Source organism: Rosa rugosa, chromosome 1 (assembly GCF_958449725.1).
Source record: "Rosa rugosa chromosome 1, drRosRugo1.1, whole genome shotgun sequence".
Taxonomy (NCBI): Eukaryota; Viridiplantae; Streptophyta; class Magnoliopsida; order Rosales; family Rosaceae; genus Rosa; species Rosa rugosa.
Genome location: NC_084820.1, coordinates 37,940,876 through 38,081,254, shown reverse-complemented (window position 1 = coordinate 38,081,254; position 140,379 = coordinate 37,940,876). Strand labels below are relative to the sequence as shown.

Here is a 140,379-nt window from a genome sequence, read left to right as displayed (position 1 = left end):
AACAGTACATGAAATATTGGCCATTCCGAAGTTCGGTACATCAGGTTTCAAAGAATTAAGATCGGTACATGAAATTGCAATTTCGACCCAAAATCGGTGTATGCTGTTACTCTTTCCGTTATTTAGGGTGCTTTCCGTCAAACTTTGAGGGGCAAATCTGTCTCTTCAAGCCTTATTGATGAATATATATATATTCTCTCTCTCTCTCTTTTTTATAGAAACATCAAATTTATTGACATAGAGATAAAAAGCTAGGTACATAATGAGCAAAGTAGATAAAACCCAAAGGCATTAACCAGTTCAAATTACTAAATCGATAGACACAAGAAAAAAAGAAAATTATTACTAGAAATTAACATTAAGTCCTGCAGTTGAGGCTTCGATTATTGATTATGTATGCCCTGGTATGTGAAATCCATTCTGTGAGGACAGACCAAAGCAATATGCCCTGCCTCATTGCAAAAACACAATCCCAAAAGCACCAAAAGCTTCAATCTTTCACTTTTAGCAACAAAATCAGCACAAACCCAACAAAACCCATCATCCAAATTAGCATAAAGTAGTCTCAAACAGCTCTATAAGTGAATAAAACACATTGAAATCTAAAAAAAAAAAAAAGGAAAAAGATGAAGAAACTATACCGGTCATAGCGAACAGCGAGATTGAGAAGAGCTAGCAGAGAAGCTTGGCGAGCATCTGGGTTAGGAGACACCAGCATAGTCACCAAAGGTGGAATCACACCTGAAGCTCCCAACTTTAATCGAGTCTTGGCCGTAGAAGAAGAAGAGGAGGAGGAAGAAGACGACTTTCTGACCAAGTTTCTGACGTCTCGGGCGGCTTAAATTTGGCCTTGTGCGCCATCCAGGTTTCGTAGCTCGAGCTGATTGTGGTCATCGGTTCTCCGGCGTCGTTCGGGAGGAACTTATCTGGCGGGGTGATGGAGTAGTCAACGTAGCCGAGGAGATTGTGAGCTTTGAATATGGGCATCAGGCTGGAGATGGAGTCGTAGAGAACGTACGTCATGTTAGGATAGCCGGAGGTCGGTGAAGGAGCGGCGGCCATTGCAGAAGTGATGGAGCTTCTCCCTGGCTTTCTAATTTCTTCAATCTGTTAAAAACCCACAGAGAGAGCGAGAGAGGAGAGAGAGAGAGAGAGAGATGAAAACCAAAATTACCCTTCAAAAATTGTATAATTACATAGGCTTAACGGTATTATTGACGTCATGTACTAAAAGTGTGTCAAAATTACAATTTCATGTACCGATCTTAATTCTTTGAAACCTGATGTACCGAACTTCGGAATTGTCAATATTTCATGTACTGTTAAAATTTTCCCCACATACATATATAGGCCCGTTCTAGAAAGGACCTCCTTACAATCTGAGAATTTTTACTATTTTACACTAATATATGATTTAATTTAATGATTTCAACCTTTGATCCCCCCTCCCCCCCCCCCCCCCCCCCGGGGTTTCTCTACACCCACTTTTGTTTTCCACACTTTGGCAAAATTTCTATTTTCGTTTTCCCTCCCAGATATCTCACTTTCATCTCTACTCGTCTATCACCATTACTTTCCTCTAGCTCTCTCTCTGACCTTTGAAACCTTGTTCTCACTCTCTATCTTTCAAATCCACAAATCCTCTATCAATTTTCAAAGCTTTCGAGCTCAACGTCCTCATACCCTTACTTGATGAATGGAGTGGAGTAGAGAACAAAAACAAAATGTAGAGACAAAAAGAGAAGGAAAATGATGGAGCGAGAGAGGGATTGCAGCACAATTGTGATGATGGTGGGATGATACTTGCCTCACCATGAGCATATGTCATTGTTAAAGTTCTTCCGGTCATTGTCATTGTTTTTTTTTTTTTTTTTTTTTTCACTAAAATCTTCCCCACAGTTTGGATAGTTAAATTTAGTATTTCCAGTCTGATTGACTTTTTTTTTCCTTTCTAATCTTGGCCACAATTTCTGGAGCAAACTTGCAATCCAAAAGTCAAATGAGTTGCCGCATGCCACATGTTATGATATCTTGGCAATTATTTATTCATTCTGCTTTGCAGTGATTGCGCCATTGCCTTGAACATTACTTTGCTTAGAACCAAATCAAAGATTTCCATGCCTTCCCTTTTGCTACAACATAATTATGAGAAAGTAAAAGATATCCTTTTTTCTTTTCATGAATGACTTGTAATCACAGTGAATAATGCCAAATATATACAAGAATTCTATAGTGAATTAAGATAGATAAATATTTTTATTCAAAAAAAAAAAAGATAGATAAATATTTAAATCACATTGATGGAAAAAAAATAAAAATAAAAAGGGATGGAGATGGAGGCAATGCTTGATTCTTGTACAAGGAAGACAATCAATTAAAATCCCCTATACTGGGTCCTTTCACTCTCTATTTCTCTGTTCTTTTCCTTTTTCACTTTTGCTTTGCCAAACCAACTCAAACAGTCACATCTTAATCTTGAGACACTGCCCACTTAAAGAAAAGAAATAGAGAAATCTAATTAAGTTGGTAGAAAAGAAAAGCTACCTCTTTTGACTGAGACTGAGACACAGGTTTCTCAATCAATGGCACTGTCCCCTAATAACGTAGAGAATTCTCATACCGAGATTGCACATGTGAGACCGTGCCCTATTCCTCAATCTCCCCATAATTGCTCCGCCAATTAACAGAGCCAAAAGCTCCTTTGCCCTAAACCCTATATATAAGCCCTTACCTTCCAAGTTCAAACCACCATTGTCCTTCAATGACTTCCTCTGCAAAAGCTCTCCCATTTTTCTTTCTTCTAGTGCTTTTCTCTTCTCTTCAAGTTGAAGCTAGACAGAGATTGTTCTTCAGCAAAGTCACCCACAGTAATGGGAATGGGCCCCAGATACCGGTCACAGAAGATCCAGCAACACCAACACCATCATATGCACCCACATATACACCAACATATTCACCATTATATGGACCAACATATACACCAGCACCAGCACCAGAATTAACAGTAGCAGAGTCACCAGAAGGAGGAGCACCACTTGTACCAGCACCGGCACCGTTTGATTCTGAACCAGAGTTCGGCTATGAGCTATATGGTTCTGCCGATCAGGAGACACCAACCACCATTGATGTCCAAAATGAAGTTGCAACTCAAGAAAATGGTCATTATGAAAATACCAACTTGTACAACGACAACAGTAAGTACGCGACCAATTACAACAGCGATGGATACACCACCAACTACATCAATGGCAGAGAAGGCTTTACCAACAGCTATTACAGTAATGGCAATGGAAACAGCGTTGATGGGTTTGAACAGCAAGGGATGAGTGACACAAGGTTTCTGGAAAATGGAAGCTACTATCATCAGGACAATGACGTGAAGAATGAGAATAATGACAAGTTGAATGGGTACCAGTCCGGGAGAGGAAGCACTACAAATGAAGCGTATTTTGGTAACAGTGAGAAGCCCAATGAGTTCAACACCATGGAGGAGTTTGAGAAGTACCAGGAGAACCAAGGATATGTGCCTTGATTTGATTTTGATATCCATGTTCAACATACACACACAGAGAGATATCTGAATGCATGTACTAAGAAGTCAGTACTCTAAGTTAATTAATTAAATGAGATTTTTGCTAATGTTATTTTGGGAATGCCATTTTTGTCAAAACATAATTGCTAGATATATATGCCCGAGTGCTTAAAGCTAATACTTATATTGGCACATGAACAAATACATACAATATAGATGTATAGTGGTGCAATGTGTCTTGGAATCTGATAGTCTTCTCTTATATATAATCTTCGAATAAGAGATATATATTTTTTTTTTTCATTCGCGACCTCATATCTCGACAAATTTACTGTTTGTATCTTAGGTCTCCATGAGTATATCACTTGTGCATATTTTCAACTAAATTTAAAATTTCATTAACGCATTCATAATTGTGATTTACCATTATTCATAATGGTTGAGGTCGAACAAATTTGGTTCGTCCAAATATGGAGAAAACAACCCTAATCTCTCTCGCAACGCTTATTCTCACACTCCCTCTAACGCCGCCTCCTGTCGGCGATGCATACAGCGGTTCCGACCAACTCCCAAGCCTAAATTTTTTGGGTCCGATCTCTGTTACCTTTGCCGGTAATGGGAATAATCCTTCTTGGAAGAGCAGATTTATGCTCGAGGAAAGCCTGAAGTGGTGGTCTGATCTCCCGGGCAATGGTAGGGGCGGCGGCGAAGCAGTCTGGCTGCTAAAGACCTCCCAATCTCTCTCTATGTCTTCAATGGCGTTATCGTCGTTGCTTGAGACGCAGATGACAAAGGATGCTGAGCGAAGGTGCAACGCAGAGGTTACAGATCTGGAATGGATGTTGAATGGAGCTTGGGCGCCGCTGCAGACGTGGTCAAAATTGCCGGTGACTTGCCGATGGATATGGGTGTCCAAATCAATAGGGCAGGACTGTTTTTTGGCTCATACTCGAGCCCAGTTCTCGGTGATTCTGATGATGATTGCCCGGTGGTGTTCTCTAAAAGCTACTTTGGTCTCGAGCGGTGGTCCAGGTGGCTGGGTGACTCCCTGCGACGGAGATGGTGGTGGCTGTAACATGCAGAGAGATTACTGCCTTCGTGAGATTGGGTTTGGGCCCAAATGGGCTAGGGCACACTGTTGGGCCCATGCTTAAGGCTGCTGCTGTGGGCCAGAAAAGGAAGATGCAAGAAGAGGGTGATGGGCTCGGGCTATTCCTTAACAAATCCATTCGGATCTTTAAGAGTTTGGGCAGCTGTGGGGCCCACTTCACCGTGTTGTTAGGCCCAATCTCTCTATGGATCGGACAACTTTTGTGTTCGACAAAATCTCCTAGCCCTACCTTGTAGGGTAAGGAAAAAATATAGATAGGTGTGGTAGGGGCCTATTTACTATGTCTTACTATTCTCCATAGTTTATAGGCTCGCTTTAAATAAGTGAGCAGTTAGTTCGAATATAGGTGGTCTGTTTCTATGTATCACAGTAGTTCTCTTACTACAACTTCTTGATATGTCTAGTCAAAGGCAGCAGAAGGATATGTAATGGTCATCTTGGCATGCGTTAATGAAATCCACATTTCTTTCAAAAAATTTGGTTCATCCATAAAATTAATCTATTTTAGTACCTAAATGATTTCCAAAATAGCTAAAATTTTGTAGAAGTGAATCAAGTGATCTATTTATAAAGACCTAAGAGCTAAATGGTAAATTAATGACATGATCGAAAAGTGAGTCTCACAAACGATCCCTTAAAATAATCATTATAATCAATAGAAATGATTATTTTAAGGGATCGTCTGTGAGACTCCAAAAGAGAAGATCTCCTCATCTGTAAATGTAACTCAGTCAATAGAATTACTTCATCGTTTAGGTTTCTTTCGAAGAACTATCCTTGCAAAAAGTCAGTCTAATTGGAGATTGTTTTTGGTAATTTATTCCTTGTATTGTTAAATGGATAAGGTAGGGCTGGATTCGGTACTAAACCGATCCATTTTTCCCCAAACCGTTGCCGAACCGACCTCCGTCGGTATGAGGATTTTCAAACCGCTGCCGAACCGACATAGTCGGTATACCGACTGTCGGCAAGCCGAATTTTCGGTTGGTCGTTCGGTTTTGATTTGCCGGCGGAGTTTTCACTGAGATTGGAGATGGGATGATCTGATGATGTTGATTTGATGATGGAATATGTTGTAATTAGAAGATCTGATGTTGATCTGATGATGATCTGTGTTGATTTGATGGGGATTGGGGAGGAAGAAAAAAGAAAAAAAGATGAGAAGAAGAAGATGAAGCAGAATTGCAGGAAGATGAAAGAACTGGAAGAAAGCAAAAGCAATGGGACAAGAAACTGATGGAGATTCTGGAAAAAAAACAAAAAAAACTGAAGGAGATGAAAGATGAGGATGAATAGGGAGAAGAAAGTGATGGAGATGAATGCTTTCTGATTTTTGGGATTGATGGACCCGATGAGGTCTAATTGTTTTTTTCTTTTAATTGTATTAGGTTAAGAAGGAATAAATATAATAATTGTACCACATTTAATAAAAGCAACTTGTGCTCTAGTGGTTGAGAGCTGAGTTGCGGAGTGAGGGAATGGGGGTTCGACTCCTGCCTCCAACCAAATTCTTGCTATTTTGTGTTTTAATTTGATAGTAGGAACTAAGAGACAATAAATAAAAAATTTGTGCTTATAATAGTAAGAGAACGAGCTGCTCTAGTGGTTGGGAGCAAACGTTGAGTGTTAGAGGTCCAAGGTTCGAACCTTGCCTCTTATCAAAGTGTAGCCATTTTGGTATGCATATAACACTTTGGTATACATATTCGGTATGAGGTATTGTATACGGTCGGTACGGTATACCGACGGTATGCAATATCTCATACCGTAGCCGAGCCGAAGGGAGCCATACGGTACGGCTCAGCCGAGCCGAAAGTCGGCAGGCCGAAATTTCGGCCCAAATCGGTTCGGGCCGGTTCGAAAATCGGCTGGTTCGGTTGCTTCGGCCCATTTTGCCAGCCCTAGGATAAGGGGCACAGGTACAAGGATTGTTTTGTAAATATCCAGTTTTTTTCTTTAAAAAAAAACAGACAAACAAAACCCAAAAAAAAAAAAAAAATAGTACCATAATATTATTGTGGTCGGCCCATTCGATCTATAGACATGTCAATCTTCTTTCGATTGTGGATGGTTAATCTTAGGTCAGTGACATCTGTCGTTAAGATTGTCAGCTCAGCCAAATGTGAGGAAACAGTGACAGATGTAGAAGACGAATCAGTGGAAACATTGGAACATAAAGTATGCAAGGACGATCTGAAATGGAGAAGGGGTTAAGAAACTGGAGAAGTAGGCTGAAGGAAATTGAGAGAGGAGAGGGGTAAGGTGTACACTTTTAAGTCAAGATCACAATGACATGTCTAGTTTCAACAGTCTTCAACTCAATGACTACATCATGCTCTTGAGAATCAACAAAAACTACTTGCAGTAGTCTTATATTGACGCTGATCTATTTTAGTTTTGAAAGTAAGTGATCAACAGCCGCCAGGTTTACATTCAGTTACCGAAATCAAGTTACAAGAACACTGACCAAACATTAAAAGTACAAAAAACAACATGCTATTGAATGATATCATCAACAGTATTTGCATATCTTCTCTCATCACAGAGGCATTTGAATATATGCATTCATCTAACTCCTACCAATGTGCTACCTTCTTGGAACCAGCTTGCATCCAAATTCATCCACACTGCCCAGCTAATGTCGATGTTGGCATATTTACTCTTCCCGATACTCTGGATTTTCTTTCAAAATCACAAACCCTTCAAGGATTGGGGAAAGGGGAATATACCTGTATAAAAGCAATTGTTAACATTGAGTGGGTCAAGGAGCAGAACATCAATCACAAGCAACTTAGATAAAAAACAATTCCATACTTCTCAGTCGCTAGCTCAGCTCTATCGCCGGCAGCCAAAAGAACTGGTGTTGAGTGGGTCTGAAAGCCAGTAATTGTTTTGGGACGACCCGCCTGGCCAACAACATCCACAGCTTGGCCGACCCGAACAGGGACAGACAACGGCTTTAGATTCTCGTCCACAGTTAGCAACATTCTCGGCTACCACAAAAAAAAAAACAGTTTGATAATAAGAAATAGTGAAATATAGATTTAATTATCAGGAAAAGGCGGTGTAAAACATAAGTTATCAAACACCAACCTGCATTGCCAATATCAGAAAGTAGAGAACATAATGATACTTCCCCAAAATGATGGCTTTCATATCAAGACATGCATGCAGCATGGTTATGATTCCACCAAGTGCTGCCCTGTAAGCGGAAAGATAATATACAAAAATTAGACTGCAAGAATGAGGCCAGCCAGCAAGGACGCAAAGGATCATCTGATTGAACAGTAATTAAACATCAAGAGAAGATGACGTATGTTTAACATGTTGCACAACATGATTACTTACGGTGATAACAAGAAGCGATCAGAATGATATGGATTTAGAGTCAATAAACCCTTTCCTAAATGAACAAGACCTTGAGCAATTCGCACCTGCAATAGTGCCAAAGAAAAAAAAATTAAACTCTGAATACAATGGCAAACAAAAAAACCAAAGATAGAAAGCATAAGATGTATTACACAGAAGAGTAGGCTGGCATCCTTGTAGTAATAACTTGAGAGATTGCGAAGCATGGCAGCTATTCTGGCATTGTTGGTTCCTGCCCCTATCACACCTAAGGAAATTACTGCCGCCTGAAACATCAAAATGAAGATTTTAGACTTAAGGTTCAAGTGGGAAAATTATGTCAATAAGCGGAAATTAAAGCTTTCTATAATATCTTACCATTGCTACTTCTGAATCCGTATCATGGCTAAGTCTGCTTAATGTGTCCATAACGGTGACCTGGTCAAAATACCCGAGTAACAAAATAGTGAAAAGATGGCAAAGTTATTGAAAGAAATACCAACAATCATTTCCCTCTTTCAGAGTTTGCACTATTGCCAGAAGCCTAGTTATAACTCGATAAAACAGTATGAATTGTTATAATATGAAGAGCAGTTGAATAAGCATAGCACTCAAGATACAAGTTTTTTCTTTTTAAAAGCTTTCAGCTTTTGAAAAATGAGTGGAGAATTACAAACTTGACAGTAATAAAGTTGAGCCAAAAACTCACACACTACGTGAATTTCATGAATTTCTTAAATAAACAACCTCAATCATATACAGCCAAGATGGTCAGCTTGACCTAACAGATTAATACCTTTGGATTTGATATGCAAAGGAGACCAAGAGCCAAAGGAACTGCCCGACGGATATTTTGTTCTCCATATTGTAGAAGATGCTCCAATGAACGAATTGCCATCTCAAGTCCCAACTCTTCAGCCATTGCTATCATCGCAATACCAAGCACAGCAGGGCCCTGGTGTGTTTCACCCTTCTCAAGATGTTGTGAACAATGGCCAAGAAGGTTTTGAACCTGCATGAAATAAAAGCTCGCTACTTCATACATGTGTGACAAGGGAACTTAAATGAGTAGTAGGTCTTAGGATATTACCTTGAGAACATTTCCTGTTCCCGCATAAGCACAAGAAAGCAGAGTCATATCACAATGTTTTCTGATTTTTTCATGAAATGTCTTTGAAACTTCAGCAGTGGCCTCAACACTTTCCTGTGAGTCACAAGTGAACTAGCATTAGAATGTTCTCGAGTTCTGAAAGATTGAATGACTTCTTTGGCAGCAACAAATGGTTAATAATAAGCAAGCTCTGACTACATAATATATACTAAATGAATTTGATTTTGTATGAAAAGAAAGAAAGAAAGTTAAGTAGTAGTGATGCATTCCAGGGAAGGGGGAAAAAACGCCCTTGAGAAAAAGTATACCTGCTTCCCAAGGTACAGAAGACCTAGGCTGAGGGGTATTAGGCGAGCAAGGGGCTCCCCCAACTCAGCGTCACTTCGGTCCATTAGTGCAAATATAATTGCCTGAGCCACCTCCTCATTGCAAGAACCAACATATATCAACCCCAAGGAGATTGCAGCGAATGTGATAACATCAAGGGGAGCTTTGGCGTCATTTAGTATAGGAGTCAGCTTACTACGTATCTGGCACAAAGATAAGTTGGTTTTGATGAAAATAAGCATATTATAGCAGTTCAAGAAACTCTAACTAAACTAGCACTCTTCAGCTTATATGCCACCTAAAATAATAAAAATAATCAAGACACCAGTGAAGGTTTGACTGTAACTGTACTCATGTGATTCTTGAGCAAAGAATGATATAAGAACTAGGTCTATTGAAAATCGAAAGGCAAAAAGCAAAACACTTTACCTGCTCGTTCTCAGCACCAGCATATGCAATCCCTAGACCCATTATTGCACCAATTCGGATAGACGGATCTTCTTTATCTATGTATTCGCCCAGAAGTGCCAGTGCCTGGGAAAGAGATCAAGTAAGATCAATACTGGGGGGGGGGGGGGGGGGGGGGGAGAATTTAGAGAGAAACATTTATAAGGTCAAGTAGACAAATGGAAAGGTTAAGGTAAGGCACTCACTGGATCACAATCATTTTTTATACTGCAATTGACAATCCCAACCCCTAACAACGCACCAGCAATAACATGGTTGTCATTGCTGTGGAAGTACTTGTCAATTTGAGCCAGCCCGGAGTCAACATCCCACAGTAAAATTGTACCCTGTCGTGAAGAATTCCATACAAAACTTGAGAAATACAGTTAAAAAGATAAACAGAAAATATCAATGCTAAGAAAGAAATGCACACCAGACTTGCTGCAGCACTGGTCTTCCCATGTTCCTTATTCTTGAAAAGCCAGTTTCCTGATGCACCACCACTCGAGGCATCTGATGGGACAGTCATCAACTTATCCTGCAGGAACATTAATATTACATGTCAATAAAATCCAAAATTCAACAACATTTCACAGGCAAATCAATTCTGAATAATTTTACCTGACCAAAGCCAGCATTGACAAATGCATTAACAAATGTAGCAGCTAAGTTCTGTCTGGCTGAATCAACACTAGCACCAGCACTTGCCCGACCATCAAGTAAGTGTGCCTTCACAAAAAATACCAACAACATTATGGTGATCAGAGAAGGGACCTAGTGAGGAACAGTGCATGCATCATATTTAACAAATGACATGTATTATAAAATAGTTATTCTGAATTTTTAATACCAAATACCCAAACAGCAGACAGATTTATCCCAAAAAATTAGAAAGGATCAACAAAAAGGCCAATGGATATTGTGAAGATCAGATTAGGGATCTATATCTAGTGTAAAAACAGTGCAAGCCATATTTAATAACTTACACACCTAAAATATAAGGAACAGGTCTTTCAGTTAAATTTCTGATAGGTCCCTTATCCATGGATTACTGAGTTACTTGAATTCATTGAGTGAAAGCACACCCTATTTTACTACTTTTTTATAATGATGCAACTAGAAGAAAGAAAATTGTTGAAGTACTAAAACAGTAAAGGGGTGTGGATTATAAGAAGAATAGTGGATTTCTACCTCCTTGTCAAGGAGGTAAGTTAAAACCAATAGTAAATTTACCATAAATGACAAGGACGGAAGTTAAAACCAACTAAACGCCGTGAACAAAATGGCTTATAAGTAAACTTTTAGCACATTGAATGCAGTCAAATCCAGTCTTATGACAGTATAATATATCTTGACAAAAGTGAATTTAGAAATATCCATTAAGTGTCAGATCTATGACTTGAAATGAAAAGTTCAAAACCTTGTATATATCTTCTGGAGTTTTGGCCTCCATGACCTCAATATCACGAGCAAGGGTAAGATAACCTTCACTGAGTTTAGCGTTATTGATAATATCCTGCAATGCTTCTCTTTCTTCATCTTCTGCAACCATCTCATCATTAAGCTCAAAATTACTACCCTGTAAAGTTTAACAGGAAAACATGCATGAGAAACACACTGTCAGATACTAATGTCAAGTTCAATCTTTCAGGAAGGGTAAATAATATATTTTTTGAAGCACCTAATGCCTCCCATTTCAACAAGGGTGTCTGACTAAATATGTCTCTTCACTTAGGTAACAAGACAGCTAACCCACTTCTTGTATAATTGCCCCCCAGTGGACAAGAGGAGAGAAAGCGAGGAATAAGAAGAAAGACTTGACAAATATAAATTCCAAGACTTACATGTCTGGCAAGGATGTAACAGAATTGCTTTTTACGCAGCAGATCATCACAAGAGGTAAAGACTTGCTTTACATACTGCAAACACACTCAAAATTTTTAGGACCAAATCATAAACTAGTAATAATCTTCTCTCAATGTCCCTTGTCGATTAACAAAACACGCGATAATTTATAAAAAGGCACAAACCTCCTTATTGTCGAGGAAAAGAGCAATCTGAAGTGCATTTGGATACTCTTCAAATTTCAGATATATCATGAATGCAATATCCAAAACTAACATATCATCTGGTCCAGGAAGGTATCTGCATTATGTCAAGATACAAAGAGAATGTCAACACAAGGACTTCTTCACAAAGACACCTTTCAGCAGGTTATCCATATCTCAAACAAGTAATTTGATAAGTTGGTGAAGCAACTGATACAGAAAATTGTCCAATTAAAATTGGAAAAGCAAACTTGGCATATTATTTCCAAAAAACATGCCAGATTGGGCAAATATCTTAATCAAGGCAGTCTGCTTACCTTGCCGAACTGGTGAGGTAGAGACAAGTCCTCTTAAAATTTGTCTTATCAACATGCTCAACTAACAGATCAAGGTCTTCCACCTGGCATTGGACAAACTATCAGTCCCAAGAAGAAAGGGCTTGTCTAACAAAGAATGTATGTTGACAAATTAATATTCGATTTTACCTCCATTAAAAGGTCAACAGCTTCCGGTTCAGCATTGTGCTGCATTTCATAAATACATGATTAGAACCAAAATAAAAGAAAACACACACACACACACACACAATCTTGTTATTGATCTTACCCTCATGTGAAAAGCAACTATTTGTTGTACTAGTTCCATTAGATCATCAAAGGGGGTCTCATCACTCTGTAACTGAAAAGGCAAGTTAGAACCAATCCTCAAGAAATCATATACATAATAGCATGAACCATAAAAGTGCCTTGTCTTGATTACGTATTAACACATGTTACAAGACAAATGCATGCATTTTGAGCGCTACGTGATACGAGCATTGAAAGAAATTGCAGGATAATATTTCAAATGATGTACTGATGTCTTGAATTTCAATGTATACAAAAGAAGAATGATCGAGGAAAACTTGTCTTGCCACCTCAATTAACTCTTCCAACAAAATAAAAGTTAATACAACATGTTCAAAGGATAGAGTTCACACCTGTCGCTTGGCATATTCTTGAGCAATTTCTCCAGCTAAATTCCTGATTACAAGAATGTCAACAGTAGTGAGGATAAGATATATTTATTAGTCTTATACCCAATTGAAGGAACCTTTAAAAACACGCAAGAACTAAAGGGATGATACTATCATACCACAAAATTCCACTAGAGGCTATGCATATATCATTAGAAATTAGAAGATTCTTACCTGACATATTCATGGCCCCATGAACCAATATCACCATCTGAACCCAATAATCTAAACTTTAAGCTTTCCTGAAAGAGGTGGACATATAAAAGACATAAATACACAGCTCTTAAACAACAAGAATGGTGCGCCAGTTTTGCCATGGCCAAAAAATAATAATGTAGAAAACTCAAACCGTAAAATAATAAAGACATACCCGTTCTCCTTCAGCAGACATGGTCAATGCCAAAACCGACAATATATCTGCGAGGTATTTCTGCATGCAATACAACAGTAGATTATTTAAACAAGAGCAAATACTATTAGTATTGAAGTGGACAAGGCACCAACAGATAAAACATACCTTCAAATCCGAATCACTCATTGTTTCATAATATGCTTTTAGAGTTCCATAATGCGGGCGAAGATATTTTAACGGCTTTGGAACTGAGGTCATGGAACTAGTTGAGGTACGAATTTCCTGCCTACAAAATAAAATTTGATGCCATGTCAAGCCACACAATATTATCTGATCCATATAAGCAAAGATTGGTGCTGACAAGTTTCCAGGTAGTCAAAAACATCAGACCAAGCCAGATGCAGCTGTAACAAGCGCCAAGACTTAAAAGCTTCCTTTTTCAAGTGTATCAAGTACCAATAAATTGGTTTACAAAGAATTGAGGGAAATAAATTGCAACCCAAGAGAAAATATCAAACATAATTTTCATAGCTTATAAGCTAGCACAATTACTGAAAGATACAAGTTAAGCTTATATTACAAAATTGTGGACTGTAAATTACTGAACTTTTAGGGGGCAGAAAAGAGAAGTTATAGCCTATACCTCATACTCTCAAGGGCAACCTTCTGCAACCCAGGATCGGGATCTTGAACCCTCTCCACATATAACTCCAATTGTTGCTTCAAGGCCAAATCTTCATCGGACTACACATAACACAGATGCAGCTCAGTTGACAGAAACAAACTCACCGAAACTAACAACAACCCATCGCAGCTACGTAACTTAACCAATGCAGCTCAACTCCTCAGATATATATAATGAACAAAACGAAAAATTTAAAATCGATTTTTCTTATTTAGAACCGAAATATAGAGACGAACAAACCCTAAATACAAAATTGGGAGGAGCTAACCCTAAGAGGTGGAATTGCTTACCAAATCCTCGTCCTTCTTGTCATCTTTCTTTTTGGAATCCTTTGGGGGCGGCGGTTTGGTGGGCTCGTCCTGCTTGCCGCTGCCGCTTCCGCTTGCGGTGTTCGTGTTCGGATCTTGCGATGCCATGGTCGATGGTCGATGCTGCTCTACTTTCCTCTTGAACAAGAAAGTGGAGACTCCTTGCTAATGTTCACTCTTTCGATGCTGCTTTACACCTTATATAAGGCGACTCGGGCCTAAACCCAGATGAGTTGCAATCCCAACTCTCTCTCTTTTTTCCACTGGGCCTCCACCAGCAACTCAGCCCATTTCGGCCCGCGTAATCTAATCTTTTTTTTATTTTCTGTCCATTAAACGATTTACTCATAAGGTCACTTTTGTCCTTGTTATTTTCTTAAGCCGCTGTATGTTTATCTTTCTCATAAGCCCACCTATAAAAAAATAAAAACAAATAATTAAAAGTAAAAGACACATACAAGAGTGTGAGTGAGAATGAGTGAGAGGCCATTTTCTGTACATATTGTTTAAAGATAAACTCCAAGTTATTGAGATATAGTTCACGATAGGAGGAACAATTATCATATTTAAATCGGTAATTAAGATGGCCACATTCACAGAAAAACGGCGAAAAAAATCATTTTAAAAATCATAAGTCTTTTAGGCTCAACTTGTTGGTTCAAATAGAGATGATCTATAGGCATGGTTAAGTTTGATGGTGAGATGAATTATTTACATCGGCCGATGAATTATTTATACTGGTCTGTTGTCGAAAGGTGGTCAAGCAGATGAGATCTGAGTTGGTCAGGTTTGGCTTGACAACATAATAGCTTCTGGGTTGGAGCAGTAGTTTTTTTTTTTTTTTTCAACTAATAGCTTTTTTATTCGTTAATAATAGCTTTCTAGTTTGGGGACAGTACCTTTTTAATTTAGGGCAATCGCATTTCGGAACATGTTAGCATTTTTCTACATAATGAGAATATTCAGTTCATTTGCAATAGTTTTTCAAAAAATGACAATAACTTTTCTTGAAATGACAGTAGCTTTTCTAAAGAATGAAATTTTTCTATATAATGGTAGTAGCTTTTCGGTCATTAAAAAGTAGTTTTTTTGGAGATGATAGTAACTATTCGGACACAGTGGATCTTTTAATAAAAAAATTAAAATTAAAAATATGGTGACATTTAAAAAAAAATGAAATTTTTAATATTTTGGCTTCTTTTTTTTTTTTTTTTTTTTTGAATAACTATTGCCTAAAATTCAATATTTTTAGCATTTTGTTAATATTTCTTGAGTTTTTTCAATTGGAAACTCTAAATTCAGTAAATTGTTCAAGTAAAACCCTAATTTCTGTTTGGCCCAAACTCTAGGTTACTTGACTTAGTGGTAATAGGGTTTAATTAGAAGAATCTAGAGATTATCTTTTCTTGTATGATTCAGACTCTATGCATTGTAATCCTCTATATAAAGAGGCCCCTATTATCAATGAGAATACACAGCAAATTCCTCTCAATTTCTAATTCCCTAAAATACGTTATCAGCACGAAGCCCTAACCTTGAAACCCTAAATTCGTAGCCCTCAAATCCCAGAAACCTCCGCCGCCCACCTTGAAGCTCTTAACTCCAGGAACCCAGAACCGGCCGGTTGAACACCGAACCGGCCACCGGAAGTAGCGAAAGTCCCTCTGCCTGGTTCAAAGCCTTCCTCCCAGCCCCCTGCAGCCATACTCCACCAGAAGCTGCAACCTGATCCCAGATTGCCGGAACCGGAAAACTTATTCCCGGAACCGGCCAAAAGGCCCTCAAACCAGCAACCAGAAGTTGTCCCATCTTGAACCGCCGGCAGCACTTCCAGATCATCCCAGCCCCTGCTTCAGTCAACCCAGCCCAGAAGAGGACCAGCCAAGGCCCAGAAGCGAGCTCGCATCCCTCAGCCCAGAAGCAGAATGAGACCTGACTCAGCCCAGAAAGGAAGAAGCAGGCCCAAAGCCCACTGACGTCTGCCCTGCGTCAGCACCCACGTCCGCGTCTGCGTAAGCACCCAGTCAGCTCCCACGTCAGCACCAGATCCGCCACGTCAGCAGTCGGTGCCACGTCAGCAGCTCCGGCGACATGTCACCGCCAACCACTTTCCGGCGACTTTTCCGGCCAAATTTTCCAGCTACCTATTTCGAGGTATTTTTTTCTAAAAGTTCCCGTTTTTTTTTAGAGTTTTAAATTCAATTTCTCTTCCTTTTATCGGGGACTTGGAACCTCCCTTCTTCTACCCCCCCCCCCTTTCTTCTTCATAGGGGAGACCAAAAGCCGAACTGTAAGGGTTCGTGCTCAAGCTTGGAGCTTGTAGAGTCCTCCAAACTTAGGGTTTGTTGAGAAGAAAAACGATCGACCACATACGTCATTGTTTCGATCTAATCCAAAACCCCTCTTGGAATCGGATTTTCTTGGAAGCGACTACGCTTAAAAAATCCCTAATTTCTTGGAAGCGACTACGCTCAGAAATTTTATAGTTTTTCATGGTAGCCTTTTTCACTCCGAAACTAACCATATTTTCTTGTTGTTTTTCAGGATGAGTAACCTGAACAAGTTGAGCTTCGCTCCACTAGAGACAACAAACACAGGATACCACAAGTGGGTCCGTGATGTCCGCCAGCATCTTAAGGCTGATACGATCCAAGAGCCAAGTCATGACGTGCTTACTCATCAACAAGCTGCTGCTTTTGAAGCAAATAGAGCTACGAGAGAGGCTAATGAAGCAAAAGCCATCATTCTCATGACAAGGCACATGAATGACGCGCTCCAAAATGAGTACCTCAATGAGGAAGACCCAAGAAAACTATGGGTAGAACTCGAGCAGCGTTTTGGCAACGTCCGTGATTCTCTGCTTCCAGACTTAGAAGTGAGGTGGCATAGCCTCCGCTTCTGTGATTTCAAGTCTGTACTTGACTACAATTCAGAAGCACTTCGTATCAAGTCTTTGATGGAATTCTGTGGACAGAAAATCACTGATACGATGTTGATCTAGAAGACTCTCTCCACCTTCCCCGTCTCTGCATTGATGGTAGCCAAAAACTATCGGATTGATGTCAATGCTAGATGCATCACAAGATTTCATGAGCTAATTGGTGCCATGAACGTAGCTGAAAAGCATGACAACATACTTGTGAAGAACTATAACTCTAGACCCGTGGGAACCAAGTCAATTCCGGAGTCTAATTATAGTCGCGCCTCCAAGGGAGGACGCAAGGAGTGAAACCCTAAGAATATGGATAATTCTGGAAGTTCTAGTCCATATTCTCGCCCCAAAGAGGAAGGAAACCGCCATGATAGGCGTACACAGAACCGTGGAGGAAAACGCGTGAAGAGAGAAAGAGGTCAAGCCTCCAGTTATGGTGGTGATGCCACCAAAGGCAATAACCGTCCTCAAAGCGCTCCCAAAGCGCCTCGATCAAGGGAACCTGACCATAATGATGTTTGTCTCAGGTGTGGACTACCAGGACATTGGGCAAGGGCGTGTAAAGCATCACAGAATGTTGCAAACGCATACAAGATGTATCGTGAAGCAAGGGAGGCAAATTACATGGAACAAGAAGATCAAGATGGTGATCTCGATCTAAGGGTGGAAGACTTCAAGAATCAAGACCCAGAAACTGGCGATTTTGATTAAGTCTTTTTATTTTTCAAGAGATGTAGGCAATTGCCATATTATTTTTAGTATATGCCAATGGTTTAATCCTTCTTCAAAGTAGGCGTACTCAATGTAAATGTGATGTCTAGGAAGGTTTTGAGATAAGTGGTACTTAAGCGAGCTTTGCTCCACCGACATCTCTCTACTCACCTGGTCACATTTGCATTGGAATTACTGAAAGAAGTTGGACGACGGTCATTGTTTTGCATTAGCTAGTTTATTGGATTAGATTTTCCTTGGTCAAAGAAACGATGATGTAATTCCGTTTGGCTTATTAATAAAAGTTGAGTTCTTTTCTTTATAACTCCTTTTTAATTACGAGCTTTTTCTTTTAGGAATGGACGAGCTACAATGTCTTGCGGATAGTGCGACTACGCACACCATTCTACGACATAGGCAATTATTCTTAGAGATGTTGCATACATATTCCTCTGTGACTACGATGGCTGGGCCATCAGGTTTAGTTCAAGGACATGGAATGACCCAATTCCTATTGTCAAATGGCACCTTGATTAAAGTCGCAGAAACTCTCTACGCTCCTAAGGCAAATCGAACCTTATTGAGTTTTAAGGATATAAGAGCCAAAGGATTCCATGTGGAAACGCATCATGAGAACGGAAAAGAGTTCCTTTGCATTACCTCTAATGATTGCGGACGAAAGCGCATCTTAGAGAAGCTTATGTGTCAATCTAGTGGACTTTATGTCACTACAATTCGACCAATTGAATCCAATAATGTCATAAGAGAAGATCTCTTGGATTTTGACACATACTGGCTTTGGCATGACCGACTAGGACATTCTGGTCGTGATATGATGCTCCGTATACTAAAGACTTCACACGGACATCCATTCTTCAAAGTGAGAAGAAGCAAGAATCGAAAATTGATTCCTGGACTTCACAAGACCGCAACAATTGCAGCATCTGGCGCCGCAGCTGTAACGCCCCAAGCTGCACCTCACCAGCTTAAGCACGTCACAGTGCCGCGAGCCTCTAAAACATAAACCGAACGCTCGATTTACATTCTAGAGAACCGCTAGGCATTTTGTTTGAAAACTTTTCGTATAAACACAGCGGAAGCTACAAATATTTTTGAGGTGAAAATCCTTGAGTTGCTAAAGTTTATTTCATTCGTCTAGAACTTGAAATGAATTCTCACACACGAGGTACGAACTTCAAGGAAATGAGAACTCAACCAAAACTAACACAAGGCTAACTATCAACAAGTCTCGGAATACGAAGTTCAAGAAATAGAATCTAGAACAAGGTCTAAACGACAAAATTTACCGAACTTGTTCCACACACCCAGCTCCGTCCGCTATTGTCCCGTCACCAGTGCACAGTACCTGCATCCACACTGTTGTAGGGGTGAGCTTTCGTCCTCGCTGCTCTACAGGAACTCTACCACGACTAGGTTTGAAACCAGCAAATATATCTTTGGGATCCCAGTATGCAAACATGCTTAAACCAAAGATTCCAAGAAACGACAAACTTTATAAGATTTTATAACTTAAAAACTGATGCATGATGCTTTAATAAATATGGCGCCAAATCCAAATATTACCTGATGGCCGGTCCCATAGACCCACTACACGACCTTACCTCAATTTAATTTATCACCAGGTAAGCGTAGCGAGAGCGTCCGCTACCTAGCTACACACACGGATCGGGTCGTCATTGCGATCGCTCACCGTCCGACCGGTGTAACTAACCCTCCGGAGGTTTTGGGGATCGAACCCAAGGAAGTCAGAGCCACCCTTCGCTCTCAAGCCATCACATTTCTCACATGGTTTGATTAGTATGCATTGCATTTGAACATAACCAAACCATACCATCGAACATGCATCATTTAATAACAATATAAGAAAATCACTAACTGAGGAGAGTCCTGAATCCCCTACCTGGATTCTGATGCTTATCTTTCACGCAGTTCGAGAGTCACGAACCTTCCGTTCCTCGGGTAACTGGAGTCCCAAATCCGACATAATGATCGTTAATAATTCGTCGAACAAGTAATTAAAATCTCGATGACTAACTAATCGTTCGACTAACATTCCTGGTTTGACTAGGATTGACCATAGTTTGACCAACATTGACCAATCACCACAAATTCAATAATTATCCCAATTATTGAACATATCACTTCAAATTGAAGTATTGACTAATTTCCATGCTTTTAACATATCCTTTCTCATTCTATTCGTAGCATATATAGTAATTCGTTCGAACTACTATGGATACCTAACCTTATTCCATTCTCGATTAAGGTGTGGATACTAAGGACACCCAAGCTTCATAACTTGACCATTTTTCGATTATTCCACAATCAATTCATAACTTCTGTACTTTTATTTCTTAATTAACAGAAGCCAAATTTCCGACCTAACAACAGTCAATTAAGGTATCAACAATACTTTACTTCTACCATTATCCAAGTAAGGTCTAGCACACCTGGATATCCAAGTAAGGTCTAGCTCACCAGGATATCCAAGTAACTTCTGGGAAGCAAGCCCACAAGTTAATTAATCCAAAGTCAGAAGGTATTTCTTAACAAGAAACAAACAATCAAGTTGACCAAGATATCAACCAACGTTCCAGACAACAAAGAGCTCAATTGTAACCAAACTTGGATTGTTATTCTTACAAACAATCATCGCAATTAATATATGGTGATGGATTCTAGCTCACCTGCCCGAAACACCTTTGTGAAGCAAGCTCCCCCTACCTATCACTACTCCAACATCCAACCTGCCGAGTACCAGATTTCTACTTTAATTACAATTACACCCAACTAAGAATTTAATCCAATCCAAGAATGCTTCTTACCTCAATTCGATCAATACCCAGTCAAAGAGCCTTCACCCAAAATCCTTCTTCTTCGATTTATATATTGCACAATCCACCTTTTAACTGACAAAAGTTTTCGATCAACTCCAGCTCCAATCCTCTACTCTTTTCCAATCCCAAACCTTGATTCAAGAAGAACTATCAATTTCTCAACCTTATAATCAAATCGAAATTACTAGAACACCAAGGATGGGTTGGGTTTACCTTAGGAGTGAACTGATCTCAGTCTAAATTCCGAAGCCCAAGCTTCTACACTAGCAACAGAAGGAGATGGGGACTTCAGTGGCTTCTAACCCGTTGCCATGGTTAGTTTCTCCATTCTTGACAAAAGTGGGTAAGAAAGGTGATTTGGTTTTGGGTGTATGCAGATGAGATTAATGGGTGTAATCTGTGGTTTCTGAGGATGGTTTGCATGCAAGTGACGGAAGAGTCTAGAGTTATAGGTGGAGAGCGGTGTCAGTAAGATGGTAACCGTTGTCTGCAGGTAATCTCAACGCGTGGAAGTCTCAAGCCAGGTGTTCACCTTCGGACTCCCTAATCTCAAGTGACTCAACAACTTATATTTTCTCACACTAATCCCCTATAAGCTGATCACTCACCCCCTTAATCCCAAGTTACAACTAATCACACTAGGCCCAACTTCACCGAAACAAATCCAACCTTACTACCACTTCCTAGCTCAAATATTTCGGAATTAACTCAACTTGTACTAGGCCATACCAAAGCCCAACAAGAACCTTTAATTCCAAACTTAACCGAAAATTATTTTACCTAATCGGAACTCGCTCGAACTTAAAATTCTTATAAATAAAATTCGTAACCAAAGCCTGAGAAAATTCAAAGTAACAAAACAAAATTACCGGGGCTCACAGCAGCCGTCTTGGGGCGCCATAGCGCCACCCAAGTCCCATGTGACAACGCCATAAATGGCGCTACCCATGGTCATGACGCCATGGATGATCCTTGCCATGGTCAAGACGTCATGGATGCCACTTTCCATGGTTCCAACGCCATGATGGGTGATGTAGTCACACATTTTGCTTCTAATAGAGCTACCGACGCTCAGGCCCAACCAAAATCCTCATTAGTTGCTTCTAAGGCCCCTCGCTTATTTTGCAAAGCCTGTTCCTTCGGGAAATTAGGACCGAGACCGTCCTACGCAAAGGATCCTAAAATACTCATTCCGTTCTTACAGAGAATCCAAGGGGATACCTGTGGACCAATTCAACCATCATGCGGACCTTTTAAATACTTTATGGTATTGGTTGATGCGTCGACACACTGGTCACATGTCGCGCTGTTGTCCACTTGAAATGCTGCTTATGCTAAACTCCTCGCCCAGATTATCCGTCTATGGGCTCACTACCCTGACCATCCTATTAAGTCAATTCGACTTGATAATGTTGGGGAGTTTTACATCGAAAACGTTCGATGACTATTGCATGTCACTGGAGATTGATGTAGAGCATCCAGTTCCCCATGTTCATACCCAAAATGGTCTCGCAGAAGCCGCTATCAAACGACTACAGATGATAATACAGACATTGATTATGCGCACCAATCTCCTTGTTTCTACTTGGGGATATGCAATATTGCATGCAGCGACGCTAATTCGTCTACGACCCACTGCAACCCAATCTTACTCTGCGTTACAGCTAGTGACTGGGTACGAGCCTGATATCTCGCACTTACGCATTTTTGGGTATGCCATTTATGTGCCTATTACGCCGCCACAGGGTACTAAGATGGGTCCACAACGACGAATGGGCATCTATGTTGGATATGAATCTTCAACTATCGTCCGCTACCTTGAACCCTTGACAGGCGATCTCTTTACCGCTAGATTTGCGGATTGTCACTTTGATGAGACAGTCTTCCCATCGTTAGGGGGAGATAAGAACACAGATGTTCAACAGAAACGACAGGAATTGTCGTGGTCTGTCCTCACTATGTCTCATCTCGATCCCCGTACCACACAGTCCAAACTTGAAGTGCGAAGAATAATCGAGCTCCAGAACGTAGCAGACACTCTACCTGATGCGTTTTCTGATGTTGCCAAAGTGACGAGATCACACATACCTGCTGCAAACGTGCCTGCAAGGATTGATGTCCTGAATAATGGACATAACGCCACTCATGTGACACCAGGAGATGGCGCCGTTGCCCAAAATGGTAATGATGTAAAGTCTATGGCCGCAGGTCCCGCAAGGAAGCGCGGTAGACCAATTGGTTCGAAGGATTCTCGCCCTAGAAAGAAAGCAAATGAGGCACAAACAAATCCTTTGATCATCGATACTCAAAATCTGTCCCATGAGAATGTTCCGGATTATGGTTATATCCAAGAGACATCATTAGGGGACACCTCAATGTCAGAACTTATCCCTGAGAATGTAGAGATCTCTGTAAATTACACTAGTGTACATGGGACGTGGGAAAGAAACTTTATCATCATTGATGATGTATTCGCGTATTCAGTGGTGCGTGAGATTATTGAGACCGATGACATCGAACCACGCTTCGTTGATGAATGCCAACGTAGAGCAGACTAGCCAAAATGGAAAGATGCGATCCAGGCAGAACTTGATTCTTTAGCGAAAAGAAATGTATTTGGCAAAGTTGTACCAATACCGCCCAACACCAAACCAGTTGGTCACAAATGGGTATTCGTTAGAAAGCGTAATGAGAGAAACGAGATTGTAAGATACAAAGCTCACCTTGTGGCGTAAAGCTTCTCACAACGCCCTGGAATCGACTACGAGAAGACCTATTCTCCCGTAATGGACGTTATAACGTTCCGCTACCTTGTCAGTTTGGTAGTTTCCGAAAAGCTGAACATGCAGCTTATGGATGTGGTTACTGTGTATCTATATGGGGATCTAGATACAGAAATATACATGAAGGTCCCAGATGGACTTCAGTTACCCAAATCAAGTGGCTCTAAACCACGGAGCGCGTTTGCGATTAGATTGAAACGCTCACTATATGGATTGAAACAATCCGAACAGATGTAGTATAACCGTCTAAGTGACTACTTGATTGGTAAGGGATATGTCAACAATGAACTATGCCCATGTGTGTTCATAAAAAGGACAAGTTCCGGATTTGCAATAGTAGCGGTTTATGTCGATGACATGAATATAATTGGCACCCTTAAAGAGTTAAGGGAAACCGCTGAACACTTGAAATCCGAGTTTGAGATGAAAGATCTTGGGAAAACACAGTTTTGCCTCGGTTTGGAACTTGAGCATCGTAGAGATGGTATCATGATTCATCAATCAGTTTATACCCAAAAGATGCTTAGGCGTTTCAACACTAACAAGATTAAGCCTTCAAGCACCCCAATGGTCGTCCGTAGTCTTGATCCAAAGAAGGATCCATTTCGTCCAAAAGATGACGATGAAGAATTGTTAGAGGCAGAAGTGCCCTACCTAAGTGTAATAGGCGCAATATTGTACTTAGCACAATGCACAAGACCGGACATCTCATTCGCTGTGAACTTACTAGCTAGATATAGCTCTGCGCCAACACGACGCCATTGGACTGGTTTTAAAGATATCTTTCGATACCTAAGTGGTACGATTGATGTGGGCTTGTTCTATCCCTACAGAGAGAACATGGATTCGGACCCATCAAATACCAGGGACGTCACACATGATGGACTACGTTCCCTCTCCCCATCCCAAAACTATATAAGTGTTTTGGAGGGTTTTGCTGATGCTGGGTACCTCTCTGACCCACATAAAGGTCGCTCCCAAACTAGTTATGTTTTCACCATGGGAAAGACCGCGATATCTTGGAGGTCTATAAAGCAGACCTTAGTCGCTACCTCTTCGAATCATGCAGAGATTATAGCTCTTCACGAAGCAGTTCGTGAATGTATATGGCTTCAATCCATAGTTACGCATGTTCGAAGCAATTGTGGTCTGAAGTCTACCACAGATGAGCCAACGAGCATTTATGAGGATAATAAGGCTACATCAAAGGCGACAACACCAAGCATATATCGCCCAAATTCTTCTACAATCAGCAACAACAGAAGCTCCTCAAGATCAAAGTGAACCAGGTTCGATCTGAGGACAATGTGGCAGACTTGTTTACTAAGTCATTGCCTAAATCCACGTTCGAGAAACATGTGGCAAGAATTGGCTTGCGGAAATTATCTGAACTCTCATGATCGTAGTCATCAAGGAGAGGCGCAGACATCAGGAGGAGATGTCTACATGTTCGTCTCAAAGCGTGAAGGGTGTGTTGTGCTCTTTTTCCCTTTCGATCGAGGTTATTTTTGTCCCATTGGGTTTTTGTTACTCGGCAAGGTTTTTAGCGAGGCAACGAGAGAAGCACCGCGTTTGGGCAACACAAGGGGGAGTGTTCAAGTAAAACCCTAATTTGCGTTTGGCCCAAACTCTAGGTTACTTGACCTAGTGGTAATAGGGTTTAATTAGAAGAATCTAGAGATTATCTTTCCTTGTATGATTCAGACTCTATGCATTGTAATCCTCTATATAAAGAGGCCCCTATTATCAATGAGAATACACAGCAAATTCTTCTCAATTTCTGATTCCCTAAAACATAAATTAATTTATTACACCTCATTCTTTTCTTGAATTTTTAAATAACAATAGCAGAGCCCACACCCTATGAAGGTATTACACCTCATTCTTTTTTTGAATTTTTAAATGACACTAGCAGAGCCCACACCCTATGAAGTTATTACACCTCATTCTTTTCTTGAATTTTTAAATGACACTAGCAAAGCCCACACCCTATGAAGTAGTGGGAAGTTTTTTTTCTCAATGGTAAAGTAGTGGGAAGTTTCTTTCCTCCATGTTTATAACCATTTGCTTTCTTTTTATTTTATATTTTTATTTATCATATATTTTATATATTGACGCTATTGTCCTTGATAATTAATTTTATGTTAGAGTATATTAATTTTTTCAGGGCTATAATCGTAAAAAAAAATCAGTTATGGAGAGCAACCTCTCCTCTTTTAATAATAGTATAGATTGATATGACCTAAGGGGTTTGGTTTAGCAAAAACCTGGTTAGGCTGCCTGCAGGTTGGGCGAATGTGAGCTGGATACTCAAAGAGGTCCAGTGTTCGATCATCCGCTTGAGAAAAACACCTATTCGGGAGAGCTTTATCCAAATTAGGTCATGGCCAAATCAGGTCCCATATCGGAGTGATAGCACACTTTGCCACCATTTTAGAATCAAAATAATAGTATAGATATGTAGTCTTTCACAAAATGACTATTATAGACAATAAATTACGGAGAATGGAATTTACACTCTTTAATTTGTAATTCACACTTGGAAGGAGATCACCTGTCCCCAAATTTCCTCTTGCAACCTTGTCTCACAAATAAAAGTTTGAAACGTATCATAATACTTAACAACAACTAACTCCTTTAACTCATTTCAGATTCCCTATCTCTTTCTTGATTAAGATTGAATTGCACTCGAGAAAAATTTCAGATTTAGTTCAATTCGATTATCACTTTCACAAGATCAAGATGGAGATGAAAGAATAGTTCCACACTCACTGAATGTAACGATAGCCAACACGATCGAAGAATTGCACATTCTCTAGGAGCCAGCCATGTTATCTGTGTAGCTCTAAAAGCTCTATGTTTCCCCGAGATTCAAATGCAAATTGAGGCTTGGGCTTCGGCAATGGTTGATTTGGTTTTCCGATTCTGAGAGAAATCGAGAAGAGATGTTGCTTTCTTTTCTTACCAAACCCAAGGTGTGAGATTGAAATTTTATCAATTCAAAAGCTTCAAGGATAATCTAAAAGGTGGGAAAATTAGTATGAAACTAGATTAGAAATTGTCAAGGATCCCTAAATATCTGCATGGTGGAAATTAATTTGAGTTTGGAGAACTTGAAGCTCCAATCCCTAGTCACAACGAAGGGAAAAAGTTGAAGTGAAATGTAGCCTTGTAGGTGTTGGTACTCTACTATTGCAGGTGATGGGTAATCTATTATTGTAGGTGATGGATAATCCAGCCTTATAGGTGATGTGTAGAATTGAGGTCTTCACGTCCTATTACTGGTTCTTCTGGGTTTATTCTACATGTTTTTTTTTTTTTTTTGTTCTAGACTTTTGTAGCTTTGCTCTTAGCTGTATGTATTGTTGCATTTGAATCATCTGCATTCTCTTACTCTTTCGAACTTTTGATAGAAGTATTTCCAGTCCAAACATATTTTTCTGTCGGTTAATTCTCTACAATTTGATTTAATTCGAGTCTAACTTCCCTTCAATTATTCAAATTCATACATGTTCAAAGCCTAACTTCAGGTTTCTTTAAATGCAAAATTTGAGTTTGGAGAAATGATAAGCTTGATTTTATAGAGGAAGAGAATATTATCAAGATAATTAACAGCACAAGGAAAACTGGGTTCATTGTTATCAATGGGTTTTCATCTCTCTTGGTCCTCTTGGATCCATCTTATTTATCTTTTTTTTAATTTCATTCTGTAATGTGCTAACAGCGTTACCTGTCATTAAATAAAATGATGCGTGTCAAAATTTTATTCGTGAGACAAGTTTGGGGACAGGTGATCTCCTCCCTCCACACTCCCCTTCTAGTTTTTTAATAATTTTTCTTCCCTCGATGTTTTCTATTCTGAAAATGTCCTTGCCTCTGATTTTCTTCATTATAGTTTCTTAATTAATTGGGCATCTACAATTTCTTACTATCTTATCTTGGTATCAATTACTATTTTTTATTTTCTATGTGATTTGATGCAATTCGGTAAGGATCCCCATGTTTTTTAATGAAAATTTTGATTTGGATCATGCATATATTTTATGATCTATGTGTGTGATGGTGATTATAATACTGGAGTTGGCTTTAGAGTTCAAAGTTCTTCTCCAGACGAAATTTGAGAAGGTAATTATGGTCAAGGGGAACCAAAAGACTTCCTAGGCCCAAGATAAACCCCTTCGGCGCATGTGAAATGCTCCAACTGTGCATTGCAGCACAGTGCCTGGCCACTTTGACAGCTTCGGGGTTCGAACCTAGATTGGGGAGCACACCCAACTAGGCAAGAACCACAAGGCCACTTGCAGTGGTTGGTAATTATGGACATATTAACAGTCAAACTTGTAGTTGACTACCACGACGAAGTGGTTTATGATGCATGGGGAATCTAGAAAATTGGATATATATCAGTACCACTCCCTCCTCATTTCGCTATTATCTCAATTTATTTCAATCTCTTTACACCAGCATTTTGTTGCTTTTAAGGGATTCTTTCTCAGTTTCTAAATTTATATGCAAATAAGAGATAACATGTAGCCAATGCAATGAAGACTTAACAAAGAGAAAATATGAAAAATTAAATTTCCAACAAATATATAAATTAATAATTGATGAAAACATTAAAAAGTAGCACATATAAATTTATAATACATATAAAGAATCTTTTAGTTAACAACTTCTATTTTCTCAATTCACTAATTTTTATAATTGATTCTCAATTCAAACCCTTGTTAGTAGTAATATTCGGTACAGGTATTAATGTGAAAAGTACGTACTTGTATAATTCGGTGATTGTAGATCAAAAAGACTTTTAAAAATTCGGCCATAAAATATCGAAACGGCAAATTATAAAATTCGATACGTACATGTTTTGTTGGGGACATCATGGAGTATGAATGTGTATGCAATTTATGGATGATGTGCCCTACTCCCAAGTATAGGAGGTCAAGTTTTAGTAAATGGAAAGTGAGAGGATCGTACCCAAGGGGATTGAGTAACTCTATCCTAGCTAGATCACCGTGAAAAGAAACTAGAAAACACATGTAAAGTCTACATTTTTACAAGTTCACAACCTTAGCCCTTTGGAAGCTAAAGATCATGAGTATGGTATTAACAATTGTGGTAATAAGCGGCTTGGTTGATTTTAATTTGGATAAAGAAAATTAAGTTGCATAAAATAAAATAAACAAATAACAATGTAGAGACTAAATCAATGAGAAGGATAGAGACTCAGGCATTGCACCTAGCCTTACTCATGCACAAAATGTAACCCATATTTGATGTAACAACATGCTGTAACAAATTTCCCCTTAATGCTTTGGTGAAGCAGTAATACCCCGAAAATTAATAAGTGAAGTTGTAATACCCCGGAAATTAGTTATTAATTTTCAAGTGTCTTTCGGAATTTATTTTGTTGATTGTTGTGCGATTAGTTGGTTCGAGGGTGAAATAAAAGAATTTCGGACGAATATTTTCTCGAAACACTTTATTTTCGAGGGGTCAAGAGTTGACTTTTATTCGTTAGGTTTCTCTGAAAACTTCCTTCACAAAAGTTGTAGAGCGTATCGATACGAGTTCGTGGACATATGGCACACAAAAATCAGAGATCGTATGAAGAAGTTATGCGCGACGGAAGTTATTTCAATTTTTGGAAATTTTGTATAAATAGAAAAAATCAGAAATTTATTTTCAATTTTCTCATTTGGAAACTTTCCGGAAAATTCCGGAAACCATTCTCTCTCTCAGCCATCCAAACCCGGACGAGAACCCTGACCCGACCTGGCTTTTTCTCCCAGCTCCAGTATCCTCCGACCGAGCCACCTGCACAGACATGTTCGCTGCCACCTCCCCGTCCTCCCTCTGGCGAATCGGAGCAGCGTTTCCGACCCGGTCGGACTTCCCGATTCCAGCAGCGGCTGGGCGCGATCCTTTCATTTTTGGAATCTTCTCCTCCTCTAGATCACAATCATGGCAGCCTTGAAGCACGATTCGAAGTGTCTAGGGAGAAATCACGGTTTGAAGTTCAACGGTTAGGATTTTGTAGGCTTGATCTAGCTCGATCTAGATAGAATCGGCCTTCATGTTGGGTGGAGTTGATTTTCATGGTTTTGAAGTCGTTCCGGCAGCACGTGGACTTCACGTGCAATTGCTTGTGGCGGTGCGTCCGGCCATTCCAGGGGCAGTTCCTTGCTCTGTTAGCCTCCATTCGTCGATACGAACATGTGGGTATGTTTATTTTTGTGTTTGCTCAACTTTTTGGTTGAATCGGATTATTTGCGGTTTCGGTTCGTTCGGTTTTCGATCTGTGAGGATCCGACTGTTGGGTCGTTTTATTGTTTGGACGGTTTGATCCTAGAAGTGTTTCAGAGGCCTTAGGTGGTCTCCGATGTGGTTTCGTCTCAATTAACATATCCTCGGTTTATGGTTCACATGTTTCGAACTTTAAAATGATTGTGTGTTTTTTGTTGTATTGAGTGTGACCTTGATGTGATTAGGTGATTGACAGAATTGTGTGAGTGGAGTTTGGATTATTTTGTGCTTGTCTTGGTTTGTGTGAAGACGCAATAGGATATGAAGGTGAGTAAATCTCACATTGTTTTGGGTGATAAATTAGTTGAATGATAGTTAGTAGAATAAATTGTTAGCTGTAAAATCATATCTGTCGCAAAATAAATATTTGTTTTAAATTATATGAACTAGATCGTCAACGGTTCATGGGTAAGTAAAAACAAGAATTTGTTACAAATGATTTTCGGTTTGTGTAGACTGTGAAATATAGTTGGAATTGTTTGGTGAAGTGAAAAACAATCTTTTGTGTGATTTTATCATTATTGGGTTGAGAGGTGATTTTGAAGAAATTAAATGAATTTGAAAAGGGAAAATGACGGTGTTGTTAGATTTATGTTTCGAAAGGAATATATACGATTTGTGAAAATGCTGAGGTGTGAAAACAATATTTAGAAAATGTTTCGTTATGATTTTGAAGTTGTTAGAGATAAGGAAACAGTAGTTGAGACAATCAGTTTTATTGTGTTATTGAGATTTAGGATTGCATTTTGTGTTGTATGATTAAATAAAGGATTAATTACAGTTTACCCCTCCTGAGGTTTGGGGGTGTCATCATTTCACCCCCCAAACTCTCAATTTCACTTTTTTACCCCCTGAACTTTCCAATTTCTCCTATTCCGTCCAAATTGGACTTTAACTCTGACTTTTAAGGGGTAAAATGGTCATTTCAAGACAAAAAAAAAAAAAATTTGTTTTTTTTTTTTTTTTTTTTTTTTTTTTTTTCTGTTTCTTCGTTTTTTTATTTTATTTTGTCTTCAACCTATACACCACAAGTTATAATAGGTTTATAAAAATAAAAAAATACTCTAGGTGGTTAAAAGCCGCTCGCAGGTCTACGATATTTGTTATATATCTCCGATAAAGTGAAGAATTTTAGGATATATCCCCAATAAAGTGAAGAAATATCTGTAAAAAATAATTTTACACTTTATCTGTAAATAAATATCTGTATATCCCCAATAAAGTGAAGAAATATCTGTGTAAAATCATTTTTGGTCTACGATATTTGTGATATATCTCCAATAAAGTGAAGAATTTTAGGATATATCCCCAATAAAGTGAAGAAATATCTGTAAAAAATGATTTTACACTTTATCTGTAAATATCTGTATATCCCCAATAAAGTGAAGAAATATCTGTTTAAAATCATTTTTTACAGATATTTATTTACAGATAAAGTGTAAAATTATTTTTTATAGATATTTCTTCACTTTATTGGGGATATATCCTAAAATTCTTCACTTTATCAGAGATATATCACAAATATCATAGACCAGCGAGTGTGTAAAATCATTTTTTACAGATATTTATTTACAGATAAAGTGTAAAATTATTTTTTACAGATATTTCTTCACTTTATTGGGGATATATCCTAAAATTCTTCACTTTATCGGAGATATATCACAAATATCGTAGACCAGCGAGCGGCTTTTAACCACCTAGAGTATTTTTTTGTTTTTATAAACCTATTATAACTTGTGGTGTATAAGTTGAAGACAAAAAAAAAAAAAAAACGAATTTTTTTATTTTTATTATTTTTATTTTTTGTCTTGAAATGACCATTTTACCCCTTAAAAGTCTGAGTTAAAGTCCAATTTGGACGGAATTGGAGAAATTGGACACGACTGATTGAAATTGGAAAGTTCAGGGGGTAAAAAAGTGAAATTGAGAGTTTGGGGGGGGTGAAATGATGACACCCCCAAACCTCAGGGGGTAAACTGTAATTAATCCTTAAATAAATAGTATAGTGTGGTAGGACCTGTGTGGCGGAACCAGTGTGGTGATAATTTATGCAGTAGTACCAAGGTGGTGATAATTGATGTAGTGATTAATTGATATGAAAAAGATATGGATTATTGTTGTGTTATTGATGTTTGAGATTGTTGATGTGGTGTTTGGTGTTATTAGTCAATGAATGGTATTAATTTTCTGGTTTATTCTTATTAATGAATTGCTTGTTTTTCTTTCGTAATCTCCTGAACTACACGATATGCAGGAATTACTGTTTTCTGAATTGATTGGTTTTAATGTAATTTTCTGAACTAAACGATATGTAGGGATTACTATGACTTCTATTGATTGTTTTCAATGTAATCTTCTGTACTAAAAGATATCCAGGGATTACTATGATTTATTTATGTGCTTTTGATGTGATCTCTTGAACTAATTCACATGCAGGGATTACTTTTTACTTGATTTTGAATTTTGAGTGCTTTATTATTTCGAAAAGTGGTTGTTGAGATTTTAATGTTTCTGAAAGGTCATTGAGGTGATAATTATTCGGTTGAGATAAATGGAGGATGATTTTGGATTATTGGAGTTTTTAATATTTTAAAACGTTACTCGAATTTGATTGTTTAGTTGAACCTTTGTAAAATTAATACGTCAGTTGAGAGTCAGAGCATGTGGGTTTTAGATTTTGAGTTAACGTACAGGAGCATGTTATGATATGATATAAACTTGATGTTTTGTTGTGATAGTTGTATAATGATTTTGTTAGGTTGAGATGGTTTAAGCATGTGTTTCTTCTTTATTATTTTGAGTTTACTTACACGAGCTTTCATAAGCTTACTAGGTTTGTTATTTCAACCCGATGCACTATTCCATGGTGTAGGGGTCTATCTTGCAGGTTAGGGTGAACGTGATGGAGTTGTGGTCCCTTGCGTTGCAGTCATGAGTTCAGGAACTTAATTGTTGTACGAACTTGTCAGTCTTCCGTTGTGTAGTGAGTAGGGTGGGGCTGTTTACTTATTGAATTGTTATTCAGTTCAGTTTGTAAACTTGGTGTAATGTAATATAAGACTCTAAAGAATGAGTCTGTATTGACATTGAGGGTTCAAGTCATCTTTACTTGCTATTTTTTTAAAAAAAAAATTCCTAGTGTTTTGTATTGATGTCTGAACCATCACGCCAGAAATATTTGTAATAGTTATTTGTTTATAATTTGTGCTTGAAAATCGGGGCGTGACAGAAGCTACCAAGAAACCAACTAATCATGTAATTCAATAAATTTGGGTGAAGCTAAGTTAAATTACACAACTTTAGTCCCATTTATATTTCATTAAAATACAAGTGGGCTATGAACCGCAAACCTAACACCCCTTAGAGTAATTAAACTCACGACACATGCTTTAAGTTTAGAGTAAGAAATTCAAGCAACTTAACAATTCCCGTAAGAATCTTAAGCCACCACCTAAAGGCTACACATGCTCACGGATTCTAGAAGTGGTGAAGTTCAAGTTTCTAATTCATTAGTTTGCTAAACATGCTTTCTAGGTGACTAAGCTAGCAAACACGTTTAGTAAGCAATAAAGTTTAGAAGCCCATATATTCAAAACATGCATAAACAATAAACACATGGAAATTTGCATTATTTGGACATAATTTTGGCTAGGGCTCAAATCCAACTACTCACAACACATGTTATTACAAATACAAGCCATGAGCATCAAACTAAAGAGAGAAGGAAGGAAAAAGAGAATAACTACCTAACCTCCCACCTAGCTCTCAAAGATATCAAATGATGAGAGAATTGCTTCAAGGTATGGGATTTTCGGTTTTTACAAACCAAAACACCATACACATCCACAAAACTCAAGAACAAGCAAGAACAAAGGCTTGGATATGTTAAAGCTAGTGTTGTGATTGATATAGAGTGTGTAGTAACTTCGGTTTTGGTGAAACCCAAGTTCCTACACACCTATTTCTCACACAAACTCAAAGAACTATGTACAAGTTATGAAAAAGTAACCTAAAACTAGAGAAAAGAGAGATTTTGATGTTTCAAAATGAGGGAGTAAAGGGGATGCCCGATTTTGGAAGAGAGAAAGGGCTATTTAAAAGCAAAGGCATTTCAAATCAAGAGTGGAGATCAAGGAATCAATGGTGAGATGTGATTGACAAATGTGTAAGCACAAAATGTGGATCTAGTATTTGACTTCACATGGAAATGACTTAGAAAGCCCATAGATATTTTGGTGGCTGAGATAAAGTAAGGGTAGGAAGGTTATTGTACAAAGGAACAAGACAATAAATGAGAGACAAACGTGTAAGATGTAAGAGGGGGATAACATGTCATCTTTCAAATTTTTTTCTCATTCCTAATCTCCCAACAACATAAATATGCAATATAGATCACTTGTTCTCAATTTTGTTTTCGCCGATTAACATATATTGTAGCAATATTGGTCAATGTCTTGATCTATAATCAATCAATTGAAATTCAATTGTTCAACCTTTCTTTGAACCATAATATAAATTCAAATTAATGAGAATAATTAATTAATAAGATAAAATTTAGTATGCCATAGCAACACTATTCAAGGTCTTAGGGGTAGACAACAATATTTGGATTTTAGGATTTCATAAATCATTTTTATTGCTATTAGGTTTCGAAGTGTCACAATTGAAAAAGAAAAAAACAAAAATCACATTCAAGAACTACAATGAACATGTTGGGTATCAAAAACCGTTGATATCATAAAAGATTAGAGAAAAAAAAACAAAAAATTAAGAAAGAGAGATGATGAAGGACCAACTTTTTCGTGCATAGAGAGAAGAACTTTGATAGACATTTTTTTTTTTTTAAAGGAAACTTTCATAGACTTTTTCAAATCTTTGGTCTGGAGGCTAGAAAATTATTGGAGTTTGGTATGTATAGTTAACAGTACAAAATCCATGATTATCCATAATTTTCTAATTCCATAAGTATGAATGATATTTTGAATACCTCTGTACTTTTATTCATTTTTAAAAGTCCTAATTGAATACCCTAGATTTTGGTGGAATTCATGAAGTCGTTAAAAATCCTAATTGAATACCTCAAGACTTTCATGAACTGTTAAAAGTCTATATTGAATACACTCAGACTTTAAAATTCTATAGATTTCTTTAAAAGTTCCACTAATTACATATACAATATACCCGGCCCCCTTAAAAGTCTTATCATAGACTTAGAGTCCTAGCTAGTCTTATTTGATTGATAAATTTTTTATTAATTAATGTAAATTGCGAAACCCAAAACGTGTTGGAGAGTCCAACATTAATGCACTAAAAAGGTTTTTTTTTTTTTTAATCTGAAATGCATTGAAAAGCTAAACTGCCGTTTTTTTTTCAATTATAAAATACAAAAATATGTAAAAGTCTTGTTTAATAAGTTTTTTTTTTTTTTTTTTTTTTAACCACGTGGTGTGGTGTGTTGGTCGAATGGCCTAGTCTGAAACCCCCAGGTCTAGCGTTCGAATCCCAGCTCCATCCCGTGGCTAGCAGATTTGAGGGACCCTTTGGGTTCGTGCGTCTGTGGTGCAGTGGATTAGTCTGGCTTTGCCAGGCTTTCGCCGCAATGTCGGTGCAGGTGTCCTGGCGCTGGGATACCACTGCATGGGTGTGTGAGTTACTAACAACTAACCCGATCAAAAAAAAAAAGTTTTTTTTTTTTTTTTTTTTTAAGGGATTTGGAACCCAGCCTAGCTAGGAGACTCAGCCTCACGCCCCATTTAATATATTAATATTAGTACTTTGCAACGGAGGAGGACATAAAACCTGAACCCCGTGCTATAATAGAAGCATTACAATAATCCTGGTAGAGAACCTCCTGAATAATAGCAGGAGTCTCATCTAACCAAATATCATCAATCAACAAAGAGCTAGCAAGGTGTGCAAGCCTATGTGCAACACCGTTTACTTCACAGAAGATAGACGAATTTCAACAGATTGAAAAGCAGATAAATAAGGGGAGTGAAATTTACACTCCCCAAATTGCAAATTGCACTCCCTTTCAGTTTTTTAATAATATCTCCCTCACATCTTTCTCTACTTCCCAAAATACCCTCAAGTCAGATTTTATTTCATTTTTTCTCTTTTGGTCTTTTCTCTCTCCCGCCACTCTCACTCTCTCTCTCTCTCTCACCACGACAAAACACTTGTCATTATTAGTATGTGTATGCTTGTCTTCCTTTATGAATAATGGTTTTGTTCCTTTATGAATAATGGTTCTGGTGTAGTGCTACTTTCGTTATCTTGTCTCAAGACAAAAATTCCTGGTTTTGAGGTCCTGTGTTGGCCAATGATAAAAAACAAATGCATAAGCCCCAATCATAATCTCAATACAACTCATTCAATCAAATCCACAATGAACATAAAGTTGCATTGTTGAAGCTACGCCAACTGATTCAAATCGCCTATTAATAACATCTACCAAATACCAAATAATATGTCCCCTAACATAGTCCATGGAATGCTGCACAAAAATCCTCCGGACCAAGTACATTGGAGAGAGCCCCCTAAAATAATATGACTTTCTTCTTTCAGCTCTTCCTTAAAGAGAGCCACACTTCAAAAAATTCAAAAAATTTCTTGCTCTCTGCACAAAGAAACAAAATGCAGACTGTCAAAAATACCACCAATTACTATATTACAAGGTGATGAAGATTAACTACATAGTTTATTATATCACATGTTTCACAATCTGCAAACTTCCTATATGCCATTTGCAATTTGCAAAAATACCACCAATTACTATATTACAAGGTGATGAAGATTAACTACATAGTTTATTATATCACATGTTTCACAATTTGCAAACTTCCTATATGCCATTTGCAATTTGCAAACTTCCTATATGCCATCTGCAAACTTCTTATACGTGGTTTGAAAACAAAGGCAACATGTGTTTCACAAGCATACTACAATCTACAACAGTCTTCTTATCAAGTCATCAACATGTTCCATGCTCCATCCACTCGACAGAAAAGCATCCACTAGAAAGTAATTCACAAAATTCAGTTTACCTAACCCCATAAAAAGACAAGATCAAGTTCAAAGAATCTATTCATACCAGAAAGCATCCATCTCTTAGATCTTACTAGAATAGTACAACAATATGCAGATCAAAATATGACTACCACTAACACAGAATGCATATTAAAAAACAGAATGCATCGACCAAAAGAAAGAAAGAAAGTAAACAAAAAATTCTGACCAACCCAAAAGAAGCTTGGAGTTATCTCACTGTGTTCCTAGTAAAGTAGGCTCTCCTAGTGATGGACATTTGTTACGATAATGGCCGATCTTGCCGCAGCCCCTACATTTTCGAGGTGCCTTCTCCACTACCTCAAAATATGAAGGTTCCCGCTTTGTAGAGCTAGTTTCCTTTCTTTTATTTGATCCTACCGGACGACCTTTGTGAGGTTGAAGAGTAGGCTCAAAAATTAAAGGACAAGATGCACCAAGAATCTGAGAAAGCTGTCTTATGCTGTTTTCTTTTTGCATAAGTGGCTGTTTTTCATACTTCTCTTTAATCTCAGATATAAGACTACTAAATGGATCTTCATGATCCAAGCTTGCATGATGATCATTACCGAAAGATCTTGTGTCAATCCTCCATTGCTTATGAATCAGATTTATAGGCAACACTTCAATGTTCATCTCCTTAATCATGTGCACACATGGGAGACCCATGGTTTTGGAAAACTGGCCCTTGCATTGAGATGAATAGTCTTTCATATTTGCCAACAAATATTGCTTTTGTAACTTAAACAAAGCATGGAAAGATACCTTATTAATCACCTCTTTAAAGAAAGGGATGCAAAGCTTTTGCGGAACACGAATCTTTTCACTTGCAAGTTGAGTTTTAATTTCCTGAAACTGATTTTGAATAGCAAGACAAATATTGTCTTTCACTTCACGTAGACCACCAGTAGAAAATTGAAGATATTTCTTTAAGGTTCCATGTGCACCTTCTGCTCTAGAAGTAACATTATTACCAAAATGTGAAGTCTGTCCCGTCCATGCAAATACAAACCTTTCTTTCCATGGAATCCAAGTATTGCCAATGTAAGTGAAAACTGAAGCATAGTCTTTGTACTCAATTTGAAAACAGTTCCAAGCTTCATTGAACATTGACACATCCAAAGACTTTACTAGTGCAGTCCAAGAAGACATAAAAGAAACTCAATATGCATCTTCCTTAAACTGACGCTTACAATGTGCAAGAATATTTTTTTCAATATGCCATACGCATAAAAGATTAGGAGTCATCGGAAACACAACCTGTATTGCCTTCATTAATGCCAACTCCCTATCAGTTATAATCGCCACTGGATGATTATCAGCTCCCAATAACTTACTGAACATTTCAAGAGCCCACTGATAATCTTGTTGTTCCTCTTTCTGCATGAAAACAAAACACGAATAAAATGATTTATTGAAGCTTGACACTCCTACAATCTCAAGTAATGGCATCTTGTATTTATTTGTCTTATAAGTACAATCCATCACAAAGACATTAGAGTAGCTTTTAGTCAACTCAATGGAAGTGGGATGAGCAAAGAACAGATGAGTCAAATGACCACAGTGATCATATTTGACATTATGAGAAAAACCAGCATCACCAAGCTCATCTAATAATGCTTGAATAATTGAATGGCCACCTAGACTCTCCCTCCTAAACTGAGCTGTCTTGCTATATATATTTCTGGAAATAGCTAGAAGACCAAGATTCTTTTGTCGAAGCGAAGAGAGTATTTGATGTGGTTTTATGCCAGCTCTACTCATTTGTTTAACTTGTAAGGCTTCCTCTTTAGCAAATCGACGACAATATGGATGTCCAGCCATGTCAGTGGAAGGCTCATGGTTATGTAACAAGCTACTTATCTCGACCTTCCACAACCCTTCTGTTGTCCTTCTTCTCAGAATTTTAAATTGGTAATTTATCTGACGAGAAGCCGAATTCTTTTTCTTGTCCTCAAGTGTAAAGTAGGTTCGATAACCACATATCTATTGCCTTTAGATCTTTTGATTACCATAACATACCCTTGCAACAACCCAATCTTACGAACATCACTAATGAGGTCTTCTCGGTTTTCAAAAAGTTTAGTCGATAATGACAAGAATTCATCAGAAGCATCAATCATAGAGGAGCCTTCAAGTAAATCAAGGAAAAAACCAAACAAAATAATTAGAATCTCTAAAAATAATGACAGTGATAGCTCATAATGTACTTACCATTGACAATAGGGCCTTCAATGATACTACATGTGTGATTAGATTGTAAGTCTTCGTCCATACCATCTGAAGACAGAGAATCCAAGGGCTCTTCTTCCAGCAGCTGATTTTGGGCATAAAGATGGAATCTTTTTCAATCTCCAAATTTCAAAAAGATCCCGAAAGCAATAAAGACTCGAAATTTCTCAATTTATCAGAAAACTTATTACCTACAAATCATAAAGAAAGAAACTTGTGCTATGAAGAAAGAAACTTGTGATATCTTCATGAGCCAAAAGAAAAGGAACAGTAACAACGATTGAAATGCAGGAGAGAAAAGCAAAATTAAACATGAAATTAGAGTAGATCTATAGTGATATAGTAAAGAGAAAAGTTGGATTGTGACCTGGGAGAAAAGTTGGATTGTGACCTGGTTTGGAAAGATGAATGGATGAGGTTGGAAATGTTTCAGTGGAGAAGAGAGTTTGACTTTGTTTGGAGAAGAAAGAGAGAAAAGTTCTGGCATGGTTTGGAAGAGAAAGAGAGAGAGAGAGAGAGAGAGAGAGAGAGAGTGGGGAGAGAGAAAAGAAGGAAGAAAAGACCAAAAAAGAAAAAATAAAATAAAATCTGACTCGAGGGGTATTTTGGGAAGTATAGAAAGATGTGAGGGAAGATATTATTAAAAAACTGAAAGGGAGTGCAATTTGCAATTAGGGGAGTGCAAATTTCACTCCCCATAAATAATCTTTACAATCATAAAAAACTCGACTCACGTACCTTCGAGAAATTATCCTTCTCACTCTTTAGTGCAGCAGTCAGAAGGGCAGGGTAGCTTTCGATAACTACATCCGACCAACCTTGGTGAATACCAAGAAGAAGACCCGCTCTACACGCCTCAGCCTCCACATTAATCGCCGAGTGAGCATGCAAAAAAGGTCTAGCCATAGCAACAATAGTCGTGCCCAAGTCGTCTCTAACGACTACACCAATGCCTCCAACTCCACTACACCAATGCCACAGAAAGTGTTTTCTCCCTCCACCCTTGCGTTCTAGTGCGCACTCTATCAATCAAAAATGAAAAAGCTTCCTCCTTAGAATAGCTTATCTCAGTGGGTAACCCAAGATACTTATCATGTTTTTTCCAACCTATTGACCCCAAGAGGAGCAACCAATTCCTCCTGAAAGTCCAAGTCCACATTTTAACTAAAGGAGATGCAACTTTTCTGGTAGTTCACCTGTTGACCGGATGCATGTTCGTAGTTCAGAATAATTCTCTTAACTGCCTGGACATCATCCACTTCTGCCTTAAAAAATATGAAGGAGTCATCTGCGAAAAAAAGATGGCTGACACTAAGAGCGCCCCTGCAAATTTCTACTCCATGCAGTGCATTAATACTCTCAGCATGTATAATAAGTTTAGACAAAACCTCAGCACACAAAAGAAGCAGGTAGGGAGAAATAGCATCGCCCTGCCTTAAACCTCTTGAAGGCAAAATGCGTCCTCGTAGTTCTCCATTAACAATGAAGGAATACAATACCGTTCTGACACTATCCATAACCCAGCTTATCCATACTTCACGTTTACCCAACCACCTCATCACCTCCTCTAAGAAAACCCACTCCACCCGGTCATACGCCTTGCTCATATCCAGCTTCAAGGAACTATAACTCTTCTTTCCGCTTTGTCTTCTTTTAAGACAATGAGAGACTTCAAAAGCCACTAATGAATTATCTGAAATCAACTTGCCAGGACGAACACACTCTGAAACGGCTAGATAAAAGAATCAAGGAGAGGCTTCAACCTATTAGTCAGAACCTTAGAACCTCGTTTAATAAGTTTACTATCAAAACAACGCGTTTTATTCTGAATCCTTGGATTTGGAACGGAAAACAGACGTTTTATTCAAAAATACGTCAGTTCGTGAATTATTTGCAAACTTGATGTTGTATTAGGAGACAAAAGAAGTAGTTCAACATTTCTCAAGTCTTCAACAAACTTTGGATGGGTTAGACAATTGTCCATTAGAAGAAAAACCTTACTACATACCATTTAATCTCTTGTCAAACCAATAAATAAATTTTTTTAAAAGTAAACTAGTTATCCATGCTTTTTTGTTTGCTAAATAATGACAACAAAGATTGCTCATGTCAACATTTTAAAAACATCCAGGACAAGCATACTTTTTTTTTTTTGACTAAATGTCTTCAATACAAGTCTAAAATCTAAATGTCATCAATTACAAAATATTGTATAAGCTACATGATGTAGCCTACAACCCCTACACCAGTCCAAAAGCAATGCAAGAAAGTAGCAGAGGCTAGATGAAATATGAAATATGACTTTTGTAGTCATATTCCAGTAATCAAAACAAAAATTACATTTCATCATTCTTGCAGACTTTTGTAGTCATAGTCCAGTAACCAAAACAAATAAAATTGCATCATTCTTGCAGATTTTTATAGTCATAATCCAGTAATCCACCATGCCATATTCACTGCTCCCATGAGTCTGCAAGCAAATGTAAACTCAAAACAAGCTTCTCCTTCATTCCTCCATCTCACAGAAGACCTCAGCTTCAAAATCTAGCATTCCCCAATTAATTAATGTTGATTTGTTTAGGTCCAAGATCTGCTCCAACTCGCCTTCAGACATAAGGAAAAATTTAGAAATTAAATCTACCATCTTGAAAAATCTTCGTTGTCGCGCGCATCTTACATCCCTTGCATGATAGTTTGCAGTAACATCATGTGCAGAATACAGTGCATCTCCTAGCCTTGACTCCGGTGACATGATATAAGCAGCGAGCAGCCTACGAAGGTCTGCTGCTGACTCAGCAAATCCTTCATATTCCAAAAAAGCACTCGTCCAAAGAAGAAATTGAAGAAGAACCGGAAGACGAACATTAAGAACCGAAAAACGAGCCAGAAGAAAACACAAACGGTTCACCTAAACCTCCATTTCCTTTTTTCTTTTTTTTAGGACAAGCATACTTACCAATAACCCAAACAAATAATTTGTCTGAACCATCACTATCACAATTTTTAAAGGTTTTGAATTTTTTAAAAACTTTTTTGGTTAGTATAATTTTATTTTCAGTTCTATAGGAATATAGTAGATACTTTCACAAGTTCGTGATATTTTTCAGTTTATGGTAGATAATATGTATTGATTAAATCATCGTACACATGTTTTTTTTATTTGTTAGTATGTATGAAATTGTTGAGATGTCAATTTCTATAAACCAACATGAATTAATAAATTAGAAAGGGGAGGGAAAGAAAAAATAGAATAGAGGTTGAAACAGAAAAGATTTTTTATGTTGACATAGTAACTAGCAGAATAAAAGAAGAGTTTTATTTTATGTTATTTTAATTTTTTATGGTTAGAAGAAAAATTGTATTTAAAGAATTAAAGAATAACAAATACAAACAACTCTATATAGGACCAATAATACAAAAAAATAACATAAGAATACAAAGCAAAACCAATAAGATTACAGCAACCCCAATTCCAACAACCAGCCAGATTGCAGACCTTCCAAAGAATGAGAGATTTAAGGCATGGCATAGGACTGCCACAAATTGACTTATCGTGTGACATATAACTATTGCTGAATCAACAACTCAAGAATGGAACATAACCACATCACTCAATCTCAAGCGGAGTAAATTAGATCTCATTGAAATGAACACAAGAACACCATAAACCAATATCTGAAACCATATAAACATTCTCAAGCAAAATTATCAGACCATCAGGTAAGAACATGAGAATAGAACAGCTCCGGAGGAAAACCAAGTTTGAAGGTGATGAGAAAATGACTATTATCAATAAACGTTCATGCCCTCTCCTCTGGAGAATTAAATAGTTGTAAACCGATATAGTCCTACTCGAATTGCTAATGATGGTAGACTAAATAGTGTTGTTCGTCCTTCATGACTGAAGGCGTGGTCCGCGCGTCTCGCCTAGCAGGTCCTTCAAGTCGGTGGTTTGAGAGTGCGTATGTGATGAAGATCCATGACCGGCTAGACATGAGGCCCGCAATGGAGAGCCAGGAGGCTTCTCCTTGTCTACGATGGAGGAAGAGAGGGCTGGTGTTGAGGCTGAGGAAGACCGATCCAGAATAAAGCCGGGCGAGGAAGAGTGCGCCGGAGACTGACTTGCCAGCCAAGGAAGCCACGAGATTTCGAGCTCGAGAGAGAGAGAGAGAGTGTGGGGACGTGTGAGCTCTCAGGGACGCTGTAATGATGATTTATAACAACTGTGACTTCCAGGACTCACATTTATGTACGAAATGACTTAATAGAGCCTGGGTGATCCTGAAAATTAATTTGACCAGAAAGAAAATTGGTTTGACTAATTACAATTGAAAAGTAAATTCCAATAATGTCCTTTACTCTAGAATATTCCAATTTTGTTGGGCCACTAGTGTGGTGTGCAAGTAAGGCTAGTTCTGTCATTTTCATTACCATAATAGATTTCATTCGGCATGTCATGTCTTTTCTCAATATTAGCTCCCCATCTATCATTTTTTAGGCCCTGAACCTATTAAAAAGAAAGAAAAAAAAATTGATCACATCAGTTTATTCACTTCGGTTAAAAGGATGGGGGAATTAGAGAAGAAAATATCCATACATTAAATATCTTCTTAATGAGCAAGATTTTTGTTATTAGTTAACATCCAATTCCAAGTGCGATGTGCAATTCAAAGTATAAATATCATGCACTTAAACTGATCTAGAAACCACATGCATAAAAGCAATGCTAAGAATCAAAATTATGTATATCAATGTAACAAGAAACTATGCTTGTCAATTTAGACCTCTCTGAGACTCAAACGGCCATGTTCCCAATCTCAGAATCCAGCCAGGTCCTCAAATTGGTGAAGCCCCAAAGAAAAGAACTCGATGACAGTCATGACACTACCATCATTTTGATTAAGACGAAAGAACTATTGGTTGTGGGCACTACCTCTAGATGTAGCCACAGAAGATCGAAGCGTATAACTAAAGATGATAAAGTTAAAATTAAACCAATAACTTTAACTATTTATGCAACGGGTACGGGATTGGAATTTGCAACCCAAGATTTGTTCGGAGATTTGCGAAAGCAGTAAATGGAGAAGAAATGAACACTGTACTAGTATGTTTAGACGTTTGATAGAGAAAAAAAAATTATATACTAAAAGAAAAAGAAGAAAAAAAATTATGCTTGTTAACTGGTAGTTAGCCATCCAACTGACAAAAGTGCATATTCAGTCATCATAAATTAAAAGAATATAAGACAAGTAAAACCAAGATATGTGAGGATAATGGACAACATTTATGGTATTTATCATGACATTGTTTCATCATCATATTCAGTCATCCATAAATCTAATGAGGTAGTTGTATAAAAGCCAATGACCCTATGACATATATGCCTTCAATTAGATTCTTTGGTCTCCTGTTACTCTAAGTTTTGTAGAATAGATTAGTGATGACATCTATAGTAAGTTTATGACATGAATGAGTTTTTTTAAGTTAAATGTACTTGCCCAAAATCAGATGAGAAATGATAATTGAAAAGGCCAACAACTTGTATCACTAAAAGTACCACAAGCCCAAACAATTATAGCAAAAAAATTCAGAATCCAAAAATCTACAGCAACATAAAACCATGAGATACAAAGTCATCGACACAAATGGTGGGCAAAAAAATTCAGAATCCAATGGTGGATTGAAGTCAAGAATTGAGAAACAAAATAATTATTCAACAAGCAAAAATGACACAATTAGATTAGCAAAAACTTGAAACTTGACTCCATTAAAGCACAATCAAGCTAATACCAAATTTCACTTTACCTAGTTAGTAATTACTAATGCTTATAGTAGTATAATTTTCTAAATAGTAGGTAGGTTTATGCAATTGACATTCGGGACCAACGCTTTGAGATTGGTGGCTATGAGTTGCTCGTTGTTCGCATGGTTGTTTTTCATTGTCTGTTTGAGCTCATCATACCTAATAATTAAATCATTGTAGCATTTTTGGGGCTTAGTCTTTAATTCACTATATTCTTAGAAATATATGATCATTTAGTAGGTTCAAATTCGAGAAACAATATTGAGATGCTTGTACAAATGCAGAATTCTAAGTTGAAGGTAATGTGTATCATATCTCATGGCCAGGAAAAGAAGAAGGTGCAATTTACACACAGTCACGAAATCTCTCTAAATAAAGAAGGAACAAAGGCGTTTAAAAAAAAAAAGAAAAAAAGAAGGAACAAAGGAAGAAAACGGAAAGTTCCAAAAACATCACTAAGGAAAAAGCTGCAACAAAGAGTCATATACATTATTACGTTAAGCTTGATAAAGACTAATATGACATTAAGTGCAAATGTTGTTAATTTGTTTGAGTTTAGTAGAATGTTGTAAATAGTGTAATAATTCAAAGAGAGTTGCCTAAAGTTTCAAGTATTTATGTGCAGACAAATGAAGGAAAAAGTTGAAGAGAAAGTAAAGTTTCATTAAAGGTTGTTATGAATACCCCAAATCTAAAGAAGTGAGCGAGGTTTCATCATAATTTGTTTTACAACCTTACAAGTTTTGTCAAAGGTGAGGAACAATACAACAAATCTGGGCATCAGTGACCATTGTATTGGTCACTAAAACTAGTGATCAGCTAGTGAATCTGATCACTAAAATGGTTAGTGACCAAATTTTAGGGGTCACTATAGGTATAGGCAAACCCAGCATGTGCCAAGTGTCAGCTGTAGCCCCCACTACAAAACTATTTCTACTCTATTATATACAAATGTTCTATATAATGTTATGCATTTTCAGTCCAATTCTTAAACTTTCGCCCCCATAGGAACAAATAGATAAGGACTAATTTCAGTTAACCCCCCTGAAGTTTGGGGTCGACATCATGTTAGTCCCTGCAGTTTCAATTTAATCAGTAACACCCTCACACTTTTCAATTTCATCAACCGTGTCCAATTACTTGAGTTTCGTCTAAATTGGACGTTATATCTGACGTTAGAGGCCCACTATAAGGGCTAAAATGGTCATTTCAAGACAAAAAAAATATCAGAACGAAAAAACCCACTTTAGGGGCTAATTCGACGTCGTTTGGCCTCTTGGCCTCTGCTCCCCACCATCTCCATCCTTCTATTCGCAACCCAACTCCTCTTCCTCATCCTTCAGTATTCCTCCATTCGTGTTTTCAGTTCTATTAACCCAAAAAAAGCATGGCTCTATCTTCCGAATTTGAACCGGAGAAGACAAAAGAGAAATCACACATCATCACACATCTAATGAATCCCCAGAAAACACAGGAAGATCTCTTCCACCACCATCACCACCTCCATAACCATGATCTGAACCCACCGCAGCCACCCCCGATCGTCTAATCTCCTCCCGAAAAAATACGTCGTCTTCGTCGACCCCTTGTTCACTCCTCAAGGCTGACATATTCGACCCCTCTCCCCCCACCCCCCCCCCTCCATCCTTCTTCTTCTTCCTCCTCTTCTATAGCTTCAGATAACCACATGCCTAAATCAACACATTAAATTCCACCCCCTTCACTCCGTCACCATCATCCACAACCAACCCTAATCCATCTCCATCTCTGCGACGAACAAGAAGATGAGACGGAGTGCAGAAGCATGAAACAGCTACACAAGCAATCGAGCCTCCTCTTTATCCTCGTCGGCATTCTCATCGGCTCCACCTTTGTGATGACCTGGATTTCTGTTATTTAATTTTGGTAATTAATAATGGACCAGTTGTACGAATAATTGTTATTGTGCTTTATTCATAGGTTGTATGTGAAGTGGAAAGGTTTTCGTACGTATAATTATTCGAATTTCACAGTTTAGGGGGTCGTGTGAAGTTTGACTTTTTATACATTGGGATTCTCAGAAAACTTCTTTCACGAAAGTTGTAGAGCGCGTCGATACGAGTTCGTGGACATGTGGAACGCGTCAATCGGAGTTCGTATGAAAAAGTTATGGCCATTGGAAGAAGTTTCCATTTTAGTATAAATAGAGAAAAATCAGAAATTCTTTCATAATTTCAAGTTTCCATTTCCGGAAACCTTTTTTTCTCTCTCTTTTCTCTCTCGGTCGATACCTTCAGTGTCTGAGTTTTTCGTCTGACCCGACCCGAACCCGGCAACCCGACCCGGCTTTTCCGGCGAACTTCGGCGGTCTCTGGCCTTGAAATTTGGACAGCTGGTTCGCCTCCTCCGTCTGGTGGTCCCTATGGTGTCCTCTAGCGGCGATATCCACCGTGTGTGGCGCAGCAAGGCCGTGCAGTTTGAGGTTTTTCGACCCGACCGGATATCGTAGCTCCGACGACGGCACGGCTTCAAGTTTCCTTCCTTGGCTTCGTGGGGGTCGTTTGAGTCGATCTATGGTGTTTGTTTGGATCGATTTACGTGGAAATCGGTTCAACTCGGATTGAGCAAAAATCCAAAGCTTGTGAGGTAGTTTTCGACCCTTCATGCTTGTTTTCTGACTTCGAGCTAGTTATGAGAATTCACAAGCATGCTTAGATGAAGCTTTTTGATGTTGGGAGTTTTGGGAAATATTGAGTTTTGGCCGGCGACGGTGCGCCACCGCCTGTGGCGGCGTTCCGGCCACTTAAGGAACTGTTTTTGGTATTATATATGTTCTACTCGTTGATACGAGTGTTTCGATATATAATATGCAAATTTTAGAGTTCGAATGGATTTGTTATGATTTTTACGGTTTCATACCGATCGATTTATTCGATCCGTGAGGATTCGAGCGTCCGATCGACTTGAGGTTTGGTCATATCGATCGTGGACGTATTTCGAAGACTTTGGGAGGTCTCGGATGTGGTTTTACCTTGATTGGCGCCACTTTGGGGATTTTAGTTCAAAACAGGGGTTTCGGACTCAAATCCAATGTGAATCGTTAATAAGTGGAAACCGTATGTGATTAGGTACTTGACGAAGTATTTTGGACGGTTATTTGGCGGATTGGCTGCTTTGTTCTATATTGAAGACGCAACGGGAGTTTCGAGGTGAGTAATCTCACAAGGTTCATTATGAACGAAATTACCATTATTGTTTTGGCGTTAATTAATTAACTGCAAACTATAGTTGGTATTAGTAGGCATTCCTGAGCGAATGACTACGTATATATATATATTTACGTGAAATATATATATTCTTGTGGATGATGTGTGATGAATAATATGCATGATGATGTTCATATTATTGTTGAATGCGACTTTTCATTGGAACAATATTGTGGAAAAAGATGTTTTCTATTGTTTGAAAAGTATTGAACTTGATGTTACATTTTTGAGTCAAGCGTGACTCATTTTAAATGTATTGGTCCTTGTACCAAGGGTCACAGATGGTGAGCAGGGATGGAGAAAGCCGAACTAGATGGTTGTAACGTTTTTAGGTCAAGTGAGACTTACGTAACGTTTGACTTGAGACCAGATAGGGTCTGAAAGGCATAGGTCGCAGATGGTGACCAACGGTTGGTTCTAAGACCAGACGGGGTCTGAAAACCAAGAGTCACAGATGGTGATAGGTTGCAGATGGTGACCAATGGTTGATCTGAGACCAGATGAGGTCTGAAGATCAAGAGTCACAGATGGTGACAGGTTGCAGATGGTGACCAAAGGTTGATTCCGAGACCAGACGGGGTCTGAATGATCATAGGTCACAGATGGTGACGGGTCACAAATAGTGACCAAGGCAAGAAATAGGGAATCACGCAGTTGGCCGGGCAAATGGGTACGATTAGCTAGGGCGCTAGTCTGTCTGCCATTATAGCTTATGGGGGCAACGGTCGAGGTTGCTGGAGACTTATAAGAATGTAGTTTAAAATGAGAGTTCCAAGAGTATTCTTCTTTTATTGTCTAGATGAGACTTGAATTGTTTCTTGATGGTTAAGTTAGCAAATAGAACATTGTCACAGCGGTGATTTATATTGTCCTTTCGGTGGAAAGGATATGGAATGTTAGAAGGAATCATGGTTGCATGTTTTCCTTAAGCTGATTTGTGTGAGTTGTTGATTGTTGTTCATGAGTTACTCATACGGGCTTGCAAAAGCTTACCGGGTTTGTTGTGTGGCAACCCGGTGCACCATTCAAACGGTGTAGGGGTTAATCCTGCAGGTCGGGGAGATTGTGGCTGAAGCTGAAGTAGCTTGTTGGCAGCAGAACGGGTAGGAAACAAATTTTGTTGGCTTTGCCAGTGTATGACTTCCACTATGTAGTAAGCTCTGAGGAGCATTTACGTTTTATTTTGTGATGGCAATTTAATTCGTAAGTTTGTGTAATATATAATTCTATGGAGCGAGTGTATATTGACTTAGAGGGTTCAGGGCATCAGTATGTACTTGATTTAAGGGAAATATGTTCCAGGTACTTTGTATTGATGACTGAACGATCGCGCATGTATAATTATGGGATTATATATTGATTTTTATTTGTGTAAAAATCAGGGGCGTGACAACCTTCTTCATCCTCCAGCCAACTCTCTCCTGCCTCTCCCCTTCCGAGCCCAATCCCTCCATCCCCGATCCTTCTCCTCCGTCCATGACCGAATCAACACCGCCTCCTTCTCCACCGACCTCCGGAACAACGCCGGCAAGGTTCCCGCCGGCCTCGGCAAGGCATGTGATTATCTGAATAAGAAGAAGAAAAAGAACCGGGTCAAGTTTTGGAAGACTTGGGTCGAGGTGTCGAAGAGGCTTGAAGGGAGGCTGAGGGCGGTCGGGTCGGTGAATTTGGACCATAACTGGTGTGCCACCATGGTCGATTGGCCGGCTTCCTTGAACCGGGTCACGATTCCGATAGACATTGTGAAATGGGTGATTCCAAAGATTTGATTTTGGGGTGAGGAATGTCAAAATTGAGAAGAAATCAGAGGTGGGTCTTTGGTTTCTATGTTACTGCTATGAGAAGAAGAAGAAGAAGAAGATCAAAAAAAGAAGAAGAAGAGCTGAGAGAGAGAGAGAGGAACGGAGGGGGAGGTTTTGTGTTTTCTTTCTTCTTCTTCTTTTTTTTATTTTTTTTTATTTTTTTTATGAAATGACCATTTTAGCCTTTAAAGTATCAGATATAACGTCCAATTTAGACGGAACTCAATTAATTGGACACGGTTGATGAAATTGAAAAGTGTGAGGGTGTTACTGATTAAATTGAAGGGGTTTTTCCCGTATACCCAAAAAGCACCGGTATTTTTCCCAACTACCCAACACTTTTGTATTACACTGTTTCTTTTAAGAAAAGACTAACAGGGATAAGTCTTTATCTAAATGTCATTTGTATCCTATATTAACCTGTGGTTTTGCTAATACCTTTTGACTAAAAAAAAAAATTTCATTCTAAACGACAAAACAAAACAACACTAGCCTTCAACATGCCCAGGTTTTTCTCCTAACGGCCTCTTGCCTAACGGATACTTTAACAGGCGGAATCACTGCTGCTTGTCTTAGTTTTGGATTTAAAACTGGTTTTTTTTTTTTCGGTTAAATAGTACCATCAGAACCTCAGATTTCTACAAGATGCAGACATTTAGATAGTGACCTAAAGATGAAGATAACTATATTATGACAATGATAAAGATGAAGATAACTATTTAATGACAACGATACTTGTTGAAGAAGTGGATGAGTAACCACATGAATTCATTTATTCAAATAATATACATGTTAAACATTCAGAGCCTCATTCTCAGGTAAACAGCAAAAGCTGTTTAGCTATCCATAAGACTGAGAACAGGTACTTACTTGTACTTGAAGCACACTACTTCACTTCTAGATAGGAATGGAAGCACTCTACTATGGCTCTTTTCGAATATCGGATTGATGTTTCCGTTTTTCGAATGCCTTACAAATGAAAACTAAAGCTCTTTATATAGAGAGCGGAACTCAAACTGGAATTCAAAATACAAAAATGTACAGCACAACTTCGTGATCTTCTGCTTTTCTGAGTGCTCCTGATGATGGAGGTCGGATAGGGAAAAGCAAAAGTATTTGGGTGAAATGTTTTTCACCTTCTTCTTTTCTGAAAAGCAAAAGTATCTTTTTGAAAAGGAAACAGTTGCTTTTTTGTTTTGATGCCTTTTTCTTTCACCAGCTGCTACATGTTGTCATTAGTCTCTGAGTGGTGGCCAAAGACAAACGAGTTGTTGTCTGCTTGGGCCCTTCTAACTGTTGTAGCATTGTCTTCTACGTCCGTGTCGACATACATCTTGTAGTGGTTGTCGTTTTCAAGTTTGTCCATCTACTGCATGCATGCCATTGTTGAGTCTATCTCTTTTCGGGTGAGAGATAGGAACAGGTCACTGCTGACTACGTTAGGATGATCGTAAGCAGTGATAATGATCTTCTCTCCTGCTGCCAGGAAAGTATTGCTGAGGTCTTCAGAGATGATCTTCTTGATGTATTCCAAAGTCATGGCCTTCATCCATGGGATGCTAGAGTTTGGTTGGCCATTATACCCAACACAGGCAGGTTGCAGATATTGTCTTGGAATAATTCTCACATAGTGATATGGAGCAATATATTCAACCTCACCATTTGCTTGCTGGATCCATTCTGGAGGGGTGGATTTAAACTTCAGACGAAGCGTACAGTCTGTTTTTCTAACATTCTTGACTGTATTAACGATGATGGGCGGCAAACCTTTTAGATCATCATTAGTTTTGGTCCACAGATTATGGACAAAACCATTTTCAACAAGCCAGAGCTTGTGTTCTTGTGGATGTTCACTCTGAACATTTACCAGGTATCTTCCAACATATGGTCCCGCGATGATGAAGAGGGTTGGAGGAACTAGGTCTTCTGAATTGTGCCTTCCTATTAGATTGTGGAATTTATGCCAGTCTGCTTCAGTGAGTGCCATGATAGGGACCCTAGCACTTTCTGGGCTTTCAAGGAAGTTAATTTTTTCTTTCTTGACAGCACTCTGCTGTAGTTCTTCGAACTGTGGCCTGCCATTTTCATAAAGTTCTTCAGCTAAGGCGAAGAGGGCTGGGAACATTAGACCACTGCTTCTTTCTTGGAAGGCAAATAAAAGATTATCTAGAATTGCCTTCTGATGGTAAGCGAGTTTCCTGCCAGTTCTGAACACAGGAGTGTCAAAAGTTCGAAGTTCATAATTAAAAACATTAATTACTCCAGTTGGAGTAGGTTTGCTTTTTGGCAAAGCAACAGCCGTCAACGGTCTTGATGAGCCTTTACCGTCTGCTGTTTGAGACGGGCTAGTCAATCCTTTACCCTGGGATTGATCAGTTGTGGCTGGTCCTTTTGGACCTAGCAGGAATCTTTTGAGGATTTTTTCTTTGGGATCCTCTGTGTCTTCATGTTCTTTCCCAGGTCTTCTGCTTCTGGGATTGCGACCTTCGTCGTCATCTCTTCTGTTGAACATGGCTAATTCTCTTGTCAAGGCGTCTGGAAGATAGTTTTTGTTTCCTGCAATTAATTCAACAACATAATCATATTGGTTAAGAAATAATTGCCAGTTAGCTAACCTTCCTCTATCAGCAGCTTTATCAAGTTTGAAATTTTTGAAGTTCTTTACTCTGGCACAATTGGTGCAAACAGTAAAGGGTTTTCCCAGAAAAGCTGGAGAATTTAAAATCGTTTTCTTTACAGCCAAAATTTCTTTTTCCCCTGTGGGATAATTCAGTTCTGCAGGGCTGAACTTGCCACTACAAAATTTACAGATCTTTTCAATGTTAGTTCCAGGTGCTTTCGCCAGAACCACACCGGACCAGTAATTATCACTCGCATCTGTCTGGAGGATAATCTCATCATTCTCTTCTGGTTGTTGAAGAGGAGGGAGGTTTTTGCAGAGATTTTTTATCTGCTTCACAGTTTTTTCATCATCTTCTGTGAAGTTCCATTTTCTTTTGGAACTCGTTTTAGGAGATAACATTGCTGTTAACCCTGAGATCTTGGGAATGAAATCTCTCCCATAATTTATGACACCAAGGAATCTTTCTAGACTCTTAGCATCAGGAATTCTATCTGGGAATTTCCAGATTTTCTCAAGTATATGAGGTTGGAGTTTTATCACTCCATTTTTTATATTTATTCCTAGGAAATCAACTTCATCAAGAATAAAGAAGATTTTCTTTTCACCTAGGATGATTCCATGCTGAACTATCAGCTTTACAACCTCGTGGAGGTGTTTCATATGTTCTTCTCTGTTTTTGGAGAAGACCAGAATGTCATCTATGTAGACGACGCAGAACTCCGCAACATGTTTGAAGATATTATCCATTTTTCTCTGGAAGATTGAGGGAGCTTGCTTTAGACCAAAAGGCATTACTAACCATTCGTAATGTCCTTGAGGTGTTCCAAATGTAGTGAGAGGTACACTCTCAGGATGCATCTTGACCTGCCAAAAACCCGACTTTGCATCGAATTTTGAAAAGACTTTAGCTCCTCTGAGCTGGTTGATCAGTACTCTTACTTGAGCGATTTGATAACCGTCTTTGACAGTCTTTTTGTTGACATCTCTGTAGTCAATCACCATTCTAGCTTTTCCTCTTAGATTTTCTACATGATTTCTCACGTAGAATGCTGGAGCATGATGAGGGCTAGTGGAAGGTTGAATTAATCTCTTGTTCAGGAGATCTTCAATATCTTTTCTGAATTCTTTTTGGTCTTCCTCTTTGTATTGAGGAATGGCTTTGACATGACAGATGGCATTCATGTCATGCAATCTTAATTCACAGACCACTGGGTCTTTTTCCCAAAACTTCTGAGGGTCTACATCGATATTCTGCTCGAGTAGTTTCTTGATTTTTTCAAGCGTGGGAATTTTCTGAGACTCAAGCTTATTCTGAAAGTGCTTGAGGTTATGCTCATGGATGAAGCTAGCTTCTTCTTCTTCACTAGTTTCTTCTTCTTCTTCTTCAGAAGATTCTTCAACAAGTAATTCTTGTTGTTGTTTGATTTGGAGTATGGGTTCAAATTTGGGTTTCTAGGGGGTAAGATCACCACTATTCTGTTGCGATCTCTGATATTGGGTAGTAAAGTTTGGACCTACAATACTTTTGGCCTGAATAAGCCTATCAGCCCAGAACACCCGTTCTCCTTTTCTGAAGCCTATTGCTTCTTCATCCTGAATAAATCTCTGTAGGAGAATGAAATCATTACCCAACAAGAAATCTGCGCCTTGGCCTTCAGATTGCCAGACGTTATGGATGGTAAATGTTCCTCCACCAATGGTGATATGAACATTTTTTGCTACTTTATTCATGGTGAGATGGCTTCCATCAAAAGTAACACCAGTAGCTGTTTTCTTTTCTTCTTTCCAGAGTTTTTCTGGAATTGCAAATCGTTTTGCAACTGTAAATCCTGATCCATTATCTACAAAGGCATGTAGATGATATTTTTTGTGATCAGGGAATTTTAGTCCAATCTCTATGTAGTTGCTGTATCTACTTGTAGAGACGACTTTCGATTGCTGAAGCTCATTTTCTTGAGCTTGTTCCTTTGGAATGAATGGTTTACATTCTACTGGAACATTTTTCTGAGTGGGAGATTTATCACAACTAGAAGGTTTTGTATCATCCCAGTTTGTAGGAATTTTCTCTTTACTATCTGGATTACTGAACCATGACGGAGGGTCATATCGGACTTTATAATCAAACTTGCCAGAAGGTTGGCCAAGTAGATCCCATGTTTCAGTAACTGTTATAGCTGCTTCTTGCTTTTCTAAGAGATGAACAGTTTCTGGTGGTTTCACCAGTTCTACATTTTCTGGTATTTCAACCAGTTCAAAGTTGTCATCGATTTTTTCTTCGATGATGTCTTCCTTTTTCGAGGAAGATGGTTCCATGGTTTCCCGGAACAAAGTTTCCACTTCTTTCTCTTTTTTCTCAGAGAAATATTCTTCATATTCTTGTTCAACCAGTTGGCTGACAAGTCCATTCTTGGTTTTTCTTCTCGCTTCAGCTATGAAGCATTCTTTGTGATAAGTCTTTTTTGACTCTTCACAAAACATAGGGAGACCATTCTTTTCGTGACACAAACGAATGTACCAGGGTTCACCTGATAAGAGGACATTAAAGATTCTGTCTTACTTTCTTCCCAGTTTTTGATTTTCAAAACATTCATTTGTCTAGATTCGAAGTACTCTACTTCAGAATCTGTCTCAGACTCGAATGAATCTTCTTCTTCTGACTAGGCAGAGTAAACTGACCTGTCGTCTTCTTCATCATCTGAATAGGCTATTTCGTAGCCTTTCATATTTGCTGATTCTACTATATGCTCATATTCTTCAAAGAGAGCCTTAGTAGAAGATTTTTTACCCTTTTCTGGGCATTCATTGGCATAGTGCCCTTCAGCTTTACATAACCAACATCTGCAAGCTTTCTTGCTTGGTTGTTTATGTTGATGAGTATTCTTCTTTTTCTTGAAGAATTTCTTTTTTGGATCTTCATCCTGATGTTTTTTGTAATTGGAACTTTTCTTGAATTTCCAATTCTTCTTTTGATTACTCCTTTTGAATTTTTTAGAGTAATATTTTCCTTTTTTCTTTCTGTAGAACTTGGATTCATGGCATCCCCAGTTGGTTGGCATATCCAGTATTCCGTAACAGAAATTTTCAACTCCTTTGAGTTGTTTCTTGGCCATCTTAGCTCTAAGATTGGCTTTGCATTGCTCTTTCAACAGTTGCCGGATTCTGTCGGCAATTCCTCCAACTGAAAATCTTTCAATTGGTTTTTCTGCTATGCTTTCCCGCACAACTGTTCTCCATGGTTCAGGGAGTTCCTGTGCAACAGGTTGACTAGATCAGTATTTTCTAGTTCACCAATTGTACAGTAATATTCTTGAAATTCATTCAAGTATTCTTCAAAATATCTCATGTCACAAATTTTGAGAGCATAGATATTTGATTTGGCCGTTTCTCTAGCCTTTTCACTCATATTTGCAAGATCTCCACAGAACTGATCATACAGTGGTGCTGTAAAATCATACGGAGATTTTGAAGTTTTGATTTCTTCCAGCCATTCTTTTCCTCTGGCTGTTTCTTTGAAGGAATAGTAATACTTCTTGGCGACTCCTGTGAGAGTAGTTTCAAAGTACATCTGAAGATCAGGAGCTTCAAATTTTCCAAGGGTTAGAGCAGATGCCATCATCAGGCTGTCTACCCATTGGTCAAGAGTTTTTCTCTTGTCTAGAGCTTTATCTAAATCTAGCCAGATACCATAGTTGGAAATTGGTACTCTGGGTATCTTGTCCTCTGGGACAAACCTTTGAGAATTTCTTTCTCCATTTCTGCCCGTAGGGGCCTTCTGTATAGGGAGTTTCACTTTTCCCTTTTCTCTAGTGATGAACGTTTTGGAGCTATCTCCGTCTTCCATTTCAACATCCTGGTAGGGAAGGAGTTTTCTTTCCTTTCCTGGATTGAAGTTTTTCATTTCTTCGATTAGTTTTTCTAATCTTTCAGGATTTTCGCAGAATTCTGCTTCTTCATAAAGATCATAGAGCTTTTGTGCTCTAAACATATTGACTGGTCTGTTTAGATCAGCTTCTAGTTCTTCTTCAGTGATGGACTCTGATGGTTCTTCAGAGTTTTTTGTACCACTAACACTAGCTTCTCTAGTGCTGTAGCTTCTTCTGAGAAGATTTTTGTTTATCCTGATATTCTCAGGACAGACATCACTTTTTCTGTGATTGTCAAAATTTAGACTGATTTCTCCAGTCTTTCTACTTTCATAAATTTTAGCTTTTGCACTTTCTGCTGGTAGCTTCAGACCAGATAATTTCCATTCGATAGGAAACGTTACTTCATTCCAAGTAACCTTATGGATCTGCTGTGAATGGTTCTTCTGACTGGTGAGGAATCCAGTAGTAAGACCAGGGATGTTTGATATCCTTGTCTTTGGCTCTACTGTGGTACTCATCAGTTTATAGTATATTCTGTTTACTATTGCCAATTCTTGCATATCGTTTTTCATAGATATGCCATCTGTCTTGACTCTCAGTCTTAGACAGTGAGCTGCATCTTTCAAGCTGGTTGAGAAGTTGGGGAAGCAGTTGAAATATGCCACTTGGTTGCACAGAGATGCTTCAAGGGTTCCCAAAAGACTAGCTTGAAAATCTGTTAGTCTATTGTCTTGTAAGACACATAGAACTGAACAGTTTATACCTTCTCGAGCTAAAAGTTTTATGCCTACTTGGACTGCTCCAATATGCATAAATTGATAATTTTTTGCTTTTGCTCTGGCAACTTCAGCAGGAGTGATTAGCAGTAGATCTGTTTCTCCTGTTGTAGAGGGGGTTGTAAATTCAAGTAATTTGAAATGATGGCTATCCATCAGGTCAAACGTTCCCCTTTTGTAAATTTGTTTGAAATCTAGCTTTGGAATTGAGGCGTTTTTTACCTCATGCTCGATTTCATTGTATTCAAATTCTTCAGCATTTAGGAGTTGAACTCCTTTCTTTTTTCCGAAGATGCTCATCATATTGACATCTCGAGTTTCCTTCGGCTTTTCATACCGAATACTAGTAGAACTAGTTGAGGGATCCAGAAAAATCATGTTTGGAACAGGATTCTTTTCTGGTCTTTCTAATGGTTTGAATCCATTAGTCTTCTTTGGTTTTACTGTAGGCACTTTCTTGTCCTTCAGTATATTTTTCATAGAATCCAACGTTTTTTGCTGTTCATTGATTTTTCTACTAACACTTGTTAGCTTTTCTTCTTCCGTTTTTGGAAGATCTTTGATATAATCCAGTTTGTTTTCCAATTTTTCCAATTGGTGGATTATAACAGGAATTTTTTCTAGATGTTCTTGATATCTAGAAATTTCTTTCTGCAGGATCTGATATTTTTCATCAGAAGATTTTAATAGAGAATTCAGTCTCTCTATTATTAAATCAGACATTGTCCCCATAGGGGATTCCCTTGCTGAGCTATTTTACAAGCTCTGATACCAATGATTTGCGGATCTAACCAATGCTCAAATAATCAAGAGGTTTTTGTTCCTCTCCCAGAATATATAAAAGATTTTCAATATCTTCTTCTAATTTATAAATTCTAGTTTGAAGTCTATAGATAATATCCCAGTAATTGGGAGTCTCTCTACTAAGACTTTCTCTATATTCTTTCAATTTTCTCAATTTTTCTTTTTCCTTATGCAGTTCTTTGCTAGTATTCTTGCAGATAGCATTTAACTCAAGTCTGTCAATGATTGAAATCTTGAATAGTAAAGTGTATTGTTTACCTTTGAAATAGAGGATGAATGCAACAGCTGTATATATTCAAACAAATATAATTCTTATGGGCCCACCACGTTTCAACAAAACAATAGCAAACAGATAGTTAAAGAAAACCAAACTGACAGAGACATCAGAGAAGGGTACTACTGGTAGGAATTTTGATAAGATGGGTTGGTGAGAAAGGAAAAGAGAAAAAGTTGTGTAAAGAGGAATAAAAATAAGACACTGGGGTGTATGAGAAGTATTCTCAGGAATTTGGGGTGTATGAGCATTAACCCTAAATTGAAACTGCAGGGACTAACATGATGTCGACTCCAAAATTCAAGGTGGTAAACTGAAATTAGTCCAATAGATAATTACAGCATATAGTTTTGTACACAATATATTCAATATTTCTTCTCGAAGCTTTTGCAATTTTCAGTAGTGATGTAATTTTTTTAATTTTTTTATTGAACAGTAGTGATGTAATTGGCTAGCTGCGATAGCTAGTAAAAAAGAAAGAAAGAAAAAAAAAAAAAAACAAAACAAAACAAAATAAGGCACAATGTTGAAGTAACAAACATTCTCTCACTAATTGCAAACAAAAACTTGGTTAAACATTATAAGGCATCAAAACTACAATAAAATTAGAAGTTAATTTGCAAGACTCGAATTTTAATCCCTTCAAAAAGACGGAAGAAAAAATAAATGTAAGTTGTGAATAAGGCAGATTAAGTTTTGTCAACTCACATCCTTCTTTGTGTTGTGTGTTTTTAATCTAAAAGATCAATATTTCTCTTATTATAAATCTGTCTAGAACTTCAGATGCTTCTGATCATTCAATAAGAGTCTTTACAAGTTGATAGCAAAAAAATTCTAACTAAATCAGAGAGATAGCAAGTTGCATCAACAGCTAATCTTCCAAGTACAAGGCTTTCCTTCTTTTTTTTCTTAATTCTCTACATTGTGAATTTGATCATTGCTGACCATTACTGATGGACTACAAGAAGCTGCATCACCTATTATCCCAACAGAAGTATCAGCTGATTTGGCAGAAAACCTATCGGCTCGGCATTTAGACTGCTGTTCTGGTGATGGTGTAGGAGTTCCCACGGAGTGACCCAGAAGATGAGCCTATTGCAAATCTGATATCATAACAGAAGTATCAGCTGATTTTATAGCAAATCTATCTCGTTCACGTTCTGGTGATGGAGTCGGAGTTCCCATACAAGAGGAATTCTCCAAAGCAAAGGGACTGGGAAATCTAGTTTGTTCCAGCCTTTTATAAATTTCCAATTCCGCACCTGACAAAAACCTATCAAGCCTCTCTTTCAATACAGGAGAAAGTGCATCACAAGATGTCAACACATCAAAGGAGCGAATCACTCCTTTCTTGACAAGTACACGAAGAGATGAAGACACGCCTCTAATAATTATATCTTTATGTTCCACATCATAACTGTCCACAAGAAGGAACAAAAACTCAAGAAGTGTGTGAGTCACATCAATGTATCTGGGTATAGAGTACACCATCAGTAGCATTGCAGGCTCAATATTCATTATATTATCTACTCTTTCATCAAAGAATAGCCAATCATAAAGTAGAGCTAGTTTCACATTGGCTTGGACGTAATTCTTTGTGCAATATTTCAATAGCCAACCTACAACAGCCCATCTTGGAATGATATCTGATTGTATGATTTCATTTGGTGGGTGGTGTGCACAACATATAAAACGGACAATGTCAACTATCAAAGTCTCTCTGTTTGGTGCACATAGAAACTTCTTAGCAAACCATGCCTGGTAACGCTTTTGACTCCCTAACTTCACGCAAGTAAGTAAAAACCGCAACTGTGTCTCCATTTCTGGTGAAATCCGAAGTAAAATATATTGACTTGAAGTCCTTGTGTTATAGAGCTGCGAAATAACAGAAAAACCAGGAGTCTTAAACTTGCCTTGATTCAATACCAAATCTTTCCACGTAGCTCTAAAGTTTGGTATATGAACCACATCTTGTAGGAGCCGAACAAGATCCCTCCCAATCTTTAAACAGACCGAAAACTGCTCCCTTAACACTTTAATGCAGAAATCAATTTCCAATTGCTTTAACGCTTCCAACTTTGGATTACTTAGCAATCTATAGTGATCAGCTACTAGCCGAAGATATGTATACAATCCACTGGTCAAAATCATTGGTTCTACTTCCAAGAGCGAATCCCATTTGGTCAAAAAAATGCTCACGATCTCAAAACACAGCCACAAATTTCCATCACTAAAATCCCCACCAACAATTTGCCTCAGAAAACAAACCAACAAACCATGGATGCCTACAGCCTGAACATCAATCATCTCCTTAGTAACCCAAATCAACTGGCACTTCACTGGGTCAACAAGTTTCATGTACAATTCATTCACAACCTTAGCAATCAAACTAGCAAACAAGCCATACCCATCAGTGACAATGGCATGTAAATGCTTAATATGTGTTTTGGCAAAATGGGTTTCACATAGAACTCCATACAAAATAGCCTTGTTGAGCAGCAAGTATTCCTGTGGGGTTGAGATTGTTATTGCCAATGGGGGTCTTAGTTTTGGTTCAAGGAGCTCAAAGGCCTCCTTCAGAGAGCAGCCCACGGGGTTTTCAGCTTCATGGGAAGCAATCCGAATCAGGTTCAAAGCCATTTAAGGTTCATAGGATACAGGCACAGCTAGAATGAAATTTGAGTGTGAAGTTTGAAGCTCACAGAGATTGAGACTGGGAGGGTACATAATTTTAAGATATCATATTTTAATGAAGACATAGAACTAGGTCAGAGAAGCACCTTTTAGTGGAGTCTCTGAGTATTTTCAAAAACCACAATTTGTGCACTGGCTAGAAGTTTCTAGGGCCGAACATTGCGGGTAATACTCAGTTTAACCACCTGCAAGGATACAATGCAAAAAAAGTAGCAAAAGTATACATTAAGTCTCTGCCATGAACTCCAACATGATTAGTCAGGTAATGAAAGAGGAGCCATAATCACAACAGAGCATGGTGTCATTTAGCATACCAGTATATATGCGGAATGTGGATCCAAGATAAATTATTGATAACAGTAGCAGTTTACCCTATCAAACAAGTGGCAGATAACAAACAAACAAACATAACATATAATACCTGAGAAGATCATTACCTTCCTTCAATCTTAAGTTTAGGTGTTTACCATTATCCTTCAACAGTGCAATGCCAAACAACCTCATCTTATGTAATCTTAGTATAATAACAGACACAAAATGAAAATATATGATATGGGCAGGAATCCTACTTAACCAGCCTATGGCAAGACAAAGTATCACTGAAAGATATTTAGTCAAATCAGCAATTTCTTAACAAGAATGGACGCTGAACCAGTTTATCGTTTTGTTTGAAAATTGACAGAAACGAGGCAACGCAGAAATGAAATATTCAGTGACGGGTCTGAGAAATTTAAATTTCTGAAGTAAACAACAGGAAGTCAAGTAAGAAAGGTCCAAATAGATTTTTCGTTCATAAACTTGAGGAAGTTTGTTTTGCTCTAGTTCCATGCTTTATATAAGGGTGCTGATGCTATTGCATCTTGTACGTGGAGCTATGAAATTGTAATCCCTAAATGGCTGCCCTCTATCCTTGAGGGTGATGTATTAATGTATTTCCTTAATTTTGTTTACTATTGTGACAGGGGAAGAGAAAACAGGACTTCTCTGAAAATAATTGCATAAGACTAAAAATTTCAAAATTAGTTAAAGGGAACTGCTCCTTACCCGAGCTAACCTACACCCAGGGTCTTTTCTCCTACAAATTGAAGACAGAGACTCAGTTTCAGACACTAGCTGGAGATCAATTACAACCTACTAGGAAGCTGAACCAGGAGACCTCAGAGACCAACAACAATATAGCACGTATAATCGGTCATGCTCAATCTAGCAAGGCCAAGCCTTCAGAACAAAACCAATACCATGTTCCTCAATTTAGTGGACTCTGAGTATTGCCACAAGAGGTTTTATTCCAGTAGAGCATTAGGAGGATGTATGAGAATCCACGCTTAAGAGCAAATAACTACCATTGCTGAAACCGTTTACAGCAATTATGGTAAGACCTTCCCATCCACGAAATCACTTTCAAGGCACATGAGGTCAACCACTCAAACAGCCAAGAACTACACTTCTTCTACTCTATCAGATGCTTAATTTGCCTCAAAATGAAGCTGATGATAATGAGATTGGTTCTACGACTACAACTCAAATAGGATTTGGCTTGACAAAAGCCATTCTATCTGCATATTGGTCCAAGAGGAGTAGGAAAGGCAGTAATGTCTCATCCTCTGCCTCTCAAACTGTTCGTGGATTAGATTTGAGGTTGGATTTGGAAGAACTCAGATGAGTGAAGCTGTTGATGACATTATCATGTTGCCCAAACCCAATATCCAATAGGACCTGAGGAGGTGTGTGGCGGTGTGAGGAGAAGGGTACTAACAATAACCTCATTAACAAAACCAGGCACTAGAAAAGATGGTCTACTGCTGATGAATATGGCAATGGTAACGACTTTTTTTTTTTTTAGTGGGTTTGGTCCAGAGAAGTGGCAAAGTACTTGAAGCTGGGATTTGATTTGTAGGACAATAATATCACAGCAGCAATATTGAAGAGGACGAATCAGATTGCCAGAAGTCTCTGCGAGCATCGGGAAGAGGGAAGAGGGAGAGAAGAAATGTGAACTTGGAAGGAGTAATGGGGGACATTAATAATATTGGTCATCTTCAAACCAAAAACAAAAAAAAAAACAAAAGACTGATGATTGATCACCAAATCATGCAGTGTGATTGCAATAAAACATTACCAAATCACCCTGGGGGGCATTTGTCAAGCCATAACAAGCTGATGATCAAGAATAACATGGATGGTGACCAATCTGCCTCTGGATCTACATAAGCTTCAGCTGTTGAAAATATTTATGGGTTCATTACGGTAGTCGCACCATGAAAACCCAAAAAAGTTTCAGCTGAAACAGAAAATCACCAACTCAGAAATGGCAATAAGACTTTTCAAATAGTTCACAGAATGGTCCGAACTGAAGAAGCTCAATCAAGACAGAGAACAGGTCATAATTTATGACCATTGACCTTTATGAGCTTCCAATCTATGGGTGTACAGAATCTGCAGGAGGAACTGGTTATGCAGCTGACTTCTTTTTCCTTTTTCTTTTTTTTTTTAGTTTCCTCTCTAAGCAAAAGCAAGGGAATCACATTATAACAATGAACATCTAGGCGCTCAGAGATATACATTTCTGAAATGGTCGTGACTCGTTTATGATGATACTGTACATGATTGAAGCTCCCTAAAGAAGGTTAAAAACCAGGATCCTCTTCTTGCTAAACATGTATATAACTATGATCTATTGCTATATATACAACATATACATGTATATCATATACAAAATTCACATAACTATAAAGTTTCAACTAGTAATTCACACTAATGAAAGAGAGTACCTAATCTTTTTATTGAAGCTAAAACTGAGTTTGACTCTAATTACTTCACACTAAATAGCCTCAACTTAAACATCTTGCAAATACAGTTTCACTGAAAATTGAGCATCACCGAAATGAAAGCAGCATATATATATATGCTCAAAAAGGAGTATTATTAGACCCTTTCGAAACCTGCATCTCTAAAATTTGAAGGGGGAAGCTGAGACATGGTTTGGAACGCGAAACCCCCAAATTGAAACCCAAAAAGCAAGCAAATAGGTTTTGCTGAATTCGAAGCTTAGAGACAAACAAAGAAGGAGAGATGGATTGTTTACCTGTGAGCGTGAGCAATGGAAGCTTTGATAGATGGAGATTCAACTGGGAACCCTAGTTTTTCAAATTTATTGGGGCAGTTCCAGTGTGAGCTGGTTAAGTATATATATATACTAGGAAAGTAGCCCGCGCGATGCTGCGGGGGAAAAAGCCATATTCCTGTGATAACACTGGAAATGGAGAGGCCTTGGTTGCTGCTTTGGCTTCAGTGTTTATATATAAAGCGAGACTTCCATTGCCTGCAAAACTCAATTTAAATATAGTTATATACAGATATGTAGTTATATACAGATATAAATATGTAGTCAAGCCACTCACTTGCTAATTGAGTTGGATGAACAGTAGCAAAAGTGAGAAGATATGCTCCTTTTTTGTTGTTCTCACCGATAATTGCTGAAAGAAAACCAAAGTCACACATGGTTAAGTTTAACACTTATTTGAACTACAAATTTTGAAAACTTAGATAATGCTGTAGCCATATAATTCTACTCTTTATATTTTAAGGTTTACTTAAAATAATAGATATATAATTTTCCATTCAAACTTTCTTCACTTGCAGTAAATCAGCATATTTATTTGATTCAAACTACCAGTAACTAAAGATCACAACAAAAGGCAGGACAGTTTAAGAGTTGTAAGGCATTTGAAAAGCAGGCATTAAAAAAAAATTAGAGAATAAATTTAATAACTATAAACAAATTAATAACCTGAAAATTTTATATTTGAACCCGAAACAGCTAAAGAAGTTGACAGCACGCTGTCCTGAATATCTGCAGAATGAAACCATTTCCAATATCAGTCAAAAGAGGATTTCCAACCATATGATAACACTTTAGATGGACGAACTATGTGTTGGACAAACCATTTCCAATACATTTTGTTGCATCGTGATAAACAGCTTTAGATGGAAACACCGTTTCCAATATGTGTTGGACAGAAGCAAAGTATTACTCACTTTAAAATTCATTTCGCTATAGTATAATTTTTTATCTGATTTCAATCATTTTTAACACCTTTAGAATCAATCATGAGATGATACATTTCTATGAGTATCTAATTTTATTCCAAAAAATTATAGTGTTCAAACTGAAAACAATGCATTGTAGTTTATTTCTTCTACATTAACTAACATAAACAGAGCATGAATCTGACTACAAACATATGATAAGTAAATTAACAACTGACTTCAAAATGCAGATTAATTTCAGGACAAACAGTGAATACAAATATAAACATATCAGTTCTATATCAAGCACATACCTGAATAGGAATAAGAGACTGAGATAATGCCAAACAATGTACACAGGAACAGCGGCAGAAGAATAATGCACACACTTCTTTGCATAGAACTTAAAAAACCTAAACAAAACAGCAATGAAATTTGAAAATTAATCATAAAGCTGCGAAAACTAACTTAAACAGAAAGTTAGTCTAACCAAAAGCAAAAGCTTAAAAAAAACATCAAGATACTATCACTTAGTATTCTTATTGTTAGGTAACAACTTGTGAATGATCCATATGCAAAAAAAAGTTAAAAACAAGCTTTGAACTGCAAAATATCTACACACACACACATATATTTATATGAAGAAGACCTAGGCAAGCAAGTTTTATTCTAGAGTTAACAAACAATTTTTAAACAACAAAAAACTCAAAACTCTACCTTGTAATTTTTTCAAGCAACCATGGAGATTGCAAACTGCAAGACAAACAAAATACTCAAAACGTCAAAACCCATATCAGTCAAAAACGAAAGTCTTGAAACCACCCATTAAAGCCTCACCTTGAACCTTTTCTAGTTGATCGCTCAAAACCCAGACTCGCAAACAATACTCCTAAAATATCAAAATCCATATTAATTCAAAGGCAACCACAACAGCGAACTCAATCAAAACCAAAAAAACATAGAAATGAGTAAACTAATTTAATTTAACCCCAAAATCTATAGATACTTTGTCTTCAAAACACAGACAACATCCACAGCAGTGATGAAAGAGATAGGAAAAGGCAACATTTTCCATTCAAAACAACAACCAATACAATTTACAGCACAACAACAAACCTCTTTTCTTTGTTTCCAGTCTAAATGTCTCCCCCTTCAATATGTACTACCTGCAAATTAAAAACAGACAACAAAAATGAAAAACCGGACTCAACCTATGAACAATACAATTAAAAAAAAAAAAACCAAAAACACAACAATCAATTAAATTCCTATTGATTAGTGAAAAAAATAAAAAAAAACTTAGTCTAGGTAAAACAGAACCATCCCTCCTATTTTCTTCAATTCAGAAGTATTGTTGATGACAAAATAAGTAAAAGCCAAAGAAAGCTGTAGTTAAATAAATCTTTATCTTATTAAAAAGATACTGCCTTAAGCTTGACCTTTAAAAATATAGCGGTTATTCTTTCTCATACATCTGTTTCTTGCTTACCACCCAGATGGGATATAATATCATATCAAACGGTTGAGCAAGACACGTCTAAGCCATAAACTAAATCGAGATGCAGACTTCCTGATTGCATCTACAATACAGCTGGCATTGAAACCCATCATCCAATCATTATCATCAGTACATCCCAAATCACGTGGTCGGTTATGTACTGTATGCATCGACAGCAAATCATCCCTAAATACACTTACTGTTAAACAACCACAGGCTTATATTCTAATAAACAAATCAAAGTTAGCGTGAAATACTGATTAGCCTACTCATTTATAATTTATTAGAGGTGCCATGGACTCAGTACAATTATAAATTAAGCCAGAGTTCCTCAGCCAACAACGGGCAGTCTGTATTTTTCTTTTCTTTTCACGTAATGCATAGCGTGCTGTACCTAACAGATAGCAGACCCTTCTGTTTTTTTTTTTTTTTGTTAACTAAAATGATGTGCATCAAAAAATAATGAACCTTTCTCTTCACATAAATTTCATAACTCAATAATAAGAGCATATGGCATTAGGAGGGTTATATTGTACTACTCCCTCAAATATTCTTGGAGCAAAATTGTAATACAGAATCCATAAAGACATAGTACCAGAGGAACCTTATATAAAAGAGCTTCTAAGAATTTAGAACTCAGAATCCTCTGCTAAATATGGTTCAGAGCATGATAACTATAAAGAAGAATGAATGTTCTGATAGCAATGCATAAGACCAAAAAGGCTTTAATTAACAAAGTGCAAGCAAAGTTCTTTCGTACTGGGTTTATGAACAAAAAGGAAGAGACAAATATAGCAGGCACAAATGCATTCATGATTTATACGCATTAATTTCAGCAGAAACTCTTAAGCAACTGGAACTCAACCAACACCAAATGAAACTCTTAAACAACTGGATACACTCATACACAGAACAGAACCACAGATCCTTTAACCAACTATGTTGTTACTGCAAAGCTTGATTAAAATTCCCCATCTTGTTGTGTAAAACAACTAACTAAACCATGGCTAGATCACCTGAATGACATCAATAGTGCTAGTGTCTCAACTCAGTCTACTGTCATCAAGAAACTTAATATCGAATTACCTATCCTATGAAATCAAAACCTTAAAGAGAGAGACGTCAAAAAGTGTTTACAAATGAAGGAGACATATTTAGGGACCGAAGGTCAGATCAATCATAGGTATACATAAAAAGAACATAGTTATATTATGTACAGAAATCAGTTCGTATAGGGACCGAAAAAGCAAGAAGATTACCCAATTGATTGCTTCCTTCTGATAAGAAAAGCTGATTCAATACCCAATTGATTGCTTCTGACCTTAACCATTCTCTATGGGTATTCATTACCAAAAGCTTAAATCATCTCCTGCTTTTCCCATTTTTTTTTTTCCTTTTTGAAAAAAAAAGAAAGAAACGAAGGTGGGTGGATCTAAGGCCTACCGAGAGGTTCCTTCACATGTGATTTGAACTTTGAAACAAAGGACACTTGCAGTGGTTAGGTTAATTTCATACTCAGCCGTGCTTGTTTTACTCAATTGTCTTTTGATTTAAATTTAAATGTAAAAAAATAATGAAAACATTCTAAATGAATTTTCATTTATTTGACTCATTATTTTCCACCATTGAATTTAAATTCAATGATAATTATACACAACTGAGTACAAATTAATTAACCACCCCTTAAAACAAATATGTTGTTTAGTCCGTTTTATGAGATTTAACGTCACTCGGTGACATGAGACTCAACCCGTGAGGTTAAACACATACAACTGGTTAAGCTACAAATTAAACCCACCTGTTTGCCAGGCCATATTGTTTCAAGATTTTAAAAAAGAAAATAAATAAATAAAACAGAAAGCCAATTTACACACGCGTAAATATGTTTTAAGAGACTAATATTTATTTATTTTTATTTTTTTTGATAAAAGAGACTAATATTTAATTATGTATACAATGATGAAAGACTCCACATTTCTGAATCCGAGATGTAAATTGTGCAAGTCGATTGGCCATATATAATTTGTGATAAACTGGTATACACTAGCCAGAACAGTTCTTTTCACAGGTTAACACTGCCAAAACTACGGCTCAAACACCCACGACAAACAAACTGAGGAAGAGGCTCCCCCAACTCTGATTCAATTTGGGATATGCATACAACTATCTTGGCCTGAGGCCTGAGCAATGTTGTCATTGCAGGAGCCAATATTTGTCTTGTCATCACTGCAGGAGCCAATATTAGTCGTCCTTCTTCAATGAGGCTACTGATAATGTGCCAATAGCATGGGGAGCATTTGCAACAGTGAGTCTAGGAGTCGGCTTACTACAATCTGAAACAAAATGAAGATAATTTAGCGTTCAATGTAAAATAGACATTGTTCAAACCAAACTCAGAATAAATGCAAAAGCAGTGACAACAGTAGGGAAAAGTAGCTTTGGCAGGGGAGGGATTGTGACGCTGGTAGTCATGCAGGTCGGAAAAGACATTGTAGTTGGTAGTGGCAATGGCTGTAAGCGTGCTCTTGTTCTTTTCTTGCAGTTTATTCTTTTGGAAATTTGAAAATGACATTGAATTTAAACGGTCATTTTCAAGAATGTATCACCTCCAAATTCCACATATTTTTCCACATAGAAGTTTAAGGCACTACCAGGATCAAAATCATTTGTTTTTTTTCGATGACAGATCAAAATCATTCCTGATACAGCACAGCAATAACATAATTGTCATTACGTGGAAGCACTTGGCAACTGGACAAGTCCCACTGGAAAATAAGATGAAGTTCTAAACTTCAGTTTCAAACTTTTTAAGACAGAACTGCCAATTAACCGGATAAATAAAGGAATGCATACCAGACTGGATTACAAAAGCTCATTTGTCTTTACACATGAAAATCCAGTTTTCTGGAAGAACCACCAGTTGATGAACTAGATGGTGTGAAAGAGTGTCACGAACTCTTCCTGCACCAATAATAAGAATGAATGTTGATAAATTCCATACCAAGACCACATATCACAGGTAAACTGGCCAAGCCAGCATTACTTGTGCACTAACAAATGTAGCAACCAATAGCTGTCTGAATTTGAGATCCCTACTTTGATTACCGTTATAAAGTTTGGTTTACTATTTTTCCCAAAAGCTTTTAGGATACATCTACAGAGGCACTAAAACATGTATTTCTTGACTTTTATCTTCACAAGATTCAGAGACACACAAGAAGACCCATTTGACAACAGTGAAAGAAATCAGACATGCTACAAGAACCTAAATAAATTATTACAGACCAAAATGGGCGGAGCAGTGAGAGATATGCACCTGATAATTCATGAACAGGTCGATGATTTACTTGGTCGTGATTATAGGATTAGCGTTGCACACTCATCACCAGCGCTTTATGTTCTCCGGGTTGAAAGAGAAAATAAATCAAGATTTAACGACAACAAAACAGATGGTAATGAGGGTACCAGATGTTGTGACCAGCAATGTTGTAATATTATTGAGAGTTTGTGGACCAGATATTGACCTTCTATGACAATGTCACCAATAATCCCCACAAGAGCATGCACCATTATTGAAATGGTGGAATCTATGAGCATCTCTCATTACAATTTCCCTTCCCATAACCTTAGAGATAAACTTGGAAGCTGTATGACAATCCCCACAGACTCTAAGATTCTTATTAATTCTAATAACACTTCCTGGTCCTGAATTTAAAAGTCCAAAAACTATTGCAAGCTTCTCACTATGCACATACAACATTGTTTCCTTCATCTCTTCCTCCACATCGTGCAATACAAAGTTCAAATCCGGCCTGTAACCTTCTTGCCGAATCCTGTTTATAACTTTCTCCAACTCTGAATAGATTAAATCAGATTGAGCATGTGACTTGTCTCCAGCCACAAATGTGTAGACCTTGTTTCTAATCTCTATACCAGTATGACCAGCAACCTTCCTCACTCCTCTTTGTTTCATTAAATCTCTAATTTTATCAGCATCCTTCTGTTTACCAGAAGATGCATAAATATTGGACATGAGGACATATCGACCTGGGTTCTCCGCATCCAATTCAAATAAATTCTTTGCAGCAGTTTTTGCCAGTTCTATGTTTGAATGAATTCTACATGCCCCGAGAAGTGCTCCCCAAACACCAGCATCTGGCCTTACTGGCATTCTCTCAATAAACTCAAAGGCTTCATTCAGTCGACCAGATCGACCCAACAGATCAACCATACATGCATAATGTTCGGGTCTTGGTGTGATGTGAAAATCCCTACCCATAGAATTGAAGCAGTCCCATCCTTCGGCAATCAAACCACCATGACTGCATGCCGACAACACTGATAGAAATGCAACGTGGTCTGGTTTTGTTAGAGCCTTCATCTGATGAAAGAGGTTGACTGCTTCTCTTCCATGACCATGCATCCCATATCCTGAAATCATGGTGCTCCACGATATTATATTTCTTTCTTGCATCTTATCAAAAACTTTTCTAGCATATACCAAACTTCCACATTTTACATATAGATCAACTAGAGAAGTTTCAAGCGTGACATGGTGCCCAAAAAAGGAACGAATAACAACTCCGTGAATCCAGCGTGCTTGCTTATATGATGCTAGATTTGAACAAGTGCGAATCACACTCAAAAGTGCCACCAAATCAGGGCGAATCCTTTGCACCATCATACTTTTAAAGAGCTCCAAGGCTTCAAGAGGCAAATTAACTTGCGCATATGCTTCAATCATGGATGCCCAACTCACCAAGTCTTTATCAATGATTCCATCAAAGAAACCTCGAGCAACATCAATTCTTCCGCAGCGTGCATACATCTGCATTGCAGCATTTTGAACAGATCTATCAAACTGAAGTCCATTATCTATCAAGACTGCACAAACCTCATCAGCCTCCTTGCTTCTTAAAACACAAGCCATCACATTCAAAATTGCAGCCCTGTTGGGTCTCAATCTGTCATTCAACATCATCACAAACAAAAATAATCCTTCCTCAAAATGCCCATTTTGCGCATACGCGCCAATCATTGAACTCCAGGAAACCACAGTACGGTCAGGAATTTTATCAAACACCTTTCTTGCAGCCTCGATCTGCCCCAGTTTACCATAAAGTGCAATGAGTGAATTGCCTACAAACAAATCTGCCGCATAACCACATTGAATCACATCTCCATGAACCTTTACACCAACCTTATGATCACAAACATAACCACAAGCCTTAAGAACAAAAGGGAATGTAAAGTGATCCGGGTGAACACCCAATTCCCACATTTGACTATACAAAGCAATGGCTCTGTTGTACAGGCCATTGTCAACAAAGCCTTTGATCATTACATTCCAAAGAAAAACGTCAGAGGAAGAGAAGGCAGAGAAGAGGGTATAGGCGTGAGAGGTTGATCCCAAAGAGGCATAGTGGGCAATGAGGTTGGTGCAAAAGAAGATATTGAAGTGAAGGTAGGTTCTGAGGATAGAGGCATGGACAGCTTTGAGGGACTGAAGGGTGTTGCATTGCTTTATCAGCGATATGCATGTGCTTGGTCTAATTGGTCTGCGAAAGAGTTGGGATTGGGATTGTGTGCAGTGCAGGAGACGTCTGTGGTGGTTTAGAGTACGCAGCAATAAAGTGTTTTGGTTTTGCATAGGAATGAGACTGACAGTGATGGCTATATTTTGCTTCTGTCTGTCTGTGCTAAACCAATTCACCTGCACAAGTTAATAAATTTTTTATAAAAAACCAAAAAGGATATTGATTTGATCATTGTAACTCTAGACCTGGCAATGGGTTGGGTTTTAGTAGGTTTAAATCAGGTTTTAGCTAGTCTGGGTGTTAACGGTTGCCCTTTAACACCTATTGATACTCTTTTCAACACCTATTTTCTTTTAGAACATAATGCCCAGTTAATTATCCACATCATGATCTGTACATGACATGAAGGAGATAACGTCTAAATAAAATTAACTGCAGACCTTGCTAACTTGTCAGGAACTGAGGAACCACAATAATCTTTCGACGACAGAGCATAAATGTTGTACTGATTGAAATCACAAAATCATGCCTGAAACCACAAATTCAAATGAATATATTGCAACACCCTTGTTCTTCAAGTATGATTCAGCACGACCATCATGATTATAGTCATAATATCAAGAACCTACTAGAGAATGTAAAAAAGTTCAAGCTTATAAGACAAACAGCAAAAAACATCACTTAGCAGTACTGCTTTCATGATACTGTTTTCAATTGCTCGGAAACAAAATGCAGATAGATTAAGAACCCACTTGGTACACAAAAATTTCGAAGTTGCAGAACCCAAAAATCGGACACTATTTCTTTTGGCACCTTGTTCAGTGAAAAGTAACAACAACACAACAATCAAGAATTTTAGACTCTCCAATTCCCAACAACTAGCAAATAGACCGCATTCTCACACTTAATAATAAAGAGAGTTGAATTGAACTGAAACAGTTGGACTCATACCTCAAGACCAAGCAATAGATTTACGCAGAACCCAACTCAGTGAGTGAGATGCTTGTCCTTCTTCCTCTCCTCTCTGCTTCGATTCCTCAAACTTGGGAGGAGGCTTATTATAATCGAATGCTAATAAAATAATTTCTCAGAAAATAAAATCGAATACTAATGTAAAATAAATAAATAAAATTACCAATATATCCTTACACGTAACGTAAAAACCAAAACAGCTACCCACCCCTTGGAAACGGTAAAACTGAAAAGAAGCATTAGAAATTATCCAACTTGGAATATGGGCCGAACTGGAAAAAGAGAGAGGCCCGGTAGCAAAGGCCGACCTCAAATACTCCCCAAATTGGAGCGAGCTAGGGTTAGGGTTTCTCTCAGAATCAGCTCTCTCGCTCGCGAAAACCCAAAGGCCAAAGGCGTAGGAATCTCACTCTCTCTCTCTCTCTCAAATCCCAATGGCAACGGCGACAGCGAACGCGTCAGGGGCGACGGTGACGGCGAAGAGAAAGCCGGTGTTCATAAAGGTGGAGGAGATTCAGCCAGGGACGAGCGGCCACACCCTCACCGTCAAGGTCGTCAGCTCCAATCCGGTCAAGGTCACCTCCAAGAACGCCGGCGCCCGATCCTCCCTCTCCTCTCGCCCTCTTCAGCCCCCTCGGATCGCTGAGTGCCTCGTCGGCGATGAGACTGGCACCATTGTCTTCACTGCTCGCAATGACCAAGGTACAGTATCGCTGCCTTCTTAAGCCTTTTAGGGAAATGGTCTTCTGGCTTTGTTCAACCTTTCTCTCTATGTGTTAATCTGTGTGGTGGATCTTCAGATCTGTGTTTCTAGGGAGTTTATAGCATGAAAGTTATGGATCTCTGATATTGTTGTTGTTGTTTTCGGACCGACTTGATTAACTATGCACATGATTGATTGCTAAATGTGTCTTTGTACATATTATATCACCATTGTAGGGTGTTGGATTGTTGTGTTGTGGCCTTGTGGGTGTGGTTGATATGATAATAGGATTGTGGAGCATTTGTATCGTACGGAATATTGGAGTATTTTGGGAGTGTGTATGATTAAAGTGGACTATATATGGAGTGTGTTTTGATAGAACTGTAAAGTGATTGTTGAGCTTACGTTTTGGGTTATATGTGCAGTTGACATTATGAAGCCCGGCACCACTGTGATCCTGCGCAATGCAAAGATTGACATGTTCAAGGGGACTATGAGGCTTGCAGTTGATAAATGGGGTCGTGTTGAAGTCACAGAACCAGCCAGCTTTGAAGTCAAGGAGGCCAACAATCTTTCTCTTGTCGAGTATGAATTAGTTAGTGTTGCGGAAACAGATCAGAAAAGCTAATTTGATGGAAGACTGAGTGATGGGTATATTGTGAGAGTGGATATTAGTGAGTTAGTAGCAATCAAAGGTTAGATTGGTGTTCCTGGGATACTACAGCTGATATGTGGTTCTTCTCCTGTTTTCCTGAAGATATTTTCACTCTTGTTATTTGCTAGTGAGTTTTCGGATGCTAATATTATGACTTGGAAAAAGTGTGGTCATATATGTTCAAGAATAATCCTATCTTGTACATTATATCTGTTTGCTTGCAACAATTTGTATGAACCATAGCGGGTGTTGCAATTTCCTAAAAGACAATTGCAGCTGCAAGCAATGCATATCTTCTTGAGTTTTGACAGCTCCCTTTTAAGTTACAACCAGGTTTCGGGACCAATTTCAAATTTGCAGCAAGGATTCATCTAAGATCTTCATATGTATTAGAACAACCATGTTATTACAAAAAGGAGTCTGAGATGTTGATCAGTTACAGGCATTAAGCAAACTCCAAACTCAAACATGCCAGTGTTTCACTCAATCCTGTTCGCCAAAGATAGTGAACACAACTAAGAATTTTATTGAGCTGAACACAACTAAGAGTTTTTTATTGAGCATGCTCATGCTTTCTCCACTATGTTATCTTCCAAACATAAATATGTAATAGAGCCTCTGATTGAAGTGATCAAATGTCTGAACGTGCCTGGAATTGTAAAATCATCGACTGGCTAACACTCAGCTCCCTCTGCCTTGTGCCTAGACTCTGCCCCAACCCACATTCTCTGTCCCAATGCGGGCAACCAGAATGGGGTACTCTAAGCTTTGGCTCAAACTGATAGCAGCAAAGGAAGTAAAGATTGGCATGACTAGCATAATAATGGCAGATTATTTTGCATATGCTTGTAGACTTTATCCTATACAGTAGTATAGAGGTTGTATAGAGTAACAGCCACCAGCTGGTCTGCCGGCAGTTGCTGCTGTTGGGTGTGATTTAGTGGTAAAGGTTCAAATATTCTTAAAGTTTTAGCCTCGGGTGTGTTTAGATATTTGTTGAGCTTAACTAGCAGTACAGTCTCATTATGGCATTTCCCAGATTTCCGTATCCGTTATTCAAAATTTAAAGATGGTAGCAATAGATTCAGATTCAAGAAGGAAAAAAAATCCAAATAACTTCAGACTTTTACTCAAGCGGGCTCATCTATCATTAAGGTCCACAAAACTCAGAACAATAAGCTTCAAAGCTGAAACCCTATTCACATATTGCCTAATATCCCTACAGAAATGAGCACATGGTGATGGAAGAGATCTTGATCATTATTCAAAGGTCTTGACCCACAAAAACATAAGAATAAAGACTCCGAGCACTAAGAACTATGCCTAAACCACATTTTTCCATTAAATAACCACTGTTACATGCAGCAGTAAACTGCCATTAAACTAACTATGCGTTTGTTAATGTGGTCAAACAGAGAAATGCAAGCATTGACTGCACCCCAATTTCAAGAGGAATGCAAGCAAGAGAAAACTAGACAGGAGGGAAACATAATGTATGTGTGATGAGTGTAGAACGTCTTTGCTGCTCTATTACAAAAGGTGATCAAATGAAATGGATGATGTTTGAAGTCAGCTCAGGAATGGAAGGGATGGATCTGCATTCATCAAGAATCTGCGCACAGATTGAAAAGGAAGAATTAAATGTCAGCTTACTGGGGAAATCTTAAAGGGACATGGCAAAACCATAAAGGAAGAGGAAAAATGGGGAAGTGAACTCAAAGTGTCAGCTCATTGTCCCTATCAACCTTTGCAACTTTCTATATTATGAACCAAAATCCTGTGAACTCAAACTCAACTAGGTGACTATACTCTCACACTAAAAAGTGCAAGGGCTGACATATAAGAAGAGTTTGGCTGTAAGAGCTTTGGCTTGAACTCCAACATGTAAGAACCTTTTCTAAATCAACCATATCAGAAGCTATAACACCTCACTGCCACAAATGCAATTGTGTTTACTTTTACGAAACAAAAGCTAGATACACGAAGCTGCCTTATACCAAGATAACAAAAATGACAACATTGTAGAGAAGATGATATATATGTAGATACCGTAGGCATACCAATTTTACATCTCAATCCTCATGGTGTTTAGACTAATCCAAAAAAAAAAAAAAAGGAAAACAATTAACTAGAAACAACAGCAACGGCTTATTTTCAGTTTAGAGTCCTGTAAGTATGCATCTCATTAAGGCTTCCAAGTCTCTTTCTCTTCAAGTGCATGAACTTTGAACAAAACTTCTACTGGACTCATTGGAAATTGATCATGCATCATTATTGCAAGCTGATTGAATACAATATTAGCATCAATCTTTGGTCATAAACATCATTGCAAAGGAAACTAAATAATGTGACACACAAATGACGACTTATTAAGTCTATGGGATACATATTGAGTGTCTCAAAACAGGAAGAAAAAGAAGAAATTATATTTATGCCTGCAGAAAAGTAACAAAAGTCTACTAGTTGATCCAAGTTTAAAATCTCAGGACATGCAACTTGTCTCTTCTGCAGCTCAGTCAAAACTCCTATATTACCAGCAGTCACTGCCTTAGACTGAAGATAAAGTACATAAAACTTCCTTGAATCCTTGAAACATTCATCACACATCATCATTGCAAGCTGATTAAATAAAAGTGATCAGTACACTAACTTTATGATCCGAGTGGAATGACATTTTCAAATTCAATTTAAATGGGGGATATAAGGAAACATCTTAGATATCAACCTTGAGTTAGCATTTTCAAGTCAAATAGAACAAAAGAGAGGTGAGAGAAGAACAGTAAAGAGGGGAACAGAAAGACATCTTTAACTAAGAAAATTCTTGATAATCTTAACATTAAACAACAACACTTCTCTCTAACAGTAGTAACAAGCCCTTAAAAGCTTCAACCACAAAAAAAAATTGCCACTTGTTTTATTAGAGAATTCAACACATTTGATGAACTATATCAGGAGTTTTTAAGAACAAGAATTACAGATGTAGTAAAGAACAGAAATGTTCTGAAATACATTAGGATGATAGCAGCCCTACAAATTTGAAAGCTCGAAAGTTAAAAATCAATGTCACTCCAACTTCGCTTCTTGATCTTCATCTAGTCTTGTCTTGGCCTACAACAATAAAAAGAGGTTCTTTTGTACCGTTTTCACTAAAAAAAAGAGGGGGGGGGGGGGGGGGGGATTCACTTAGTTATTAAGAAAGAAAGTGAACCAGTAATTCTGGAGAGAAAGGGCATGAATTTCAACCACCACATTCAGTTATCACTACCTAACAAATTCAAATGAAAGCCTACATCCCGTATTAAAGAAGAAATGCATGTGATATGACTAGGTGCTCACAATCCTAAATCCAAAATATCCACATCTGATACCCAGCAAAATTAACCACTATCTTACCAGAAAATTAGAAGGAAGACAACGACATCAAGGGACCCTACAAGTGTTCGCTAGATACCTAATTCAAGAATGAAAATGCATTGGTTAGGCAGCCGACAAACACAACTACGTCTTTGATGAACATAATGAAACAAGACTGCTTAACACACAAAATATGCAAATCTCAGAACATCCTAGCAGGAGGAGGATCAAGAAGAAGATTTAGCATTTGAGGGATGAAGCAATTGCCTAATGAGATAAGTAGTCCCACCCCATTTGTCCAGTCCATGGTCATTTGTTAGTTTTACCAAGCTAAAAGAAAAATAAAAAGGAAGGAATTTTACATTATATACAAGTTGGATTTTGAAATTGGGTTCAAGCCCTCACACAGAAAACCTCACATTGGAAAGGACTCCTCACTCCTAACCATTGTCTTCACGAAACTTAATTCTTATAATTCCTGTTGCACCAAAAAGTCTACTTTGACACTAGAATTGGAACTCCAAACAATGCAGCAGTCGCCAGGGCACAACATAAGCATAACAAATAGGAACTTTTAACATTCATCACCACCAGAACAATCACTCATTCCAAAATAAATTTGAAACACACACACACACAAAAATTGAGTAAATAAAGTTAAGAAAATCACCTTCTGGAAGCCAACCGTAACTGCGGCGAGTGATGGAAAGCATGGAAGTCATCAAAGCCGAAGCCGTGGCAGTGTGGTAGGGCAGCATCGACTCCACACAGAAGCTCAATTCAACAGGACACCTACAGCAGCAACCACAAATCACATCCAATTTCACAAAATCCTTTGAATGCTAATAGAAAACGTACTCTAATCTACTTTGCTTGCAGAAACGAAGATTGAGTAAAGAGTGTGTATACCTGAGAGCGGGGGATGATGTAGGTTGCTTGGCTCCGATGCGAAACGGTGAGCGAGCAGCTTTCGCTTCAGTGGCGAACCGTGCCGCTGAGGCGCAGCTTCGGCCGGCGCAGGACCGGAAAATGGATCTGGCGGCGGTTGAGGCGGCCATTTCAGAGGGTTTTAGGGGTTCAAGTAGTAGTGTAAAGATTCGGAGACTTTGAAGTGGCTAAACACCCAGAGCCCCCCCTAAACCTTGGGCTTTAAGAGGGCGTGTTCGGGTGTGGTTGGATTCTACAGTCGGATGTGTTGGGATTATCTAGGCCGTTCAAAAAAAATAATCAAAGGCTATGTAAGTGCCACGTCGTTTAATCAATTGGTCAAATAAATAAGAGAAATTGTTATCTAAACTTCTTTTTTAATTGATTTTAAGAAAAAACGAGAACACTTCATTAACTCGGACTTACAATATTACAAAGGAACTCGCCACGAAGTGCCCCATCAAAATTGGATCATCTACCCATCTTGTTGGAGGTTCGAACGTGCAAGCCGAGGAAAAAGAAGAAAGAAAGGAGACTCTGTTTTGTAGAGCCTGGTTGCTTGATGATGAGTGTGCTTCGAAAGTAAGACAAGGTTGGGAAGGTGTCTCGGGTGGGGATCCATTTGTGAAGTTTTAGGCTCCATTTGGGATTGCTACGCTTTTAAAAAAATCAGCTTTTGTTCAAAATTTTAGATTATTTTGTGTTTGGTAAATAAATAAAAAGCAGCTTTAATTGAAAGTTATAGGTCATTGGCAGCAGATTTTAGAAGCAGCCCAGAGGTTGCTTTTAGAAGCTGCTATTGATCAAAACACACTCTGCAGTTGTTTTATGTACTGACAACACTTTTAAAAATATTATTTACCAAACACGAAACTGTTTTAATTCACAGCTGATTATTCTCACAACACAGCAGCACCAGTTTTTTTTAAAAGTCATAGCAATCCCAAACTAGCCCTTACAATAGAATTGATAATTCACGAAGGATTCTATTAGAGTGGAGCAAAGGAAAATTTGGCAAACTGAAATATGAAATTAAAACAATAAGAAAGATATTGGTAGAGTTCTATGACAGTTCATTCTGAGGATGAGAGGTTATGCTACAAGCTAGGTTGAATGATCTTTTTATGCCAGAATATACATACTGGAAGTAGAGGTCAAGGGTCATGTGGTTATTTGAGGGAGACTTGAATACATGTTCTAAAAGCAACCTCTAGGCTGCTTCTAAAATCTGCTGCAAGTGATATATAACTTTCAATTAAAGCTGCTTTTTATATATTTACCAAACACAATAAAATCTAAAATTTTGAACAAAAGCTGATTTTTTTAAAAGCCAAGCAATCCCAAACGGAGTCTAAGACTCCTTGACGGTTATTAAAACTAACAAGCATAGATCCCGATACAAATAAGGAATTATTAGAAATAAAAAATAATTGAATATTGACCCAACATGCCCAAAGGAGCAATCCAAAGCCCATAAGACAAACCAAAACCCTAAGCCGAACACCAAGGCCTAGGTTTATTCCAATCACTACAACCGTGCAGTCCGTCGCACATCACCTCCACTTCTCAGTGCAACCTGAGCTGCCACAACCTGCCACCCTGCCAGCCACGTAGCCTCCAGCACCTAGAAGACTAACGACGACCTAGACAAGCCAACCAGACCCTATACACACTCGGGTAAGATCCCTACCTCCACACCGCCTCTAGACTCCATCAATGAAGCTTGTTGCCGCTGCTGCCAAGAACCAACAAGTCTGCATTGCTTCGCTGTCGGTGTCCACAAATCAGATCCGACGATGCAGCAACTAGAACAAAGACGCCTATCGTGTCGCCATTGAGCCAAGTTATCCTAGGGAACCAAGCCCTATACCAAACCCCCGTCCGGCAATAGCAAACGACAGCAGCGCGACTAGGTCGGCGCTGAAGCTGGCCACAGGCAGACGAGCACCGTTTGGAAGCCATAAGTCGACTAGGGTTCAAGGAGAAGAGAAGAGTAGTAGAGAGAATTAGAACGCTGTAAATATCTTATATTTTGATGGCTTTATGAGGGAGAAAAAGATTAAGTGACTAAAAAATGACTCACCAACCTCTTATTGTTCAATAAATCATTCGTTGCACTTTCTTACGTCTTTCTCTGAAGACTAAAGCCAAAGATAGGAGGCGACTTCTGTGTGATCCTTCTCGTCCGGTGGTGCTCTGACGTCACCTTGTCGACATTGTGATGCTACTGGACGGGAGACGATAATTTAGAGTCTTTTGTCCTTTGAGATTGCTTTGCTTAACGTTTTGGTTAGTTTTATTCTGGTCGAGGCAACTTTGTGTCTTGGCGTATGTGTACAACTTTAACAGAGATGCCAAAGGCGACGTGGAGTGGTGGCGATAGTGAGGGCATTGTCGATGAAGTTAGTTGGCAGCTTAGATGCAGAGGATCCTTACCCTATTTGGGTTAGGGTTTGGTTGCTTTGTAGGCTGTTGCTTGTCCTCAAGGTGGTGGAGCGCGGAGGTGGTGATGATTCCTTGAAGCAGGACTGCGGGTCTCGTGGTGAATCATGGCGGTGACTCGTGGCGTGGCGTGACTGCGGCGGACTACGTTTCTGACTAAGTTGTGAAGACTAGAATGAGACTGGGCTGTTGTTGGGCCTAGGGTTTGGCTATCTTTTGGGCTTGGGCTGCTATTTTAATTAGTTGCTTTTTTTTTTTTTGCTAATAATTCTCTGCTTGTGTAGGGAGCTATGCTTGTTAGTTTTTGTAGGTGTTAGTGAGTCTTGGTTGCTTTGCATATTTACTATGTTGTAGTGTTTACATATTTTATATGCTTTTAACTGAGTATTTAATTGTCGAATGAGTGGATCTAGTCTATATATCGTTGTGATACCACCACAAACTTTTTATGTGTCCATTGATAGCAGATGGAGGGTATGTAATAACCAATTATGGCTTGAGATTAATAATAAATTGATATGATTTTATTAAAAACAAAAGTGGCATAGAGAATATTAGTTAATAAAAGTGGCCTTCTATGTCATTGGCCCGGTTTAATTCAATTATTATCAATTTGATTCTAACTGAAACCACCAACACGGCAAATATCAGTTCGGTTCGATGTAATTTGCCGGTTTTCAGTTCTAGAAAGACCCTTTGCTAGGGCCTTGCCTCTTAATGAAATATTTCATTTACCAAAAAAAGAAAAAAGAAAAAAGAAAAAACAGAAGGACCCTTTTACCCAAAAAAAGAAAAAACAGGAAAAAGGAAGCGGGTATCTGTTTTGGGTCTGAAACGGAGCGGGTATTAGTCAGGGCTGAACCCCAAAACCGAAACCCCTTTTCTATCAAGACTTGGAAGGGGAGAAATACTGGCGCTGCTTCCAGGGCCAAAACCTTCACTCCCGGTACTATTTCCTCCCTCAAACTCTCTCTCCCCCTCTCTTTCCATTAAAATTTCTAGGGCTTCTCTACTGCTGCTATTATTTATACTGTTCTGCTCTACTGTTTTAGGGTTTTAAGCCAATTTTTCAGATAGCTAGTCGATTTTGTTTCTGCATTGTAGCTAATCTCATGTGCCAATTCATATTCTCTTGCTCTCTGCTTTTACATTGTGTCTTAGCAAGGTTTAAATTTGTGTGGGCTTTTTCATAAATTGCTTCAATAAAAAACGTGAACGAGCTTCAAGCAACACTTTGTCCTGTAATAACATTCCTTTATATCTTTCATTCACCTCGTATACCTTGCTAGTTGTCATTTTCACGCTATTAATGTTGTGGGTTTCCTGTTTCTGGTTCAGATTCGACAAGTTCTGGAGCTTATTCTTCGACTTTTGGTTCAGTGATTTCTGTTGGAGTCAAGCTCTGTGATGGCTTCCTTATTCAAGGTAAGCTATTCTCGGGTGGCACTTTTAATTGGTGGAGTGAAAATTCTTATGAGTTTGTTTGCAAGTACTACATGGTCACATAAACAGTTGTCTTCTTGGTTTAGGTGTCTTTCTTACTTTCAGTTATTGTAATGTGGGAAGTAGAGATAATATTGAAGAGAACAGAAGTAAAGAAAATTTTTGTTGTGCGCGAGATGATGTCAGAAGTTATATGAGAACCAGCGTAAAATGGAATTTCCAAATTTCTTCTTTTAGTCCTGGCAAGTCAAAGATGTTGGGGTGTTCTTTTTGTTTTTATAGGAATAAATTTCAGTAAAAAATTTAGTAAACAACTTTAACAGTGATGTTTCAATGAGTTTCTGAACAAGCTGAAGAACATTGCATATCTATTATGACTCTAAACTTCTCTATGTCATATCTATTATATCCCCAACCAGTCTGTGCCATTTTCTTCTCTTAAAATGTGTGAGCACAGAAGTTGGGTCCTATTGTCTCAAACCAATTGGTGTGTGAAAGTGACAGCTATTCTTAGCAGATATTTAAAAATAACTGTATATAGTATAAGCTTAAGAGAAATTGTATATATTTTGTTCTTATCTACCATGCGCTATTCATATACCTGAAAAGTTTGAGTGAGATTCATACATAATGTCATAGATCAATTTCTGTATATTCTTAACCGATAGAGAAAATTGGACAGTCTGACCACTTGTAATAGGTGCAAACTAAAAAGATAACTGATAAAAACTGCCAGATTATTATACGCTTCATCGACTCCCGCATTGGAAGCTGAATGGCTGATGATATTTACTGCTTATCCTTTGTTCGCCAGCATGCATATTATAATTACATCATCTTTTTTCTTTTTCACTATTTTGTTTAGGATCAAGCCAAGCTTTCACAATATCGGGATAGAAGATTTCCTGGATCGCAAGAGGAATTTGAACAAGCACTTCTGGCATCAACGACTGTTTATATTGGGAATATGTCTTTTTATACAACAGAAGAGCAAGTTTATGAGCTTTTCTCTCGTGCTGGAGAAATTAAGAAGATAATTATGGGCTTGGATAAGAATACAAAAACGCCTTGTGGCTTTTGTTTTGTCCTGTAAGTCTGCATTCTCATTCATATTCTTAACATAGTAAAAGGAAACAGTCTAGGGGTTATAAGAGTCAATTTTGCAGAGTAACTTCAGCCTTCATCTCTATGTTAGAAATGTGACCCTCTATTTAAGTTATATCTGTACTTGCACAAGACTACACAATCTCCTACCCACCGGTTACCATGAAGTTAATTCTCATTAACCACAGGATCAAAATCAAATAGCGAGATAATCATTTAGATGAACTCTTTTGATTGGGATCCGGCGCTTGATTTTGGTCTCACCTTGTCGAACATGAATATCATGCTTATTGGTGGGTAGCACTGTGTATACATGCGTAGAACTGTCTTCTCTGCTGATTGACTGCATAAACATTCTTTCTCGGGAGATGCTTTGCACATAAGATGGATTATTTATTTCATTTTGTTAAAAAGCTACTTATAGTTCTTTTCTGTACTTGTATAAATCCTAGTTTCTGATTATTTTCTTTTAAATTTTTGAGAGTCCTTATACCCCCATTGTTGATGTGCTTCACGATTGGGATGGCAAACATTGTATTTTCTTGAACTGCACTGAATTGTTTGATTTTTTTTTTGTCTTTCATGTTTCATGCTTAGTTGATTGTATATGGTTTCCTTGATCATTTCTGAGTACCCTTTGTCAAGAAGAATGGTTAGATGATACAGTTACTTTTCTTTCTGAGAGTTAGACTTTAATCTCTATGCCCATTTTAACAGATTCTATTCTCGAGAAGATACTGAGGATGCTGTAAAATATATAAGCGGGACTATTCTTGATGATCGTCCTATTCGTGTGGATTTTGATTGGGGATTCCAAGAAGGAAGGCAATGGGGCCGAGGGCGAAGTGGTGGGCAGGTGGATGATTCTGCCTTCCTTTAATTAGCCAAATCTACCTTTCTAAGTGTTTTTAAATCAATATTTTCTCTGTTGTACAGGTTCGCGATGAATATCGTACTGATTATGATCCAGATATCCTTTTGCCACTTTGGAATGTCTGCAAAGTTTTTCTTCAGCTCTTTGAATTTTTATAATATTGATTCCCCTACGGTGCATTTTTTTTCCTTAGATTATGAAATTATAGCTGAAAATTTTTGCCCTTATTCCCCTGTGGTGCTTTTTTTTTTTTCTCAGATTATGAAATTATAACTGAAAATTTTTGCCTTTTAGTTTCCTTAATAAGTTATACGTAGGGGTGGATATGGTAAATTAGTTCAACGGGAGTTGGAAGCTCAGAGAACACTTGTAGATTATGGTACTGGATCATTGGGTTCTTTCCCTCCAGTCATGCCACCTCCTCACTGTAAGTCAGTTTGATTTGTTTCATCATCTATATCTAAATTGTTTGACTGGAAAACTGTTCGTCTAGCCCAAGAAATTTGGCTTATTTGCTGGATTGACACTCTTGACATGTATGATCACGTTACGGTTATTAGAGTAGGTTGGTTGCAGTTGTACTGCGTATTGAAAATTGCATCATTTTGCAAAAGAACACAACTTGGCAAGGTGCAGCCAACCATGCAGACAGAAATTTGGCTTATTTGCTGGATTAACACTCTTGACATGTATGATTGCGTTACAGTTATTAGAGTAGGTTGGTTGCAGTTGTACTGCGTATTGAAAATTGCATCATTTTGCAAAAGAACACAACTTGGCAAGGTGCAGCCAACCATCCAGACAGAAAGTAGTACTAGCGTATGAGTAGCTTGATAAGCTGACTTGATACGTATGGCAATTTTTTTACCTCAAGGATGGTTTAGGATCATGGCCTGACCCATGTGATTGTGTATGTATATCAATGTATTACTTCAATGACGGTGATGACATGTCATTGTCTTGTGAGCTCATAGAAACAGATAGGGCCTTCAGGTTATCTTTCCAAATACTGTCTAGCCTGGGCATGGCCACCTTAAGTACAGAAATCCAGCGTAGTTATTAAACATCTCATCGCAACATTTTGTGGTTCTTGTTGGCCAAAATATATTGTTAGACCTTTTGTCCATCTGCTGGTTGTGTTTTACTTTTCTATTGTTCAGTGGTAGTTTAAAGTAAGAGTCAGGGCTGGAAAACACTTCTGAACAGGCTAACATTAGCAAACCTGTTGAGATGCTGTAGTGTGACTGTTTTTCATTTTGGTGCAAGTTAGAATTTGGTCTTACTCTATTCCATACGTGATAGTTCCTTTCACGATTGTACAGATGGTAGACAAGGGGGAGGCAATAATCATGGCGGTTCTCATCGGCATGGTAGAGGTATGGTACCATTACAGACATTTGTCTAATCTGGTGTCAATAGATTTCTGCAGCTGTATTAGCCATTTTTGTTGTTTACCTGTTTATTATCCGATCTTTTGAACTTGATTTTTGAAAGCAGATTTTCAACGGAAACGACACCGTGATGATGATCGCCAGTCATATGAGACCTCAAAGAGAAACTCAAATTATGAACCGCGGAAGAACTCTGATCTTGACTCTAGACCGGTAATTTCTACTGATTCTTGTCCTGATTTGCCTTGAATCCTAAGAGTTTCATATGCTGCTTTGATGTGCCAAGTCCAACATCTTGCCAAAAGTATTCCATGTGGAGCAATTATAACTGAAAAAGAGTGTCAGGCCCTATGTTCAGTGACTTGCGTCATGGTGTTTTCTTTCAATGCCATAACAACTTATCTCACTTTTAATTGTCCCACAGTAATTTTGGATAATCCTAACCCTAAAAAAAGGCAGATGTTTTTAATTATTAATTTAATATGCATTTCCTTATTTTCTTTCTATCTATTTCATCCGCTGCAACAGGAGAAAAATCCACGGTTTCGTGAGAGTGGTGACTCTGATGATGAGGAAGAAGATGGCAAAAAGCGGCGACCTTAATCAGCATTGCGGGGGTTGATCATTGGACTGACACTTTAGGGCATTTCTGCATGCTATAGAGATGTCTGAATTGTGCCTGAACAACTTGAAGACATTGTTTTCTTTCTTCTTTTTATTTATTTTAAGGCTTAGTTTCTGGATTTATCCTACAGAGAAGTGATCAACTGTGTATGTTCAAACTGAAGTATCTTTACAAATTAGTTAGTTGTATGTAAACCCAGGAGCAGATTTCACTCCACCTTTTTTCCCCAAGGGGCAAGAAAGAGGAGCCGTTGGGTGGGGTGCCTTCTAACTCAAGTTGCAGGCTAACTTTATCAACATTTATAGTTGAAGTTCCTATCGTATAATTCCTTGCATTTTCATCTATTCTGAGCTTTGGTGCTGCTTGTCAAACTTGTAGCAAAGAACATCGTTCATCCAAACTTTGCACACGGAAAGAGAACAAAAAGGCAATAAACCCAAGTTAGTAACAAAAGATGTATGAATGATATCCATTAATAAAACGTTTGGACCTAAATCTGAACCCCTTTTCCAATTCTTTTGCTAATTAAAGTGTTTGTTAGGTTAGACGTAGGCCAGTGTGGCTATATGGTTGTATTATTATACTTGTAATCTTATATAATTTTTTTTTCTTTTTTATCAAAAGTCATATGAGAAGCCGAGAAGACATTTTCTCAACCTTCAGAATCGGCTCCATCAACTCTGACGATTAGGTAGCATCTTCATAAGAAAGCTCTATTTTAGAGTTACAATCAATTTTCTTTATTTTGAGAAAGTAATTCACAATCCTGGGCTGATCTGCCTCATTTCTCCCAGATTTGTATAGTGAATCCTTTTTCTACACAATTTGAATATGACATTCCAGTTCAACAAAATTGCAAACCATTCATAAGAGAGTAGTTGGAAACCTTTTTTATTTGTACATGTTGAACATTGGACATGGGATCAGTGACAATTTATTGTCTTACATTGCATCAGGGACAAAAACATTAGTGTGTTAAAAATGGATCAGTGACTATTGGACTACTTATGATTGCTTGCCCACTTCGGCCACTACTAATGCCTGCTCTTGCTGCTGCTCCTGTTTTCCTTCTGCTTCTGCCACTACTATGGCCTGCTGCTGCTCCTCCTGTTCTGCTTCTGCATCTGCTTCCCTAACTTCCACCATGTGTTGTCGGCAGTAACGAAGAATTACAAGGGATATGAATGCTGCAAAGGTAATAGGTAGGTTATATCTCACATAAGAATCAACAGTATTCATAGTATTAATGCTTCATACACAGGCAAATGCTTGTTTCTTCTAGCAGATACAGTAGAAGCTCTAACATGAACGAAGTTCTCAGATATGAACTCTATCCCATGTGATTTAATCAAGGCATTGATCTATTTCAAGCATTAGCAATCAGCAAACCATGAAAAAGATTTGAAGGGTCACAATTGAAGAATTATTAGTAGTAGTTATGTCTCTTTTAAACCTACAATTTCCACACAGACGAAAGTATTCTGCAACAGATAAAAGTATTCTGCAATGTTATTGAACCTACCGGTGAATATGCGGGTTTTCACCGTAGACAGATTCCAGAATGCTGTGGCTGCTGATGCTGCTACAATCTTTTTGTGAGAGCATGCTCCCCATGCTTCCAACACCCACCATTTCAAGCACTCAGCTGCACATCCAATTCACACATCTGTTACTGTCATATAAATATAAAGCCAGTCCACATAAAACCCAAGTACATATAGGTGGAGCTGGTTACCTCTTTGGTTCATTTGAACGGAGTAGCATGAGTACAGCCTTGGGATTGTGAAGCTGATAAAGAATGCTACCCATAATATAACACAATATTTAGAACAGAAATATACACTCATACAAAAGAGCCTCCACAATGGACTAAATTAACAACAGTGATCATATTCATACCAAGCACAGAGAGCCTCCACAATGTTATATGATGTCCATACTCTGCTCCTAGAAGAAAGAATGGAGCTACCTGTATGCAGAAAATTGAAATGCACAATGTCAAACACTGCCTTAAACTCTAACTGTATGAACAATCAAATTTTGATTTGTGGTTACCTTGAGAGTCGTAGATGGCTCTCCTGAGAAAAGCTTCCTTGTACTTGATATTGCAAGGTTTGCTGCAGGGAGTATCATTTTGGCCACACCAAGGACATCATTTTCCTTAAGCAAGTAATCCCGCTTCTTTTCGACACCATTTCTGTGCATTTAAAATAACAAAATCAGTGAACCATACTTAACACGGAGAGATTAGCAGACAAAGTGGTACATAAGTGAGGTGGAAGTTGTTGTACCTTTGGGAGATTGAATTCGAGACAAATGAAGCACCCAAGAACAGAAGTCCTAGTTGGGAAATCGCCGAGAAAACGCTGCAAACAACCATGGTATTAGGTTTGTATGGATATAATTACATGTTTGATAATTCAAAAGAATAAAAGAGTGAGAGAAAAGTGAAAGAAAGAAATCACCTAAAGTTCACTCCTTTGGCAAAGCAAGAAGACAAGAAGAACAGAGAGCCCAAACCAAACCAAAGGGTCGACCTTGCTACATCTCTCCACATGATCAGATCATTCAATAGCTGCCCAATTCGCTCCAGACGACTCCCATCGTCATCATCCACTATCAACACAAACATAAATCATAAAAAAAAAACCCCAAGAAATCTAAAAAGACTTTCACAAAGATTGCAAGAAGGAGGTCGGGACTGACTTATAGATGAAGTAGGGGAGGGCAGCACACAAGGGACCAAGCTCAGCTTGTCCTTCTTGGACCTTCTTTTCCTGACCTTGACAATCTCTTCCCCCAAACCCAAATCCTTATCTTCTCGAATCTCAACCTCCGATCTCCTCCTGGACCTTCTGGTGTTCCTGGGCGAGGCACAGCCCAGAGAGCCCATCTGGGAGCCCCTGCTGCTCTTGCACCTCCGTCGCGGGCCTACCGGTTCCGCCGCAGGCTCATCGGGCATTTCAAAGCGATCGGCGAGACGGGTCTTGGACCTTCTTGGATTAGGCGAAGGCGAGAGTAGCAGCAGCTCGTGTAGAGGGAGAGAAGCTGAAGATTTTCGAGACGGAGGTGAAGGTGATTGAATGAGACCCAGAGAGAGATGAGGGACCTTCTCCGATTGGGCGAGCCGTGACGCCGTTTTGGTTCGGGACGGTGGCTCCGAACGAGAATGGTGACGATAGGGAGGCAGTGAAGCTGTCGAATCCATGAGATTGATTGAAATGGAGAAAAAGGCGTTTCTTTCTGGGTCTTGATTTCAGTTGTGGGTTTTTGATTCAGAGATGGACAAAATCTTGGGGTCTTGGGAAAGGTGTCTAAGTAGCCGTTGGGGAAACCAGAAAAGGTTTGTATTTGAATTTTAACGGCGGGGGTTAGTGCGATCAAGTGGTAGAGCTTTGAATTACAACGGTAAGAATTGAGGTGTCAACTAGGTTTGTTCGCGCTTGAGGCCGTGCGATCAAGTGGTAGAGCTTGATATTCATCTGTACCAGCTCATTTTAAAAGAAATAATGGTTTGCTCACATATCATTAGCCTGAGTGTCAATTGTCACTTAAAAGGGTCTCAAGGGCCATTACTCATTGCCCATAGTAACTTGTTCAGAACACGAATTTCTTTTCCTCTTGTGTATTTCACATTCTCAAGTGTCACGCCTCGATTTTCAAGCACAAATAATAAACAAATTAAACAATCACAAAATACTCCGAGCGTGGGGGGTTCAGACATCAACACTAAATATTTGAAATTTTTTTCTGTTAAAATAATTTATCAAGTGTACTCATTCCACTTTATCTCCACCTTTTAGACAATGATTCAATACGTTTTGAATCCACCATTTATATTTAATTATGTCGTCGTATCCTATTTGTGCTTGTAACACCAATCCAAACTCTAAATGTTTTGTCTTCAATAATAAAATCAAATCATAACTTCATTAAGTCTAAATCTTCAAAATTACATGAACACCTAAAAATACTCTTCTAAACTAATTTGTCGTAAATTGTCCAATCTAAAACATAGATCATTCCAATTCTCCGATGATTGATGTTCTTAAGCTAATTCCGGCTTCATGTTTCCAATAAATCATTTCAATCCCAAATAAGTTATTCTTGTCCGAACTTTTGAACCTAAACGACCCAAAATAAACAATTGCACACCAATTCTTCATTCATTTTCAGATCATTGCCTTTGATGAAAATGAATCTAACTAACCATTCCCTTTCTCGAGTTCCACACTCAAACTTTAGTCCAGCACCACAAAATTATTCCAACCTTTCAATTTTAGGGGCAATTCAAAGAATACCCCGAGACCCTCTCTCTCTAAACTGTAGAGAGAGAAAGTAGATCTGAGAAGAAGCTCCCTCCTCCCCCCTTCTGTTTTGCGCAAATCTTGATCCGTCAGGATCTACATTGAAGGCTTAAGAGTTGGGGGAGGTCCTTCCTTCTTCCCTTTCAGAAGGCAATGACTGCATTTGAGCAGTACTAGGACCGACACCTTGCAGAGTGGCGGATTTTTGTCCCATTATATTTTTCACTCAAAAGAAGGGATGTCCGTGTGAGTTTTTTAAAATACGGATCATCATGTCACAACCAGGGTGCCCTAGGAGGTCATGCCAAAGTATGTACGAGTCAGTGTCCCACATTTCATTATGGTGACAGCATAGGATTCAATGATCCGAATAGTAGTGAGGTACAGTCCACTAGATTGACTCATTAGTTTCTCTAAAATGCGTTTCCTTCCACATTCATTAGAGGTAATATAAAGGTATTTGGCTCCATTCTCACAGTGGATTTCTATATGATAACCGTTGGCATGAATATCTTTGAAACTTAACAAGGTTTGATTAGCTTTTGGTGCATACAAAGCGTTTGTGACTTTAAACATTGTGCTGTTAGGCAGCAAAAATTTGGCAGTTCCTCGCCCTTTTATTACTTGTGATGATCCAATTATCGTGGTCACAAATGAATTATAGGCTATTAATTCAATGAACAATTGCCTATTCCTTAATATGGTGTGGGTAGTCCCATTATCAACTAAGCACTCAAGTTCTCCTCGATTCATTCCTACAAGTAAATGGGAGGTATTATTAAATAATTCAAAGAAATATATCTCATATTCTTTAGAGTATTTCGATTTAGGTAGAATGATAATCTTTTCACTAATAATTTTTCTTGATTTTTCAAGATGCATTGCTTTACATCTTTATAGTGCTATTTCGAACCTTGTATATATGTGTAGTAAATAAAAGCGAATAAATTCAATGCTTCATAATAAAATCCGAAATTTATTAATAAGCCAATGATAATAAAATCAAGGTCTTGTTCAGAAATCTAATTCATCAAACCATTATTTAAATAAACTTTAAGACCAAGCAATAATCTAATTAAAAAAAATGAGGCATTATGCCTTCACAACTGTCTTCGGAAAATAACATAGATAAATGGGGAAATTACTGGTCCCCCCTTTAACTTTTTAGGATTCGACAGTTCAGTCCCTGCTATTCCAATTTTAACAGATAACTCCCCACACATTCAAATTTCACACAATTTGGTCCAAAATGACCATTTTACCCCTCACTTCTTCTTTTTTATATATCTAATATATACACACACACATATATACATATACATACATACATACATACATATATATATATATACACACACACACACACACACACATATACATTATATATACACACACACATATGTATAAAATTATACATATATTTATATATCTACATATACATATACATATACATACATATATATATATATAGATATACACACACACATTAGATATATAAAAGTTGTGAATTTTTTTTATAATATGAAACATAAACATAGTATATAGACTTACCAAATACATAAACACATTAGATATATATGTATACATACATATACATACATATATATATATATATATATATATATATATATATATATATATATATATCTACATATCTACATATACATATATATATATATATATATATATATATCTACATATATATATATATATATATATATATATATATTATATATCTACATATACACATATACATATCTATATACATATACATATATATACATATATATATATATATATATATATATATATATATATATATGTATATATCTGCATATGTATATGTACACACACACATATATACATATAAATATATATAAAAAGAGAGAGAGAAGAATAAAAATATACACAGATATACATACATATATACTCACACACACACACACACACACACACACACACATATATATATATATATATATAAAGAGAGAGAAGAATAAAAAATACACACACACACACACACATATATATATACATATGTATAAAAGAGAGAGAGAGAGAAGAATAAAAAAAAAAACAAAAAAAAATAAGTGAGGGGTAAAATGGTAATTTTGGATCAAATTGTGTGAAATTTGAATGTTTGGGGAGTTATCTGTTAAAATTGAAATAACAGGGACTGAACTGTCGACGCACCAAAAGTTAAAGGAGGGACCAGTAATTTTCCCTAAATAAATAAAGCATATCAGTCATAATCTGGAACATCCATTGACTGAGCAAGTTCCTTGTTGCCATTGAAGTCTACAATTGTGAGGTTGACGTTTGGGTCATGACCTTCTTCTTCCATATAGTGAGCCTCTTTTTCTTTAGACTCCCTATACCTCTTGTAAATGGCTGCTACTATGTTGCTTGCTTGGTAGTTCTTGTACCAATGCCCAATAACTCCACACCTATGGCATGGTTCATTGCCAACTCTTTCCTTTTTAACTGAAGGGTTCTTTGATGCCTTTTGCACCTTATTTCCATGACCATTAGGACCACCATCTCTGCGCCATACATTGGGAGGGCCTCCACGGCCCATACCGCGACCCCCATGTCCCTTTCCACGTGGGTAGGGATCAGCACATCCAACCCCCTTTGCATTGGGGTTTTTTCCACCTTTCACCTTGCCATAATTAGCCTCGGAAATTTTCTTTGTCCCAATGGGCCTGTCATTGTTGTTCAAAAGAACATCATTATGCCTCTCAGCCACTTGCAATAGGTTGATCAATTTATTGAAGGTTGTGATTCTTTTGTTGTCATACTCCAGCCTATACTGGTTCGCTAGTATAAATGCTGAAGTAGGAAAAGTGGAAAGAGTCTTCTGGATCATATCATCTTCTGTGAGTTCCTTTCCACAGAAATTGAGACGTGTCTTTAGGCGCAACATGTCCTTGTTGAAGCCATTGACCATTTCATTCCACTGAAGGCTGATTCTGGGAGCAAAGTGTCATGAATGTTCTCAAAACGTCCCTTAAGGGCATCCCACAGTTCTTTGGGTGTCTTCAACTGAAGGTACTCCCAACGTAGGCTAGGATCAATATGTCTTAGAAACATTAAGGCACTTGCTTTCACCTTGTTAGATGGTCCATCGTCTTTAGGGTCGATGGGAGTTTGGATGGTGGCAGTGTAGTCTTTTGCTACAAAGGCGGTTTCCACATCAGAAACCCAACGATGTTACTCAAGTCCTTCTGAGCCCAAAATGTCAAAATCAGGTCGAGTTGGATCAACCAACTACATAAATAAGAGAGAAGATATATAAATTACGCAGTCATAAAGACATCCACGTGAATTATTTTCCAAGAATATGAATTAGATTTCAAGACCAAGATTCGTAATGGTCACATTTTTTCGATGCTACGTGACAATACTTTATCACAGTAATTATGTATTTATAATGCGCATTAATTTTCATTATCAGGGCAAAACTCAATTTATATATAACATGCTAAATAAAACAATTATAGAAGGTAGTAACATAAATTACAGGACATGCTCAAATTTCACAAATAATATATAACAAAATATATGAAACACATAATAACAACAATAATATAGCATGCTCTAATTTCTACGAATAATAAAAAATAGATAAAATAACAAGGCATGCTAAAAGGATCAATATTATCTAACTATACATGCTCAAAAGTTCTAATTGTAAATAACTAAATTTACCGGAGTATGAAATTATAGAAATAAAAGAGAACATATAACGTCCCGAACCTGAATTTACCGATTTACTAGTCATTTAGATTGTAAATGACATTTACTTTCACTTTTACTGTCGTTTCGGTACTTTTAGGGGGCCCTAAAAGATGACTTTTTGTTCGGGTCAAAATTTGAGAAAATTTCCTTCATGAAAGTTGTAGAGGATGTTAAACCGAGCGCGTACATATGTGATACGTAAAAATCGGAGTTCATATGCGAAAGTTATGGGTGAAATACGGAAGTTACTGTTCATGATAAATTAGATATATATATGGAAAGTTACCACAGTAGGTTTCCATTTCTGGAAACCCACCCGGTAACTCTCTCTTTCTCCTTCCCCGATCTCTCCCTCCTCTCCCCGTCGGCCTCTCCCTTCTTCCCCTCGATTCACCTCCGTCCGACCATCAACAGGCGTGAAACCGGCCACCACAAGAGCGCCCCTTCCCCCTCTACACCCAAGTGACCTTCGATTACCACGATTTGGCTGGGAAACCCCGAATCGAAGCAAAAACCATCACTGTTGCAGTTGGAGGTTTTCCGGCGATTCTTCCATTTCCGACCATCTCCGACCACCAAACCGGGTCTTGAAGGAGCGCCTTGAGCCAGTGATCAATTGCCCTAAAGCTATTAGCTCCAATTCATAGTGTGGAGGATGAATCGAAGGAATTTCCGAATCTAGGGTTTGGAATTTCTGGGTTTCTCTTCACCGGCCGGTTTCGACTGTTTCAAGGTAAAATTGGAACTTGTTGTAGTTGAGAAAAGTGTTAGGCTTCTTGAGTAAATGTTGTGGCTGAAATTTGGTGGCCAGAGGTGGAGGTGGCCGCCGGCGCGTGGGGCCCACGCGTTGCCACTGTGGGTGGCGCGTTTTTAATTCCTGTTTTCAGACCATTTAAATCCTATAATTGTTGTAGAACTTGTAGATGTGAATTTGGTTGAAAATTTGAGAAGTTTTGTGTTGATTATTAATTTCCGGAATTTAGAATTCAATTATCGACTTACGAGAATCCGACCGTCGGATATCTCTCGGTTCTGCCTTGGAACCTTTAAGTTAACGATTTGGCATGAGTGGTAGAATATGGGTTGAATCCGAGAAGAAGTGAAGAGATGATTTATGAGGATTTTATTTTGGGAATCGTATTTAATTGTTGAATAGTTATTCACGAAATATAATTGTGTACAGGGCGATGTACCGAGCTATTGCTCAACGAAGGAACTCGTATGCGCGATCTCCTAAATAGTACTGTGAGTGGACTTTTGATTTTAATTGATGCATGCAAATTAATTTCCGCAAATTTTGATTTTATTGATATATCAATTTAATTATCGAGCATTTTAATTTGGTTTGAATTATTAATTGATTTATTGGTTTGAGCTTTTGAATTAAGATTCTTTATGCTCGATTTGAGAATTTTGATTTATGTGATATTTACCTTATTATTATTCCGTGGTAATTTCCGGAAATTTTTATTATGATTAATTATCAATTCTTGAGATTTCAAGAGAGATTCGGAATTGGTTTTGGAAATATGATTTACGTGATTTTTTTTCGACGATTTATTTTACCGAGATGATTTCCTGATTACATATTATATTTAGTAGCCAATTTTGAGATATTCTGGAATATTTTTGGAAATGGGATTTTCCGAAGGAATTTGTGCTCATACTAATTTCCGGGTTTGGTTACGGATTTGAGAATGTTTTGGCGTGCGGGGCCACGTCATTGGAAGATATCTTTTTCTCGTGAGATATTGGAGAAGCTTTATGGTTTTATGGATTTACTGGTTTTCGATTATTTTCCTCACCATACTCGGGTCGTTCGGATAGTGTCTCCTCCTGACTTACTTTGTGTTTGTGAGTGGCAGTCGAGGATTCTCCTCCTCACGTGAGTGGCAGTCGAGGTTATTAGTTCTCCTGCTCACACAATCTATGTGTGGGTGGCCGTTGAGGTTAGGGGTTCCTTTACCCGTATGGTGACATCTCTTCCCCATATCCTTTATTGTTATTTGACTAGCGGGGCTAGTCCGATTCTTTTAACCAGCGGGGGCTGGTATATTTTCACGAGATTTTGAGTTTAAAGAAATATGTTTCATAAACGTTGCATGCATCAAGGTTTTATAAGTTTAAATAAGTGGGAAAGTATTCAAGTTTGCTTCATTTAAATTATCTTGATTATTTATTTTTGTCCACTCACACTAACGTGTTTTTCAATACTTTTCCTCTGGGCCCTTCGGTTTCAAATGCCCAGTTTGCAGTCTAGATTAGTTGAGGTCGGGCGTGCATATGGAGTTGAGGCATAGTTGTCACTGCTTCCGTATTGTAGGATCTATCAATCCTTCACCCTCTTTACCTTTATTTCTATTATACCTTTTGTTTTAGAATTGCTCTGATTACCGTGGACTTAATGTTGTTAAGTTGAGATTTGTACTTGTAAATGGGAGATGTTGAGATTTGGGGGAGCATGGTGGCTCCAGGAGTATAAGGATGGATGGTTTAGAAGTGTAAATGTTTTTCTACAGGTTTTGGGTAGTCCATTTTTAGGGGAAGTTCTGCCAAATTTTTGGTAGAATTTCTTCTGAGGTGGGCCATGCAGGGCCACTTCTGATTTCAGGGTGAAATCCGGGGCGGGTCTTGTCAGACTTGGTTTCAAGAAAACAAAATGATCCTAGCGCACGCGCGTTGATGCAGGCGTGTGTAGCGATGTTTATTGGGCTTCTGCTGGGCCTGCTGATTTGGTGGGCTGAGAAGCTGCGTTGCTCGGATGCTGGTGTGGCGCGCAGGGAACAAGACTGTTGCAACATGTGGGTTAGGTCAGAACAGCGGCTTGGCTTGAGCTAATGAGCCGAGGAGTTGATGCAAATCTGGTGGGTTCTGTGCTCTCAGCTAAGCCGTGCAGCTTGGCTTGACGAGGAAAGACACGGCGCGGCTCAGCTTGACAGATATGGTTTTTTTTTTTCCTTTGGTGTTGACGGGAAAAAGAAAAAAATCTAGAGTTTTTTTTTTTTCTTGGCTATTGCCTATTGGTTCTGAGCTGCTGATAACGTGTAAAAGTAAAATGGGGAAATTCATCTACTCATTTCATTAGATAGTCCCTTTATATAGGGTGAGGATTACAATGGTAATAACAATTACAATAATGGATGATTGAGTTGTAACCGCTAATTCTCTAATTCCTTTTTCGTCAGTTACTTTGACGAAGGCACATAACGTGTTTTTCCTTTAACAAATCTATATTTTTAAATTAATTTGATGCCACATCATTTGTCCAATCATCATCTAATATGTTGATGGCATCATTCACTAAATTAATTTGAGCCATTGAAATTTTAATCTTAAAGGCTTAGAAGAAATGTAAAAAATTGTGTAAGATTATGTGTCTACCTAGTAGTTAGTATGTATTTGCATTGCATATTTACTTTTGAATTGAAACAATTGTCTAATTCAAGTAACAATATACATTTTGTGGGGCAAGGCTCATTATGTCTCCCCTACTAGAACTGTTTTTCTTGCTTGTTAATCAAATGACTCGTATTATTAGATATCTTTTGTTAAGAGTTCAATTATTTTTCTGATTTTTTGATGACAACATTTTTAAACATTATGTTGGAGAAGATGTAACAATAAAGAATAAACGTGTTAACATGCAGTTGAGATATTTCATCAAAATAGAGTAGATTTTGTTGAACTTTTAATAAGAATTTTGACAACATTTTTAAACATTATCTTGGAGAAGATGTAACAATAAATAATAAACGTGTTAACATGCAGTTGAGATATTTCATCAAAATAGAGTAGATTTTGTTGAACTTTTAATAAGAATTTTCCTTGGCTGCTAAAGTAAATTTAGCCTACCTCAATTTTAATTTCTGCTGCAGTCCCTGATTTTATGTATATGCTACAGCCATATAGTAGAAACTAGAAATTGTACCCGCGCTTTGCTGCGGAATTTGTGCTTGCAAACAAATGAGATCTATGAAATACAAAAGGGAAATTACTGCATTCTATTGAAATAGCGAAATTTCAATTTAGACTTTATTTGCTATTGAAGCTGGTTCAAAAATGCTAGTTGTACAAAAAGATTAGTTGCTCCTTTACAAAAAGTAGCAGGTGGAGTATACCCAAAGAGCTAGTTAGTGTAGTTCTAACTTCTAAGTTAGTCTAGTAAAATTTGCTGCTGGAGTAGGTTCAAAAAAGTGACAGCTCCAATTGTAGTTGTACAAACGGGGTAATTGTTCCAGCTGCAGCTGCACAAAATGTTGGAGCTGGTTCAAAACTGGCTACTTCAGTTATAGCCGTGCAAAACAGTTAATTCACGTTCTATATCAAAATCAACCAGAGAATAGGAAAAAGCGCATACTTGAATAAGAATAAGTGATTGAGATGGTGCAAAGCAGCAAAAAAAGGAACAACAACAAAAGGAGTGAGATCTACACTCCTTCGCATGAAATCTACAAAAGCCAAACAAAACAACAATGAAATCCTGAAATAAATCGTTAAGTCACCTACTTCAAAAGAAAAAAGAGTTTTTGTTTTGGTAACAAAAAAATGAATCAACTATACCTCAAGAATAAACCGAGCAATAGCAAATTTGAGACTTTAAGCAAAAAACACATTTCTATTTTCTTACAGTAACAAATTTAACAAACAAAGAGAGTTTGTTTTGGCAACCAAAAAAAAAAAAAGTTCTAGGTTTCAATTGTTAAAAAAAAAAATGAAAAAGAACCAAAGAAGCAATCAGAAAAATTTATGCTAAAAATAGATGATCTCTTGTTCAGTTTTCCAGTCCTTTTCTGGGTTTTTCACTGCCTACACTTGTTTAGAAGCCTGATTGGAGAAGCAAAAAACAGTTTGTGTATGAAAGACTTTATCTTTTCCTTTTCAACTTTTTTTTTTTTTTAACAAAATTCATTTCAAATATTAAGGAAGATGACAATTAAGATAAGCAAGAGAAGAAAACCATTTCATCTTGGATATCAAAACAGTTATTACAAAATGTATGATATCAATTTGTAAGTTCTCACGGATAGAAATACATTCAAATACTGCCATGAAGGCATCTCATTAAACCAACAAAAGTTTTTTTTTTTTTATTTTTAAATTACTGCAAAAAATCAATAACGATAAATATTCATAAAGCTGATAGTTAAAAATGTCAGTATGCTTACCAGCGTTAGTTTAAGGTGTAACCTATCGATTTATTGAAATTTGGTAACATGCAGCAAGAGTACTTATAGTTAGAACTTAGAACTCATATTCATCCTCAACCAAACACTCTATCCACAAACAATTATATCATGCTATCATCTACAGCAACTCAATGCAACAATGAAGAAAACAAAGTTTTTACCAGCCAATATGTAGAGTCCTATATCCTGCTTCTGCAAAAGCCGTCAATGAGATTGGTAAGTGAAGACATCAATCAGTATGACCACAAACACAAAGGGAACCCACTGCAGAGTACAAAAGTAGTGAAAATTAGATGCATTTTTGTAATTAACATAATACAATTAGGATTGAAATATAGGGTCTATGAACAGCTGGCATTAAACTATTTATGAAAACCACATTTGGATTAAAATCTCCTTGGTTGTGGAGCACATGATGTATTTTGTATTTTCTCTTTCATAGACATGAAATTGCACTGCATTTTAATTGGTAACGTGGATCTTGATCTAGCTTAATAGTGAGTTTAAATGTATCAGTAGATAAAGAGAAAAATATGCTCAGGTGTCAACCATAATGCTAACTGCAAGTTAACTGAACTTCAAAAGTTCTTGTCATGTGTAATCTTACTGTCTAATTTCTTCAGAATGTAATCATACTCTCTAAATGGAAATCATATCTAAACAGAGTTCATTGATCTTCAGAATGTAATATTATTGTCTAATGGAACTCATATCTAAATGGAAATCATCAATCTCAGAACGTTATCTTCATTTGAAAATATTTGTTTCAGAAACAGTATAACTAAAAAGGAAAAAGAAAAGAAGAAAAAGAAAAAAGAACTCATGAACCCAGTATTTTCCACTCAAAATCATAAACATTACCATTTACTAAACAACAAAAAAGATTAAAAATTACATACACCATTTATAAACAAAAACAATGGATGGAAGTCATGAAACAGAAGCCAGTTCAATGTTTGCTCTTTGCAAGATATACAGAGAGGTTTCATTATAGAAAAGGTCACAACTTTAGTCTAATTAAGGTTATCCGGAATGGCATAGTCCTTAAGGTAACTAATGTCGATTCATCTATCCACCCAAACAGAAATAGACTTGTAAAATTAAGTACTATAGCACGCTTTGTAACAAAAGGTTTGAGTGGTTGACTGGTAGTTTTGCCAATATATATTTAACAACAACTTAACAGGACCAATTCCGGACTTTTGTCTCAATTGTCAAATTTAAATGTCCTGTATGCAGGTATCAGAAGCTTCATTTCACTACTGAGAATTTTATAAGGTTTATATAGGGATCCCCATTTTGAAATGATACATTTCCCCAATAATACAAAAGGAGAAAGTTAGGAGGAGCCATAAGAGGTAGAGATAGAAGAGACTATACCCTGTCCCCGCAAAGAAGGTTAAAGGAAATATGAGCTCCCAATCATTATAGTCATGCTGCAAAAATTAAACCCAATTACGAAACACAGTAGAAGAAAGACTGCAGAAATTTCAGAGAGGCTTGTACTTGGAAATCAATCACATACCAAGTAGATAAGGCATCCTCAGCCATAGTTGCATCACTCAAGTATCCAGTCATCAATATTAGGATTCTGAAATACCAAATAGAGACATGGCATATGATAAAATAAAGAAAGACCCGAAAAACATTCAACACAAATTATCAGAGCTAAAAATAGATGTAGTAAGTCAATAATATCAAACAGAGGAAAAAACACAGATCTGCTACTTTTACAACTTGAGAACCTATTTTTACTTGAATACCATCTCTAAAGAACTTTTGTTCAGCAAATGTTGTAACTCGTGTCAAACATGAAAGACCAAACCAAGCACATAACAGTTGACTTAACGAATACATCAATTGCAATAGTTAACTTGACCAATACCTTCAATTACAGAAATGTATATGCCTTACTCGCATGAGCTTGCTTCTATTATAGTAATGGATACATCATCTTTAACAGAAGGGTACAACTTGGCTTTATCCTCAACTACAAAGTCATGAATCTCTGCAGAAAACTCCACACCTGCTGGACGGCCACCAACAACTACAAAACGCAAAATTCGAAGAACCACGACAATCAAACTACTTGATCAATCATGAAGAAATTAACAAAGAATCAAAATTCAACCTATTGGGAAATTCAAGATTCAATCACCAAGAAATTGAATTAGTACTTTACCTTCGGGTTGGACTGCCCGGGCTGATGATTTCCCTGAGAGCTTCCCGTCCCCCTCCTCTTCTTTTCTCCCTTCTTCCTCTCTCTCTCTCTCTCTGTCCCTTGTTCAAGACACAAAAATTAATATATTTATTGGTACTGACAGAATTCAAAGATGTAGCTAACAAATTTGACTCCATCCATGCCATAGAAATTACCTGATGAATTTGCTCGAAATCGACAATGATGCACTCATGTCGACTTGAATAACAGTGGAGGAGAAAGATTATTTATGGAAGAAGGATTTGTTTGTGATTCGAAATCCCTTCTTCTTCTTCTTCTTCTTCTTCTTCTACCCACATCACTCGGCTCTCTTCGTTCTCTCTCTCTCTCTCTCTCTCTTCTCAACACATGTGAACACGCGATTAGGGGTGATATTGATCCTCTCTGGATTCTTCTGGCGACAATCGAATCAGAAGGTTACAAAAGAATGGCAAACTGTAATTGAGGAAAGTAGAAAGGGCAAAAAAGTCACTCCACTTTGTGAACAGTGATGAACAGCAAACCTAGCTTTAGTATAATTTCGAAAATATAAATACATCATTGCCTCTAGTCTTTTCCAATCTCACTTTAAAACGTGAAACCCAACACCTGACGCCCCACACACTCTGACTCTCTCACTCCCAAAGACTCGAGCTAGTGACATGGAGAATGGGAATGGTTATTCGCATCAGAAATGGAATTTCCGAGGGAATGAAGAACTGAACACTGCCTCAATCTCCGTCCGTGGTGTTCTCAACACCTTAGCAAAGAATCTCAACTCCGACGATCGACGGTCCACCATTATGCTCGGCCGCGGCGACCCGACTGAGTTTGCATCATTCTGGACGGCTCCTCCGGCCGCTGATGCCGTCTCAGATGCCCTCCAATCCTTCAAGTTCAACTCTTATTGTCCTACCGGCGGTGTTTTCGAAGCAAGAAGGTATGTCTTTGTCTTGTCAACTCTTCAACTCTGTGAACCCTCATCATCTTTTTTGCACAAGCACAACCGTCTATGGTGGCTCGAACGCCGCTGAAACGGAGAGTTCGACCATGAATGGGCACTTGTTTTCTTTTCTTTTCTTTTCTTGGGAAACAATTAAGGAATCTCCAAACTATTATGAAAAATTGAAATTAGTTAAGGAATCTAATGGCATCCATTTCTTCATAACTTTGTCGTACTTGGTACTTTATTTATTACACTATACGTACCCCACCTAAGTATTTGCCATCTGACTAACACACGTGCCTGTGGTTCTTGATTCTCTTTCTATTGTCCAGTGATTATTATACTACTCGTAGATTTAACGTATGTCCCTTATATAAGCATATATATAACAAACATAAAGATATGCATCAAATAAAAAAATAAAAACAAACATAAAGGTAGAGGCAGAAGCCAATTTCAGTTTTGATACGTATAAATGTGTATGAATATAATACAGACAACTACTCTTGACTGAGTCGTGACAGTAGCTAGGAGCCACTAAATATGACCAAAGACTATATAGAATTTGGCACATGTATGAATTATAAAGTAGACAACACAGATTTCATAAAAAAAAAAAAAAACGACACATAATTAATTCATATAGTAATTACTAGTAAGAGTAATGATTATATTGACCCAAAAAAATATTACAGTGAGTGACTGATAATTAATTCATATCAATCAAAAATTCGAGGCAAAATAGTTGTAAAAATTCATATCCATGAAGTAATAATGGAAGAAAAAAAAAAAAAAAAACTGACTGACTGACTGGGTTTACAATTTTGAAATGAAGGTGGTACACATTAGTTGTAAAAATGTTTCCAACTTTGGTTTGCATTGCCTTTCATAGAAAGGCACATAAGCTAAGAAGCAATACAAGAGGGGAAAGCCTAGTAAGATCTGGAAGACAGCAGTTAACCACTTAATCTTATTAGATATGCTCATTTGCTTTTGAACAAAATGATTTGTAATGCGATTTGTGGTTTCTATAATTTTAATTAAAGAGCTGTAGCATGCTATTTATCTTGTGATACTATGAATAAGAATATTAGCTATGTTGTATTGTGCGGTGATAGAAAGAAAAAGTTGGACAAATTTAATATTCATGTACTTATCTTCGTACTCTATCACAATAGAGCTATTGCAGAGTTTCTCTCCCGTGACCTCTCAGGCCAGTTATTGCCTGAAGATGTATATCTCACTGTTGGTTGCACACAAGCAATCGAGATCATAGTGTCTGTTCTTGCACGTCCTGGTGCCAATATTCTGCTTCCCAAGCCTGGTTACCCACAGTATGAAGCTCGAGCAGCTTTTGACCATCTTGAAGTTCGCCATTTTGATCTTATTCCTGAAAAAGGTTGGGAGGTGGATCTTGATTCCGTTGAAGCTCTTGTGGATAACAACACTGCCGCCATTGTTGTCATTAACCCTAGCAATCCTTGTGGAAATGTCTTCACATACCAGCATTTGAAGAAGGTATAGGGTGCACTGTTAATTCTTTCTTCAAGAAAAAAAAAATGTGTGAATAATAGGGTTAGTAATTTACACACATTTTAAATTTACTTGTATAATTTATTGCTCAAATGATGTAATAGTGTGTGTGTGTGTGATATTAACATCTTGGAAGTTCGTTATTTATATAGTTGTCATGAATTTTTTTTTATTTCTAAGTACATCTACGTTATATCTAGATTGCAGAAACAGCAAAGAAACTGGGGATCTTTGTGATTTCGGATGAAGTTTATGGCCGTTTGGCTTTTGGCAGTAACCCTTTTGTGCCTATGGGAAAGTTCAGTTCAATTGTACCAGTTCTTACACTTGGTTCTATATCGAAGACATGGATTGTTCCTGGCTGGAGACTTGGCTGGATTGTGAAAAATGATCCCGAGGGCATCCTTGAAAAAACTGGGGTATGGTACTTGTTCTTCTATACATTTTTTTTTTCATTCAAGTTCTCTTATATTTTTGAAGTTTGAATTAACATGCGGTATTAAGTGACTGATTGGTTTAACTAGCAATTATACAATTGTGTCTCTCAGGAGCTTGTTACATTGTTCTTTAACGAATTATACTTGATGTAATTGTTCATTGTTACTTATTGGTATCAATTATTATTTTTTTGTCCAGATCGTGGACAGCATTAAGAACTATCTTGATATCACTTGTGACCCGGCAACCTTTGTTCAGGTACCCCTTTTGATCATTTGCTTTGTTGTGAATTAAAATGTCATAAGATAGAATGCATGGCCTTGTTATTGCAGTGATCATTCAGGTAAGCTGCGTGTGTTAAATTGTCAATCACTAAACTAATAACCTAACATACTAGCTAGACTCTCAAGAGAAAACATGTATATGGCTTCATCTCTTTTCCCAATTCCAGTCAATAAAAACATAATAATTCTCATTTTCAGGGAGCAATACCTCAAATCATTGAGCGCACAAAAGAGAGTTTTTTCTCCAATATAATTGGCATAATGAGAGAAGCTGTGGATATGTTATATGACATGATTAAGGAAATCCCATGCATTACTTGCCCACATAAACCTGAAGGTTCCATGGTTGTATTGGTTAGTACAAATACATTTTATTCATTTGAAACTCTCATTGATTAATTTGTAATATAATTAGCATATATATGAACTAAAATTAATGACAAAAAACTTTAATTAACAGGTTAAACTAAACCTATCGGCACTTGAAGGCATTGATGATGATATACAGTTTTGTCTTAAGCTGTCCAAAGAGGAGTCTGTGATTGTTCTGCCAGGTAAAAGTTGAATTATTAACTCGTACTTCTACTGAATCGTATTGCACTTGGCTAAGACTTTTCCCTTCCCTTTCCATTCGGTATAATTTCTTTCTTTTTTCTTTTGGTGGCCGATTCAGCCCCAAACACAGATAAATCAGTAGCATGCTTAGTGCAGTAGTACCACAGAGTTACCTGCATGTTAAGAAATGATATTCAATAGTTATGTTTTTTGTCAATCTGACATGTTACGACGTTAAACTATCATCTTGGAGTAATATTCAAATAAGTGTGTACATGTTAATGTTTCAGATTTACCTACATACTTGGCATGTCAATCTATCTAGTTTAGAGAACATTTCTTGATATTTAACATCCATCCGCTTCTGACAAAAAAATTTTGAAAACATTGCATATACAAGTACTTTGGTTTTTCTTTTTTTTAGGCATGTTTTCCTCTGTATAGAAGAAAATTTGAACTGGAAACTTTTGGATGGGTTTGCTAATTTATGTTGTCATTTATGGGGCTCAGGGGTCACTGTTGGACTGAAAAATTGGCTCCGCATTACTTTTGCTGTTGAACCTCAAGTACTTAAAGAAGGCCTTGAAAGGATCAAAGCCTTCTCCCAAAGACATGCCAAGAAGCAATAAGGTGATGAGTTCCATGTCTTAACAATCATAAAAGTGAGAGATGCTGATCGGCAACTCCTCATCATTTGGACTTCAAATTGCCTGAACTTAGCAATAGATAAATTAAGATTTATCAGCATTAATAAATAAATGAAGTCGAAGTTGGTCTTTTACACATGATTTTCTTGTATAATATTGCATGTAAATGTTGCAATAACATTAAAACTATGTATTGCTCGAACTTTTCTGGATTAAATCATGAACGGTCAGTCTGAGGATGATCCAAATTTCATTGAATCTACAGACAGTTCTGCTTGATGTTGGGAAAATTAATAGAATGGAAATAACAACTCCAACCACAACAGGATAATATGCAAAGAAATAAAACGAGTAAAAGGAAAGTGAACACCAGATATAACGTGGTTCAGCAAAATGCCTACGTCCACGGGGTAGCAACAACAAGAACTTCCACTATGATAATGTGGGTACAAGAGATACACAACTTCAAGAACACTACTTGAAGGAAACTCTCTCTCACACTTGTTTTTCTACCTAACAACAACTACACTCTCAACATGTAGTAAAACACTCTTCACTCTCTACTTGGATGAAGATGTTTTTCTCTCTATCTGCAGTTTGGACTCACTGCCTTTACTCTCTCTACACAAGCTGGCCGATAAGAGGATTTTGTGAACTTCTGCCGTTCCTTCTCTTTCTCTCCAGCTCTTTATAAACAAAAAAGAGGTGTGAAAGGAACAGTCACTATTCATTTCCTTTCACTTTCACCTTTTCTCTTTTTGCTTTCACCTTCCATGTTTCCTGCAGCATGCTTTTCCCTTTTGTCTGCCGCATGCTCTTCCACTTTCTTTGTCTTGCTTTCTTTCTTTGCCTCCCACGTTCTTCTTCCTCCAATTAAGGAGGGATGGCCCAACAATCTCCCCCTCCCGACTTAGATGGAGGGATGCGTCAGTCCTGACGCGCTTCTGCAAAACTCAAACTTTTGCTGTTGAACAACTTTGGTCAACATATCTGAAATGTTCTTGTTGGTGTGGATTTTCCTTAACTGGAAAAACTTCTTTGACACTGCATCTCGGATCCAATGATACCGATGATCAATGTGCTTAGTGCGAGGGTGATACATTGAATTTTTGCTCAAGTGAATAGCACTTTGACTATCACAATGTACCACATAATTTTCCTGCTTCACACCCAACTCTTGAACGAACCTTTGCAGCCATATCATTTCCTTGCCAGCTTCATTTGCTGCTAAGTACTCTGATTCTGTGGTGGATAAGGCAACACACTTCTGTAATTTGGACTGCCATGACACAGCTCCCCCAGAAAATGTAAATAAGTATGCAGAAGTGGACTTTCGATTATCAAGGTCTCCTGCCAAATCTGCATCTGTAAAACCTTCCAAGATTGGTTCTGATCCACCAAGACATAAACACAACTTTGAGGTGCCCCTCAAATATTTGAGTATCCACTTGACAGCTTCCCAATGCTCTCTGCCAGGATTAGAAAGATATCTACTAACAACACCAACTGCATGTGCAATATCAGGGCGAGTGCATACCATGGCATACATAAGACTACCAACAGCTGATGAGTAAGGGATACCTGCCATCTTGTCTTTCTCTACTTGTGTGGTTGGACATAATAATCTGCTTAACTTGAAATGATTACCTAGAGGTGAGCTTACTGACTTAGCTTCTTTCATGTTGAACCTTTCAAGCACTCGTTCAACATACCTCTCCTGTGACAGCCACAACTTCTTCGCCTGCCTGTCACGAGTAATCTCCATGCCCAAAATCTGCTTAGCTGGCCCTAAGTCTTTCATATCAAATGACTTTGATAAATCTGCTTTCAACTTGCGAATCATAGAAACATCTTTGCCCACTATCAACATATCATCAACATAGAGCAACAAAATAATGAAGTTACCTCCAGTAAACCGCTGGAGATACACACATGGATCTGCATCAGTTCTCTTGTATCCATGACCCACCATGAATGAGTCAAATTTCTTGTACCATTGCCTTGGTGCTTGCTTAAGCCCGTATAGACTTTTCTTCAACTTGCAAACCATGTGCTCCTTTCCCTCGACCTCGAAACCTTCTGGTTGCTCCATGTATATTTCTTCTTCCAAATCACCATGAAGAAATGCCGTTTTCACATCTAGCTGCTCCACCTCAAGATCCATGCTAGCTGCCATGCCCAAAATAATTCTGATAGAAGTCATCTTGACAACTGGTGAGAAGATCTCATCAAAATCTATTCCTTCCTTCTGCCCAAAACCTTTCACTACCAAGCGAGCCTTGAACTTTGTCAACTGTTCATTCTCGTCTCTCTTCAACTTAAACACCCATTTATTTTTGAGTGATTTTCTGCCTTTAGGAAGCTCCACCAATTCGTAGGTGTCATTCTTCAATAAGGACTCCATTTCAGACTTCATCGCCAACATCCATTTATCACAGTCTGCATGAGTCTTTGCCTCCTCAAAGCATTCAGGCTCTCCATCATTGGTCAACAGAATGTATCTGGAATATGGATTATCTCCATCACTAGTCACCAATATATATTGTGAAGAATGATACTTGGTATTTGGCTTTGGCTCTCTGTTGGATCTTCGAACTGGTACTTGGGCATTTTCTAGCTGCTCCCCCTGATTTGGCTCCCCCTGATCATTATCTTCAGGTTCTGCTGCTTCTGCTTCCGCCATATCAGGAACATCTTCATTTACCATATCTTGAGCTTTGTCACTAGGTTCTTCTTGAAGCGGTGATGAATCGTAGGTGAGCTGGTCTGCATGTTCTACTTCATTTTTGTCAAAATCCGCAATGGTTTGACCTTCATGGAACACCACATCTCTGCTTCTGAATAATTTCTTGGTCTTTGGATTCCACAACCGGTAGCCCATCTCTTCATTGCCATATCCAAGAAAGATACACGGCATGGCCTTGTCATCCAGCTTTGATCTTTGCTCCTTTGGCACATGTGCAAATGCTTTGCACCCAAACACCCTCAAGTGGGAATATGAAGCGCTTCTACCGGTCCATACGCCTTCGGGAGTCTCCAAGTCCAACGGTACACATGGTGTTCGGTTAATAAGGTAACATGCGGTTGTCACTGCTTCGCCCCAAAACTTCTTTGCCAGGTTGGCCGTCTTCAGCATGCTTCTCACTTTTTCTAGAATGGTGCGGTTCATCCTCTCTGCTACACCATTATGTTGTGGGGTGCCAGGAATTGTCTTCACGTGTTTGATGCCATGCTTCGAACAATAATCTCTGAACTCGTTTGAAGTGTATTCTCCGCCATTGTCACTACGGATACATTTGAGGGTTCTTCCTGTCTCCCTCTCCACCATGGCATGAAACTCCTTAAAGGTTTGAAACACCTGGTCTTTTGATTTCAACAAATAAACCCAAACCTTTCGTGAAGCATCATCAATATAAGTGACAAAATATTTATTATGACCTACTGATTCAACTTCCATGGGGCCACATACATCTGAGTGTACTAGGTCTAATACATTTTCTTTTCTTGTAAATGTTCTTGTGAAACTAACTTTATGTTGTTTACCAAATAAACAATAATCACAAGAGTCAAGTGAGGTACCTTTGGCAAAGGGAATTAGAGACTTCTTTGCCAAAACTTGCAATCCCTTCTCACTCATATGACCTAGTCGCTTGTGCCATAAACTTGGAGAAGAGTCGTCTGCAACATTCAACTCTCCTTTGCATATCTTGCCATATGTCTTATAGAGGGTGCAACACATTTTCCCTCTTGCAACCACCAATGATCCCTTGGTAAGCCTCCACTTTTGATCACCTCCATGATGATGAAACCCTTGTCGGTCAAGCACACCGGTTGACATCAAATTGAGACGTAGACCCGGAACATGTCTAACATCTTTTAACATAAGCTTGTTGCCCAAATCGGTCTCAAAACAAATATCTCCAATTCCTGAAATCTTGGAGTAACCATCGTTGCCCATCTTCACCGTCCCAAAGTCACCGCCTTGGTATGTAGTGAAGTACTCCAAGTGTGGAGTAGCATGAAAAGAGGCTCCAGAATCAACGACCCATGCAACACCGGAACAATCATCAACATGTAAGCATTCACCTTCAAGACAAAGGAACTCACATTCATCTTGAGACACGGAAGCTGCAGTGTTTCTCGTGTCATCGTTCGGTTGATGTGTATTGCCATCTCGACTCTCCTTCGGATCCTTCTTCAACTTGTTGCAATTCCTCTTCATGTGGCCAAAAATACCACAATGATGGCATTTTCCATTGAATCTTGTTCTGGATCTGCTCACACTCCTTCCATGGCCTTTGGGTCCCCTGCTTTTGCTCCTTCCTCTATACTCCGTCACAAAGACTTGGCTATTGTCCGAGCTTGAAGCTTTTCTTCTGGTTTCTTCATTCAACATGTTATTTTTAACATTATCCATAGACAATACACCATCTGGAGCAGAATTACTTACAGTTACAACAAAGGTCTCCCAATTGTCCGGCAATGATCCCAATAGCAACAAGGCTTGCAACTCATCATCAATCTTCATGTCCATCGTGGCCAATTGATTGATTGAACTTTGGAAGTTGTTGAGGTGCTCGGTCACTCTAACACCATCTTTGTACTTCATGTTTACAAGCTCCTTGATTAGAAATGCTTTCTTGGCAGCAGTCTTCTTCTCGAACAAGGACGTCAACTTCAGCCATAATTCACGTGCATTGGTTTCATTAGACACATGGTGGAATACACTGTCATCCACCCATTCGCGGATATGAGCGATGGCTTTGCGGTTCATCTTCGTCCAAGTCGGAACTGAAGTTCCTTCCGGCTTGGCCTCCTCTCCTACTATTGGCTCATGCAAATCTTTGCAATGGAGAATATCCTCCATTCTCGGCTTCCATGTAATCCAATTAGAGTGGTTGAGTCGGATCATGGTACTCCGTGAACTTTCCATTCTAACACCTCACGAACCAAGAGCTCTGATACCACTGTTGGGAAAATTAATAGAATGGAAATAACAACTCCAACCACAACAGGATAATATGCAAAGAAATAAAACGAGTAAAAGGAAAGTGAACACCAGATATAACGTGGTTCAGCAAAATGCCTACGTCCACGGGGTAGCAACAACAAGAACTTCCACTATGATAATGTGGGTACAAGAGATACACAACTTCAAGAACACTACTTGAAGGAAACTCTCTCTCACACTTGTTTTTCTACCTAACAACAACTACACTCTCAACATGTAGTAAAACACTCTTCACTCTCTACTTGGATGAAGATGTTTTTCTCTCTATCTGCAGTTTGGACTCACTGCCTTTACTCTCTCTACACAAGCTGGCCGATAAGAGGATTTTGTGAACTTCTGCCGTTCCTTCTCTTTCTCTCCAGCTCTTTATAAACAAAAAAGAGGTGTGAAAGGAACAGTCACTATTCATTTCCTTTCACTTTCACCTTTTCTCTTTTTGCTTTCACCTTCCATGTTTCCTGCAGCATGCTTTTCCCTTTTGTCTGCCGCATGCTCTTCCACTTTCTTTGTCTTGCTTTCTTTCTTTGCCTCCCACGTTCTTCTTCCTCCAATTAAGGAGGGATGGCCCAACACTTGACATATCAGCAGTAAGCTATGGGTCACATGAATACCCTTGGACTGTAGATTAAGCTAGTGGGATGTAGTCTATGACCTGCAAAAGAGAGATTGAATGCCCTTTCATAAGTACCCAGTGTTAAACAGCGACAAGCGTGGCCCGTGGCCCACAATTGTACCGATATTGTCTCAACTTAACCACCCGATAGGTGTTGGGTTTTAATCACAAAAGGCCTCGGTACAATTGGGTGAGATCCACCCACTTATAAATTATATTTTATTTGTCACTTTTCCAATGTGAGATATTTCCTCTCCAACACCCAGCACTCTTGGGCCTCAGTTACTTGACTTCAGAGTATGCCCCGCAGATGCTAGAGGAGGGAAGGTAACCCGGGCTAATCTCAACTCTTTACGAAGAAGACTAGCTCCTTGAATACCACAAAAAGGTAGGGCATGATTCGCAGGGCTGCTCCTAGTATAATGAATACCTCCTTATTTAAGGTGCAAGGAAGACCCTACTGAAGAAGTTTCTCTGGAATCCGAACCCAATTGGGTTACGATTCTTGCACGCAGGCTGATTCGATCTCCTATCTAAAGCGAAGTAAAGTCTAGACTTTAGCGTTAATAATGAGTGCCTTCCGTTCCATTTTGGTTATTGAATTAATTCTTTGTTGGTATAAAGTCTAGACATCTTTGCTGGAGTTGATGAGGTTGGCCATGACTGCAGCATATGAGGTAATGCTGTTCGTATGCAATGAGGTTCCTCAAGAGAGATTCTACATTCTTCCAATGGAAATTGGTGAAATATCCATCACCCCATTTTTGAAGCTTATGTATGTGGAGCGACTTCTCTTTGTTTTGGCATGTAAATTTAACGCCAACTTCCATAAGCTCCGTCTCTGAAGGAAATGGGAAATATCCTTTCTCACTCGACGCATCCTCGGCTCCATAATGTAGCTTTCAAGTGAAATCAATCCTTAGACTAAAAAGAAACTACTACTTCACTTAATTTTCTTTTTGTTGAAGGAAATCGATCAGCTATGAGTGTGCCTAATCAAACTAGGAGTAGTAATAGGAGATAAGGTTCTAGAATTCCTAATCCAACTCGGATTAGTTTTCCTTGTAACATTAGAACATGTACTTTGTAATCCCTATATATAGGGCTCCTATTCTCAATAATACGATTACAATTCTCTCTACATTCTCTCGAATCTCTTTTTCCTTAAACACGTTATCAGCACGAGTTCTAGCCACAAATACAAAAACCAAAAACCCGAATACCCTCTTCACCAAAAAATATGCCGAAGCCTCCTAGCCCGTGCTAGCCGAAGCCTGCAGCCCTGTGTCGCCATCCTGCTGCCCCTGCAGCCCTCTCGGCCCAGCCTCCCTTCCTCCTGTGTCTCTGCTGTCCTGCAGCCTTCTCGGACCGCAGCACACCACCGCTGCACCGCAGCCTTTCCGGTCATCCAGTAGCCACCAAACCGGCCTTCAAAACCGGACCAGCAGCATCAGTTTTTGGCCTACATTCCTGCACCCTTCGGCAGTGATTAAAACCCCCCTGCTGCCATCATCACTGAGCCCTCCATCAATCAACAAGAGTTCAAGTTTCTATAAATTCAAGAATTCAAGAATCAAGGTTTCAAGCTTCGAATTAACCAAGTAAGTTTTTATAATTAAAGTTCCCGCTTTCCGAATTTAATTTCTCCTTCTTTTTCTTCGGGGACTTGCAACCTCTCTTCTTCTACATCCCACCTTTCTTATAACGTGGGTTCGATTTTTGAGAAAGCGGAATCGTGGGGATTCGCGCTATAAACGAACTAAGAGCGTTCGTAAGACTTCGGACTAAGAGCGTCCGTAAGCATCGATTAACGACCATATAAACATCATTGTTTCGGTCTAATCCAATCATTCTTGGAAATCGATTTCTTGGTAGCATAGCTCGGAAATCTTATTATTTATTAGTTGTCGTGGAAGTTTTAACTCCGAAACTAATATATTTCTTCTTCTTATTTCAGGATGTCGAAGTCGAAGCTTGACTTCCCTTTACTTGACTCAACTAGCTCAGAATATCATAGTTGGGTGACGGATGTTGAGAACCATCTCACTTCAAAAGGGATCCTACCCGTAATTCAAGCACCAAATCCTGCGCTTATTTTTGAGCGTACGGCTACAAATAATGCCACCGCTCTCATCTTGATGAGACGACACATGGATAAATCACTCCGATTGGAGTACATCGCAATCAAAGATGCTAGAGAATTATGGGTTGCGCTAGAAAAGCGTTTTGGTAATGTCAAGGATACCCTCCTCCCCGACTTGAAAGTTCAATGGAGCAATCTACGATTCGCTGACTTCAAGTCTGTAGCTGAATATAATTCAGAAGTTCTACTCCTCAAAACTATGTTGGGGTTCTGTGGACAACCTGTCACAGAGCAAGAACTAATTGAGAAAACTCTCTCCACCTTCCCCGTCTCAGCAATTTTACTATCAAAGCAATATCGAACTGAATACAATACTGGACGGATCATGAGGTTTCATCAGCTAATTAATATTATGTCTGTAGCTGAAAAACATGATAATATCCTCGTGAAGAATTATAATTCAAGGCCTATAGGAACTAAGAGCGTTCAAGAGGCGAATTATAATAATGCACCCAAAGGAGGGCGCAAGGAGCGGAACCCTAAAAATAAGGGACACAACGGACGTTTTGGTCCATATAACCGCCCTACAAAGGAAGGTAATCGTCAGAATGAAGGACGAACACGTGGCAATACATGGCAACGTGGGAGAGGAGGCAGTGGGGCTCCAAGACGTGGAGGAGCCACCCAAGGCCGTGGGAATGGCGCCAACTTCTCTAGGGGACGCCACCCAAGTGCACATAATGCACCTCAATTAAGGGGAGGAAATCACAATGACATGTGTCATCGATGTGGATCAAGTGAGCATTGGTTCAAGCAATGCAATGCAAGCAAACAATTAGCTGCGCATTACAAGGCATATAGAGACTTTAGAGAGCATGAAGCCTATCTTGCCGAAGAAGAAGATGATGGTGATGATGCTAACGTCAATCTCACCATAGCGGACTTCAAATCTGACAAGGAATTGCACAAGGATGCTGCAGATTTTGATTAAGTATAGTCCTTAGTTTTATTTCCAAGAATTATGTGATGGCAATATGCCTTAATCAATAAATGACATTTTGTATTAATTCTATCTTATGTGGCGCATCGAATTAAGTATGATGTCTAGGAAAGTAATTGAGATTATTGGTACTTAAGAGAGTTTCGCTCCACCGACATCTCTCTCTACTTCCCTGGTCATATTTGATTGGAGTTACCAAACGGATAGAGTGACTACGATTTGTCTACGATTTGATTTTTATGTTGGATTAGATTTTGGTCACGAAACTTTGATGTAATCATTGGCTATTATTAATAAAGTCTCGATTTCTTTTAATTCAATGTATTGGACATATTTTAGTTTCGAACTTTATTATTTTTTAGTATATTTCCCGGAGAGCTAGAATGCCTCGTGGATAGTGCAACTACACATACCATCCTTCGAAATAGGCAACTATTTTTATGGATGACGCCATCTCGATCTTCCGTGACTACAATTGCTGGATCATCTCAATTGATTCAAGGTAGAGGACCAGCCCAATTTATGTTGCCAAATGGCACAATCTAAATGTCACCGAAGCTCTTTATGCTCCTAGGGCAGGAAGAACCCTATTGAGTTTTAAAGATATAAGAGCCAATGGTTTTCATGCGGAAATGCATTGTGAGAATGGACAAGAGTTCCTTTGCATCACCTCTAATGACTACAGACACAAACGAGTATTAGAGAAACTTATGTGTCGATCTAGTGGGTTGTATGCAACCACTATTCGCATAATTGAATCCAATCATGTTATGAGAGATGATTTATGGGATTCCGACACATATAGGCTTTGGTACGACCGTTTGGGACACCCAGGTCGTGATATGATGATCCGTATATTAAAGACTTCACACGGACATCCATTTTTCAGAACGAAAAGAAGTAAAACTCGAAATTTGGATCAAGGCGGAGCACCTGCGCCTCACGGCGCCTTCCCCATTCAAGTTCGGCCATCACAGGCCGGCGCCGCCATCCCCCTGCGGCCCAAGGGTGGCTTTGACGCCACCTCTGCTCCCCTGACTCCAATTTCTACTTCTAAAGTCAATTATGACTTCGTGGCTCCACCAAAATCCTCATTGGTTGTCTCTAAAGCCCATCATTCGTTCTGCAAAGCCTGCTCTTTAGCAAAATTAGGATCGAGACCATCCTATGCAAAGGACACCAAAGAAAATATACCATTCTTGCAAAGAATCCAAGGTGATATTTTTGGACCTATTCAATCACCGTGCGGACCATTTAGATATTTTATGGTGTTGGTTGATGCATCGACACGCTGGTCACATGTCATGCTATTGTCCACTAGGAACGCTGCATTTGCTAAACTCCTAGCCCAGATTATTAAGCTAAGGGCTCACCACCCTAATCATCCTATTAAGTCTATAAGGTTAGACAATGCTGGGGAGTTTACATCAAATTTTTTTGATGATTATTGCATGTCCATTGGGATTGAAGTTGAACATCCAGTTCCTCATGTTCACACCCAAAATGGTCTCGCAGAAGCCGCCATTAAACGACTACAAATGGTCACTAGGGCATTGGTAATGCGCACCAATTTCCCTATTTCTGCTTGGGGCTATGCAATATTGCATGCAGTTGTGCTTATTCGTCTGAGGCCCACTGCCACTCAACCATAAGAACATAGATGTTCAACAGGAACGACAAGAATTGTCGTGGTCTGTCCCCACTCTGTCTCATCTTGATCCCCAAACCGCACAGTTCGAAATTGAAGTGTGGAGAATTCTCGATCTTCAGAACATAGCAGAATCGATGCCTGATGCTTTTTCTGATATCGCTAAAGTGACGAGATCACACATACCTGCTGCAAACGTGCCTGCAAGGATTGATGTCCCTAAAATTAGAGGACATGACGCCACCTCAAGAGTACATGAGTATGGCGCCAACATTCCCACCCTTGGTGACGTTGTGGCTAGGCCCACGGCTCCTGCCAGGAAGCGCAGGAGGCCTATAGGTTCGATGGATTCTCGCCTAAGAAAAAAAGCGAGTTTGACACAAAATAATCCATTAATCATCGATGTAAATAATCCATCTCATGAGAATATTCCGGATTATGGTTATGTCCAAGAGACATCATTGGAGGACGCTCCAATGTCAGAACCAACTCCAGAGAATAGAGAGATCTCCATGAATTACACTACTGTACATGAGATGATGGATAGAAATTCTATAGCAATTGATGATGCATTTGCATATCATGTTGCAAAAGGAATTATAGAATATGATGATATCGAACCTCGCTCTGTCGAAGAATGTCAACGAAGAGCGGATTGGCCTAAATGGAAAGATGCGATCCAGGCTGAATTAGATTCACTAGCAAAGAGACAGGTATTTGGGCCTATAACGCAGACACCCTCAGATGTAAAACCTGTTGGCTATAAATGGGTCTTTGTTAGAAAGCGTAATGAGAAAAATGAGGTGGTTAGATATAAAGCCCGCCTCGTGGCGCAAGGTTTCTCACAACGCCCTGGAATCGACTACGAGGAGACATATTCTCCCGTAATGGACGTTATAACGTTCCGCTACCTTGTCAGTTTGGTAGTTTCCGAAAAACTTGACATGCAGCTTATCGATGTGGTTACAGCAAATCTCTATGGGGATCTAGATTCAGAGATATATATGAAGGTTCCAGATGGACTTCAATTACCCAAATCAAGTGGCTCTAAACCACGGAGCGCATTTTCAATAAGATTAAAACGCTCACTATATGGATTAAAACAATCTGGATGGATGTGGTATAACCGTCTAAGTGACTACTTGATTGGGAAGGGATATATTAATAATGAAATATGCCCATGCGTGTTCATTAAAAGAACAAGTTCCGGATTTGCAATCGTAGCAGTTTATGTCGATGACATGAACCTAATTGGGACTCTAGATAAGTTGCAGGAAACTGCTAAATATTTGAAATCCGAATTTGAGATGAAAGATCTTGGGAAAACATGGTTTTGTCTCAGTTTAGAACTCGAGCACCTTAGTGATGGGATTTTGATCCATCAGTCTGCATATACTCAGAAAATCTTAAGGCGCTTTAATGAAGATAAAGCAAAGCCTGTGAGTACTCCCATGATCGGCCGTACTCTTGAGCCCGGAAAAGATCCGTCTCGTCCAAAGGATGAGGACGAAGAATCATTAGAGGCCGAAGTGCCCTATTTAAGTGCAATAGGCGCATTATTGTACTTAGCTCAATGCACAAGATCAGACATCTCATTCGCAGTGAACTTGTTAGCTCGACATAGCTCTGCGCCAACACGCCGCCATTGGATTGGTGTAAAGACAATCTTTCGATACCTAAGAGGTACGATTGATATGGGTCTATTTTATCCCTACAGAGAGAAGAGGAATGACGGAAGAATGGGATCGGACCCCATTAGGCATGGAGCCACCGTCCACCATGACAAAGTGACCGGCCATATTGCCGCCAACGCCGCCACCAACACAAAGGGTGGCCGGCCTCACCCTATCCCCCTCCATCAAAATGACAATGATATTTTGATGGGTTTTGCTGATGCAGGGTACCTCTCTGATCCTCACAAAGGTCGCTCCCAAACGGGTTATGTCTTTACCATGGGAAGCACTGCGATATCCTGGAGGTCTATAAAGCAGACCCTTGTTGCTACTTCCTTGAATCATGCATAGATTATTGCTCTACATGAAGCCGTGCGTGAATGTATATGGCTAAGGTCTGTAATTAGACATATTCAAGGAAGTTGTGGTTTGAAGTCTACCACAGATGAACCTACATGCATTCATGAGGATAATGCAGCTTGTATTGAACAAATGAAGTTAGGTTTCATCAAGGGCGACAACACCAAGCATATATCGCCTAAGTTCTTCTATAATCAGCAACAACAACCACTTCTAAAGATTGAAGTGAATCAAATCCGATCAGAGGATAACGTAGCGGACTTATTCACTAAGTCGTTACCTAAATCCACCTTCGAGAAACATGTGAAGAGCATCGGATTGAGAAAGTTATCCGAACTCCCACGATTGTAGCAATTAGGGGGAGATATCGACATCAGGGGGAGTTATGATGTCTACATGTTCGATCTCGAAGAGTAGAGGACGTGTTGTACTCTTTTTCTCCTCCTCGAGCGTGTTTTTGTTCCACAGGGTTTTTCACTCGAGCAAGGTTTTTAACGAGGCAACGAATGAAGCGTCACCACCAAGTTTGAGCGGCACAAGGGGGAGTGTTGAAGGAAATCAGCTATGAGTGTGCCTAATCAAACTAGAAGTAGTAATAGGAGAGAAGATTCTAGAATTCCTAATCCAACTCGGATTAGTTTTCCTTGTAACATTAGAACATGTACTTTGTAATCCCTATATATAGGGCTCCTATTCTCAATAATACGATTACAATTCTCTCTACATTCTCTCGAATCTCTTTTTCCTTAAACACTTGTCCAGATGCGACTAATTTTTCTTAATTTGGTGTTTATGAGCTTTTTCATTTACATTTAGTTAGAGGAGATAAGATGCTCTATATAGATGTCCTCGATCGTCTCGTGTACTCGATCTATAAGCTTCCATTTGTTAGTATATTATGTAATACAGAAAGTCCTAGCTAGTGAAGTAGTGATGAATATACATGGGCGGCTTGTAGGCTAAAGTGGAACCACTGTAACCAAGATTAAGCTGTATGTTTTGGAGTTGATGAGCACGACGTACATTGAGGAAGGGAGCATCTGGCGTGTGATGGACAAGATGTACTTGGCCAAATTCAGAAATTTCCTGGATCGCTGAATGGACAAAGAATAAGTACCTGATTATGCTGCTAGCTTCTTACCTAACAATGAGGAAATCATATATCTAGTATGGATAGGCATATTGTCAAATTGGCTGGAAAAAAAAAAACATACATAGCAGCACCATTCTACTCTAAAAGTTGCAGTAACAACCAGAATTTACAACACATTCAGCATCTCAGAAAACTTCCAATTCCAGTTTTTCATTTATCTAACAAATACTCCCTTTTAATTGTCATAAGAATTCCTTGTCATAAGAATTCAAGGAAGTTACAAGAACTACCTGCATGCAACAGCACGAGACGCAACAAGAAGTTGCTGATCTCCTATAAATCACCCTTACGATACAGAGGGATTTTATTCATTTTCAGTAATTGACTGACTAGTCAATATTTGATTTCCAGTTTTCCACTAATATCATAAATTTCAGTCTTAATTGAAAATCAAAGCCAGCATTTGAGTGGAGCATGAGATCCAACCAGGAGTTGTTGATCACCACCAGTATGTATGTAATCCATCATATTATGAATTGCAACACATGCATGTTATTGTTTCTTGGCATGCCTTCCACAGAAGCCTTTAATCCTCCCAAGGCCATCTTCAAGAATTGAATGGTCACAAGCAAATGTTATCCGCAGCCAGTTCTTCAATCCAACAGACACACCTACAAAAAAGGTGAAATATAAATGGATCTAACTTCAGAAACAAACTCCACCAGCATAATCAGTTTCACTTCCTAGCAGAGAAACCGTCAGTTTGACTTTTTGCAATATGCATGGTGGACTCATATCAAACAGATGAATGGTGATAATCTGGCATAAATATAGACTAGAGTCGATGCAGTATTCAAGATTTTGATGGTTGTGAATTAAGCTTGTTTGTAATTACCAGGTAGTACTATGACAGATTCCTCTTTGGCAAGTTTGAGGCTGAACTCAACATCATCACTAATGTCATCGAACAATGAGAGATTCAGCTTTACCTGCATGCATATATAAGAATTAATTATTTAATTACCATTTACTAATTACAGATCTTCATAATGGCCTTAATTGATTATATACGCCCTTAATTGATTACCATTACAAACATGGAACCCTCAGGTTTGCTTGGGCACGTAATGCAGGGAATCTCATTAAGTTTATCAAAACATATGTCTGCAGCACCTCTTAGCATCTCAACTATTTTCAAAAAGAAATCCTCCTTTGTGTTCTCTATAATTTGAGGAATTGCTGCCTGCAGATCCATGAAAGCCACAGAAGTACAAAATTTGATCATCAGAGGAAGAGCAAATAGTATATAAATTTCAGGGAAACAGCAATAGTATGTCTTCGATCATAGAGTGGCATCTTTCTCTCTTGTCTTTTGTTTTTTCTTCTCTGAAATTAGTTTCTAAAACTTTCATATTCTACTTGAATTACAGAACCTGAATGAAGGTTGGAGCATCCGATGAGACTTCGAGACATCCTGTAATGGACTTCATAATCTGAGGGAAAAGGCAAGAGCATAGACACGAGAAGCTTGAGAATAATTTATATATGCCTCTTAAATAGCGTGTGTAGAAGAAAGAGGATACAAGAGATACGAACCCCCGATTTTTGAAGAATTGCGTTGGGGTCACAGGTAACAATCCAACCAAGTCTCCAACCAGGTACAATCCATCTCTTTGATATAGAACCAAGTGTAAGAACTGGGACAACAGATCCAAATGTCCCCATTGGCACAAATGGGGTATTTGCGAAAGTAAGATGGTCATACACTTCATCAGCAATTACAAGAATCCCAAGCTTCCTTGCCGTCTCTGCAATCTAGATTTCAGCAGACTAATGATTATATAGTACCAAACTATATATCCACTAGTATCATCTTCTAATGTAAATTACACTTTTAGGGGTTTTAATTATCTTCTTCCTTGAGAGATTGCCATATCACTCACTAGTATCAACTTCTAATGTAAATTACATTTTTTGGTTCATGTAGTTTATTAATGATTACATCAAAATAATTTAGGAAATAGAGTACCAAAACCTTCCAAGTGTGTCACCAGTTAATTTTTTGATAAATGTAAAGTTGGACCGATTGCAATCGATAATACCAAGCTGAACTACAATAAGAAGAATCAGGCCAGGTCTTAACTGCAATAAGTAGATACAGGCCTGAACTACATGGAGCATTTAAAAGAAAATATCCAAATTTCACTGACTGCAGACTCATATTTGCACAAGTCTTCCTGCATCACTTGTAGATAGGATCATAGGAATCCAGTTGTATACACTATTAGCATGAAAATAAAAGAGAGGCGGTAGTAATTTTTTTACCTACCTTCTTCAAATGTTGAGACGTATAAACATTTCCACAAGGATTTCCAGGATTGATGATGACCATGGCAACAGTATTTTCATCTGCAAGTGATTCAAGAGCTTCAAGATCAACTTCCCAACCCTGTTCCGGAAGCAGATCATAGCGACGAACTTCCAGATTGGAACAGGCTGCACGAGTTTCATAGTAAGGGAAGCCTGGCCTTGAAAGCAGAATGTTGGCAACAGGATTTGACAGGGATATAGCTGTCAGTACCACTTCAATTGCTTGTGTACACCCAATTGTAAGATAAACATCGTCAGGCGATAAATTATATGGGAGATCATTTGACAGATATTCTGCAATAGCCCTGTTTGATACAACATGTTGAGCATCATCATCTTAGACGACATATTTTACATACTATAAAATACACCAAAGAGAAAAGGATTGAAATACATTTGAAACACAAACATGACACCTCCAAACTATTACATAAGAGTAGCTAAGCTAGCTATACATACCTCCTTGCTGGTAGAATACCAACTGAGGGAGAATAGCAGTTAAACTTGCCGGACCGAACAGAATCAACGATGGCATCTTCGGCTGAAATACTAGTCCGAAAGCATGGGAAAGCGGAGGGGTCACCGTGGCCTAAAGGAATGATAGACCTTTGATCATCTTTGTTGAGATTTTGCATTATCATGGTGAGAACTCCTCGAACCGTGGTTGGTGGTTCCGGTTTGAGCTCTCCATTCCCCTGAAAATTCCACTTGTTTTCCATTTCCATCTCTGTTGAGCTGAGTGAGGTCTTCAATATATGTCGACCTTGTTTATATAATTATGCTCAGTAGTACTAGCTCACCTAACCTTCATTAATCCTGATTTAATTACACAGTTGCATCTAATCATACACAACCTTAATGATTTTACAAAGACTATAGTACTCTGACTCGCACATATATATTTTACCATTAACTTCTTCTACTATAAAAATTGCTACCAAATATGCTGATTTCATGATCCAGAACATGTTAATTTGGTATTAATGGATATAATATAACATAGATTCAGACCTGTTGAGCCGCTGCCTCTTCTCTTCTCTTCTCCACCAGGACCTGAGATTCTTTTTTGTCTCGCTCAGTGCTTCTATTGGTGCACAACCGCAAAATATCTCGGGTTCAAAGCGGAATAATATTACCTCAGAAGTTCAGTCCTACCTAGGCTTTTAACAAACAATCGGGCCTACTTAAGCTTTTATCTAGTTAAATACACTTATGCTTTTTCATTCGGTGAGTAGGCCTAATGCCTATGCAATAATGCAATTTGTTATTTTGTTGTTTTCTTGTCAGGAAGGCCAATGATATGGGGATCTTCTCCTTGGCCAATGGCTAGCCTTCCTCCTTAGTTGTCCTTCACTTCTAATCTCAACCATATTATAAAAGGTCTATAATTGTCCACGTCAGCACTAAGATTATAAATTATGCAAAAGTTGGGATATTCTTCTCAGCTCTCTCCCTCTCTTCTATTTGCTAGATCTGAAAGTTTAACCATTTCTGCCATTGATGATCGCTTTCCCTCCATCTGTTCAGTTCTTTTATTCTTTAATTTTTTGTTTTGTTTCAGTCATAATAGGCCGGGATCCTCCCAAATTGATGATGACGTGATTGATTGGAATAAGTTTTCCTTGAAGCTGTGTGCAGCAATTAAGAATCCCAGACTGAAATCGATGTCGAAGAACATTCTTCCTCCAACCAAATCTATTTCCACCTTGCTGCATCTAGTTAATTTAGTTGATGAAAACATACTCCCAATCCCATTCCTAACAAATAACCATAGAGCTCAATTGCTGAAATATGAAGAAGACATCCCCCAGAGAAGTCCAGTGTGTTTTGGTCCAAGAAGGAGCGCGCAGAGAGAGAGAGAGAGAGAGAGAGAGAGACAGGGGGATAACGGCGGTTGGCATTGAAAAGTTATCGTAACTGAGCCTTTAGGTTTTTTTTTTTTTTTTTTTGGCTGATGTGTCAATATGATGGCCCTTGGATCCGGATCCATATATAGGGACTCAAATGATCTAAGATTTAATGCTTTAATCGTAGGTGTCATGTCATGCCAAGTAAGTAAATACAAATTTTATTTTCAATTCCACATCATATAACTTGTCACATCTCTTGAAAGACAAACTTTACCATTTATATTTCTTTTTGGATTTTCGGGATTGGATCAATGACATTAATGAATTTAATTAGGTGATAAAAAGAAGAGCTAAAGTCTGTTTAGTCCCTGTATTATGCATCTCTCATCGTTTCAGTCCCTGACATTCCAATTTAATCTGAAAAGTCCCTGAGGTCTCAATTTCCGTCTAATAGGTCATTTCTGCTAGGGCTGGGCATTTAAGCCCGAAAACCCGCAAACCCGGACCGGCCTGTCAAAGCCCGACCCGTTCGGGCCGGGCCCTATTTTTTTTGTCACCAAAACGGTTCGGGCCGGGCCCTGCCATTCAAAGCTAGGAAAGCCCGTTTAGGCCCGTCTAAATTAAAAGGATACATATGTCCATATATTATTGGACCTCATATAAGGCTCAGAATTTCTACTATAGGATCAGATACACCAAATTGTTCCTCACTCAAACCTAAAGTCCAATACGACTAACCTAATCAATCTCAGCCATTTCTTCAAACCCGATCTGAACCTAGAGAGTAGAGGCCGCCTCCTTCCCAAACGGCCAAACCCGATCCACCAACGCCGAGACAGCGAGACTCACTCTCTCTCTCTCCACTGCGATCTGAACCGATCGGCCAAACCCGATCTGAACCCAGCGCCTCCGCCTCTGCCATATCCACCAACGCCGAGACTCACTCTCTCTCTCTCTCTCTCCACTTCACCTGCACTACGATCTGAACCCGATCGGCCAAACCCTATCTGAACCCAGCGCCTCCGCCTCCGCCTCTGCCATATCCACCAACGCTGAGACTCACTCTCTCTCTCTCTCCTCTTCACCTGCACTACGAGACGCCGAGACTCACTCTCTTTCTCTCTCTCTTTTCAGTTTTCACATCAAGATGTGAGTTTGTGAAGGTGTTCTTCTTCGAACTAGTGGCTCCGGAGGTGTTCTCCTTTGAACTGATAGTCTGATTCCTTCTCCTCCGAAGGTAAAAATTCATCTCCCTTCTTCTCGTCCTTTTTCTCAAATATACAAACTTGTTGTGACTTCTGGGAAGTATTGGGTTGAGTTTTATGTGCAAAAAGATTCATTCTTTTGAAGTAATTCTGTAACTCAATGTATAATAACTATGGCTCGTAAATCTGTAACTCTGTAAGCCTAAGTTCTATACTTCTATGCACACCAAGTGTTTGATGAAATGTCTGAGTAGCTGCTGAACCTTTTTTTTTTTTTTTTTTTTTTTTTCTGATTTCTATAGGTCTGATATCGCTTCTGCTGCTGGCTGGGATTCTAGGGGTTGCTTCCAAGTTGGAAATTATATCACTTACTGTATGTGGTCACTACTTCAATGTGTTTCTTGCATTTACAATATTTTGTCATTGGAACTCTCTACTTGGCTGCTTGTCTCTGTTTCCGATTTTTTGTATAGATGCAAGCATAGAATGTAGCTATACCCAGATACTACATGGGATTTAATGAGTTGGGAAAATTGAAGATGATATAACTACATTGGCCAGGATTTGAATGGTATCAAATGCCATAAGGACAGAGAACTGTACTAACTAATATGGGACTGATGATTTTTCTGAAAAGATGAAAGTGGAAAGTTTCAAGCTGAACCTAACATGCATACCGGACAGTTTGAGCTGTTGTTTGTGCATTGGGTTGAGTGTTATTGTGGCTTGTTCTGTGCAAAAGATTCATTCTTTTACAGTGATAACAAAAACTGCACTTTGATGAGTTTGATCTTTATTTTGGAATTCATCCTTTGCTCGAAGCTGTTCATATTGTTACTAATCTAATAACTAATATTCTAAATTTTCTTCCTGTTTTGGTTGTAGCATGGTTACTGATGGGAATGATATTGTACCATTCTTACAAACTGATTATTATGTTCTCTATTGAGTCACTGGTTGATAGTTTTTGGTTGCTTGTGGGATGCTCCAGTTTTGATCTGTCTTCACTCTATTGAGTCACTGGTTGATAGTTTTTGACTTTTTGTATATTGGCTGGTGTAGGGATCGTGATTGCCAATTGATGGAAGGCTTTGCTGAATAGCTGCTGAATGCTTAGAATACTGCAGAAAAGAAAAACTACTGAATTGCTTCTTCCAATTTGGACTTTCTATTTCAATTGCAACTTTGTATTTGAATTGGGACTTTTTACTTGAATTGCAGCTTTGTATTTGAATTGGGACTTTGTAAGTCTGTATTTGAATTGGGACATTGTATTTGAATTGGGACTGTGAGTGCTTTGTATTTGAATTGGGACAGATTTGTATTTGATTTCAATCAATATTCTTGCCTTCTTGTATTTGAATTTGGATAATGAACTCTACATATTTCAATATTTGAATGTGCAGGTTGAATTTTAGATATGGATAGTGTGTTGAACTTCAACTTGTTGAAATCATGAAATTAATGGAATGTGGATTATATATGTGGGCAGAGACTCAGAGAGTAAAGAAAAAAGATGGAATTTGGGCCCGAAAGCCCGGAAACCCCGCCCGAAAGTAAACGGGCCGGTCCCTGTAAGTGCCAAAACGGGCTTTAGGCCCGAACCATAAAAAACGGGCCGGTTCCGGGCCCAGTGAACTATTAGGTGGGCCCGGCCCTACTTTCCGCGGGAAATTAGGAATTGGTCTTGGGTGAAATGTCCAATATACCCTCAGTTATTTCTTATTTCTTTTTTTTCCTTTTTATTTATTTTTTTCTTTTTTTTCTTTTTCCTTTTTAATTTCTTTTTTTTCTTTTTTCTTTTTCCTTTTTAATTTCATTTTTCCTTTTTTCCTTTTTCCATTTTAATTTCTTTTTTTTTTTCTTTTTTCTTTTTCCTTTTTAATTTCTTTTTTTCATTTTTTCTTTTTTCTTTTTCCTTTTTAATTTGTTTTTTCCTTTTTTTTTTTTTCATTTTTCCTTTTTTTTCATTTTTCCTTTTTAATTTCTTTTTAATTTCTTTTTTTCCTTTTTTCTTTTTTCTTTTTCATTTCTTTTTTGCTTTTTAATTTCTTTTTTTCCTTTTTTATTTTTCCTTTTTAATTTTTTTTCCTTTTTAAGTTCTTTTTTCTTTTTCGTTTTGCCTACTTTCTACTTCCTCAACCCACCAATCCCATTCCGATCAAACTCCACAACCCATCTGTTTCCCAATCAGCTCGGAAATTCGCTGCTAAACCACTCCCCTCTTGTTTTCACAGCCTACTTCTCTCTCTCCCACTCAAATCCCACATTCTCTCTCCACATCAAGCCTCATTTTGGAAAATTTTCACTGAAAATTACCATTTTTTAACTTTTCACTAAAAACTACTATTTTTTCAAACTCTGAGGTTTTTGGGTCTTGCTCAAAATGGTGATTTGGATTTTGGGTTTGGTTGAAATGGTGGTTTTTGATGGCCAAGTTGACAAAAACCAGAAGTGAAGAAGAAGAATAGTGATGGAAAAGAAAAATGGCCGCTGGCGTGGAGAACAAGAATTGGTGTTTCGGGTCGATCTGGATTGGTTTGCCGACGTGGTGCTACGATGGTCATTAAAAAGGAAAAAAAAAGAAGGAAAAAAGAAATTAAAAAGGAAAAAAGAAAAATAAAAAAAAGGAAAAAAGAAAAACGAATTTAAAATGGAAAAAGGAAAAAAAAAAAAAAGGAAAAAGAAAAAAAAGAAATTAAAAAGGAAAAAGAAAAAAGAAACAAGAAAAAAAAGACAAAAAGAAATTAAAAAGGAAAAAGAAAAAGAAAAAAAAAGAAATTAAAATGGAAAAAGGAAAAAAATAAAAATAAAAAAAGGAAAAATGAAATTAAAAAGGAAAAAGAAAAAAGAAAAAAAAGAAATTAAAAAGGAAAAAGAAAAAAAGGAAAAAAATAAATTAAAAAGGAAAAAAAAGAAAAAAGAAATAACTTAGGGGTATATTAGACATTTCACTCAAGGCCAATTCCTAATTTCCCGCGGAAAGGACCTATTAGACGGAAATTGAGAGCTCAGGGACTTTTCAGATTAAATTGGAATGTCAGGGACTGAAACGATGAGAGAGGCATAGTACAGAGACTAAACAAACTTTAGCCCTAAAAATAAATATTGCGTGTTAATAGCAGTAATTGATCATGTATTACTTTAAGAGATCTGCCGGCAGATTCTTTGACTAATATTGTCCTTCATTTAATTAAATTGTTTTCTATAATTTCTTTCTATTTTTGTGAATCCGAATTAAATTTTGACTTTTTTATTTTTGTTTAAGTAAATCCAGATTTTGTGTCTGGCCCAAACATTAGGTTACTTGCTCTAGTTGTCACGCCCTGAATTTCAAATAAAGATATTCAAATCCGAAATGCGATAATTAAACCAACTCTTATAATTACAAGAAACCTTTTCAAAATAAATCTAAGTAACAACTACAAGTGTTTACAAAAATCCAGCGAATGGATATACAAATGTAAATGCTCACTAGGAGCATACCAAAAATAGCAGTACGCTAACAAAAATGGGTTATGAACCTAGCGCTGCCTGTACACCTCGCCTCGATCTCAGCCCTGGGGATCCTGATCTGCAGGAACAACCACTACATCATAGAATAGTGCACCAGGAATGTAAACAACAAACCCGGTAAGCCTTTCAGCCCGTATGAGTAAACTCAAATAAAGTGACTCACATCACTCATGCTTATAATTTCTCAGCTCGTGAGATAATTAAGGCAACAACATTTAATTTCACAAAACACAACCAAACATACAAAACGATCCTTCAATATCATGCTCACGTAAGTTAACTCATATCAAAATCAACATGCTCAGATTTCGACTCAAGCATCCAATTTCACAACACTTCAACAAATCAATTAAACTCAATTATGTTTTAAACATTTAAAAACACAACGAACTACAAAATCATCCTTCATTTAACTCAACAAAAGTAGTTGTCGCCTCAGTGACGTTTCAAATCATTTTCAGTCTTGACAACACAACCACGAAATCACACTTCTTTCCTCTCAACATAAAGCACTTATCACCACAATGACGTGATAAAACATTTCTTGACTCACCACAAGTCTCAACCACAACTCCACTCACATCATTAAAGTAAATAAAACCAGTAATCCCTGCTTAGAAAATTAGTTCAGGAGATCACTAAAAACACACAATTCAAAATCATAGTAATCCCTGCATATAGTTTAGTTCAGGAGATTACGATGAAACCAATTAATTCAGAAAATAGTAATCCCTGCATATAACTTAGTTCAGGAGATTACATTAAAACAAATAATAAAAATCATAGTAATCCCTGCATAGAATTTAGTTCAGGGAATTACATTAAAACAAATCATAAAAATCATAGTAATCCCTGCATAGAATTTAGTTCAGGAGATTACCAAGAAAACAAACAATACAATAATAGAAATAAATAGAAACATTTACTAAAACATCCATTAATAACGTCAACCACCACACAGCTCATCACACCCACACAGGTCATCACACAGAACACCACACAGGTCACCACACAGGTCATCACACAAATCACCACACAGGTCAACAACTCACACTAGAGTTGATGATCACCCATCAACACCAAACTAAAGTCGATAGTCGATGTTCACCCATCGACTTTGACTAAAGTAGATGATCACCCATCAACTCCAAATACTCTTTTAATACAATTACATCAATCACTCACATGATGAATTGTATACCACTACACTCATACAATTACATCAATTATCGCCACTTTGGTCACCACTTTGGTACTACTGTATAAACTATCGCCACTTTGGTACTACAATATAATTAATCACACTCTCAAACACAACTTCACCAATGTAACACCATCCATATATATATTCCACATAAATATATATATACGTAGTCATTCACGCAGGAATGACCACTAATACCAACTATAGTTTTATAAATTAACTACTCGAAAATCATTTTATATCAAAACATTGTTTTAACCTACCCATGAACCGTTGTCGATCAAGTTCATATATTTTAAAACAAATAATTTGTTTCGAAAATGATTTTTCATGCTAACAATTTAAATATACTAAATTAAAACATAACTACTTTATCAACCGAAACACCGTGAGATTTACTTACCTCTAATCCAGCTGCGTCTTCTATACAGCTCAAAATTACAACCACAACCGTCCGCCCAAACAAAATCGTCAATCACCTAAACAAATACAATCCTAACTTAGCAATTGATTCATAACACACTTAAACGACGATCCAACGGTCAGATTCTCACGGATCGCCCTTGGGATCATCCTATCAAAATTATACGAAGATCCAACGGTTGGATCTTCACAGATTGTAAACCGAAGATAATGCATAAAACCGAAACCCTAGCATGCATCAACCTTCTCCAAAATAACCTTATAATATATCAAAACGACCGTATCGATGCGTAGATGCATAAACTGAAAACAGAACACAAAAATATGGTCCGACGCGCCACCACAAGCGGTGGTTCAGATTGTGGTCAACCACGGCGGTCAACGCCGGATCAACCACCTCCGATGCCAAAGTCACCAACTACAAACATGTCCAAAATGAAGAGATGAGCCACTTTCATACCTGGAGCAAAGTGAGATTCGGTCTAGATCGTCTTAGATCAAGCTTAGAAGTTGGATCAATCTCATGCAAAATTGTCCTACAAGGTAGGTATGAGGATGATCAGGGGGAAGAGAAGATCCCAAAAATGGAATGGATCGGCCAAGGGAATACCGGAATAGGTGAAATCCGGCCGGATCCGTTTTAGGGTCTGTGGCTGCTCCGATCTCCAAGTTCCGGTGGCTGCTGCTGTGATCGAGCACCAAGGGGACGACCACGAAGAGGAGGCGAAGCCGTCTGCAGTGGTCTCGTCGTCGGCGGACGTTGGACGGAGGAGATCGAACCGGGTTGGGGTCGGGTTGCGCGGGTAGGGAGGAGAGAGAACGGAGCGAATTTGGAGACGAAAATGGGATTTTCGGAACTTTTGGGATTTATGAAAAAATCCGGAATTTTCTTATATTTATAGAAATTTCCCCAAATTTCAATCGCTCACAACTTTCTCTTACGAACTCCGATTCTCGCGTTCCACATGTCCACGAACTCTTATCGACGCGCTATACGACTTTCATGAAGGAAGTTTTCGGAGAAACCCAACGTATAAAAAGTCAACCATTGCCACCCCCCTAAAACCATATTCTTCGACTAATAATTCGTCCGAAACACTTCCGCTCCATTCACGAGCCACGAAATCGTACAACCGAACACTTTACTAATTCCCAGAAACCATTAGAAATTAATAACGAATTTCCGGGGTCTTACACTAGTGGTAATAAGTTTTTGTATTAGAGATAATCTCGGAGAATCTTAAGAGATATCCAATCAATGTACAATTATGTTTCCTTGTACAACTCTGATACTATAACTTGTAAACCTCTATATAAAGATACCCTTATTATCAATAAAATCACATCAATTTCTTTCTCAAATATCGATTCTCTAAAACAAGTTATCAGCACGAAGCCCTAACCCTGAAACCCTAAATTCGTAGCCTTCAAATCCCAGAAACCTCCGCCGCCCACCTTGAAGCCCCAAATCCCAGGAGTCCAGAACCGGCGGCGCCACCTCCAAAACCGGCCTGAAAAATACCGAACCGGCCCCGAGAAGAAGCAAAAGCTCCACTGCCCGGTTCGCACCTTTCCAGTCCACCCCCTACTGTCATCTTTCACCACCGTCGGCGTTTCAACCTCAATATCCGGGACCGAAATTTTTTTTCCCGAAAACGGCCTAAAAGCACCTGAACCGGCCGCCTGAGCATCAGAACCCTTGAACCGCTAGAACATCACCTGCCCTACATGCAGCCCAACCCAGAAAAGGAGAAAGATCGGCCCAGAGAGAAGAAGAACATGCCCAAGGTTGTCCGGCCCACTGCAGAAGAAAGGAAACAAAAAAAAGGGACCGACCCAGAAGAAGTCAAGGCCCACCCCACAGGTCAACCACTGCCGGTGACTTTTTCGGTCAAATTTCCGGCGACCCATTTCGAGGTAATTTTTACTAAAAGTTCCCGTTTTTTAGTTTTTATTCAATTTCTCTTCTTTTTCTCGAGGACTTGCAACCTCCCTTCTTCTACCCCCCCCTTTCTTCTTCATAGGGGAGACCAAAAAGCCGAACTGTGGGGTTTCGTGCTCACTCCAAGATTGGAGCTTGTAGAGTCCTCCAAACTTAGAGTTTGTTGAGATGATATGATCGACCACACACACATCATTGTTTCGATCTAATCCGATCCCTCTTGGAAATTTCTTAGAAGAGACTACGCTCAGAAATCCCTAATTTCTTAGAAGCGATTACGCTCAGAAATTTTTATTGTTTTTGTGGTAGCCTTTTTGGCTCCGAAACTAACCCTAATCTTTTGTTGTTTTTTCAGGATGAGTAACCTGAACAAGTTGAACTTTGTTCCACTAGAGACAACAGGCGCATGATACCACAACTGGGTCTGTGATGTGAGCCAGCATCTTAAAGCTGATGGGATCCTAGATACGATCTTAGAGTCAAATCAGAACGTGCTTACTCCTCAACAAGTTGCCGCTTATGAAGCGAATAGAGCTACTAGAGAGGCCAATGAAGTGAAAGCCATAATTCTCATGACAAGGCACATGAATGACGCGCTCTAGAATGAGTACCTCAATAAGGAAGACCTTAGAAAGTTATGGTAGAACTCGAGCAGCGGTTTGGCAACGTTCGTGACTCCCTGCTTCTAGATTTAGAAGTGCTCCGCTTCTGTGATTTCAAGTCTGTACTTGACTACAATTCGGAAGCCCTTCACATCAAGTCTTTGATGGAGTTCTGTGGCAAGACCATCACTGATACGATGTTAATCGAGAAGACTCTCTCTACCTTCCCCGTCTCTGCACTGATGATTGAAAAGAATTATCGGATTGATGTAAATGCAGGACGCATCACAATATTTCATGAGCTTATTGGCCCCATGAACGTAGCTGAGAAGCACGACCATATCATTGTGAATAACTATAACTCTATGCCCATGGGAACCAAGTCTATTCCGGAGTCTAACTATAGTCGCGCTCCCAAGGGAGGACGCAAGGAGCGTGTTAACGTTAGTGATCCGTGGGATCTCTAGTTAGCTTTAGAGATAGAGATAGAGAGAGAGAGAGAGAGTGACACAAGCGAAGTATAGTGGTTCACCTCCCGCCTTAGCGGGAGACTACGTCCACTTGAATGTTGTACTAGTGTGTGTCGAGCCTTGCGGCCCAAGGGGGATTACAAAAGATGTAATGGGATGTTGGATGTAATGGAATGTCTTTCTAAGTGGGAGGAGAGTTCCTTTTATAGGTGAAGGAAGCCATCTCCTTTACATGGTTTTCGATGTGGGACAAGCAAACAACTATTCTAGTGTAGAAATGCCTAGTTGCGGAGGCAACTTGGCAAGGCCGGAAAGGTGGCTTCCCGGCGGCGGATTTGCGACTTCCGGATACCGTAGCGTAGCTTGAACATAGGGCTACAAGATGCAAGTAGCGGTTGGGTCTCACCATGGCTTGTGGGTGTCCCAAAGAGGGTGTTAATTATGCTTGGTGACGTAGCAAATAGCCTTGCTAGTGTAGGTATGAACATCCCCCAAGAAGTACAACTGCAGACAGACTAGAGCTCTAACTGAATCGTAACCTGTCACCTCGGCCGAGGTTCAGCCTTACGATATCATTACACTCAGGTTTACCACTGTAACCTTCGGACTTTGGACCTTTCGGCCCTCAGAACAAAACCCAGGTTTACCACTGTAACCTTCGGACTTCGGACCACTTGGCCCTCAGAACATAATCCAGGTTTACCACTGTAACCTTCGGACTTCGGACCACTTGGCCCTCGGAACAAGACATTTAAAGAAATCCCACACAACTCACAAATGTCACACCACAACTCCAAATCACTCTTTTATCAATATAAATCATCAAAAGTCTACATATCACAATGCCACACCATCCAGATATATATATATTTTCCACGTAAATATATATATACGTAGTCACCCACTCAGGGATGCCACTAATACCAACTATAGTTTTACAAATTAACTACTCGAAAATCATTTTATATCAAAACATTGTTTTAACTTACCCATGAACCGTTGTTGATCAAGTTCATATATTTTAAAACAAATAATTTGTTTCGAAATTGATTTAACATTTAAACAAGTAATTCCGAGTAATAAATAAATCCGTTTGTAAATGAACCACGTGAGATTTACTCACCTCCAAATCCAGCTGCGTCTTCACACAAAACCAAGACAAGCACCAAATCGTCCAAACTCTGCTCACACAATTCCGTCAATCACCTAATCAAATATGATCGCAACTTAGCAAATGATTCAAAAAACACACTTAAACGACGATCCCACAGTCGGATACTCATCCGTGACTACACAAAGTCATCGGAACAGCTCTACGATCAACATATCACAATTTGAAGTAAATCTGACGGTTGGATCCTCTCGGATCGAAAACCGAAGATAACGCGTAAAATCGTAAATCTAGCATGCATCAACTTTCTTCAAAATAACCTTATAATATATCAAAACGACCGTATTGATGCGTAGATGCATAAATTGAAAACATAACAAAAAAATAAGACCGGACGTGCCGCCACGCGCTACCACAAGCAGCGGGTCAGCCGGGGGTCAACGACGGGTCAACCACCTCCAATGGCAAAGTGATCAACTATAAACCTGTTCACATTGAAGAGATGAGCCACTTTCATACCTGAAGCTAAGTCTAGATCGGCCTAGATCGTCCTAGATCAAGCCTGGAATTTGGATTAATCTCGGCCGTCTGATCAAGATTCCAGATCCAGCCAGAACCGCTGATTTTCAAACCTTGATCTTTCACTCCTCACGCAAAATCGTCCTACAAGGTAGGTATGAGGATGATCAGGAGGAAGAGAAGATCCTAGAACCGTGAAGAAATCGTCAGGGAAGTCGCCGGATATCGGAAACTGGTCGGATCCCGAAAGCATAAACTTTGGGCGCTCCAATCTGCTACTTCCGGCGAGGCACCGATCAACCCACCACCACAGGGAAGTCGGCGAGGCAAGTGTGAGTTGTCCTTGGCTTGTCCCGTCGCCAAACGTAGCCGGAGTTGTGAGTTTCAGTCGGGTCGGATCGCCTGTTTTCGCCTTGGGTCGGGTTGCGCGGAGGAGAGAGAACAGAGAGAATTCTGGGGAAGAAAATGGAAATTTCGGAAGTTTTGGGATTTATGAAAAAATCTCGGATTTCCCCAAATTTCAATCGCTCATAACTTTCTCATACGAACTCCGATTTTCGCGTTCCACATGTCCACGTACTCGTATCGACGTGCTCTACCATTTTTGTGAAGAAGGTTTTCAGAGAAAACCAACGTATAAAAAGTCAACCTTTGCGCCCCTCCTAAAGTCATACATTCCGAATAAAAATTCGTCCGAAACACTTCCGCTCCACCCTTGAGCCACGAACTCGTACAAACGAACACTTTATTAATTCCCAAAAACCATTAGAAATTAATAACGAATTTCCGGGGTCTTACAGTTCAAGTGGTTTAGGGCAGTCAAGTAGTGGTGTAGACAATGAAGGGCAAGGGATGCAAGGTGTTGACCTTCTAGATTATCTTTAGTCATATCGTGGTGGTGAGGGCATTGAGGTTGACCATAAAGATGAAGATGGGATAGCTAGAGGAAAGAGTGAGGGTTCAGACCACAGTGAGGATGATGATTACAATCTTATAGCAGAGGATGATGATTATGACCAGTACGGGGTAGATGATGTGTTGGGTCTTGAGGAGCTTGAAAAATGGTGCGCATTTGTCGGTTAAACGAGATATGAACCTGGCGAGAGCTACAACCTTGCCTGTGAAGGATTAGACTTCGTTCTTATTTCTGGTGGTGCCATATCGAGAATGGCTTGGACTTTCTCTGGGTTTTCTTCGATACCTCTCTTGCTAACCACAAAGCCTAAAAATTTATCTCCGAGGACGCCAAATACGCATTTGTCAGGGTTGAGTCTCATACCATATTGGAGTAGGACATTAAAGACAATGCCCAGGTTCTTGATGTGGTCCTCGATTGTGACACTCTTTTCCATCATGTCATCGACGTATACCTCCATTATTTTCCCGATATGATCTACAAACATGGTATTGACTAACCTCTGATATGTTGCTCCAGCATTTTTCATTCCAAATGGCATTACCTTGTAACAGTACAGACCCTTGTTGGTGGTAAAAGATGTGTGCTCTTGATCGGAGGGTTCCATGTCATCCATGAAACTTAGAATCTTGTGTCTGGCAATGGAATCGACGAGTTGGTCAATTCGTGGTAGAGGAAAACTATCTTTAGGGCAGGCCTTATTCAGGTTGGTGTAATCAACGCACATGCGCCATTTGCTATTAGATTTGTTTACCATTAATTACGACATTGGAAAGCCATGTCGGGTAGGATACCTCCCTGACGAAACTAATGTCCTAGAGCTTCTTGTCTTCTGCTTGGATGGCTTTATACTTTTCTTCTGTGAAAGCCCTTCGCTTATATATGACAGGTGGGGCGTCTGGTGAGATGGTGAGTTTGTGAGTGAGTAGGTCTGGCGATATGCCTGGCATGTCAGCGTACAACCATGCGAATACTTCCTGTCTACATTTGAGGAACGCAGTCAGCTCTGCTTGAAAATGTGGATCTATTTTGGAACCTATTTTGACCTTCCTTTCTGGCAGTGTGTCGGATATGGAGACCGATATCAAGTATTGCAAGGCGTCTGGCCTTGGGTGTTTGAGCTTCCTTTTGTCTTCTTTCTTTTTGGTGCAGGTATCGCTATCTTCCTAGGTCTCAGGATCCTCCCTTGGATCGTCAGGCTTGTCCAATGGGGAGGGAATGTCTGTGGCCAGGAGTATCTCATATTTGCCGCGCCTTCTTGTGACGGTCAGGGAGTTGCATTATCTCGCTATCTCTTGGTCACCTTTGACTGTGAGAATACCCCCAGGAGTGGATATCTTCATCATCAACATGTATCCTGTCACAAAGCATTGAAGTCCCCAAATGGCGTCTTACCCCAGAATGACATTGTAGGATGAGGGGCAGTCGATGACGATGAAGTGTGTTGTCATTATGGCGATAGTGCTACCTCCGCCGAGTGTGATAGTAAGTTGTCCGACCCCAAGGGTTGTGTGATTTCTCCTGTAAAGCTGATTAAAGGTTCGTGATCTTGGATGAGTTTCTTCTTGTCTCGCCTTAGACCTTCGTAGCAACTGCTAAACATTACACTGACCGCTGTGCCGCTGTGGACCAAAACCCTGTGGCATCGATAGTGGTCAATAACCATAGTGATCATGAAGGGGTCTTTCTAGTGTTTCCTTATGGCATCCTCCTGGCGGTTAAAAGTGATCGAGTCCCAGTCCTCTTGGGGAGTGTTGCATCTGTAACTGAGTCCCAGTAGTTCTTGCCCCCGAGGGCATTATCTTTTGGGTAGGTGAAGGGTCTCGGCACAGGGTGCACCGCCATGTATGGTCAATATCTATCCATAAACTTCGATGGCATTGGCTCCTGTGGCAAGGGTGCAATACTACTGGAGTTTACTATTTTAGATAAGGTGCTCGATGGCATTCTTTAATGCCCAACAGATATTGGTAGGATGGCTTGCTTCCTCGTGGTAGGTGCAGTACTTACAGTTATCTAGGGGTTTCTCTTGTCCAGGTCTGTGCTTTGGTGGGCGTGGGATGATATCCTGTTGTTGTTCCAGATGTCTTCATAGGAGGTGGTGAGGGAGGTGTAGATCTCGTATCTGGGTGCATCATACTTTGGGGTCTCCCTATATCGGTTGTTGCTGTATGGCGCAACGCGATATCGGGTGTTTGATGAATTATGCTTGGGCTTCTCGAGGCTTTTGCCGTATTGCTTGTCTCTCTTATCGCTGCTGTAAGTGGGCTTTTCTCGTGGGGTTCTTTCATTGTGCTGGGTGGGCTTATCCCTGTTGCCTTCTCTGTTCCTATTATCGGTACTCTCGCTAGGGTTAGTGAGCTAGGGTACCGCGACAAGGTTGGTACTAGTGTTCGTATCGCGACCGAAAGTATTGTACTCAGCTTGGACATAAGTAGTAGCGGCATCAAGTAAGTCATCATATGTGGCGAGAGGGTTGGCATTGATTTGGAGCAGGAAGTATCCTGGTTGAAGGGCTTGCTTGAACGCTGATGCTACTAAGGTTAATTGGGTCCAAAGAGCGACACTGGGTAGCCTGTTTCTGCCACCTTCAAACAAAGTCTCTTAGGCCCTCGTTGGGCCTCTGTTTGAGTCTGAACAGGTCAGGTGTTGTGCGGTAGCCACTGCCGCACAAGATGAATCGCCGGAAGAACTTGTCCCCAAGTTCCTGGAAGCTATCGATGGAGTTAGTGGGCAGGTTGAGGAACTAACACAAGGCTTCGTCTGTTAGTGTTTCCTCGAATGCGTGACAAGCCATAGCATAAGTCTATTTTGTTTCGTGCAGCATGGACTGGAATACCTCGAGGTGATGATATGGGTCTCGAGTGCCATTGTATTTCTCAATTTTGAAAGCCTTCGCTTCTTGTAGGCGCTTTTCAGCCTGTATCCGAGGTGTGAATGGTCTCATTTTTCCTTGAAATCCTGCCATTATCGGTTGCCATCAGGATCTATTCTCTGCGCTTTCAATCCGTGCCTGTAAGGCAGGGATAGTTTCACTCATCTGGATTAATAACCTTGTATTGGGGTTAGGTGGGGGGACGGTGGTGGCGTTTGTAGCTGTGTTGGCGTCTGATGTGCCTGCCATGTCTGGTGCGGGTTGGGGCAGCGGTGCTGCGTTGAGGTGGTTGGGGAATAGAGGTGTGTTGAGGTAGATTATTTGTGCGCATGTGCTCGCGGTCCCTGGTGTTGGGCCTGCGAAGGTTCTAGAAATGTCGGTTGTTGAGGTTGGGATGAAAGTGCCAGTGAGGTCAGTACTCGAGTCTATGGTTAGGAAGGCCCCAGGTGTGTTGATACCAATGATGGTAGGCATTGGTGTTTCTTGTTGACGGGCCCTGTCAAGTACTTCATTATTCGCGATTATTTGGTGAAGTGCATCATGAAGAATACAGTTCTGGTTGACCATGTTTTCCGCCTGTCTGCGGGCTTCTGCGGCCGCTAGGCACTTTGCCTCTGCCTGCTTACATGATTCCAGGAGATCGTGTTTGGCGATTTCGAGTGCGGTTGCGGGGTCCATCGTTACTCTGGAGGCCTCGCCACTGGGGCTAAAGAAATCGAGTGTACGCTGGACCTCGAGAGCCGCGTCCTCTCGTGGGTGGTTATCGGGGGTGCTGGTAGCCATTGGTAGAGTGTGTTGTCCTGCTAGCAAGGGTCCGAGGGGACTCCTTCTGGCGCCAAATGTTTCAGTTGTATAGATGGTGGTCTTGTCCAGCGGAATCACTGAGTGTCTCGCTCTGTCACTATCGCTATCAGTCTCGTTTATCTGTAAAACAAACAGAGGTCAAAGGGAAGACCGAGTGTGCGGGTCTTCGACGCTCCGATGCCTAAGTCAGTATCGTTATTAGATAAAGATAATGGAAAACCATAGTATAAAGTTACTTTTTCGGGGTGTTGGAGATGATCCATTTGTAGAGGATTTGGGGAGATGCAGTTTCTTTGCGCCCAATGTGGGACAATTGAGTTCCCGATACCAATTGGAGGGGTATCGGGAACCCTGCTCGAAGGTACTTTGTTGTTCTTTGGTGGCTAGACGAGCTTTGTGCTTCCAATACTTGTGCCTGGGAGGTATATATATACCAACATACATAATTAAGGATTTAGGGTATAAGGTACTGTACATACCTCCAACAATATGGAGTATTTACTACATCACCAAGCATAAGTAACACCCTCTTTGGGACATCCACAAGCCATGGTGAGGCCCAACCGAGACTTGCATCTTGTAGCCCTATGTTCAAGCTACGCGGCGGTATCCGGAAGTCGCAAATCCGCCACCGGGAAGCCACGTTCCCGCCCTTGCCAA

General features: G+C 38.7%; 12 protein-coding genes and 1 long non-coding RNA gene across 81 annotated transcripts; 4 read left to right on the top strand and 9 right to left on the bottom strand.

Annotated features, from left to right (window-relative positions):
- Positions 1 to 2,736: 2,736 nt before the first annotated feature.
- LOC133736689 (protein E6-like) lies at positions 2,737 to 3,644 on the top strand. The gene has a single exon (XM_062164284.1). The coding sequence runs from the start codon at positions 2,762 to 2,764 to the stop codon at positions 3,530 to 3,532; it is 771 nt and encodes a 256-aa protein (XP_062020268.1). The 5' UTR covers positions 2,737 to 2,761; the 3' UTR covers positions 3,533 to 3,644.
- Positions 3,645 to 6,981: 3,337 nt separating this feature from the next.
- On the bottom strand, positions 6,982 to 14,460 carry LOC133724827 (26S proteasome non-ATPase regulatory subunit 2 homolog A). Of its 2 annotated transcripts, none has more exons than XM_062151702.1 (25): positions 14,267 to 14,460; positions 13,935 to 14,035; positions 13,457 to 13,577; positions 13,310 to 13,369; positions 13,114 to 13,181; positions 12,904 to 12,946; positions 12,531 to 12,602; positions 12,410 to 12,448; positions 12,242 to 12,324; positions 11,907 to 12,021; positions 11,721 to 11,795; positions 11,297 to 11,455; positions 10,498 to 10,605; positions 10,310 to 10,414; positions 10,083 to 10,223; positions 9,859 to 9,963; positions 9,411 to 9,632; positions 9,082 to 9,195; positions 8,788 to 9,003; positions 8,370 to 8,429; positions 8,165 to 8,278; positions 7,992 to 8,077; positions 7,737 to 7,845; positions 7,458 to 7,636; positions 6,982 to 7,372 (listed from the first exon to the last, which is right to left on the bottom strand). In XM_062151702.1, the coding sequence occupies exons 1-25, from the start codon at positions 14,390 to 14,392 to the stop codon at positions 7,300 to 7,302; spliced, it is 2,694 nt and encodes an 897-aa protein (XP_062007686.1). In that variant the 5' UTR covers positions 14,393 to 14,460; the 3' UTR covers positions 6,982 to 7,299. The 2 variants fall into 2 exon arrangements, with proteins under 2 accessions (XP_062007686.1, XP_062007687.1); XM_062151703.1 differs by having other exon boundaries at positions 12,531 to 12,596.
- A 4,430-nt stretch (positions 14,461 to 18,890) lies between these two features.
- On the bottom strand, positions 18,891 to 21,327 carry LOC133736675 (uncharacterized). Of its 4 annotated transcripts, none has more exons than XR_009859663.1 (5): positions 20,999 to 21,327; positions 20,774 to 20,916; positions 20,636 to 20,695; positions 19,512 to 19,911; positions 18,891 to 19,304 (listed from the first exon to the last, which is right to left on the bottom strand). It is a non-coding gene; the product is annotated as an uncharacterized LOC133736675 (long non-coding RNA). The 4 variants fall into 4 exon arrangements; XR_009859664.1 differs by having other exon boundaries at positions 19,550 to 19,911; XR_009859662.1 differs by having other exon boundaries at positions 19,849 to 19,911.
- A 14,869-nt stretch (positions 21,328 to 36,196) lies between these two features.
- Positions 36,197 to 39,668, bottom strand: LOC133736633 (uncharacterized). Of its 11 annotated transcripts, none has more exons than XM_062164198.1 (4): positions 39,345 to 39,668; positions 39,136 to 39,238; positions 37,116 to 38,301; positions 36,197 to 36,493 (listed from the first exon to the last, which is right to left on the bottom strand). In XM_062164198.1, the coding sequence occupies exon 3, from the start codon at positions 38,071 to 38,073 to the stop codon at positions 37,138 to 37,140; it is 936 nt and encodes a 311-aa protein (XP_062020182.1). In that variant the 5' UTR covers positions 38,074 to 38,301; positions 39,136 to 39,238; positions 39,345 to 39,668; the 3' UTR covers positions 36,197 to 36,493; positions 37,116 to 37,137. The 11 variants fall into 11 exon arrangements, 8 of the variants coding, with proteins under 8 accessions (XP_062020182.1, XP_062020215.1, XP_062020191.1 ...); XM_062164231.1 differs by having other exon boundaries at positions 38,182 to 38,301; XM_062164207.1 differs by having other exon boundaries at positions 39,136 to 39,344; positions 39,521 to 39,668.
- A 9,959-nt stretch (positions 39,669 to 49,627) lies between these two features.
- On the top strand, positions 49,628 to 86,919 carry LOC133736627 (nuclear cap-binding protein subunit 2). Its single transcript, XM_062164179.1, has 10 exons — positions 49,628 to 49,638; positions 82,063 to 82,103; positions 82,496 to 82,582; positions 83,466 to 83,689; positions 84,422 to 84,560; positions 84,641 to 84,674; positions 84,892 to 85,005; positions 85,901 to 85,954; positions 86,076 to 86,182; positions 86,498 to 86,919. The coding sequence occupies exons 3-10, from the start codon at positions 82,565 to 82,567 to the stop codon at positions 86,570 to 86,572; spliced, it is 765 nt and encodes a 254-aa protein (XP_062020163.1). The 5' UTR covers positions 49,628 to 49,638; positions 82,063 to 82,103; positions 82,496 to 82,564; the 3' UTR covers positions 86,573 to 86,919.
- LOC133724826 (uncharacterized) lies at positions 59,097 to 67,994 on the bottom strand. Of its 8 annotated transcripts, XM_062151696.1 has the most exons (11): positions 67,827 to 67,994; positions 66,186 to 66,235; positions 65,907 to 65,958; positions 65,787 to 65,822; positions 65,384 to 65,482; positions 64,831 to 64,893; positions 64,442 to 64,516; positions 64,126 to 64,362; positions 63,160 to 63,321; positions 61,127 to 61,225; positions 59,097 to 61,012 (listed from the first exon to the last, which is right to left on the bottom strand). In XM_062151696.1, exon 11 carries the CDS (start codon positions 60,984 to 60,986, stop codon positions 59,439 to 59,441), a length of 1,548 nt encoding a protein of 515 aa, XP_062007680.1. In that variant the 5' UTR covers positions 60,987 to 61,012; positions 61,127 to 61,225; positions 63,160 to 63,321; positions 64,126 to 64,362; positions 64,442 to 64,516; positions 64,831 to 64,893; positions 65,384 to 65,482; positions 65,787 to 65,822; positions 65,907 to 65,958; positions 66,186 to 66,235; positions 67,827 to 67,994; the 3' UTR covers positions 59,097 to 59,438. The 8 variants fall into 8 exon arrangements, with proteins under 8 accessions (XP_062007680.1, XP_062007679.1, XP_062007678.1 ...); XM_062151695.1 differs by lacking the exon at positions 63,160 to 63,321; XM_062151694.1 differs by having other exon boundaries at positions 59,097 to 61,225; positions 67,827 to 67,993.
- LOC133724821 (pentatricopeptide repeat-containing protein At3g26782, mitochondrial-like) lies at positions 68,471 to 73,207 on the bottom strand. Of its 8 annotated transcripts, none has more exons than XM_062151682.1 (5): positions 73,056 to 73,207; positions 69,884 to 72,280; positions 69,421 to 69,528; positions 69,174 to 69,332; positions 68,471 to 68,900 (listed from the first exon to the last, which is right to left on the bottom strand). In XM_062151682.1, exon 2 carries the CDS (start codon positions 72,215 to 72,217, stop codon positions 70,106 to 70,108), a length of 2,112 nt encoding a protein of 703 aa, XP_062007666.1. In that variant the 5' UTR covers positions 72,218 to 72,280; positions 73,056 to 73,207; the 3' UTR covers positions 68,471 to 68,900; positions 69,174 to 69,332; positions 69,421 to 69,528; positions 69,884 to 70,105. The 8 variants fall into 8 exon arrangements, with proteins under 8 accessions (XP_062007666.1, XP_062007665.1, XP_062007663.1 ...); XM_062151681.1 differs by having other exon boundaries at positions 69,174 to 69,266; XM_062151679.1 differs by adding an exon at positions 72,545 to 72,633 and having other exon boundaries at positions 68,471 to 69,266; positions 73,056 to 73,190.
- LOC133724823 (uncharacterized protein At4g28440-like) lies at positions 73,394 to 74,744 on the top strand. Its single transcript, XM_062151688.1, has 2 exons — positions 73,394 to 73,778; positions 74,205 to 74,744. Exons 1-2 carry the CDS (start codon positions 73,511 to 73,513, stop codon positions 74,405 to 74,407), a joined length of 471 nt encoding a protein of 156 aa, XP_062007672.1. The 5' UTR covers positions 73,394 to 73,510; the 3' UTR covers positions 74,408 to 74,744.
- LOC133724824 (protein NUCLEAR FUSION DEFECTIVE 6, mitochondrial-like) lies at positions 75,539 to 78,935 on the bottom strand. Of its 8 annotated transcripts, none has more exons than XR_009854065.1 (4): positions 78,698 to 78,932; positions 78,459 to 78,580; positions 77,828 to 77,885; positions 75,539 to 76,046 (listed from the first exon to the last, which is right to left on the bottom strand). XR_009854065.1 is itself a non-coding variant. In XM_062151692.1 (3 exons), exons 1-3 carry the CDS (start codon positions 78,844 to 78,846, stop codon positions 76,039 to 76,041), a joined length of 279 nt encoding a protein of 92 aa, XP_062007676.1. In that variant the 5' UTR covers positions 78,847 to 78,931; the 3' UTR covers positions 75,539 to 76,038. The 8 variants fall into 8 exon arrangements, 4 of the variants coding, with proteins under 4 accessions (XP_062007676.1, XP_062007675.1, XP_062007673.1 ...); XR_009854068.1 differs by lacking the exon at positions 75,539 to 76,046 and adding an exon at positions 76,073 to 76,715 and having other exon boundaries at positions 78,698 to 78,933; XR_009854067.1 differs by lacking the exon at positions 75,539 to 76,046 and adding an exon at positions 76,761 to 77,053 and having other exon boundaries at positions 78,698 to 78,933.
- A 520-nt stretch (positions 86,920 to 87,439) lies between the features above and the next one.
- Positions 87,440 to 89,998, bottom strand: LOC133736618 (reticulon-like protein B17). Its single transcript, XM_062164171.1, has 8 exons — positions 89,301 to 89,998; positions 89,060 to 89,210; positions 88,886 to 88,960; positions 88,650 to 88,791; positions 88,494 to 88,563; positions 88,330 to 88,395; positions 88,117 to 88,239; positions 87,440 to 87,781 (listed from the first exon to the last, which is right to left on the bottom strand). The coding sequence occupies exons 1-8, from the start codon at positions 89,800 to 89,802 to the stop codon at positions 87,600 to 87,602; spliced, it is 1,311 nt and encodes a 436-aa protein (XP_062020155.1). The 5' UTR covers positions 89,803 to 89,998; the 3' UTR covers positions 87,440 to 87,599.
- Positions 89,999 to 98,613: 8,615 nt separating this feature from the next.
- Positions 98,614 to 102,422, bottom strand: LOC133724819 (external alternative NAD(P)H-ubiquinone oxidoreductase B2, mitochondrial-like). 32 transcript variants are annotated; one of them, XR_009854057.1, is made up of 9 exons: positions 102,205 to 102,420; positions 102,011 to 102,102; positions 101,714 to 101,875; positions 101,354 to 101,419; positions 101,209 to 101,264; positions 99,990 to 100,092; positions 99,808 to 99,829; positions 99,000 to 99,090; positions 98,614 to 98,919 (listed from the first exon to the last, which is right to left on the bottom strand). XR_009854057.1 is itself a non-coding variant. In XM_062151675.1 (6 exons), the coding sequence occupies exons 1-5, from the start codon at positions 102,240 to 102,242 to the stop codon at positions 101,228 to 101,230; spliced, it is 372 nt and encodes a 123-aa protein (XP_062007659.1). In that variant the 5' UTR covers positions 102,243 to 102,420; the 3' UTR covers positions 98,614 to 100,020; positions 101,209 to 101,227. The 32 variants fall into 32 exon arrangements, 4 of the variants coding, with proteins under 4 accessions (XP_062007659.1, XP_062007658.1, XP_062007661.1 ...); XR_009854056.1 differs by having other exon boundaries at positions 98,614 to 98,886; XR_009854055.1 differs by having other exon boundaries at positions 98,614 to 98,904; positions 99,808 to 100,092; positions 102,205 to 102,422.
- Positions 102,423 to 102,629: 207 nt separating this feature from the next.
- LOC133724818 (probable aminotransferase TAT2) lies at positions 102,630 to 106,689 on the top strand. Its single transcript, XM_062151673.1, has 7 exons — positions 102,630 to 102,968; positions 104,153 to 104,492; positions 104,708 to 104,926; positions 105,144 to 105,203; positions 105,428 to 105,583; positions 105,690 to 105,783; positions 106,295 to 106,689. Exons 1-7 carry the CDS (start codon positions 102,691 to 102,693, stop codon positions 106,411 to 106,413), a joined length of 1,266 nt encoding a protein of 421 aa, XP_062007657.1. The 5' UTR covers positions 102,630 to 102,690; the 3' UTR covers positions 106,414 to 106,689.
- Positions 106,690 to 120,095: 13,406 nt separating this feature from the next.
- LOC133724817 (nicotianamine aminotransferase 1-like) lies at positions 120,096 to 123,456 on the bottom strand. Of its 3 annotated transcripts, none has more exons than XM_062151671.1 (8): positions 123,294 to 123,456; positions 122,742 to 123,098; positions 122,242 to 122,587; positions 121,509 to 121,727; positions 121,346 to 121,405; positions 121,000 to 121,155; positions 120,808 to 120,901; positions 120,096 to 120,583 (listed from the first exon to the last, which is right to left on the bottom strand). In XM_062151671.1, exons 2-8 carry the CDS (start codon positions 123,005 to 123,007, stop codon positions 120,465 to 120,467), a joined length of 1,260 nt encoding a protein of 419 aa, XP_062007655.1. In that variant the 5' UTR covers positions 123,008 to 123,098; positions 123,294 to 123,456; the 3' UTR covers positions 120,096 to 120,464. The 3 variants fall into 3 exon arrangements, with proteins under 3 accessions (XP_062007655.1, XP_062007654.1, XP_062007656.1); XM_062151670.1 differs by having other exon boundaries at positions 122,742 to 123,087; XM_062151672.1 differs by having other exon boundaries at positions 122,742 to 123,082.
- Between the last annotated feature and the right edge of the window lie 16,923 nt (positions 123,457 to 140,379).

What these genes read in the sequence shown, in the direction of transcription:
- LOC133736689 (XM_062164284.1), top strand. Translation starts at nt 2,762, where the DNA reads ATGACTTCCTCTGCAAAAGCTCTCCCATTTTTCTTTCTTCTAGTGCTT.
- LOC133724827 (XM_062151702.1), bottom strand. Translation starts at nt 14,392, where the DNA reads ATGGCATCGCAAGATCCGAACACGAACACCGCAAGCGGAAGCGGCAGC. An exon ending in ACAAGAAGGACGAGGATTTG is followed by an intron (nt 14,036 to 14,266) that starts GTAAGCAATTCC and finishes TGTTATGTGTAG; the next exon opens with TCCGATGAAGATTTGGCCTT. An exon ending in TGGGGCCATGAATATGTCAG is followed by an intron (nt 12,947 to 13,113) that starts GTAAGAATCTTC and finishes TCTTGTAATCAG; the next exon opens with GAATTTAGCTGGAGAAATTG.
- LOC133736633 (XM_062164188.1), bottom strand. Translation starts at nt 38,073, where the DNA reads ATGTCTTCTTGGACTGCACTAGTAAAGTCTTTGGATGTGTCAATGTTC.
- LOC133724826 (XM_062151696.1), bottom strand. Translation starts at nt 60,986, where the DNA reads ATGGCTTTGAACCTGATTCGGATTGCTTCCCATGAAGCTGAAAACCCC.
- LOC133724821 (XM_062151680.1), bottom strand. Translation starts at nt 72,217, where the DNA reads ATGCAAAACCAAAACACTTTATTGCTGCGTACTCTAAACCACCACAGA.
- LOC133724823 (XM_062151688.1), top strand. Translation starts at nt 73,511, where the DNA reads ATGGCAACGGCGACAGCGAACGCGTCAGGGGCGACGGTGACGGCGAAG. An exon ending in CACTGCTCGCAATGACCAAG is followed by an intron (nt 73,779 to 74,204) that starts GTACAGTATCGC and finishes TTATATGTGCAG; the next exon opens with TTGACATTATGAAGCCCGGC.
- LOC133724824 (XM_062151691.1), bottom strand. Translation starts at nt 78,846, where the DNA reads ATGGCCGCCTCAACCGCCGCCAGATCCATTTTCCGGTCCTGCGCCGGC. An exon ending in ACATCATCCCCCGCTCTCAG is followed by an intron (nt 78,581 to 78,697) that starts GTATACACACTC and finishes TTGCTGCTGTAG; the next exon opens with GTGTCCTGTTGAATTGAGCT. An exon ending in TTACGGTTGGCTTCCAGAAG is followed by an intron (nt 76,716 to 78,458) that starts GTGATTTTCTTA and finishes GTATTCAATCAG; the next exon opens with CTTGCAATAATGATGCATGA.
- LOC133736627 (XM_062164179.1), top strand. An exon ending in TGTGGCTTTTGTTTTGTCCT is followed by an intron (nt 83,690 to 84,421) that starts GTAAGTCTGCAT and finishes CCATTTTAACAG; the next exon opens with ATTCTATTCTCGAGAAGATA. An exon ending in TTCTCATCGGCATGGTAGAG is followed by an intron (nt 85,955 to 86,075) that starts GTATGGTACCAT and finishes TTTTGAAAGCAG; the next exon opens with ATTTTCAACGGAAACGACAC.
- LOC133736618 (XM_062164171.1), bottom strand. Translation starts at nt 89,802, where the DNA reads ATGGATTCGACAGCTTCACTGCCTCCCTATCGTCACCATTCTCGTTCG. An exon ending in TCGAATTCAATCTCCCAAAG is followed by an intron (nt 88,792 to 88,885) that starts GTACAACAACTT and finishes TTAAATGCACAG; the next exon opens with AAATGGTGTCGAAAAGAAGC. An exon ending in CGTTCAAATGAACCAAAGAG is followed by an intron (nt 88,240 to 88,329) that starts GTAACCAGCTCC and finishes TTGGATGTGCAG; the next exon opens with CTGAGTGCTTGAAATGGTGG.
- LOC133724819 (XM_062151675.1), bottom strand. Translation starts at nt 102,242, where the DNA reads ATGAGTGCATCATTGTCGATTTCGAGCAAATTCATCAG. An exon ending in CCGGGCAGTCCAACCCGAAG is followed by an intron (nt 101,876 to 102,010) that starts GTAAAGTACTAA and finishes TGCGTTTTGTAG; the next exon opens with TTGTTGGTGGCCGTCCAGCA. An exon ending in GAGGATGCCTTATCTACTTG is followed by an intron (nt 101,265 to 101,353) that starts GTATGTGATTGA and finishes TAATTTTTGCAG; the next exon opens with CATGACTATAATGATTGGGA.
- LOC133724818 (XM_062151673.1), top strand. Translation starts at nt 102,691, where the DNA reads ATGGAGAATGGGAATGGTTATTCGCATCAGAAATGGAATTTCCGAGGG. An exon ending in ACCCGGCAACCTTTGTTCAG is followed by an intron (nt 105,204 to 105,427) that starts GTACCCCTTTTG and finishes TCTCATTTTCAG; the next exon opens with GGAGCAATACCTCAAATCAT. An exon ending in GTCTGTGATTGTTCTGCCAG is followed by an intron (nt 105,784 to 106,294) that starts GTAAAAGTTGAA and finishes TATGGGGCTCAG; the next exon opens with GGGTCACTGTTGGACTGAAA.
- LOC133724817 (XM_062151671.1), bottom strand. Translation starts at nt 123,007, where the DNA reads ATGGAAATGGAAAACAAGTGGAATTTTCAGGGGAATGGAGAGCTCAAA. An exon ending in CAATTCTTCAAAAATCGGGG is followed by an intron (nt 121,406 to 121,508) that starts GTTCGTATCTCT and finishes CTTTTCCCTCAG; the next exon opens with ATTATGAAGTCCATTACAGG. An exon ending in ATCTGTCATAGTACTACCTG is followed by an intron (nt 120,584 to 120,807) that starts GTAATTACAAAC and finishes CCTTTTTTGTAG; the next exon opens with GTGTGTCTGTTGGATTGAAG.